This window comes from Telopea speciosissima, chromosome 3 (assembly GCF_018873765.1).
Source record: "Telopea speciosissima isolate NSW1024214 ecotype Mountain lineage chromosome 3, Tspe_v1, whole genome shotgun sequence".
NCBI lineage: Eukaryota > Viridiplantae > Streptophyta > Magnoliopsida > Proteales > Proteaceae > Telopea > Telopea speciosissima.
The window spans coordinates 7,325,685-7,440,065 of NC_057918.1; the positions used below are offsets into that span (position 1 = coordinate 7,325,685).

The 114,381-nt window shown below is 39.3% G+C and overlaps 7 protein-coding genes, 1 long non-coding RNA gene, 1 other non-coding gene and 1 pseudogene across 16 annotated transcripts; 7 read left to right on the plus strand and 3 right to left on the minus strand.

Moving 5' to 3' along the window:
* Positions 1-731: 731 nt before the first annotated feature.
* Positions 732-46,417, plus strand: LOC122653965 (pantothenate kinase 2-like). Of its 3 annotated transcripts, none has more exons than XM_043847932.1 (22): positions 732-1,080; positions 2,095-2,307; positions 2,508-2,566; positions 13,581-13,697; positions 16,540-16,659; positions 16,746-16,840; positions 16,928-17,021; positions 20,288-20,419; positions 24,128-24,240; positions 24,405-24,597; positions 26,499-26,710; positions 27,435-27,479; positions 27,639-27,687; positions 28,060-28,142; positions 41,473-41,589; positions 41,945-42,008; positions 42,662-42,808; positions 42,925-43,083; positions 43,574-43,657; positions 45,393-45,587; positions 45,764-45,835; positions 46,192-46,417. In XM_043847932.1, exons 1-22 carry the CDS (start codon positions 804-806, stop codon positions 46,279-46,281), a joined length of 2,730 nt encoding a protein of 909 aa, XP_043703867.1. In that variant the 5' UTR covers positions 732-803; the 3' UTR covers positions 46,282-46,417. The 3 variants fall into 3 exon arrangements, with proteins under 3 accessions (XP_043703867.1, XP_043703868.1, XP_043703869.1); XM_043847933.1 differs by having other exon boundaries at positions 732-1,077; XM_043847934.1 differs by lacking the exon at positions 45,393-45,587.
* LOC122653967 lies at positions 22,827-23,319 on the plus strand. The gene is made up of 2 exons (XR_006331866.1): positions 22,827-23,097; positions 23,177-23,319. It is a non-coding gene; the product is annotated as an uncharacterized LOC122653967 (long non-coding RNA).
* Positions 46,418-48,284: 1,867 nt separating the features above from the next.
* Positions 48,285-52,816, minus strand: LOC122657135. Of its 2 annotated transcripts, none has more exons than XM_043851917.1 (6): positions 52,712-52,816; positions 51,015-51,155; positions 50,772-50,936; positions 50,286-50,408; positions 49,715-49,858; positions 48,285-48,886 (listed from the first exon to the last, which is right to left on the minus strand). In XM_043851917.1, the coding sequence occupies exons 2-6, from the start codon at positions 51,147-51,149 to the stop codon at positions 48,452-48,454; spliced, it is 1,002 nt and encodes a 333-aa protein (XP_043707852.1). In that variant the 5' UTR covers positions 51,150-51,155; positions 52,712-52,816; the 3' UTR covers positions 48,285-48,451. The 2 variants fall into 2 exon arrangements, with proteins under 2 accessions (XP_043707852.1, XP_043707853.1); XM_043851918.1 differs by having other exon boundaries at positions 51,015-51,207; positions 52,712-52,791.
* A 3,626-nt stretch (positions 52,817-56,442) lies between these two features.
* On the plus strand, positions 56,443-79,963 carry LOC122655848 (monodehydroascorbate reductase 4, peroxisomal-like). Its single transcript, XM_043850212.1, has 7 exons — positions 56,443-56,720; positions 59,382-59,433; positions 60,706-60,786; positions 75,882-76,000; positions 76,285-76,504; positions 77,324-77,442; positions 79,207-79,963. Exons 1-7 carry the CDS (start codon positions 56,601-56,603, stop codon positions 79,936-79,938), a joined length of 1,443 nt encoding a protein of 480 aa, XP_043706147.1. The 5' UTR covers positions 56,443-56,600; the 3' UTR covers positions 79,939-79,963.
* Positions 79,964-81,157: 1,194 nt separating this feature from the next.
* On the plus strand, positions 81,158-81,229 carry TRNAP-UGG. Its single transcript has one exon. It is a non-coding gene; the product is annotated as a tRNA-Pro (tRNA).
* A 103-nt stretch (positions 81,230-81,332) lies between these two features.
* Positions 81,333-82,077, plus strand: LOC122656317 (50S ribosomal protein L12, chloroplastic-like). The gene has a single exon (XM_043850798.1). The coding sequence runs from the start codon at positions 81,411-81,413 to the stop codon at positions 81,975-81,977; it is 567 nt and encodes a 188-aa protein (XP_043706733.1). The 5' UTR covers positions 81,333-81,410; the 3' UTR covers positions 81,978-82,077.
* A 2,388-nt stretch (positions 82,078-84,465) lies between these two features.
* On the plus strand, positions 84,466-97,144 carry LOC122653481. Of its 4 annotated transcripts, none has more exons than XM_043847327.1 (8): positions 84,473-84,848; positions 84,965-85,063; positions 85,234-85,393; positions 85,495-85,674; positions 87,448-87,582; positions 87,980-88,062; positions 96,515-96,608; positions 96,713-97,144. In XM_043847327.1, the coding sequence occupies exons 1-8, from the start codon at positions 84,595-84,597 to the stop codon at positions 96,794-96,796; spliced, it is 1,089 nt and encodes a 362-aa protein (XP_043703262.1). In that variant the 5' UTR covers positions 84,473-84,594; the 3' UTR covers positions 96,797-97,144. The 4 variants fall into 4 exon arrangements, 3 of the variants coding, with proteins under 3 accessions (XP_043703263.1, XP_043703262.1, XP_043703261.1); XM_043847326.1 differs by having other exon boundaries at positions 85,234-85,391; positions 85,490-85,674; XR_006331819.1 differs by lacking the exon at positions 87,980-88,062 and having other exon boundaries at positions 84,467-84,848; positions 85,234-85,391; positions 85,490-85,674.
* A 3,611-nt stretch (positions 97,145-100,755) lies between these two features.
* On the plus strand, positions 100,756-104,700 carry LOC122654335. 2 transcript variants are annotated; one of them, XM_043848389.1, is made up of 3 exons: positions 100,801-100,874; positions 101,111-103,281; positions 103,318-104,700. In XM_043848389.1, exons 2-3 carry the CDS (start codon positions 101,139-101,141, stop codon positions 104,427-104,429), a joined length of 3,255 nt encoding a protein of 1,084 aa, XP_043704324.1. In that variant the 5' UTR covers positions 100,801-100,874; positions 101,111-101,138; the 3' UTR covers positions 104,430-104,700. The 2 variants fall into 2 exon arrangements, with proteins under 2 accessions (XP_043704323.1, XP_043704324.1); XM_043848388.1 differs by having other exon boundaries at positions 100,756-100,874; positions 101,111-104,700.
* A 1,909-nt stretch (positions 104,701-106,609) lies between these two features.
* LOC122654126 lies at positions 106,610-107,080 on the minus strand (annotated as a pseudogene).
* Positions 107,081-110,763: 3,683 nt separating this feature from the next.
* On the minus strand, positions 110,764-112,212 carry LOC122654336 (dof zinc finger protein DOF5.6-like). Its single transcript, XM_043848391.1, has 2 exons — positions 112,108-112,212; positions 110,764-111,955 (listed from the first exon to the last, which is right to left on the minus strand). Exons 1-2 carry the CDS (start codon positions 112,156-112,158, stop codon positions 111,029-111,031), a joined length of 978 nt encoding a protein of 325 aa, XP_043704326.1. The 5' UTR covers positions 112,159-112,212; the 3' UTR covers positions 110,764-111,028.
* Positions 112,213-114,381: the final 2,169 nt, after the last annotated feature.

Sequence of the window (114,381 nt, forward strand, 5' to 3'; positions counted from 1 at the left end):
CACAGCAAAGGTGACCAGCGTGACAGGTGAGGTTTGGAAAATATAACCAAAACCTGGAAATCATCGACAAAGCGGAGTGGACGGAGGATAAGACGCAATCTCAGAGTCATCTCCTATTACTTTGATCTGTTCTTATTCTCATTTTCTTTACCATTTGAAAATCTCAGTCATCAATAACCTTTCGCTTTCTGAGGGGACGATTTGCTCTGCTTCTGAATCGTATGATCCATAAACCCCAAACTGGGAAGGTAGTTCCTACCCAGTTTTACTGTTTTCTCCTTGTCTTCTTTTCGCGAATTTTGATTCGGTTATTCGAATCTTGTAACCAAAAGCTGTGCAATTTACACTCTAAAGTTTAAACCAGTAGAACAGTATCTATACTTTGGGACAGTTGCAGAAGTGGACCAAAAGGTGGGGCATGATCGGAAATAATGAGAATAATATTTTATAGTAATTTTTTAATCTTCATGTAGACCAACAGTAGTTTGTAGAGAAATCCAAAGAACGAGTTTTGGTGTATTCGGATTTAGTCTTCTAGTTTGACTGGTTGGATTGAGTTCATGTTTTTCACGCTTAGCTATATTATTGATTTTGAATTTTGATTTTGTTGTTGTTGTTGTTCTTGTTATGAACTGATTTTTAAAAAATATTTATTCTTTAAAATTTCATTTTAATTGTTTTTTTTTAATTTATAAATTATTTATTTGGTGTTTTGGTTTTTCTAATGGTAGGACACGAGACCCACCAAATACGCTTGGGAAGACAGTTGGGGTTAGGCAGCAGGTGGAAGGAAGTTGTGATTAATGGCTGGTACAAGTGAAGGCCCAGTTCTTGAAACCATCACTATAAAAGAGGGTACTGAGGAAGACTTGGTGGACAAGGAGCAATTAGAGAAATCTGAGGAGACTGAAATTGAAATGGCGCCGCTAGCTGCGAATCCAATTCACAGATCTAGCTCTCGGCCTCAGCTGGATCTCAGTGGTGCCGCAATTCAGGGAAATTTCGAAGAGAAAGATCCAACAATTTTGTTACCTAACCAGTCTGATGACATATCTCATTTGGCTATCGATATTGGAGGTGAAATTTTTTTTTTCTACTTTTATTTTCCCTCTCTTTCTACGGGTGATTTTGTATTGCCTTCATACTGAAAATGTTTAAGAGTATATTTTGTGACAATCGGAATCTTTCTGGGTGTTGCGACGAACCGAATTATGTGATTTTGTTTCTGTACCTTTTCTACCTTTATTTAACTGAATTATGGGTGTCGCTTAATTTTTTCTTTCTCGAATTGTTCTGATATTTGGGGCGCATTTAGTTTTTTTTTGTTTACCCGGTTCATTATTTTACTTTTTCGTTTTCTGAGTTTGTTTGATGGAATTCCTACATCGATTCTGTATTTGGTATGGCACTTCCTCCTTTTTTTTTTTTTGAGTGGGGTGGGGTGTGGGGAGCTGGGGATGGGGGGAGAGTTGTTCGTTTAGCGTTTAGGTGAATGTGGCTTTATGGTTTATCTATTGTCCTCTCCCATGGTAAACCTCTGTTCTATGTTTCGATATGGTGGAATCTGATAGAATGGTTATCTCTCTCTTTCTATCTCTCTATTTTTTGTGCTTCTTGTAGCACACATAGATATGCTTCTTCTGGTTTTATCATTAATTGCAAGACTTCTGCTTTGGAGCTAGAGTTGACATATAACTTCTAAATACTGGATGGTTTGCATCCGTTTTGCCATCCTTCAAGGTGGGGATGTTCTGGTTTTTATTGTGAATGAATTTGAAGCTGCTCAATGGGGTTCTTTGTTATTAAATTTGTGATGGGTTTCCTATTCTACTTTGTGAGTAAAATTTATAATTCTTCTTAGTGTCCTTTCCTCTCCCAGTAAATTTCTGTTTTTTGAGATTGGATATCATGACGATTTTTTTTGTGGTATAATTTACTAGTATTATTATTATTGTTATAATATAGATAGGGAGGCGGCATTAATTATCACCTTGATTTCTCTCTTTAGAATGACCTTATGTGACTTGATAAAGACAATTGTTCTTTATAATGCATTTATGTAGATCTCTTGATGATTCTATGTTTTACTCGCAGGATCTCTAATCAAGTTGGTATATTTCTCAAGACACGAGGACTGTTTAGTTGATGATAAGAGGAAGAGGTCTTTGAAGGAGAGATTAGGGGTTACAAATGGTAATAGGAGGAGCTATCCTATTCTTGGTGGAAGACTGCATTTCGTGAAGTTTGAGACGTTTAAGATTAATGAGTGCTTGGACTTTATTTCTTCGAAGCAGCTGCACACTGGTGGTATTGCACATTTCTTTTCCTTTATTGGAAACCAAAGTAAATGCAAAGTCTTGTTGGGTGATAATTGTTGTGCAACTGGCTAATTGGCTGTTATTACTTAAATCTTTTCCTTTTCATAAATATCTTGAAGAACAGAACTTCTTTTTCCATTGATGATTCTTTCTTTTTATGTTGATTCTGGTAATTTTTCTTCTGAACAGGATTGGATTCACGCAGTTGGCATTCCATGGTCCCAGCCAATAATAATGCAATAATTAAGGTAAATTTTGTGTTGCTGTCTGATTTTGAACTATTTTAGCCATGATTTACCTGTTACATCCATAGTACTATATCTCGCGATATATCGGTATCTCGGGCCTACCGAGATATCCGAAATATCCGAGATATCGCGAAATATTCCCGAAATATTGCATTTTTTCGCAATATTTCGGGGTCCATCTCGGGGTATTTGGCCATATTTAGGCACGAAACTTCATGGACAGCCTTATTTAAGCTTAATAAACACATTTAAACCATAAAATTGTAAAAATGTGAATTCAAATTGGTGTTTTGGGCTTGCACCCTTGATTGACATACGGTCGCCGACCTTAATGTATAAATAGTTAAATACACATAGATTAATGAAATCACAACTTAAGTTACAAATTACAGTGCTAAGTGCTAATAGTAGTTCTTTGTGCCTCCCCTGGATCAATCCCACTCATGCCTCGGAGTCGCGTCCATTGCTCTCTGTTTGAATGACATATGTGGACCACGGTATAGAATCGGAGAAGAAGCGAGTGTAGTCATCCACAAGTGTCACGTAAATGGAATCATCAATGTAGGTAACCTATCCTAGGATATAAACTAGGATTACCAATCGATCCGATCGTGAAGAAGATGATCCTTTGTGATATGATGTTGGCGCCGCAAGAGGCGATGGCATTGGCTGCATGTATGGTTTGGTGAGGTTGGTAGCTAGTCCGTTAGGGTATGCGAAGATGTTATCTACAAAAGATGATCCAGATGTCCCTGGACTGGGTAGTGTAGTCATAGTCCCTACCCCACTAAAGCGCCCATATGATGATGATCCATATCCATATCCACCGTAAGGTTGTGATGCACCATAATCCGATGCCAATGGAGTGGCATGTGCGTCAAAAGATGGGGCACGCCAATGTCGGTCGGTCCTCCTCCCTATCACCTATACTCGAACCACCAAGGAGCTAGATAGGTTATCAATGTCCAGTGTGATCGGGTTGCAGCTGTGTTTGTCGACCCTACGCTTCTGTTGTATGTATGTAGGGGCCTCTCGAGGTGGGGGTGCGGGGCACGTGCTCGTGGTCCGTATCTTGTGTGGCATGATCAAAGCGTGTCTCTCCGGTGAATCGGAGTGGGTCTACAGTGCCGAATCCGGGCCTCCTGGCCTACCACATAACGCTCTCGCATGCCGTCATATTCTTCACCAACATCACCACCACCAACATCACCACCACCACATCACCATCACGCACCACCATCACCATCATCACCATCATCATCATTCGAGGACTTAGACCGTCTTCATCATCAAGAACATTGCCCACGAGTGGGCTGGAATGGTATGGGTGAGGCTTCCCTCGCATGTATCGACCCTCGTCGGCCATATACTCGTCCACATCGGCACCAATCTCGGAAGCTATCGTGGGTCGGGCCTACCTCCCTCCTCATCCAACACTGGCTCACCTCTATCCCTCACCAATCCACAATAGGGTCATCATCGCCTGGAGTCAACTTGAAAGATGTCGGCTAGATCAATGGTGCCCCTCTGTCCCTCATGTCCCATGCGTATGTGTTGCGTTTCGCCTCAAGTTGTAGTGCACATACACCATGTCGGATAAACGTTGAGACCCCAATCTGTTGCGCCTCTTGGAGTGGATGAGTGCAAAGGTACTCAGTTCCTCTCACAACCGGATGCGAACATGTTTGGGCAAGGACTTTAATTGCTATTCTTCTTAAGTTTTCAGCCGATTCCCCATACAACACCCACCATTCAATTTGCATTACAAGTTTACAACAAAAAGACATGTGTCAAATGTTGTTTCAACTTTCAACTTTCAAATTTCAATACATATGTAATTTAAAACTTAAAAGAATTACCAGCATCACCACGTGCTCTGCCTTATCGTGACCTCGGTTCCAAAACTTCCCAATGCATCCCTAAATACCTTGATCTATACCCATGTGGAAAATTAGTAAGTACTTCTTCACTACTTATTTGAAAGCATCAATAAGTTGAGTTTCCAAATGAACTCACTTCATTGTTGCAAATTGCTTGTAGTGCACCATCCGGCTCCAACTTCTTCACTACTTGTTTCACAAAGATCAATAAGTTGAGTTTCCAACCTGAGCCTATTGTTTATATTGATACTTAGGGTCAAGTAGTATCTTTGAAATATGACATATAGAATAGAGGTATTGTCAAATGCATAGGTAATTAGTAAATAATAATACTATGAATTAGTAAACATAAAACAAATTTACTCATGACCTTATACGGTGGATGCATAAGTTGATTCTCCCAGTGAGCATTTATGATATCTAAGAAGTGTTTGCTCTGCGAGGACCCACACTATAGACACTATCTTTCATCAAGTCTATAAAGCATATAGACTGGCATGGTTGGGCCCTTCGAGCGAGTCGCAACATGTAGAACTTGAATTCGGCTCTAAAACTTTCACCACTTTGCTTAGTTTGGTCCGAAGTCCTCGGATGACATCGTTGTTTGTGCTTCCCTCCCATTTGCGGTCTTGGAACCCTTCCATTGAAACCACTCCTCGAAGCAAACATGCTTCTCGCCCGGACCTTCTTTGTCTCAATGCTTTTGAGGGCAATGTAGTTGGTGGCAAATCTTGTGATGCCAGGCCTAACCAAGTCACCCCCACATTTTTCCCTCAATAGATTGAGTGCATAGGAGTGGTTGTATACAAAGTTGGTGACTTGTCTTGCGCTTCAACCACAGTCTTCACCAACTTTAACTTTCCCATATCTTTTAGCATTAAGTCAATGCAATGGGCTGCACAAGGAGTCCAAGAGCCGGTACTTATTATTGTTCATCATCTTCTCACCGCGACAGCTTAAGTTACTTCCATTGTCGTTACAACGGACAACATTCTCAATACCCACATCTTTTTCCACTACTTCCTTTAACAATCAGTAAATATATTTTGCATCCTTTATCTCTTTGGATGCATCCCGCAGTTGAGGAACACTGTCCTCCCATCACAATAAACCATAAATTGATGATGGACTTTCTTAGGCCCAGTCCATCCATCGCCATTATAGTCACCCCATATGTCTCCCACATATTCCTCATCTCACTAATGTACTCATCAATCTCACTCTTTTGTTGAGGTAGATAAACATTCATTACCTCATATGGGGTGGGGCCCTTGAATCCTGGGCCGCCCTGCAATGGTATCTATCATGGTATCATAATGGGGGCCTTGTGCGGTGTTCTGGGGATGGTATGGTATAGCATCCACTTAGCTATTGATTCTTTAACCAATCCCTTCATCCCCTTCCATGCTCCTTTGATTCCGGGTTCGTCGCTTCCTTTCTTCTTATGCAATTTAGGATCGGATGTTGATGGTGGTGCTAGATCTGGTAGAGGTGTTGGGGTTGCCCTCACACTTTGTGATCTTTTAAAAGGATTCAAAGTTTTAGGACCTCAGGAACCGCGGCTCCTCCACTACCCCCTACTCTTTGTCTCTGTGATCATCTTGAAAACTTCCTCTACTCCTTGAAACAGTCCGCCTAAAATCCCTAGCCTCCTCTGCTGTTTGTATGTCATCAGTGCTATGCAATGTCATCATCAGAGGAGGAGGAGGAGTCATCATCATCATTGTATCGTCTTCCTCCTCCCATCGAACTCCTCACCGTATCCTCAAGTTGTTCTCTTATCCTTTGCTTGTCCCCTTCCTCTTCTTTCTTCCCCTCAAACTATCACCAATCTCCTGGCTACTTGAGAGGGACCATATGACAACCTACAACATCTTTAGATCCTCGTCGAGATGTTGTTTAAGTCTACTGGACCCACCTCCCATAAATTGCATGTGACAATAATTACATATAGATTTTCTCTTATCCCCATCAATGGGAGTACCATGTAACCATGCAATGTCACCCTATCTTGGCTGGTTGGTCTCTCTTGTTCCCTCTGTTCTCTTTGTTCCGTCCGCCCCCTTTGTTGACTACTTTCCCCACCTTTTGCTTGCCCCGCACGTTGTCTATCACGATCCGCCATAATGATACTTGTTTCTTCGCAATGTAAGTAACACAAATAATTAAAAAACTTAATGTAGATGCACTTCAATTGACACTTTTAGATTACTAATACACTTGTATAGTTATTTAATATTTTTCCCCTAACCCTTATATTTTTCACAAAATTAAAACCAATTTTTTATATATAATGTTAATATAAGTATTGACCTAACACAACAAAACTATGAATTAGTAAACATAATATACATGTAATGCATCTCAAAACATATAGAAATAACTTTCATATTTTTCATTATTTTTAAACTTAAAACTCATATTTTTCCTTATTTATTTCTGTTTTTTAATTTTTTATATATTTTTCTTAATTTTCGAAAATTAAAAGAATTATTTAAGAGCAGAAAAATAAATCCGACAACCTTGAAGCCGTAGATCGGCCATTGGTGTCTAACATATATTTAATTCATTACCATCTAAGTCATATTACCCCTAATTATTTCCTATTTTAGTTGTAGGAAAATGAATTTTTAAAACCAGAAAAAATAAAAAAATACATATGGGAAAAAATTTCGACACCGTGAATTTGTAGATCGGCCTCGTTGTCTAACATATATTAATATCATCAACATTTGTACAAAGTTTTTTTAAAAAAATAGTTTTAGAGAAATATAATTTACCTTAAATAATGAAAATAGGCTTGGATGATGAGCTTAGATGACCCTTCGACGTCTTCCGCGACAAGGAGCTTAATGAGGCTTGGAAGGAGGAAGAAGAGAGAAAATTTCATTTTCAGCGACTCTCGGTCGAAATATCGACCAAGAGTATGAAATATGAAATTTATAAGGATTTTGAATGTGACACTATTGTCACTTTACAATATCTCGCCACGATATATCGTCGAAATATCTCGATATATCGACGAGTTATTGTACTTTTTTATTTCGACATTGTTTCGTATCTCGGTCATGTCGAGATTCACGAAATATCGCGATATATCGCCGATATTTCGCGAGATTTTATACCATGGTTACATCCATAGTACTATATCTCGCGATATATCGGTATCTCGGGCCTACCGAGATATCCGAAATATCCGAGATATCTGAAATATTCGAAATATTGCATTTTTCTCGCAATATTTGGGGGTCCATCTCGGGGTATTTGGCCATATTTAGGCTCGAAACTTCGTGGACAGCCTTATTTAAGCTTAATAAACACATTTAAACCGTAAAATTGTAAAAATGTGAATTCAAATTGGTGTTTTGGGCTTGCACCTTGATTGACATACGGTCGCCGACCTTAATGTATAAATAGTTAAATACACATAGATTAATGAAATCACAACTTAAGTTACAAATTACAAGTGCTAAGCTGCTAATAGTAGTTCTTTGTGCCTCCTGGATCAATCCCACTCATGCCTCGTGGAGTCGACGTCCATTGCTCTCTGTTTGAATGACATATGTGGACCACGGTATAGAATCGGAGAAGAAACGAGTGTAGTCATCCACAAGTGTCACGTAAATGGAATCATCAACGATCTGTAGGTAACCTATCCTAGGATATAAACTAGGGTTACCAATCGATCCGATCCGTGAAGAAGATGATCCACCGTGATATGATGTTGGCGCCGCGCAAGAGGCGATGGCATTGGTGCATGTATGGCTGGTGAGGTTGGTAGCTAGGTCCGCTAGGGTATGCAAAGATGTTATCTACAAAAGATGATCCAAGATGTCCACAGGGATGGGACGTAGTCATAGTCCCCTACCCCACTAAAGCGCCCATATGATGATGATCCATATCCATATCCACCGTAAGGTTGTGATGCACCATAATCCGATGCCAATGGAGTGGCATGTGCGTCAAAAGATGGGGCACGCCAATGTCCGGTCGGTCCTCCCTCCCTATCACCCATACTCAAACCACCAACAGAGCTAGATAGGTTATCAATGTCCGTGTGATGGTTGCAACTGTGTTTGTCGGCCCCTACGCTTCTGTTGTATGTATGTAGGGGCCTCTCGAGGTGGGGGTGCGGGAGCACGTGCTCCGTGGTCCGTATCTTGTGTGGCATGATGTGTGTCTCTCCAGGTGAATCGGAGTGGGTCTCACAGTGCCGAATCCTGGGCCTCCTGGCCTACCACATAACGCCTGCGCATCCGCCATATTCTTCACCAAAGATCACCACCACCAACATCACCACCACCAAGATCACCATCACCACCACCAAGATCACCATCATCACCATCATCATCATTTGAGGACTTAGACCAGTCTTCATCATCGCAACATTGCACCGTGGGCTGGAATGGTATGGGTGAGGCTTCCTGCATGTATCGACCCTCGTCGGCCCATATACTCGCCCACATCGACCAATCTCGGAAGTTATCATGGGGTCGGGCCTACCTCCCTCCTCATCCAACACCGGCTCACCTCTATCCTCACCCAATCCACAATAGGGTCATCATCGTCGAGTCAACTTGAAAGATGTCGGCTAGATCAATGGTGCCTCTCGTCCCTCATGTCCCATGCGTATGTGTTGCAGTTTCACCTCAAGTTGTAGTGCACATACACCATGTCGGATAAACGTTGAGACCCCAATCTGTTGCGCCTCTTGGAGTGGATGAGTGCAAGGTACTCCGGTTCCTCTCACAACCAGATGGAACATGTTTGGGCGAGGACTTTAATTGCTATTCTTCTTAAGTTTTCAGCCGATTCCCATACAACACCCACCATTCATGCATTACAAGTTTACAACAAAAAGACATGTGTCAAATGTTGTTTCAACTTTCAACTTTCAAATTTCAATACATATGTAATTTAAAACTTAAAAGAATTACCAAGATCACCACGTGCTCGCCTTGTATCGCACCTCGAGCTCCAAAACTTCCCAATGCATCCCTAAATACCTTGATCTATACCCATGTGGAAAATTAGTAAGTACTTCTTCACTACTTATTTGAAAGCATCAATAAGTTGAGTTTCCAAATGAACTCACTTCATTGTTGCAAATTGCTTGTAGTGCACCATCCGGCTCCAACTTCTTCACTACTTGTTTCACAAGATCAATAAGTTGAGTTTCCAACCCAAGCCTATTGTTATATTGATACTTAGGGTTCAAGTAGTATCTTGAAATATGACATATAGAATAGAGGTATTGTCAAATGCATAGGTAATTAGTAAATAATAATACTATGAATTAGTAAACATAAAACAAATTTACTCACCACTTATACGGTGGATGCATAAGTTGATTCTCCCAATGAGCATTTATGATATCTAAGAAGTGTTTGCTCTGCGACCCACGCTATAGACACTATCTTTCATCAAGTCTATTGCGGCATATAGGACTGGCATGGTTGGGCCCTTGAGAGCGAGTCGCAACATGTAGAACTTGAATTATCGGCTCTAAAACTTTCACCACTTTGCTTAGTTTGGTCGAAGTCCTCGGATGACATCGTTGTTTGTGCTTCCCTCCCATTTGCGAGTCTTGGAACCCTTCCATTGAAACCACTCCTCGAAGCAAACATGCTTCTCACCGGCCTTCTTTGTCTCAATGCTTTTGAGGGCAATGTAGTTGGTGGCAAATCTTGTGATGCCAGGCCTAACCAAGTCACCCCCACATTTTTCCCTCGATAGATTGAGTGCATAGGAGTGGTTGTATACAAAGTTGGTGACTTGTCTTGCACTTTCAACCACAGCTTCACCAACTTTAACTTTCCCATATCTTTTAGCATTAAGTCAATGCAATGGGCTGCCAAGGAGTCGAAGAGCCGGTACTTATTATTGTTCATCATCTTCTCACCGCTTGAAGTTACTTCCATTGTCCGTTGCTCAACGGACAACATTCTCAATACCCACATCTTTTCCACTACTTCCTTTAACAATCAGTAAATATATTTTGCATCCTTTATCTCTTTGGATGCATCCACGGATTTGAGGAACACCGTCCTCCCATCACAATAAACCATGAAATTGATGATGGACTTTCTTCGAGGCCCACCATCCATCGCCATTATAGTCACCCCATATGTCTCCCACATATTCCTCATCTCACTAATGTACTCATCAATCTCACTCTTTTGTTGAGGTAGATAAACATTCATTACCTCATATGGGGTGGGGCCCTTGAATCACGGGCCAGCCTCTGCAATGGTATCTATCATGGTATCATAATGGGGCCTTGTGCGATGTTCTTTGGGATGGTATGGTATAGCATCCACTTAGCTATTGATTCTTTAACCAATCCCTTCATCCCCTTCCATGCTCCTTTGATTCGGGTTGACGCTTCCTTTCTTCTTATGCAATTTAGGATCGGATGTTGATGGTGGTACTGCACGGTAGAGGTGTTGGGGTTGCCCTCACACTTTGTGATCTTTTAAAAGGATTCAAAGTTTTAGGACCTCCGAACGCCGGCTCCTCCACTACCCCTACTCTTTGTCTCTGCGATCATCTTGAAAACTTCCTCTACTCCTTGAAACAGTCCGCCTAAAATCCCTAGCCTCCTCTGCTTTGTTTGTATGTCATCGAGTGCTGCAATGTCATCATCGAGAGGAGGAGGAGGAGTCATCATCATCATTGTATCGTCTTCCTCCTCCCATCGAACTCCTCTTGTATCCTCAAGTTGTTCTCTTATCCTTTGCTTGTCGGCCTTCCTCTTCTTTCTTCCCCTCAAACTATCACCAATCTCCCTGGCTACTTGATGGGGACCATATGACAACCTACAACATCTTTAGATCCTCCGTCGAGATGTTGTTTAAGTCTCTTGGACCCACCTCCCATAAATTGCATGTGACAATAATTACATATAGATTTTCTCTTATCCCCATCAATGGGAGTACCATGTAACCATGCAATGTCACCCCTATCTTTGGCTGGTTGGTCTCTCTTGTTCCCTCTGTTCTCTTTGTTCCGTCCGCCCCCTTTGTTGACTACTTTCCCCACCTTTTGCTTGCCCTCGCAGCGTTGTCTATCACGATCCGCCATAATGATACTTGTTTCTTGCAATGTAAGTAACACAAATAATTAAAAAACTTAATGTAGATGCACTTCAATTGACACTTTTAGATTACTAATACACTTGTATAGTTATTTAATATTTTTCCCTAACCCTTATATTTTCTACAAAATTAAAACCAATTTTTTATATATAATGTTAATATAAGTATTGACCTAACACAACAAAACTATGAATTAGTAAACATAATATACATGTAATGCATCTCAAAACATATAGAAATAACTTTCATATTTTTTCATTATTTTTTAAACTTAAAACTCATATTTTTCCTTATTTATTTCTGTTTTTTTAATTTTTTATATATTTTTCTTAATTTTCGAAAATTAAAAGAATTATTTAAGAGCAGAAAATAAATCCGACACTCGTGAAGCCGTAGATCGGCCATTGGTGTCTAACATATATTTAATTCATTACCATCTAAGTCATATTACCCTAATTATTTCCTATTTTAGTTGTAGGAAAATGAATTTTTAAAACCAGAAAAAAATAAAAAAATACATATGGGAAAAAATTTGACACCGTGAGGCTGTAGATCGGCCTCGGTGTCTAACATATATTAATATCATCAACATCCAACAACATTTGTACAAAGTTTTTTTAAAAAAATAGTTTTAGAGAAATATAATTTACCTTAAATAATGAAAATAGGCTTGGATGATGAGCTTAGATGACCCTTCGAGCGTCTTCCCGCGACAAGGAGCTTCAATGAGGCTTGGAAGGGAGGAAGAAGAGAGAAAATTGCATTTTCAGCAGCTCTCGGTCGAAATATCGACCAAGAGCTGCAATATGAAATTTATAAGGATTTTGAATGTGACACTATTGTCACTTTACAATATCTCGCGATATATCGTGATATCTCGCGATATATCGTGAGTTCCACGATATATCGTCGAAATATCTCGATATATCGCGCAGTTATTGTACTTTTTTATTTCGACATTGTTTCGTATCTCGGTCATGTCGAGATTCACGAAATATCGCGATATATCGCCGATATTTCGCGAGATTTTATACCATGGTACTTACATCTATGTAGGATTTCAGTAGATAGCTGAGGGCGAGCCTCGGCGCAACGGTAAGGTTGGTCTATTGCAACCTGGTGGTTGCGGGTTCAAATACGGAAACAACCTATCCCCAAAAATGAGGTTCAGGCTGCGTACATATGCCCATCCCAGACCCTCAGTAGCGGTAGCCTTGTCGCCCGTAATTTAGGCGCTCAAGCTATAAACTGAAATTGATTCACTGGGAACAACTCCTAAGAAAGCTTGTCTCATGGTCCAGACTCCAGAATTGCATGTTATAACCCCATAACACACATACCCCATAAAAAGGAAGTGGGATGGAGTTGGGGAGGAAAGCTATTTGAAACTTCTGGAGAACTTTTCCATTTCTACCTTCCCAAATCATGATTTAGTTATATTATTCTTGGTCAGCAACAAGAATTCAGAAAACAAATTGCAAGAAGAAAATAAGGATAACAACAGGGCTTAAGAAGAGCCAAAACGCTGCAAAACAGTGAAATGCCACCCATTAATCGTAGTAATACCCCTAAAATGTGCAAGAAAACCAATTCTTCTTACATGTCCTTGCCACTTGATCCAACAGAAAGAACCTGGACTCCTGGAGCATGCCTTAAGCAAACTATACTTCCTATACTGAGGAAGAAAAACTACTTCACTGACTCTACAAACAAAGGAATCATTTAGAGGGGCCTTTGCCACTCTTACATTCCCTCTTTTACTACTCATCTGGTTTCTTCCCTGAAGTTGTGATCTGGAAGCTTGGGAACAGTGATAGACTCCTCTGTAGACTGTAGTGTTCTCTTGTCCTCTTGGATCTATCTCCATTATTATCTGTGTCCTTTAAGACGAGAATGCCTTACTTTGTAGTTATATATATCTTGAAGGTGGAAAATTCTTAGTTAAACAAAAAGATGATCTGGTTTCTAATTAGATACTTGAGTTTCTATTTGCTCTTAATTCTTGTATATCTATTTACTAGCTAAGTTTGGGTGAAGGCCACAGGTGGTGGAGCATACAAATTTGCCGACCTCTTCAAAGAGAGGCTTGGAGTCAGTCTTGACAAGGAAGATGAAATGGATTGTCTTGTGGCTGGGGCGAATTTTTTGCTTAAGGTAGTACCCTGATATCAATTCTTATTTTGCTATATTTGCTTTGATTTCTTTCTTTGTTTTCCTCCCTTGGTATGAACTTCCTTTGATTTTGTGAGTAAATATTGTGAAGATAACACTAAAGTAAATAATATTCGCCATTCAAGCTATCACTTCCATATTCTTTTCTGTGAATATTATGAAGAGAGCTAAATAACATGTAACATCTTGAGTTTTGACATTCTCATTCTTTGAACCCATTGATGTTGTTAATCCCGAGGATGTTTGAATATGCATCAAATTGGCTTGAATTTTTTCCTCCTTTGACCAGATTAAATTTAATTCCCATAAATACAAAAAGATGCAAGGTTAATGGATGGTGTTCCATATATGTTCTTGTATTTATCTTCATTTTGTGGCATTGGTATTCCATATGCTGGTGTGACTTCATATGTACCATTCTTGAATCTTGACTTCATGTTACTCCCATGTGAACTGGTAGGGAAACTTTGTCAGAATATGACACATTGAGATTCAATGGAGAGAGAAAAAGATAAATAATGTGATACATAGAGTCTTCCACAAAAGAAGAAAACAAAAAATTCTCTAACATGATGATTTGACTGTGCGTTCAATCTATTAGACTTTGAATTTTTGTACAATGGTCACTCACATGGTAGTCGATCATAAAGCTATAAATACATATCCAGTGATAAGAATTTAAGAATATAGAAACCATTGTTCAGAAAAGTGCCCAGCCTTCTACCTGTTTTGGGGGACCGGATCCTCAGTAGACCAGTTTGACTAGTCAGTGGAATTGCCAGACCATCTGAGAACTTTGTGGTTAAAATAATTAAATAGAATCCTTCAGAAAAGACATCACTGATGATGGTGTTTCAATCTGCCTGTTCTGATTTGCAATTGGGAGTTGTGGGTTGACCGACCAGTCTGATCTGGGTCTAAAAGAAGAAAAAAAGCTATGAGAAATGCTTATTATTTTAACAGACATATGGAAAATGTAAAAAAATGGCTTACCCAGTGCATGAGGCTCCCGCCACTGTGGGGTCTGGGGAGGGACATATGGAAAATGTAGCTATATGAAATATATCTACAACATGAATTTTTTTCTATCAATGAAGTGTTGAAAGTTGACACATCTTAGTTGGTTTCATCAACTAGCATTGGAAAACCAACCTCTTTGAAGTCTAGCATAAGGGAGAGAAAAAGAGCCTTCTTGACATTGGGCCCGCCAGGCTCCATTGGAGTCAGTCTTTTATGATAGACCCTATTGTTCAATGGTTTAAATAGGTTGTCCCATTGTGAGTCCTAGGACGTGTAACTTTTTGGATATTTAGATGTGTTATCAGATCTGAATAAATTCTGTTTGTTTGCCGATGGTTTTCAATTGCCTGTGTTTGGATCATAATTGAGAATCAAGAAAGAATCTAGTTTTTTCTTTAGGAGTTCAGATCATTAACTGGATCCTTACTGGCTGAGTGTCACAGATTGGTATGGACTGGATAATCCTAACGAAGGATTGACTGATTGAGAGGGCGAAAGCCTAATGCAGTGGATCAGCTGATCAACTGTGTATAATGGATCAGATTAGTCCATCTGATTCTGAGCTGGATTTCCCTTGGCCAATCCTTGAAATAATGGAATAACAAGATGTGATTAAATGATCAATTATATCTGGTGGTGAAAGTAAAAGTGAAGAGTTTAGCTTGACAGTCATTTGATGTAGGTCAGGTCCTACGATTGGGCATCAAATTGGGTTCAATTCTGGCCCATATTCTGAGCCATCGAACCAGCATGTACCTGGCCCATAATTTGGGTCACATACAGCTCCTCAATTCTGTCCGAAACAGAGATCGACTAGCTGTAATTGAGGGAGGCCTTAGTCATCAAGATTGCTGATTTAAGGGAGGATTATTTTCTAGATTTTGTGGGCCCATTCTGGCTAGTTGCATGGAGATAGATTTGGAGAGCAATTGACAGCCTAAGTGGGTCCCATGGCCAGCTTGCATGGAGGAGATAATTCAGGATTTCAGCCAGGCTGTTGCGTGGAATATTGGCTGGAGCATTTTCTTCCTTGTGGTAGAAGGATACTAGTAGGTCTCTGTGGGGCCCAGGAGAGCTTGGGTGGAGAATGTTTCTAGGAGATAATGGCCAGCTCGATAAGACCAGTTTAAAGACAAACGCAAGGAGTTGAGTTGAGTTAGATTGGGTTATCTTATTCAGTTTCTTCCTATGTAATAGTTAATAGGTTAGTTCTAGATTTTAGTGAGTTTTATGCTATTGCGTGGAGGGTTGTTAGATATTTGTTTCTAATTAAGATTTATTTAGTTATGTAATTAGAGACAGTTTAGGAAATAGTTTCCCACTAATATTTGGAGTTTTATTTGTTTCTAGAATTTGCATTAGGTTGTAATTGATTCTATAAATAAAGCACTAGGCTGGATACAGCCAACGAATTGAGAAAAAAGAAGAAGAGAGTTTTGGTTTTGAAACCATGTTATGCTTAGTTGAACTAGCATCTACATTATCATTGCTCTAAGGAGAACACTGAAGTATCTAAAGGACTCTGAAAGGATTCTGTGGGGCTGTATGTGTGTGTCACCTCAATATATTTGTGTCTCAGTTGATGCTCCAATTCCTTTCATCATACTTTGTGATTTCTTATTGTTGAGTTATTAGTTGGTCCATTCATCCTAAGAAACATTGTCTACATAAAGGGGTAATATATTTGATTTTCAGTGCAATCTTGACTTTGCTATCTCCTCAAGTAAAGTTTCCACTATTCTCTCCTTTGGATTATTTATATTTTATTAAGAATCTCAACAGGCATTTCAATTGTGTTGTGTAGGCAATCCGGCATGAAGCTTTCACACACATGGAGGGTCAGAAAGAATTTGTGCAGATTGACCACAATGATTTGTTCCCTTATCTCCTTGTTAATATTGGATCTGGTGTTAGCATGATCAAGGTTGTGCTTATCTGTATCCTCACCTTATTTACCATTTAGGATTAAACAAATTAACTAGCACTCACATTTTTGAGGTGATTATATAGGTGGATGGAGAGGGGAAGTTTCAGCGAGTTAGCGGAACAAATGTTGGTGGTGGGACTTACTGGGGCTTGGGAAGGCTTTTGACAAAGTGCAAGAGGTCATGATCTTCCAGCTCATTTGGCATTGTTACACTATTCTACCCCCAAACTTGTTTAATGTTAACAATCTGGTTTTTTAATTCCAGCTTTGATGAGTTGTTGGAGTTAAGTCAGAGAGGAGATAATAGAAAAATGGACATGCTTGTTGGAGACATCTATGGCGGTATGGATTATTCCAAGGTATATATTCCAAATATTATTTGTTAAACTTTGTGTGAATAAGCCAACTCCAGGATGCATTTTTCAGGATAAAACGGTAAGCAAGAAATGTCATGCATGGGAACCGACTGAAGTTCACATCTACAAGAAGTTGTAGTTTTTGAATAAAGATAAATCATGGGTGTTAGTGTTTTAGCCATGCTGAAGCCTTGAAAAATATTTGGAGATTATCTGTTATTCCCTAGAGTGGGCGAGCCTTGGGGCAACGGTTAAGTTGCGGTATTGCAACCTGTTGGTTGCAGGTTCAAAACTTGGAAACAGCCTCTCTTGCGAAGCAGGGGTAAGGCTGCATACATTTGCCCCTTCCAGACGCTGCAGTTGTGGGAGCCTGGTGCATTGGGACGCTCTTTTTTCATTTGTTATTCCATAGAGGTGGAAGCTACAGATTTCGTAAATTAATTTCTGGTTGGTACTAGTATTTGAGACTGTGGTGTGAGAAATCCTAATTTGAAAAAACATGCTTTTGGAAAAGGCCTAAGCAAACTTTAGAAGCTAACCTCCTTTCCTCTGGACACCAATGTCGAAGCTAGACATCTGGGAGTCATGTCTTCATGCTTATTAGTCATTTGTTTCTATACATATGACAGAAGACATGCCAACAAGGTGAATAGGAGTAAAAAGAAAGGGAAGGAAAAACTTGCAGTGGTATTGACAATCATCTATATTAATATTCTCGTATAATGTGTAAGCCGAATCAACCTTTTCTTGGTTAATGTTTTTGTTGAACATAATCCTAAGGTTGCAGGAAGGGCCATCTAGCCTCCATAGTTCATACCATGCAAGTAGGGTTGGATGTGTTTAGAAATAGGTTACTGGTTTTAAGGTATATCGAATAGATATATGGACTTAAACTAGGGTAGGCTAAGACTATTTACCCTAAGGTGCAGTCTGCAATACACTTTCTTCTTTTTGGTGGACCTGTATCTTGAGGATACTCTTTTTTATTGATTTGAACAGGAGAAATATATGGTTTGTGGGTAGTAAACAAGACCTTATTTACTGTTAAATAAAACAAATTGAAGGATATTTCTGGTTTAGGTCTCATGCATATTTAATAATTTCTTTGCATATTCAACTTGATGTCTTTTTATTTTATATATATATATATATATATATATATATATTAACAACAATTTTTAAGCCACAACAAGAAAATGTTGGAGAATGGAGCAGTTAAAGAATTTCAAAACAGAATATGGCTCTTGATCTTGGGTACTGTTTTAAGGATTGACGTTACCCATGTGTATTTACATGTATGGGTGCCTGTTCATTCAATTCTAGCGATAGTGATATAATTACGGTATAACACACTTGGAATTTTGGATCACATGTCACATGTGTGGTCATAGGTCAAAAACAAATATCTCTCAGAGTGTATCTTAGGATAAGTATTGATATTCTAGACCTTGTATTTACACAGTTCATCAGAAATGTAACAAAGAGTATTGATACTATGGTATAATTCACTTGGAATTTTTGGATGTGTATGTGAGCATAGGATTACATCAAGGATCAGCTTTAAGCCCTTATTTGTTTGCGATTATCATGGATGATTTAACCAAAGACATCCAAGATGAGGTTCCTTGGTGTTTGCTTTTTGCTGATGATATTGTTTTGGTGGATGCGACATTAGCAGGGAGTAACGCCAAGTTGGAGTTATGGAGATCAACCTTGGATTCAAAAGGTTTTAAGATAAGTAGAATGAAGACGGAGTGTATGGTGTATAACTGTGATTACACTAGGACGGATAATGAGGTGGTGAACATTGATGAGAGGGAGATTCCACAAAGTGATTATTTTAGGTATCTGGGTTCAATCATAAATAAAGAAGGTGATATAGAGGATGATGTTTCACAAAGAATTAAAATAAGATGGATGAAGTGAAGAGGTGCAGGAAAATTTTATGGCATAGTTATAGGACCGGCTATGATGTATGGTGCAGAATGTTGGGCAATTAAGAAGCATCATATAGATAAACTTAGTGTAGCGGAGATGAGGATGTTGAGATGGATGAGTGGTACAACTACGAAGGATAAAGTGAGGAATAATCATATTAGATCTGATTTGGGAGTAGCTTCGATACATGATAAGCTATGAGAAAGTTGTTTGAGGTGGTATGGGCCGCATGACCATGTTCAATGGAGGTCTTTGGATGTTCCAGTATGGAGGAGTGATTTGATTCAGATTGAAGGAACTAAAAGAGCCAGGGGCAGGCCTAAAATGACCTTAGGAGAAGTGGTGAGGAAAGACATGTATAGCTTAGGCCTTGTATCAAGTATGATCTCGAATAGAGCTGATTGGAGGCAAGGATCCATGTAGCCGACCCCATTTAGTTGGGATAAGGCTGAGTAGTAGTAGTTGTTGTATGCGACCATAGGGTGAGAAACAGATATCTACCAGAGTGTATCTTAGGATACATATTGATACTCTAGACCTTTTATATATACAGAATCCGTCCGAACTGAGGTAAAAGAGTTCTATCATCATATCTTCTGCCCCACCATCCCCAACTGAATAAATACTGTTGTGTCTGTCATAAGGTGGAGTCCAGGATGCCATTTCCTTGGTATGTGCTGATGAAGATTTGAATCGATTTGGTGAAGAAAAAAAAAAGATAAATGAAGGCTGCTGAATGGAGGATGGCCTATTCTTGTACCAAGTAATAGATGTACTTTGGATGAACTGAAGAGTCGTGCTTTATCAGAAAGGCCTGATGAACTCAGCTGAAATTAGAAGAGGTTTGTCATCATATCTTCTGTACCCACCATCCTAATTTAATGGGACTGTTGTGTCTGTCATAAGTTGGAGTCCAGGATGCCAATCGATTTGGTGGAAAAAATATATAAATAAAAAGGCTGCTGAATGGCCTATTTCTGGCACTAAGTAATAGATGTACTTTGGATGAACTGCAGTGAATGCTTTATCAGAAAGATCTGAGGAACTCAACTATCCTGTTGAGTAGACCATCCTTTTGCTGTAGATTTTCTTTTTGACTCCCCCCCCCCCCCTTATACACCTAGACATCAAGTGGTCTCTCTCTCTCTTTTTTTTAAGTTAATGTTTGCTTTTACTGAAATGTGGTATTCGTTGGTTTTTCTTATTCCTTTATAAGTGGTTTAGTGCATTAGATTTCTGGTTTTGGAAATTGCAGTAGGATACAAGTTTTTCTTCTTTCTTTTTTTCATGCTAGAGTTACTAATAACTCCTAATTCATTAAATGGTCACAGATTGGTTTGTCCGCATCAACCATTGCTTCTAGCTTTGGTAAGGCTATTTACGAAAACAAGGAGCTTGAAGACTACAGACCTGAAGATATCTCATTGTCACTCCTGCGAATGATTTCATATAATATCGGGCAGGTGAGCTTTATAGAGTCAATTTTGTAACATAATTTAGATTAAATTTTATGGGCTATCATAAAAGGTTGGATTTGGAATTCTATTAGGGTTCACATCAGCGCTGAACTGATTTATTAGCATATCTTCTAGACTCAACCAAATTTGATACGGATATTGTAACAAAATAAATAAGAGAAACCAGCAACATATAAAGACTAAAATACCCTTGGTTGATGGGATTGATTGGAGAAGTGATGGGAAAGAGGTGTATCGGCTGAGAAGAAAAAAAATACCCTTGGTTTATGGGTATCTCAACATTAGCCTAAAATAGTAATATATAAAGACTAAAATACGCCTATGGAAGACAATAGCTAATAAACAACAATCATAACTAAAGGGCGTACCTAGTGCACGTGGCTCCCGCCACTGCGGGGTCTGGGGAGGGTCATAATGTACGCAGCCTTACCCCTGCTTTCGCAGAGAGGCTGTTTCCAGACTCGAGCCCGTGACCATGGAACAAGAACTTGTCGAGATCTCGATAATCTCTTTCATTTTTTTTTTTTTGAAAAACCGTGACAAGGTGCTAGGCGAATGAGAAGATTGCATTGTCTCGGTCATCTTGGTGGGAAACCTTGGTATACAGACACTTACTTATGACAGAAACCAGGACAAACACTTATTTATATTTTATATTGAAGGAGTTATGTTTCGGTCAAACCTTATTTGGTGTGCGTGAATGCTGTCAAAATCGCTCTGAGTAAAAAAGTAATTTTTTAGACAAAAAAAATGAATATTTTACCGTACTTTTGGTTTTTAGCAATGTTCTACCATATTAAGATTTATGGAATTTTTGGATTTAAGAAAAACCCCAACATTTAAAAGTTGAAAATTGCACCTACCGCCGAAAATCCAGCTTTTGTTATCAAACTCGGGGTTTGACCTTTTATTTTCTTTTGGAATTTGATTTTTAACTATTTTTATTGGATTCAAATAAGGGGGTATTTGTTTATTTATGAATAATATCTTAAGTAAATGAAAATATATTTTCATTTACTTAAAGATATTATTCATAAATAAGTGCTTGTCTTGGTTTCTGGCATAAATAAGTGTATGTCCTAGTTTCCCACTAAGTCCAACTCCTATTTGGACTTTGATTTTGAAAAATCTGATAGTGTCATTGTGTTTAAATAGCCCAAAATAGGTTGTATACCAAGTTTCATGATCAAACTAGGTAAAAAACCCACCGAAACCATCAAATGAGTTCAAGAAAAAAGGGGCACCAACTCGGTTTTTGGCCTGACCAAAACCAGGTCTGAAACCGAGTTCTCGAACCATTCCCATGACCACTTCGTCACAATGGAGCAACCTTTACTGTTGCACCAAGGCCCGCTCTCTAAACAACAATCATAACTAACAAACACTAAACACTAATAACTAGCAACTTTAGCACAGTATTCTTAACACTCCCCCTCAACTTGGAGCATATATATATTTCCTAGGCTCTAGCTTGGAACAACATGAGCAAACATAACCAGCTGAAGCAGACTTGAACAGATATATTAGTCGTAGAAGCTAGTAACCAGCAACCATGTGTAAAATTGTAGCAAATTATAGAACCACAGAAAAACTCCATTCCAGTCACTGCACCAACAAAAACTTATCAGCCACAAGCAGCAACAACAGAGAAAATTGTTCGTAAAGAAGGAATCCAGATAAATCGCTGCAGGCCAGTAACCTGAAATCATCAACTAGATAAGCTCCAGGTAAATAATAGGGGGGAATCTTCAGCAAGAAGAACTCCAAGCAGGCAAATAACAAATCTTTGATACGAAGAAATCCACAATAACAAATCTTCAATAAGAACAGATAAATAATCTCCAATAAGGACACATGTAAATAATCTCCAATAAGGAGGCAGGTAGATAATCCTCAGTACGGAGACGGACAAATAATCTTCAATGAGAAGACAGGCAAATAATATTCGATAAGAAGACAGGAAATAACTATAACGGATAGAGAGTTAAAAAAAATCCCAGCAACATTACCAAATAGAGCAGTAGTTGCAGATCAGAATACGAGAAAATAAATAACTCTAAATTCGACACTCTATCCTCTTCAAATTCTGGTCGAGAATGGCTTTACAATGGTGGAAAATATTCCCAAAGTTTGATGAAGATCCAACGGACAGATAGACAGTAATAGGGTTGAGAACAAAAAAAAAAATAGAAACCAAGTTCCCTTAAAAATAGGAACTATCAAGAACTCACAATCCAGTTACCTGATTCAGATCAAAATCTGATCAATAAGAACCTCCTTGGTGCAGAAGAGAACTCCAAAGTATGATTGGAATCCATGGCCAGAATCTCCTATTTGATGTTTCCTATTAGCAATAGGAAACATCAAAAAATAGGGTTACTGTGGGGTTTGAAAAGCTGCAGGAAAAAAATTCCTGAATGAACTCCAATCAGTTGTCTTATAATTCAGTAAAGAACTAGCATTAATCAAACATAGGTGTGGATTAGAGCATAACTATATGCAGATCAGACCAGTAGAACAACAGAAACAGCAACCGCAAGTTGAGTAGAACATGTAGAACAACATCTGTAGGAGGGGTAGATCTTACATAACGTGAAGAAGACTTCATCTGCAGGGATGAACTCCACACCAGCAATAGCTTTGATATCGCGGGGCAGGTTCTTGTAAAGAAAAACTCCTATCGCATGGAGAAAACTCATCAACATATTGCAGGGAGAACAATCATATCACGAGAAAGATCAGATAAAAAAAACTCATCAACAGGAAAGAGAAGACCAACCACAGGCTTGTAGCTGATGGATAGATCATCCACTGTAGAGAAAAACATGATCCAGAAATCATATCATGATCTGATAAAAAACACTTCAAGAATCAGCCACCGCAAGCCGCAAGGAGCTAAGAACCAAGAAGATTTCAAGAACTTCCAACCGCAAAGAGAAGATCTCTTGTTTTTGGTTTTCATCGAACAAGAGAAACCATCACAAATAGTAGAACAGCAAAGAATGCTGTACACCTCCTCAAGAACCTTGAAGACTCTCAAACCAACAAGGTGGAGAATAGAATGACTTGTTTCTATTTCTCTAATAACATGTAACAAAATAAATAAGAGAAATCAGCAAGGAGAAAAGAAGAAAAGAGAGAGAGAGAGATGGAGATCGATGGGAAAGAGGTCTATTGGCTGTCGCTGAAAAGAAAAGAATAGCTTAAATCCCCAATCGATAAGCCTCAAATATATGTGTGTGTGTATGTAAGTTCTGAAGAGAATACAAAAATACCCTTGGTTTATGTATATTTGAACATAAACGTAAAAAGTAAATTATAAAGACTAAAATACCCCTATGGAAGACAATAAATAAAAACAGCAACCATAACTAATAAACACTAACAACCAGCAACTTTAACACAGTATTCTTAACATATATATTGCTCCAAAGTCCAACCTGATATAGATGAGAGTGTGCAACCCTGATCCAAGATCTGATTCTTTCTGTCAAGTATGCAAATATTCTGTTTAGGTGTTTACACATTTGCAGGTGTCGTGTGTGAGTATTTGTGTGTGTGTGTGCTTGTGCATGTGGTGCATGTGTCTGGCGTGCACATGCGTGTGAGCTAGGTTAGCTGAAGGTGTGAGAAGATGAAGCTGTGCTATGCTTTTGTATTGCAGTATTTCTGATTTGGTTTCTTCCCTATTAGATCTCCTACTTGAATGCACTTCGATTTGGGATCAAGCGTATCTTTTTTGGAGGATTTTTTATACGAGGTCATGCTTACACCATGGATACTATTTCCTTCGCAGTACATTTCTGGTGAGTATCAAGAACTAGACTTTCTCAATCTTTGAAGAGTTTTGAGTTACACAGCCTCCCCCTCCCCATTCTTCTCCTGCTTCTATCCTTTTGTGTTGCCCTGATGTAACCTTCTGATCTTTCTCTCATACTCATTGCTTCAATATTTCAAATTTTCTTTTTAGGTCAAAAGGTGAGGCACAAGCAATGTTTTTGCGGCATGAGGGTTTTCTGGGAGCTTTAGGTGCTTTCATGAGCTCCGAAAAGCATGGTCTTGATGATTTGATGGCCCATCATTTGGTGGAACGGTTCCCAATGGGAGCACCCTACGTAGGAGGAAAGATTCATGGTCCACCACTTGGAGATTTGAACGAGAAGGCAAGTATTCAATGTAACACATATATAGCTTAGACATCAACATTATAGTTGGTATGATATACATGTTTGAGGCTTCAAACATGGACTCAAAGGGGTCCGGATGTGACTACACCTTCAGACTAGAATGTTACTCTGTTGGCAAAAGAGGTGCATTGGAATCTGTATTAAAATATAGTGTCACAAGCATGACATGGGAAAATGAAATCATACCAAATAGGTCTAGGTCATATTTACTGTCAGAAAATAATCTTATAAGCTCTTGTAGCATTTTTGTAAATTTAATTTTTTACATTCTTGGTAATTTTTCGGCTTTCCTTAATCCCATGTGTTAAAAAATATGGGTCACGATTGGGGGTTTGTCCCAACGTGATATAGTTGGTTTATATCTTTAGTATACCTTCCTAGTTAGTCTAGTACTTGATTTCCTAAGTTAGAGTTAGACTAGGATACTAGGACTTCTATTTCCATAATGATTATGCTTGGTAACTGGTTGTTTTAGTATTTATATATACGATGGATGGAGGCTGCCTGGAACGAACAATTGCTTCTCTTAGGCAGTCTCCTCTTTTCTTCTCCCTTGTCTCTTTCTCTCTTTGCTACCGTCTCTTCTCTTTAGCAGCCGGCAGGTACTAGTTACAGATTCTGGGTTTGTTACACCATGTTAATAATATTAGCTTCTCGTTATTTTGTTCAATTTTTGTTACGTTTTTTTTTTTTTAATAGTTATAATCCTCTACTTCTTTCACCCTCCACTGGCCCAAAAAGACTCATTGCCAACGAATAAACAAAATTGCATGGCTAATTTGATTTACTAAAGTTGAGAGTACAAATTAGGTGACATGCCTCCAAAATTCCTTATCAGCGTCTTTAAATGCTTTGGTGCCGCCACATCCAGAATATTGTGTTGATGGAACCTTGAAATAGTTTAAGAAAATTTGTACAGAGCATACAGGTCAATGGTCAAATATTTATATGCCCAACTCAGCTGCACCGAAGCCTTAACTACTGAGGATCCAGAGTAAATCTCTAAATACAATTGATGAGCTTCGAAAGCTGAGGATTTTACCTCCAGTGAGCTTATAATCATTGATGCCGTTGTATCCAAGTTTAACTTCTCTGCTTTCCTAAGTACACCGTATAAAGACACATTCTATGAATTGGCAGAGAAGTTGTTATCATATCAGGGGAAAGAGCTTCATTGGAGATTATGTATTAGTTACTAATTACAAGTCCATAAACCGATGTCTAACCTTCCCACTTGAATTTGAGATCCTGTATAAGCGTATGCATTTAAAAGTTAAGCAGAGTCCATACAGTACGTGAGATATGCAAATATGGATTTTATTTATGGTTCAAGTTGATGCGAGAAAACTAGCCTGAACACAAACTATTTATGTAACTGTCAAAACTGAGAACAAGAAGGAACCAGACATGAGTTGTATGTTGCTGTTCTTTTAAAGAAAAGAAAAACGAACCAGACATGAATGAACTATACAATCTGATTTGGTTCTTACTATTCAATAAGTGCCGTGGAGCTACGATGGTCTCAGTTGGAGGTTTAAGAAGGTACTCTAAACTTAGTTTGCAAAAGTAGTGCAAATTAAAGTTGAGAAAGTTTACTCCAGGACTATTTTCTTATCCATTTTCATCTCATTCCATAGCCCTTTCAGCCCTAAAAAACAAGTTTAGGGCTTACAAATTTGTTGTTCAGAAAATGCTGTAAACTCATCTGCATTATACTCTTTGTTACTATAGAATGTGAAAAAGGAAATTTCTTAAATATATGCTAGAAAATCTTAAACCTGATGGTTTTTGCCCATAATCATTTTCCTGATGTTGGGATCTCTCTTTATCTAATTGTTCTTAGAACCCTCCTAGACATGATGTGGATTCATTTGCAGATTTCATGGATGGAGAAGTTTGTGCAGAAGGGCACTGAGATTATTGCCCCTGTACCAATGGCTCAACCAGGAACCACTGGCCTTGGTGGCTTTGAAGTACCTTCTTCCAAAGGAGATACTCTGCGTTCTGATGCAAGTGCTGCTTTAAACGTTGGTGTGCTTCATTTGGTACCTACATTGGAGGTGTTTCCATTACTAGCAGATCTGAAGACGTATGTAATATTTTATTGTAGTGCGCAGCCTATTTTATATAAATTGTCTTTCGCTATGAAACCAATTCTTCATGTTACTTAGGAATAGATCGATACCTGTTTAAGGTTAAATGTGTGCTAATGTTATAAATATGTGGCAACAAGAGATGTAGAACTTGCCTGGTGGTATCATGGCAAACATGCACTAATAGTTATTATTTTCTTCATGCATATTGGACTTTTGTTTGTTTGTTTTTTAAATCTTTTGGACTCTGTGCCATATTGTTGTGGCTTAAGTTTTTACCGGTTAGGCATATTTCCTGGTCTCTTTTGGCATTCTTCTTATTGATGATACTGTACTGTATGACCATACAAACCTTACCTGTTAACTATGCAAGGACAAGAAAGAGAAGGGGAGATCCTAGGTTGCGAACACCCTTAATCTGGGAGATGAAAATAAAAAGATATAAAAAAAAATATTGTCTAATCCTCTGCAATTCTTTTTCTTCTCCTGCAAGTGTATGATTATTTGCTACATTTTCTGTTGTCTATAAAATGGGAGTGGATTACTTCATTTTGCAGTCTCTAATTTACTTATATTTTTTGTGAATGGTTGATTTTGCCATGATTGTTTGCTGGTCCTTACGGTATTGTTTCTGTTATGTGAGGTTCTAGTTCCATCCATTTGCTTCTGCACGATCACTAAATGGTACTTCTCAGATTATATTTACTTATTTTGGTGCAGGTATGAACCTAACACCATCGACCTATCCGATCATGGTGAGCTTGAGTAAGTATGAACTACATCATTTGTGCTCCTATTGGAGGAAATTCATCCTTTTCCACTGAATGAAGTTCTAAATTTGTTGGAAGTCATAATGACTAAATCTAAAGTGGTGTATAACATTCTTTAGTTAACATTGGAGTATTGAACTGTATCTTGTCTTAGGTATTGGTTCACTGTGTTGTCCGAGCATTTGCCAGACCTTGTAGATAAGGTATATATGCAATTCTTATGGCATTAACTTGGAATATTTCCTTTTAAGCTCTTGATACTGCAAGTCTGTCTCAAATGAGGGAGTGTGTGTTGTGGTGTTTCCTTGTGGCTGGCACTTTGATGCCACCAAGATGTCTGATGCAGATTTTTTTTTTCATTACCAAAATCAGTAAGGGGTCTTAAGCTCCACATATTTAGAGCTTCTTTTGGGTAGATATATAATTGAAGCTTTTCAGTGTAATATTAGCTCTCTTTTTTTCCCTTTTTTTTTGTGGGGGGTTTGGGCCGGTGGGGAGAACTTTATCTACTTTATGGTCTACCCCTTGAATATTTTGGAGCTCTAACATATGATAACTCCGATAATTATGCACAGGCAGTTGCTAGTGAAGGTGGAACAGAAGATGCTAAAAGAAGAGGTGATGCATTTGCTCGTGCATTCTCTGCCCACTTGCGGAGGTAATAGTTCCATTTAAGTACTCTCTTATGCATTGATGCATTTTCTTAATTGGCTTCATAGCAATTCTCTTCAGTTCTCATTCCCCTCTTGGGAGGGGGAAGGACATTCTTAAAATAATTTAGAGAATTTATGGAATAGTTTAGAGCCATGGAGGTTTACACACATTGGTACTGAGGTGTTAGGTAGGTTCTGAGTGGCACTGGCATGTATGTCAGACTGTAATGACTGTCTACCAGCAGCCTTATAGAACTGTAGAATCTTTCACTATGTAAATATTTTTCTTAATTGTATTGATCAGGAGGAGAAGAGAAGTAAATATTTGGGCATAATTAAAGACATGCATGATAGTGTGGTGACTAGTGTAAGAACTGTGGGGAGGTCAAGGTAGAGAATTCCCAATTACAATTGGGTTACATCAAGGATCAGCTTTAAGCCCTTATTTGTTTGCGTTTATCATGGATGATTTGAAAAGAGACATTCAAGATGAAGTTCTTTGGTGTATGCTTTTTGTTGATGATATTGTTTTGGTGGATGAGATAAAAGCAAAGATTAACGCCAAGTTGGAGTTATGTAGATCAACCTTGGAATAAAAAAGGTTTTAAGATAAGTAGAACGAAGACGGAGTTTATGGTGTATAACTTTAGTTACACTAGGATAGATAATGAGGTGGTGAAAATTGATGGCAGGGAGATTCCGCAAAGTGATTATTTTAGGTATCTGGGCTAAATCATAAATAAGGAAGGTGATACAGAGGATGAAGTTTTATAGAGAATTAAAATATGATGGATGAAGTAGAGAGGTGCATCTAGAATGTTGTGTGATCGACGTATTCCTTTAAAACTATAGGAAAATTTTATAGTGACAATCATATGACCAGCTATGATGTATGTGGTACGTCGTACGGAATGTTGGGCAGTTAAGAAGCATCATATAGATAAACTTAGTGTAGCAGAGATAAGGATGTTGAGATGGATGAGTGGCAAAACTAAGAAGGATAAGGTAAGGAATGATCGTATTAGAGCTGATTTGGGAGTAGCTCCGATACATGATAAGCTACGAGAAAGTCGTTTGGGTTGGCATAGCCATGTTCAATGGAGGCCTTTGGATGCTCCAATACGGAGGAGTGATTTGATTCAGATTGAAGGAACTAAAAGAGCTAAAGGCAGACCTAAAAAACCTTAGGAGAAGTGGTGATGAGAGACATGCATCGTTTAGGCCTTGTATCAAGTATGACCTCACATAGGGCTGATTAGAGGTCAAGGATCCATGTAGACATGTAGCCGACCCCATTTATTTGAGATAAGGCTAAGTAGTTTGAGTTTGTATTGATCAAGAGGAATTGTTGTCTCCAAAGTAATGGCTATTTATTGAGTGTTAGAAATTTCTTTCTGCGGGAGAGAGCAGAAAGAAATTTCGGTGCCTGTATACCTGTCTACACATGAGAATAATTCCTTGTCTGCAATTATGATGCAGTAGCAATATCATGGCTGTCCCAGCAATCTGGCATAACCTGATCTAGAAACCCAGACCGAGACGAACTCAGAAAGGGTTTTTGGTCCAAAAGGGGTTAGTAGGAGATAATACTATAATATTTTATTGGGAGAAAGAACGCAACCTGGTTGTGTGCCACATGCGGCCCTTGCACCCAGACACAGGGCTGCGCAAAATGACTGTTGCGCCCCCATCGAAAGGCGGAAATCCCTGGGGACACAGCGGTCATTTCGCGCAGCCCTGTGTCTGGGCATAGAGGCCACGCATCGCACGCGACCGGGTAGCATTCTCTTTCCCTATTTTATTTGTCATTTATTTTAGAAAGTTGGGTAACATAGGTGTGGAGAATTGAGAATAAATTGATCATAGCCCCTCTTTATTTATAATAGATGAGAGAACATTCTAGAATAGGAACAAGGACAATAATACCCCTAGGACAGAAATACCCTTGAACTCATTTTACAACACTCCCCCTCAAGTTGGTGCATAAATGTCAAACATGCCCAACTTGCTAACAATGGATACAAAAAATTTTACAATTAATACTCTTAGTAAGAATATCAGCTAACTGATCTTCAGACTAAACAAATGGAATGCATATTACTCCTTGCTCCACAGCTTCTTAATGAAATGACGATCGATCTCAATATGCTTGGTGCGATCGTGTTGTACTGGGTTGTGAGCAATACTTATTGCAGATTTGCTATCACAGTATAGGAGCATGGGTAGCTCAATAGGAACACATAAATCATGAAGAAGTCCTTGCTGCCACAAGAGCTCACAAATACCATGGTTCATAGCCCGAAATTCCGCCTCAGCACTGGATCGAGCAATTACAGATTGTTTCTTACTCTGCCAAAGTGCAGCTCAAAGTGATCATGGGAAGAAAAGAGAACACATTTCCAGGGAGACTTCAAATATCTCAAGATCCTGTATGCTGCCTCTAGTTGAGTGGAGTGAGGGTCATGCATATACTGGCTCACAACACTAACAACAAATGCTATATCAGGCCGTGTGTGTGACAAGTATATCAAACGGCCAACCAGTCTTTGATGGCTGCCCTTATCCACCGTATCTCCATCTTTACCCTTTAGATGGGTATTTGGTTCCAAGGGGGTATCTGAAGGCTTACATCCCAACATTCCTGTTTCAAACAATAGGTTAAGAGTATACTTCAGTTGTGAAAGGAAGATACCTTGAGCGGAATATGCAACCTCAATCCCGAGAAAATATCTGAGTTTTCCCAGATCCTTGATCTCAAACTTTGTTCTCAAATAGATCTTCAGCTTACTTATCTCATCAACATCACTTTCAGTATCGACAATGTTGTCCATATAAACAATCAACACTGTGATATGCTGATCTCTCTTCTTGATAAACAAAGTATGGTCAGCATCACTTTGTTTGTAACCAATCGACACTATTGCTCTATGGAAACGTCCAAACCAAGCTCTTGGTGACTGTTTTAGACCGTATAGAGCTTTCTTGAGACGACATACTTTGCCTTGGGTTTCTTTAGCAGCATATCGTGAAGGAATGTCCATGTATACCTCCTCTTCAAGCTCTCCATGAAGAAAAGCATTCTTCACATCCAATAGTTGAAGATCCCAACCTTGGTTAGCTGCACACGAGATGATAACTCTGATAGTAATCATCTTTGCGACTGGAGCAAATGTTTCTTGATAGTCGATCCCATGTGTTTGAGTGAATCCTCTAGCAACCAGGCTAGCCTTATACCTTTCCACTGCCCCATTGGCCTTGTGTTTGACAGTAAAGACCCATTTGCAACCAACCGATTTCTTTCCTGGAGGAAGACTCACCACATCTCACGTATCATTTTTACACAATGCCCTCATTTCTTCATTCATTGCATCTTTCCACCTTGAATTGGCTATTGCTTCCTGCCAAGTGTTAGGGATGGAAAAATAAGACAAAGAAGATACAAAGGCATGGAAAGATGGGGAAAAGAGACTTACCAGGAGAAGTAGGTAAAGGACTTGGATAAGAGAGCAACGACTGGTTAGGTGCAGTGGGGGTGGTGGTGGTGGTGGTGGTGTCAACTTGCATCTGTTTGTGCTACGTTCCTTTGCTAAAAACCTTCAGGGTATCTAATCTCTCAGTGTCCCCCTAGACCATAGAGTGCTCCTGTTCCTGCCCTGTTATTCCATCATCAAGTTCAATTGAAGTGTCTTCTACCATGGGAACATCAAGAGAAGTAATCAAAGGCACCTCTTCACTTGTAGATTCCCCTTGAAGAGGAGTAGGATATTGAAAATACGCCTCTGTCTCCTGAAAAACAGCATCCATAGTGACAAGCAATCGTCTTGAGGGAGGATGATAACACTTGTATCCCTTCCGTGTAGCAGAATAACAAAAAAAAAAATGCAGCGCAATCCCTTGGGATCAAATTTGCCATGAACATGGTGGTTCCAAGCAAAAATGACTCACCCAAAGACTTTAGGAGGCACCACAAAAGTTGACAAACCTAATAACACTTCAATAGGGCAGCGAGATGACAACACCCAAGAAGGCAGCCGATTGATAAGGTATGCTGCCAGTAGTATAGCATCACCCCGAAAAACTGGGGGGGGGGGGGGACATGCATGGCCAACATTAGTGATCTGGCTACCTCCAAGAGATGTCAATTCTTCCTTTCGACAACAACATTCTGAGTTGGAGTGTCTACACAGCTCGTCTGGTGGATAATACCATGGTGGGACAAATATTTCTGAAATGAGCCATCATCATATTCCTTCCCATTGTCTGACCGGAGTATCTTCATTTTGGCATCAAATTTGGTTTGAACCATTTTGTGGAATAACTGAAAACAAGAAAATACATCACTCTTCTGGGGCATAAGATAAACCCAGGTGGTACGACTAAAACAATCGAAAGTTACAAACCATCTATAACCAGAATTAGAAACGCAAAGAGACGGGCCCCAAACATCAGAGTGAATTAAACTGAAAGGAACAAACTACGATTATCTGAAATAGGATAAATTGCCCGAGTTTGCTTTGCAAAAGTGCAAGCATCACAAACAAAATGATTGGGATTACAAGTTTTCACTAAATTGGGAAATAAAACAAAAAAAAGGCTTAAGGGAGGATGGCCCAAATGACGATGCTGTTAAGAATAGCTGTATCAGAGGTATATATGTACATAACCCCTCTTTTATGTATTCTTTGTGTCATTTGTATGAGGCCAAGGGCCTGTGTGTAATTATATATTCTTTTCAATATAAGCATGTTAGTCTCTTGTTTTGAGACATAACACACCAAACCAAAACCGTAACTGCTCCCTTGAAGTTTCTTCTCTTCTTCTTCTTCCACTTTAAAAGCTAACATGGTATCAGAGCATTGATCCTGCTGTTTGCAAGTGTTCGAAGGAAGTTTGGAGTGCGAAGAAGTTTGAAAACTTAGATTAGAGAAATTTTGGCTCTGATACCATGTTGGAACCGCTTCCTCTAAAAGGCCGACCTTTTAGGAAAGGGAGGAAACAATATGTATATCAAATAGGAGCTCTAACACGGCGGACTATCCAAAGGGGGACACGGGTGGATAAATAATTTCAACACCTGCCTGCTCCCAGGGGGATTCGATACCGTGACCCCTACCTGCTTTGATATCATGTTAACAAAACAGGTTTGTGGAATAATGCTTGAATGATCAATGAGATCAGTCAAGCTCTCTATTTATAATAATAATAAAAGAGATTACAAGGGGAAATACTATTCACGATACTGTTCACAATACTGTTCACGTAAACAGTGCCACAACCCTAATTACATTTCTACCCTTGCTCATAAATACATAAATAAAAAATAAATAAAACACCCAAAAGACCAGAATACCCCCATGGTATTCTGGTGTACATAATTTAACAGACTGGTTAGGTCATCTTCTCCAGCTTGTTTCTCTCTCGTTTGGAATCCAAATGGAGTGCTTCTTGGTGCTCTAGTTTCGTTTGGGGGTCCTCTTTGATCTCCTTTGCCTCTCTCTAACCTTCTGCAAGCACCCATTCATTCCCATTGCATCTCAGTTTGGCTGTTCTGCCCAGAATTTTCGCCGGCTAGAGTTTTTGTTTGGCACCTGCTCTTCAATAGAGCCTTGTTTGGCCATTTTTTATGGTCCATTTGCATCGTTTTTGGGTAAGGAGCATTACTCATCTTTACTCCGTTGCTATTTGAGTATTTTCTGAAGATCTACAAGTGTTTCAAGCTTTTTTGGCCATTGTTTGCCCTGTTTTTGTGCCTACTGTTTTGAGACAAACCTGTTTGCTTGAAGTGCTGTAGTTTACTCCTTTTAAGTGGCTGATTTTAGATCAAATATGGGTGAGAAAAATGTCGAAACACCCTTGCCCCTTGTGGAAACAGCTCCATCTCTCCCTTCTTCCTTTGAGAGCCCCAATATCCAACTTCCTATTGCCAAGCTTGAGAACCACAACTATTTGGATTGGTCCTGATCCATGAAATTGATTCTTCGGTGTAGGGGGAAGATGGGATACATAAATGGTAGCATCAAGGCCCCCCTTCCTACCGAGCAAGGGTACTCCAAATGGGACACTGAGAATTCTCTTGTGATGGCTTGGCTTCTTTTCTCAATGAAGCCTGAGATTGGAAGAAGGTTTATGGGCAAGGAGACTGCCAAAGACATTTGGGACAGTGTGGCCGTATCTTTGATCGGGTTGGGGACTCTACAAAGGCGTACCAACTTCTCCAACAGATTGTTAGCCTGCGTCAGGGTGATAGAAGCATTTCTGACTACTATAGTCTTCTTGTGGGCTTGTGGGAGGAGTATGATCACTATAGAGATCTTCAGTTGTGTTCTGATGATGAGGTCAAGGTGCACCGGTTGTTTGAGAGGGTCTTATTTCTCCTTGGCGGCCTTAATTCTGACTTTGAGCCTTATAGGGTACAAATCCTTGGCCGACCAAGTCTCCCTCACTGGAGGAGGTGTGTGGATATCTACAGAGTGAGGAGACCCGTAGGGGTACCATGGGCACTACTCCCACTGTTGAGCGCTCTGCTCTTGTTTCTTCCACCCCTCAGGACTCCACTAAGGGAGCTGATAAGGGGGCTGCTAAGGGAGCTGCGAAGGGTCGATTCTTATGTGACCATTATGGTAAATCTGGGCATACGAAGGACTTTTGTTGGGATCTCCATGGGAAACCCCCTTCTGGTTCCTCTGGGGGACTGAAGGGACAACGGAAGAAGGGGCCTAAGGCTCATGTTGGAGTCATTAAATCTGATCCATCCTCTCTTTCCAAAGAAGCCATTGTTGCATTTCGCCGGATTGTGGCCCACCTGGATGGTTCCTCTGCTACTCCTACTTCCACTGCACTACAAGCTTCTTCCTCCTCCGGCACCACACCTTGGGTCATTGACTCAAGTGCCACGGATCATATGACTGGTAGGTCTCAGCTGTATAATTCCTATTCTGTTTGTTCTGGGAAAGATAAGGTAAAAATTGCTTATGGTTCCTTCTCTTCCATTTTTGGTCACGGAGATATCCAGGTTACACCACTTTTACCCTTGAAGTCTGTTTTTCATGTTCCCAACTTTGCCACTAACCTTCTTTCAGTTAGCCAATTGACTAAATCTTTGAACTGCTTTGTTACCTTCTTTCCTACCCATTGTCTTTTTCAAGATTTGGTGACAAGGAGGGTGATTGACAGTGGTCGTGAAACTAACAGCTTGTATGTTTTGGAGACCAGTGCTTCCCCTGTTGTGTAAGCTCAGTCCTATGTTTGTGGGCAAGAAGGTGGATGTACTTAGGAGGATATTTTGCTTTGGCATCGTCGTTTGGGGCATCCTTCTTTTTCTGTTATGAGGAAACTGTTGCCACATTCATTTACTTCTTTTCCTGTCACTAATGTTTTTAATTGTAAACCTTGTCTATTTGCCAAAAGTTGTAAAACAGTTTATGCATCTAATGGTAATAGATCTACTTCACCTTTTCATCTTATCCATACTAATGTTTGGGGGCCTTCCCCTGTTACCTCTTTGCGTGGCTTCCGCTACTTTGTTTCTTTCATTGATGACTATATTCTTGGGTTACTTGGGTTTACCTTTTGAAACACAAGAGTGATGTCTATGTTGCATTTAAAAATTTTTAGGGAAAATTTCACGGACACCCCCTAAAAGTATCCAATATCTCAGAAACTTACCATACTTGGTCAAAATGTCACAGACACCCCCTATTTTTATGAATTTATTTCAAAAGTCCACTCCGTTAGTCTCTGCAGTTAAGTGTCTGTTAACTCTTTTTAAATGGAGAAATTACCCTTACCACAGTGAAATCCCTATAATACCCTTAATGATGAATTAATGATGTTAGAAGTTAGTTTTTAAAAAAAGACAATTTTGCCCTTGTTTTTATTCAATACTTTTTTTTATTCCTTTTTTCTCCCCTTCTTCTCCTTCTCCTTCTGCTGTTTCTTCCGCCGCCGCCACCCCCTCCAGCCCCCCTCCTATGTCCGCACAATTTCCTCCCCATCTCCTTCTTCTCTGCCCGGGTTTCCTCTTCTTCTTCCTAATCTTCTTCTATTTTTTCTGCTCCACATTTCTTTGCACCATAGCCGACAATGGATTCCAGATAGCTAGAAAAAAAATGATGGCAGCCAATGGATTCTGATTCTGTGTTGGGTTTGGAAAAATGGGAATAAAAGAAAAGAAATAGGGATCCGATGGTTAGTTGGAGGGAAAATGGAAAAGGAAATAAAGACATGATGGGATCAGAAATGATAAATTAGTTGAGGATGGGTGTGGTCATGGCTGGAATTCAGATTGGGGTTTTGTTTAGACAAGGATGTGGGTTAGATTAGAAGTGAAAAGAAATGGAGAGGAGAATCGGTGATGGTGGGATGATGGTTTTTAGAATGAAAATGATAAAAAAATAACGAGAAAAGAATAGGGATGAAAGGAGAAATAGGGGTTAGTGGAGATGATGGCGGTTTTAGCAGAGATGGGTTTTGAGAGAGGGTCGGTGATGGGGTTTCGGAAATGGAAGATGTATTTGCCTCGTTTTGTCGCCCTTCTTCAGTTCGCTTTAATCCATGGGTGGAAATGAAAGTCCGGTCATCTTCTCGTTTTGTCGCCCTTCTTCAGTTCGCTTTCTCCTTGCCTTGCCGCTGATAATGGTCACCGTAGCCGGAGCAGGTGATGGTCGCCGGAGCCGGAGCCATAGAGGGAAGAAGATGAAATGACAGTTTTGTCCTTTTATTTAAATAACTAAGGGGTAAAATGGATATTTCACCTTTGGGTACTAACTGTGCTTAACGTTTGGGGTGTCTGTGACATTTTGACCAAGTATGGTAAGTTTCTGAGATATTGGATACTTTTAGGGGGTGTCTGTGAAATTTTCCCAAATTTTTATGAGTTAGTGTATACCCAATTTCAAACTCGGATCCAAATTGTTCGTTCTGACAAAGGTGGGGAGTATATGTATAGTGGGTTGGAAACCTTTTTTTCTGACCATGGCATTATTTATCAGGTGGCCTGTGTTGATACCCCACAACAAAATGGGGTGGCTGAAAGAAAAAATCGCCATCTCCTTGAAGTGGCTAGATCCCTTTGGTTTACCATGCATGTTCCAAAAACTTTTTGGTCTGATGCTCTACTCACTACTGTCTTTCTTATTAATCACACGCCGTCTAGTGTCTTGAACTTTAAGGTTCCTCTTGATGCCTTACCCTCATGGTCTTCTTCCTTTTCTCTTCCTCCAAGGGTGTTTGGTTGTATTTGCTATGTACATATTAGCAAATCTGCCCGCACTAAATTGGATCCTAAGGCTCTAAAGTGCATCTTTCTTGGGTATTCCTCAACCTCTAAAGGGTATAAATGCTATCATCCTCCTACTCGTCGGTGGCTTCTCTCCAAAGATGTCCATTTCTTTGAAACCATACCGTATTTTCAGTCACCTCTTCAGGGGGAGTGTTCATCTCTTAGTGGTGGTGTTGAGGATGAAGAGGTTCCCGAGTTTGTTTCATTTCCTTTCTCCTCTCTTGTCCCTATTTCCCCTTTTCAGATTGACAAGGGAAAGAAAAATTCTATGGATACTGTTGTTGAGGGGGAACCTTCTACGGATACTGTTGTTGAGGGGGAGCCTCCTAGTGCACAGGTGAATAGAGAACAAGGGGAGCTATTGGTGTATACGAAGGACAGGAGAAATCCTTCTTCATGGCTTCCTATAAAGAAGACCTGCCAAAATCCTTCTTCGTCTCCTCATCCTGAGCCTCCATCCATCAAGATAGGTATACCTCCCTCTACTTCTACATCCTCGGACTTAGATCTTCCTATTGCTCACCGCAAGGGAACTCGGGCATGTACTAATCCCATTGCCAAGTTTGTTTCCTATGATTCTATCTCCCTTATAGGTATAGCCTTCACTATAGCTATCTCATCCATATCTATTCCCAAAAATGTAGTAGAGGCTATAGCAGATCCAAATGGAGAGAAGCAATGAACACAGAGATGTTGGCTCTTGAGAAGAATCACACTTGGGACCTTGTTGAACTCCCTAAAGGGAGAATCCCTATTGGATGCAGATGGGTATTCACAGTCAAGTTCAAGTCTGATGGTACTGTGGAGAGGTATAAGGCAAGACTTGTTGCCAAGGGTTAGACACAGGTGTATGGCATTGACTATCAGGAAACCTTTGCTCCGGTGGCCAAGCATAACTCCATTCATGTACTTCTCTCAATGGCTGCAAACCTTGAATAGCCATTGTACTAGCCTGATCTAAAGAATGCATTCTTACATGGTGACCTAGAAGAAGAGGTATATATGCACTCTCCTCCTGGGTTCAAACATCCTGGTGACAATGGGAAAGTGTGTCGTCTTAGGAAGGCTCTCTATGGACTCAAACAGTCTCCTAAGGCTTGGTTTAAGAGGTTCAGACATGCCCTCCTGCAAAATGGATATACTCAAAGTCAAGCTGATCACACATTGTTTATACAAAGGAAGGGCAGCACTATTACGACTCTCATTGTTTATGTTGATGACATTGTGGTCACGGGAAACAGTGAAGCTGAAATCTCAAAGCTTAAGCTTTATTTGGCTCGGTAGTTTGAGATCAAAGATCTCGGTCCATTGAAGTATTTTCTGGGGATTGAAGTTTCAAGATCCAAGCAAGGGATCAATGTTTGCCAAAGGAAGTTTGTTCTTGATCTACTTACAGAGACAGGCTACTTAGGATGCAAACCAATCTCCTCCCCTATTGAGCAGAACCACAAACTAAGGGAAGATTGTGGTGAACCTCTTGTGGATGCTGAAAAGTATCCGAGATTAGTAGGTAAGCTAATCTATCTCTCCCTCACCCGACCTGACATCACCTACGCTATTGGAGTGGTGAGTCAGTTTATTCATGCACCCAGGATGGGACATCTTGATGCAGTTTACAGGATCCTCAGGTATTTGAAGTCATGCCCTGAAAAAGGCCTTCTCTTCTCTAGGAATGGTCACTTGAGAATTGAAGTATATACAGATGCTGATTGGGCCAGGTCTATTTCTGATAGAAGATCCACCTCTGGATACTGTACTTTTGTTGGGGGAAATTTTGTCACCTGGAGAAGTAAAAAGCAACCTGTGGTAGCTAGGTCAAGTGCTGAAGTAGAGTTTAGAGCCATGGCTTATGGTGTGTGTGAAATCTTGTGGTTGAAAAAACTTGTTCCAGAATTGGGATTTGAGACGACTGAACCTATGAGTATATTGCGATAACAAGGCAGCCATAAGTATTACTCACAACCCAGTTCAACATGACAGGACAAAGCATGTTGAGGTCGACAGACACTTCATCAAGGAGAAGATAGACTCTAAGACTATTTGTACTCCTTTTGTGAAGACAAATGAACAAGTGGCAGACATCTTCACCAAAGGACTTAGCTCTCATCACTTTAGTTTTATGTTAGACAAGCTGGGTATGTATGACATATTACACCTAGCTTGAGGGGGAGTGTTAAGAATAGCTGTATCAGGGGTATATAGGTACATAACCCCTCTTTTATGTATTCTTTGTGTCATTTGTATGAGGCCAAGGGCCTGTGTGTAATTATATATTCTTTTCAATATAAGCATGTTAGTCTCTTGTTTTGAGACATAACACACCAAACCAAAACCGTGGCTGCTCTCTTGAGGTTTCTTCTCTTCTTCTTCTTCCATTCTAAAAGCTAACAGATGCCACCGATGTAATTCAGCCAATGCAGAAGCAGACAAGTCTCCTGGTTCACATCCTACATCCCCCCTACCTATCCAAAAAAAAAAAAAAACTAGACTGGGAAATCATTGCTGATGGAGAACTGTCAAGCAAGTAAAGACCACCAGCCACCTTACCACAGCCAATCGTATTTCCCGTCACCAGGTTCTGAAAAAGACAATGATCAGGGAAAAAAGTTACTTTGCAATTGAGATCCCTTGTAAGACTACTGATAGAAAGTAAGTTAGTAAAAAACTTGGGAACATGCAACAGAAGATAGGGATAGTAATGGAGTGCATTTAATGGTACCCTTCCCAGAAACAGAGGAAAGAGAACCATCAGCCACACGTACTTTGGTGTTACCTGATAAAGGAGTGTATTGGGAAAATTGAAGGGGAGAACCAGTCATGTGACATGCCTATCATCATTTTTCTAATTTCCTCCATGATGAAGCTCACACAAGTAACCCATTTAACAGTGTCTCAACTCTCAACCCCCACCTGCCTTTCTTCCCCACCCGAATGCTATCATTGTGCTACTTGGGTAAGTTACTTTGACTCTTTGGTAGGCTCCTGGCATGCTATAGGTTCTCCCGATGCTCAGAACTCAACGACAAGCCTTTTTTTTTTCGCACCCAAAACTAGTCTCCTTTAAAAGTCAACATGGTTGTTTATGATACCCTTTTTGGTTGGGTCTGTTTGTAATACCTTTCCACTCGCCAAACTTGTTACTGGTCATACCTCATTGCTGTTCCGGTTCCCACTGCTCATACCGTCTATCTGACTCTAAAGGAGAAGAAAATTGGAAAAAATTGAATCTGAAGCACTTGGATTGAAATTTTCTGCGAGGATGTGGGCAGGTAGATTGGGACTCGGCATATCTTCAGCACAAAGAAAGAGTTGAGAATAACCTGATCCTTCGTTTGGTAATGTCAGATTCTGGCCTCTTTACACAAGAAATTGGGTATCTATATAATTAAATATGAGGGATTTTGAAAGCCTCATATGTAGCATATTTTCACATATGTATGCATATGATACATTTCTTTGAAGAAGAATTAATCCTATGCTCTGTACCTCCTTTGCTATTTGTAAAGGGAGGACTTCTTGTGTCTTTAAGAAGGCTTAATGCAAGGGTTTTTTTTTTTTTTTCAAAATTCCAATATCCACACCACCGAGTCATACAGGGTTCAACCATGTCTTTTTAAGGGAATCTGTGCAGTTTATGCAAGCATAGAGGGTTTGAACTTGAAGGAGGCAAGTTGTGTTACGTTGGGAACCTTGGAAAGTCCTTCTTTTGCCTTGATCAGGGAAGATAAAATTAATCACGTATAAATTGAGAGTATACATCTGAAAATGGTCCTAAGGTGGTCAGAGTCTCTGGGTCTGCTAAGCATTATTGCAAGAAAAAAATTAAAAAGAAACCAAAATGGTCACTCCCAACCCCCAAAAGCTGCCGCAAAAAAAAATATAAAGAAATAAGGAAAAGCAACAAAATCCGAATCCCTGAATAGCTGAGCAGAACTTGGAATGCTATTGCAATAATGTTAACATTATCATTGAAAAATCTCACTCTTTTGACCACTTCTTTCATTAATTCAATCATTCAGTAATTTTCATGTACAAACTTTTAACTTGACAAATAGGTTGATGGAGGAGCCTGCTGCTTATGGAAAATTGGGACTGGCCAACCTATTGGAACTAAGGGAGGAGTGCTTGAGAGAGTTTCAGTTTGTTGATGCCTACAGAAGCATAAAACAGAGGTAGTTCCATCATATTATTTTATCTTTCATTCTGCAGACTACGGTGATGATTGCTTGGTCAACAACACAAATACAGAGAGTCATTTCTTGCTTCCCTTTGTCACTATCATATGGATATCTCAGTCATATGCTTTTCATGCTTATCTCTATGTAAATGGTGACATGTATTCTTGGACGGTACTTCATGGATAGCTTGCACTAACGTGCATAGATATATGATTCATGGTGTATGCATTCACACTGTGTGTATATGTGTTATATACTGGAGCTTTGGATGCATGTACCAATTTAATCACATTTCCAGTTGTTTTATTTTTCTTAACATTTGTTTCCTTATCTCTTTTGCATGTGACAGGGAAAATGAGGCATCTCTAGCTGTTTTACCTGACCTTCTCGTGGAGCTTGATAGTATGAGTGAGGTAAGTGTAGTTACTTGGCCTCTTTACAGCAATATTTACTTTTTCGCTCAAGGCATTTAGGAACTCTGATTACTGATTTTTGAGAACAGGTCATGTTTTGATGTGAGCTATATCCTCTGCCCTTAAATGGAGGGAAAAACGCAAAAAAGGATGAGAGAATAATAGGAAAAGGATTCTTCTCTGAACAATTTAGTAGGATTAGAGAATTTTTCTCTTTTGGATGAAAATAAATTAGTAGGATTAGAGAAATAAATGTCCGAATATTTCGAACACCAGTTAGCCAAAAATTGTACCTTATGCTTGAACTTTGGTAGGCATTAAACACTTTGTTTTAGAGAAGTCCATTGATGTGCCTGGGGAATGTTCCTATGGCGGTATAATATAAAATTAGTGGCATCTTTATTTTCTTGTAGTTAAATTGATCTCCCTATTGTTCACTTGAGTTTATCAGATTCTTGTTATCTGTTATGTTATTCATTTCTGTGTTTGCAATAAAAATATGCTGTTGCTCACATTATTCTTGACAAGCCAGAGCGGTATGAGATTGGGGTTGAGACTACTGCTAAATTTGGTGGTGGCTTCTGTGTCCACCACCTAGTCTTTCCATCCCATAGGTTTTCCAAATTCTGCTAACTGTACTTTTTAATTTGTAGGAAACAAGATTGCTTGCCCTTATTGAAGGTGTTCTTGCGGCAAATATCTTTGATTGGGGTTCCCGTGCTTGTGTAGATCTCTATCATAAAGGAACTATTATTGAAATATATCGTATGAGTCGCAATAAGATGCAACGACCTTGGCGGGCAAGTGGCAGAAGAACTTGTTGAGAAATCATGAAATTATAGTTTGTATTTCATTTTTTGCCGCGACTCCTAAATAGAGGTTCTGTGCATGATTAGTGGTTCTGTGTCACTCTCAGGTAGATGATTTTGATATCTTCAAGGAAAGAATACTTGGTTCTGGAGACAAAAAGCCGCCTCCACATAGAAGAGCATTGCTTTTTGTAGACAACTCTGGTGCTGATATAGTTCTTGGGATGCTTCCACTAGCACGGGAACTGCTCCGCCGTGGAACTGAGGTAAGTTTTTCTGCAATGCTAGTAAGAAGGGTTTAGAGTCCTGCCTTGGTCAAACTTGTCCAACCCACCATCCAGGCAATGTTGAGATCTCTACTTGGCTGAGTCAGCGTGGTTTGGGTTGGTTAGCATTCAAGCAGGCTTTCCACAATGAAATGAATGGATGCAAGCAAATATTGTCAATTGTCCAATGGCTTGCATGTGATTTGTTGTATAAAGGGACTGTAGATGACTCGATCATTCCAAGCTTATCACTGAAAAATTCAGCCATAATCTTGGTAACCTTGTATCAGTGTATGGTCTTTCCCATTTTTGACATCTCACTAAAGTTACGGTTTATGGCCTCATCAGAATTTGCAAATGGTAGGGTCCTGCATTTTAAATGCCATTGTGTTTTTAAAGAGCATGCTCCAATTTGGTATCAATTATGTTTTGCAGATTCTTCATATATTTCACTTTTATCTGTAAAATTTATTAAAATCCAATTTTGTAGGTTGTTCTGGTTGCAAACTCACTCCCAGCATTAAATGATGTGACTGCAATGGAAATTCCTGATATTGTAGCTGAGGCTGCCAAGGTTTGTATGTGTAAATGCTTATCAAGATTCTTCTTTATCTTTTGTCTCAACAGCCAATAAAAATTATCTATCAAACAAAATCCAATTAGAAAATATCAATGTCTGAAGTGTTAGAGATGCTTCAAGATCATTAAGACAAATGTGAATATTTATTAAAGAATACTAAAAAAAAGGCCGTACCCAGTGCATGAGGCTCCCGCCACTGCGGGGTCTGAGGAGGGTCATAATGTATGCAGCCTTAACCCTACTTTCGCAGAGAAGCTGTTTCCAGAAAATTTATTAAAGAATACTAAGAGCAGAAATAGAATCGAACAACAACAACAACTCAGTCTTATCCCGACTAAATAGGATACATGGATCCTTGCCCTCAAATCAACTCTATTTGAGGTAATACTTGATACAAGGCCCAAGCTATGCACATCTTTCCTCATCACTTCTCCTAGAGTCATTTTTGGTCTGCCCCTGGCTCTTTTAGTTCCTTCAATCTGAATCAAGTCACTCCTTCACACTGGAGGCATCCAAAGGCCTCCATTGTACACAGAAATAGTATCAAATAATACTTAAAATGTGGTTTTTTTTATCTTCTTCTTTTCCCTTTTTCTTTTTGAGAATGGCATACCACATACCTTGTATTTCTTATACATACAACTATATACATAATAACTGGTGGTCCCAAGTAAATATTTGCATACAACTAGCTGGCTAAAGGGACAAGGGGGTTGGGGAAGAGAAACTATGTAAATTTGGAAACTGCTAAAAGAAAACTTTAGGAAAAAGATAGAAAAATGAGAAATTAAAATATAATGTCATCCTAAAAGGGCACTGCATCCATTTTTTTTCCAATATGATTATCATGTTAATTATTCCACAAGAAGCCACATGTTGAGTATTGATGCACTTGAACCATCATAGAATCTCCTTTTGAATGAAGGTGGAGGAAATGGAGCAGCTTGTATTTCATTACATAATAGGCATTAATGCCATCATATTTGAACATTATGTTAATTTACTGCTGTGGATCTGTTACCTTGTGAGGCTTTTGCAGTCTCTTTTTCTGTCACTCCATGGTTATGGGGTTTTAAATTTTGACAAAATTTCTTTCGAGGGTAGCCATAATGAGTCTGTTGCAAACATTCCTGTATTTCAAACCCAGTAGCTAAAACAAGTAAGAAATTCAAAAATAAATTGGAGAGAAAGAAATGGAGTAAAAAGGGGGAAGGAACTGATTTTTTATTTATTTATTTGGTGAATAAAAAATTCATTACCAAAACCCCAAAGGCAGGGGGGGGGGAACACAGGGGAAAGAGAATGGGGAGGGGAGCTATACAAAACACTAGCCACAGGCCTAGGGAGCCTGGCTAGGGGAATGAAAGAGAGAAGAATCTAAGCCCCAGGTAACGAAAGAAAGAACTGATATTATATCACCAGAATTCGGGTCCTGAGCCAGGTTGACACCAGATCCAAAACCAGAAGTTATAATCATATAATGCTTTCATAGGTTAACTCAGAAATATGTCAAAGAGACATTTGACCATCCATGAGAAGGTCCCTTTCAGTATTTGTCTTTAAAAGAGGATAAAAACTTGAAATGGTTTCACTGATGAAAATCTCTTCTAAAAGGTATTCTGAATATATTGATGTCTCTTTTCTGATCCATTCTAATTTTACCATTTCTCATTTATTAATGAAGTTCTTTACCAATCAGAGCAAATGAACTCATTCTTCTAGTCTACAGCATTGTGATGTCCTCCGCAAAGCTGCTGAAGCAGGAGGCCTGCTTGTGGATGCAATGATAAACGTCCAAGATGGTTCAAAAGAGAATTCATCTTCAGTTCCTTTAATGGTTGTTGAGAATGGGTGTGGTAGTCCATGCATTGATTTACGGCAGGTCAGCTCAGAGCTAGCCGCTGCTGCAAAAGATGCCGACCTGGTAGGCCACCCAGCCATTTTTTTGTTTCAATACAGATTGAAGCTCAAACATCAAATTTATCTTACTTCTGAACTGATCTATGATTTTTCTTAGTCCATAGCAGGAAAGATTTTCTAGTCTGGTAATGCAGACTTAGCTTATTAAAATCCTCTACTTGGTATTTTTGTGCCATGCAGATAATCTTGGAAGGGATGGGTCGCGCTCTCCATACAAATTTCAATGCTCTTTTTAAATGTGATGCTCTGAAGGTAATTTTTTACAGGTTGAGGGAAGCTAGAAATTATCACCACTGCCTGTGTTTCTGCATGTAATGCAGGGTGGTTGGAACCTGGAATGCATAATTTGATGGTTCATAATCTTGGAGCTCAGGCAAAAGTTTGAGCCCATTACTTAAGTCTGGACTCTTTGTACTCATCTCGAGTTTTCCAGTCCAATAACCCATGGGGTACTGGAAAGGGGGGGGGGTGTTCAATCTTTAACAACCAATCTAATTAGGACCATTTCCAATCACTAGATCAAGTTGGGGTTCCAGAAATAACAGATAATGTGTCACGTAAACTTCTGTATTTATTATGATTCTGAAGGTTAAAAAATTATTTTGCAGCTTGCAATGGTGAAGAATCAGAGGTTGGCAGAAAAACTGATCAAAGGAAACATATATGATTGTGTCTGCCGATATGAATCAGCCAGTTGAGAGCTTGCATCATCAGAGTTCCAACACATGCCCAAATGTTTGCATTTCTCTACTGAGACAGGAGGACAAGGGAATTATCAATTCAGAAGATCATCTTGCTCATTGATGTTCTAGTTTTTCTCCTCCTGGATGAAAACAAAAATTGGTTTGGAACTTGTGTATCTCAGGAGCTTCAACAAATCTTGTTGCTGGCTTTGAACCAATCTCTGATCATAGATTTAAAAAGGGAGGAGATTCATTCAGTTTTACAGTAGACTGGCTTACTACGATGCATCAATGCTCTTTATGTACTTCTCATTGTTTTCCTATTGCTTCTAGTTCTTTTTGTAATGGTGGTATAAGTCTGTCAAATTATGGACGACGTATGGGAAGGTCTATGTATACACACCTATTTGAAGTTTGTCATGGTCAGGTTAAAGGACCGTAGGATGCTCACAGGTTAGGCATATAGTGTTAATGAATATGTTTGGATTTTCATTTATTTCGTCAAAAAATAAATAAATGCCATATTTATTGTATCTGTTTACATGCATAATATATATCAGAGTGGTGAGTGTTCTCTAAACAAGTGGCATGGAGGAGCACATCTCATGGCCGAATGGTTTCATACATAGGAGGACAGCAAGGTCATTTCAGGTGAAGAGAGAGAAATCTGGTTCATCACTATGTTGATGTGGACAACATAGACAACCTATCGAGTAACTTCAAAACTAAGCAGGGTGACCCAAGAATAGGCTACTGGGCGAAAGAGAGCACAGATCTGCGTCTTGGTAAGTTTAACGCCATTCCAAATGACCCGTGGAGCAAAATGGCAATCTAATTGGCATCATTTGGAGGAGCTTGCTTGGTGTGAAGGGATTTTTTTGGCTTCGGTCATTCTTCTATGAAATATCGATTCTATCAATCATTCTATTTCAAAATCGAATTCCCCCCATGATTCCCCAAACCAGCTCCTGGCCTAACACAGCGGAACTGGGTGGGGAGACTGCATTCACTGCTTTTTTCGGACAGAATAGATAAGGATAAACCTTCCTTCTTTTGATAGCTCTGGAGTGATGAGATTAATTTTTAGAATACAGAATTCAAAAGTTTGGCTTCTGAGTTGAAAAAATGAATGAATAGCAATGGCAGAAACCTAGCACAGTTGCATGGTTGTTGGGCTTCCTTTCTTCAGCTTCTCAGGAAGATCTCGAACTTTGTCTACTTACAAAAAAAGAAGCAAAGTAGACTTTGCCTTTAACAAACTGTTCTTTCTTACCACACGAGTCCTAAGTGATAAAGGAAAGAAGATGAGCTCTTTCTTTGTTGATTACCTCCATCGCATATGTAGAAGACCAAATCCATTCAAGGCTCGTGCTAAAAGGTCTGGAAAACCCTCACTTTATTGATGGACATTTACTGTAACCCACTTATGCCAAACTTTCACACCCCAAAGAAAATAATAAAAGAAGACTGGACACTAGGAAGGTAATTAGTTCTGATACTACACCGGAACCAACTGGAAACTGGAAAGTGAACTATATTGGTTAAACCCGGTTGTACTTTTTTAACATTTTTCTTAGATCTCGTTCAAATAGGAAAAAGTTCAGGAACCCCAGGTCCTCTAGGTGGAGGACTACCAAATTGAATACACACTTGCATGTTATTATTGCTTGTAAAACATTGCTCTTAAAACTATTGCTTGCACATTGTCAATTGTTCTTCTCAATGACAAGATAGTCCAGCAGTACTATTGTGAACTCGACATACTGAATCAACCTTTATACTCAACATAATGAATCAACCTTTATAATAGAACTAAACTTCTAAGTATTACTCAATACACAGACACGTAAAGAGAGAGAGAGAGAGGGGAGGGGACTGTTTTGCATAAAGATACAAGTTTTTAGGATACAAGTACTTCTTTGTCGCAAGTCCCATAATTTGCAAGAATGTACTAACAGAAAGGTGATCATTATTTTGGTGGGTTATCAATTTCCCCTGTATTCTCATTTATGATCTTGACAAATATGCATTTAGTGCAAGGATCATACGTATGCACTAATGCACTTAGTACACGAATTACACACATAGGAAATAAGTTTAAATGGCGTATATCCTATGATTTTTTTTTTATGGTAGTGGATCAATAGTGTACATTGGCCATAGATTGATGATTACCATAGCAACTTTAGTGTCTCCTCTTCTGCCTTCTGTCTTTTCTTCGTTGGGCCCATCTTTCTTTAACATCGCTCAGTTCTTCCACAGGATGCTCACCTCTTGCTCCTATGGATAATTCACTCTCTTTATTGGCATTGTTGTTTGAAACTCCCCTAATTCTACCAGCTTCTGCTTGCAGGTCATTTATCAACATTTCAGTAGTCTTTGCAGTAATTCCCCTTAGATACCAAGAAATAGGTGGTGGTGGAACAAGAGCCGGCTGGATTAGTTGTTCTAAGCTCACCCTTGAACCAACCCTTCCTTTACCTCCAGTACATGAAATATAGTCGACCCACGAATTAGGCTTGAAAGGAAAGCATAATTGTTCATCAACAAACAGGGGATCTACTCTCCAGCAGCCTTCAAATCTTTTCATAAATCCTTCTTTCCCTTGCTTAAACTTGACCTGAAGAAATTAAGATAATGTAAGGATGAAGCATGAAAACTTCCTGTGCAGCACTTCAACAAACGAACAGAATCAAATCATGAAGAAAAATGAGACTTTGATAACTCTACATGTTTTGGCATCTCAATGAATTGTAGGGGACCTTACATCTGTTACTCTAACAGAGTGAGATATTTTGAGTAATGGCATTCATACAAAGCCAATTTATATCTGACAATCTAGGTCTCCCATGCATCAGGTAGAGCACATCCCTCCAAGTAATGTTCCACGTGACTGAGGTAGTGAATGAGGCATGGAAGATAGCTTTGGTGTTTTCGTCCAAGAAATCACCAAGGCTCCATCTAGTTGCAAGTAAAGTGAAATGAAGGGAAGTGAAAATAAGACAAATGTAAAGAATGTTTTATCATCAGTACCAGAAATGATTGCTTAACTTAACAACTTACTAGATGCAATAATGAAATTTACTTCAACTTTCAACCAAAAATTACTTCGATTTAAGAAGGAAAATATGAAAGAGCCAAGGAATTTATTTGAAAAGTTAAATTGACAAAGTGAGATTTGAAGTTAGTAATACAATCACAATTCCAAAAGTTTTGATTTCCTATTTTAATTAATTTTACTTCCCTTCTTTGCACTTTACTTGTAACCAGAGGGTGCCTGAGGGGGAAAAATTGAAGACAAATGATATTAAAACACATTAAAGGACAAGTGTAGACTTTCATTCCACAGCTGCCTCAAATTAAAGATAGAAGGACAAAATTCAAAATGATAAAAAGCCAATTTTTTTTAACAACGCTTGACAAGGAGGAAAACCAAAGTCCAACTTACTGAGTAATCTTTTCTGTTCTGATCCACTATAACATGGACTGACATGGTTCCTGACCACCAAAGAAACCTCCATAAAGCAGCTTGCTCCACCTCGACGACCTGCCTTTGGCCCTCATCAAGCAAGACCTTCCTAGATATTACTTCCTGATGTAAGAGACACCCTTGTTAAAATTGGACTGTACCTTGTTAAACTTGGAATTTTGAAATTTCCTCTTCCTGCATGTACTCATATATCTACAGCTAAAGCTATTTACTGGCCTGTCAAACAAGCTTTGCCTCGACAGCCTGGACAACAGCCTCAGGATAGCCCACTTGTGTTGGGCATTTCCATTGTATTGTTAACCACTAAATCATTTGTCAAGAGGGTGACTTCCGAACCATTTGTTTATGCATTTGGAAAAACTGGATGCCAAGAATAGCACATGTTGAACTTAAAAAGAATTCTTCCCTTTAATCCTTTCAATCTAACATCTCCTTAGTATTTTCCATATTGCTGTTCAATAAAATTTTCATTGTTTATGCACAAAAAGAGGATCAGAACCATAACTGGTAAAAAGAATATACAACTTACCTTGATATTCTTGAAGACCCTGCTATTGTCAGGGTCAATTACAATGTTGAATACTGCATCTGGGGGCAAGCCAACATTGAACTCGACATTAAGATTGCAAAGAGAACCTTTCGGTACATTAACCTGCCAAGAATTTTCATTAGACTTCTATCTTTTCTGACTAAAGCTGACCATATATTTTTGCCTTACTGGTAAGATGACTGGCTAAGAAACTATGCCTGACTGGAAAGCCTAGGGAACTTGTAGGATAGATTGTGCTTATGGTGTGCTTGTGGACCATAATAGCAGTGGTCTCTCTCTTATTCTTGCATTTCACCCAACAGATACCTTGGATTTCCTCTTGCCTGATTACTCTTAAATAAATCCACATTTACAGTGACATGACAAGAAGAATGAATATGGAACTTCTTTTTAGGGAGGGAAAGAAGACAGAAGCAAGTTTACCCAAAAAAAGATTTTACTTTCTTCAAAATCAACCTTTCATACCTTGATGTCCGGAATTTGATCAGTCCAAGTAGGATTTGCTTTCCAAGCCTGCAGCTGGTTGTCCAGGTTGACCTCCAAATCAGTATATGATCCTTCATCCTTTGATATGCCAGAGCCAGCGGACTTTGCTTGCCCTACATCTTTCATGGACTTCTTGAGATGAAACTGCAACAAAGATAAGAGTATCCCAATAATTGATGGCATATCCATCATTGGTTGAAGCTTTCACAAGAATGTACCAACCTTTAAAAAATTCTGAAGTCTCTGGGGAATCTGCTCAAAAAATGTGGGGAATGCTGAATTGAAACCCCTTTCATGCTGATTTCTTTTGTTGTCATGGATATCCAGACTTGTTCTAGCTACTTTTACATCACCCATTAAAACCTGGATGGGAGATTCATAAGTATTAATTTGGTAAGTAACAATATGCCGTTCTCTGTGAAATTCTCCCCCTACCCACCCACCCACCCCCAAAAAAGGAAAAACCCTGGCATAATCTCACTCATTATACAAGGGGTGAACATCCAAATCTCGGCAAATATCTACACGCAACACTATAGGATCAGCAATTATCAACTGCATTGCTTTTTCTCATCTTGTAGAATTACCATCTAGAACGATAACCAATGCACTCCTATGAGAGGATATTATTTCTCGACAAGGAGATTTTGCGAATGTTGAGGAAAAAATTACCAGAATTACAAATCATTTACTTTAAAAAAATAACAATAAAACCTTATGTTTGGAGAAGCTAAGTTGTTGACTACAGTTTCAGCATTTGAATCTCTCAATACTACTCTTATTAATGACTGGATGTTCTTAAAAGTACCATTAGTCCCCTTATTGAACCAATTCCTAACTAGACAACTAGCAACTAATTCCACAGTAGGATCACTCTTTATCAAAACCAGTAGGTTACAGCATATAAATCAGAATTAGGAATAATAGTAACACCTAACAGCAAGGTGTTTCAACAGTTAGGACTCTTGACAACCTGTAACAATAGGATGAAACCTAACCACTAAAGAAACCAACAATACCCAGCTCTGGTCTATCGCATGACAGTGAACTGACAGAATTAACAGAAAACAAAGTAATAACAGAATTAGTAACATGGTTACCCAGATGGGACTAAGACCCCTCCCCCCCCCCCCCCAAAAAAAAATAAAAATCGAGGGTAGGTCTCTTATGGATGAACAACTCTTTAAAACCTCAGGCCAAACTAATGGTGGGATGCTGAGATATGACAAATTTCAGAATTAGAAAAGGGCGTACCCAGTGCAGAGGCCCCAGCCACTGCAGGGTCTGGGTAGGGTCATAATGTAGGCAGCCTTATCCGCTTTGCAGAGAGGCTGTTTCCCAAGTCGAACCTGCGATCACTAGGTCACAATGGAGCAACCTTACCATTGCGCCGAGGTCCCCAATCTTACCATTTCTGATTTCAGAATTAGAAAATATGCATTAAAAATAGCAACTAGCTGTTGTAACCAAACCAACCATTGGATCAGAAAAATGAAAGAGAATCTTGTAAAGGACATATTAAGTACTAGCATAATACAGCCTAGTCTTAGCCAATTTTCCTCACTGATGCTCTTGGTGAGAAAAAAGGACAACACCTGGTGGTTTTGTGTTGACTACCAAGCCTTGAATCATGTAACTATCAAACACAAGTTTCCCATAACCTCCATGAATGAGCAACTTCCAAAGTATTGAACCAGTACCCTATAAATTGGAGCTTTTGAGTGCCTTTACCTACCAAGATTTCTGAAAATTGGAAATTAATAGAGTAAAACAGCTAAAGCACAAGGAAAGGACAGATCCGCAGGACTTGTACAGATTATAAGGATCTGAAAGTATAACATTCACTCGATTGCACAACCTCACATAAAATTGAATCGAATTTGGAGTAAACTAAAAAATTTATAAAATAAATGAAATACCTCCACAAGCTATCCTCTTCTTTCTTCCTCTCCAGTACTGTTTCTCGTTCCACTTTGGCGTTCTTCCGTAGCTTACGACGAATCAATCAATCAAAATCGGTCTTTAGAGTCGACTGCGACTTGCACGTAAGCTCATGTCCGCTCCAGCTTGTAGACAAATCTCGCATGTGAAATGAACAACTAGAACGAGCGATGATTAGAATCACTATTGTCACCCGCAGGTGAGTCACTCACCTTTCGACCTTCTGGTCTTTCAGATCCCCTGCATCTAGGGGTGTCAAAATGTTGAGATCGAGTCCAAACGAAATGGTCCGAACCAAATCGCATCGATGGATTATTGGACATGTTTCGGATTTAGGTATTACAACCCATAATCGAAAGAACCTGACACCAAAATCAAAACCAAACCAATCTAGTTCAATAAGAAACCGATAACAACCCAAAACCCATTCAAAAATCAGAGTTTTTCATAGTTTAATATAAATATGTATATTAAACCAAACCTATACTAGACCGAAATTGAAACCGACCGTGATAACAAATAGATATAATCTGAAACCAAACTGATCTCGAACCAAACTTTCCTCATAAGTTTGGTTTTGGATTACCATTCTCACACCGAAACAGACTCAAATTGAACCGACCAATTGACACCCCTAGCTGCATCTATGTCCATGTTAGAGGGTGTCAATCAGTTCGATTCTAGCTTTTTGGTTTGATTTCAATTCGATTCAATATACAATAAGTATAAATCGAAACTGATCATATCGGCATCGACTATGGTCAATAGCGATACCTGACCGATACCAGGTCAGTTTACAAAAAAATTTGAAGGCAAAATAGTAGAGGGAAAATGGTATCAAAATTTTGGGAGGTCCCAATACATTTAATCCTTATTGATATTGATATCGGTGATCGATATCGGCATCGATACTGTGAACTAAATCTCTGCCTCTAATAAGGGGGGGGGGAATTTCAGACTTTGACCTTAATTGGCTTTTTTATCATATGGCAACATATAATATTAATAGATTAATTATTAATTTAATAAAATACTTTCACATATTAGGAAGAGGTTTAGAATTTATTTTTTTTTAAAAACAATGATTTTTTAAAAAACATTGAAAGAGCCTCATACATGATGAACAATAGTGTCATACAATTTAAAGTGTCAACTAGTGCATTTGATGAGGACTATTGCTAGCATAGACGCATAGTTGGCTTGAGGTTGATGCAAGTGAGCATGGCTTCTTCTTTTTTTATGAAAAGAAAAAATTAAAACATAATAGGTACAGTCTCAATCATACAAATTGAAGATTGTTGATGAACTCTAACATACTGTGCTAAAATTAAAACATAATCGGTCTTGCTTGTTTAATTACAGAAACCGAATTAAGCAAATTAAAAGAAAGTTTAATGTCATAAAGTAAATGAAAAAATTCCCATGGCCACAATGGATCACCATCATCGGTCAGCCAATTCGTCAGTTATTCTGAATCTGTCTAGATTAGCTTGGCCTATGTTTGGAAGCTAAAAATATATATATATATATATATAATAAGACAAAAGAGAAGTGGATCCCACGCTAACAGGGATAATGACATTAATGTTATTTCCAGGTCTACAATCATTGAGGGAGATCCACGCTCCTCCATGAGCATAGGGGTGTCAATTCTAGGTCAATCAAATTTAGTCCAATCAAGCCTAATTGGAAAAACCCGAGATCAGCCCGGACCGTTAAATGTGTCGGGCTCAAGCCCATACCGGATAATATTCGGTCGTTCCCGGTGTGAAAGTCCAGCCTGACCATGATTGACTACTTAAGAGCCCGATTAAGTCCGATTGTATTGAATTGCTATTGTTATATATAAATTTAATGAATCAACCTAAATCTTTGTCATCAAGGAGACCTTTTGAAATAGAAGTATTCAATTAGTATACCATTAAGCTCTATACCTGGACTATTATCATAGTAATATCTACCTTTGAAAGTTGAAACAATTATTTTATAGTTTGTGTAAGAGTTGTCTAGAGATAAATGGCTCAATAGCCCGTTTAAGATCCATCTAAGAAACCTAACCCATCCTTAGGTCTCCTTAGTCCAACTAGGTCTAGCCCTGCCCTAGGTCGGGTTTGGATATCGTAGCCCATATCCTGACCCTAATTGACCTTGGCAACCCCAATTTTAGTCCTTTTTTTTTTTTTTTTTTTATGATAAAAGAAAAGACATTAAACTAGGCAACGGAAACATACACAAAGTTCTTAGCTTGGGCATGCTTAGCTAAGTTAAGGGCTATCGCCATACAAAAAGGACCCCCCTTGGTTTCAAATGAGATATCCTGTCCTACATTGTTTATATACAATAAGTCCTTTAGACGAGGCCAATGCTAAGGAGTAGTGGTTGGAGAAGGAAGAAAATCGATGATCCGTTGATTGGAGCACCACACTTCTTTTATCTTCAATCCCTATTTTAGTCATTTTAGGTCTAGACCAAGTGAGGCTAGTGTGTGTGTGTGTGTTTTTTGCTGTGTGATACTATCATCTATAAAGCAAAAAATAACTCTATGGGGGGGGGGTGTGCTCTATGTTGCACCTATACATAGGGGCGTGAAATGACCGCTTGTGATCCCCACGAAATTCAAAAATGCCACCCCATGATTCTTCTGCAAACACTCCCATTGGCCCCCGATGCCCCGCACACACGCACGCGACATGCAACCCATGCTCCCCCCTCCCCCGCAAGAAACATTTCCCCTTTTTATAATCATATATTACATATTTAAATATACAAAGTCAGACCGGATCGGGCTCAGCTCGAGACCTCAAGCCCAAGGCCAGCCCGACTCTACTCTAGGCCTAAAAATCTCAACCCTAGGCTAGCACATGGGTTGAAAAGCTTAGCCCAGGCCTATCATAGTTTCTAAATTTTTTTTGGGGTAGAGTTTCTAAAAATCAATACCAATACCGCATCGATGAAGAGTTCGATTGTTCTATGCTGTAATGCAAAAACAAGAAGGCGGGCCTCGGTGCAAAGGTAAAGGTTGCTCCATTCTAACCAAGTGGTCACAGGTTTGAGTCTGGATACATTCTCTCTGCGAACGCAGGGGCAAGGCTGCGTACATTTTAACCTTCCCCAAACCCCGCAGTGGCGCGAGCCTTGTGCGCTGGGTACGGCCTTGTTGTAGTCTTAACTGATCTGATCACACCGTTCCCTACTAATCTGACGTTCCAGATTCACCCATCCGTCATATAGTCAGAGAGAGAAAAGATACACTGAAGAGGCTATAGCATCCATAAATGCAGACCATATGTACGGATATAAAAGATTCTAATCCAAGGGTTTATCGATGAGTCTCAAATCCTAAGACAAAAGATTCATATCCTATGGTTCCATAGTGAAGCCTCCGTGCATCCAACTTCTAAAGCCTGCCGTACAAGCGAGCTTCATAACGAGTGACGACAAGACAAGAACGGATGGATTGGGTTGCTTGCAGAGCGATTGAGTTCTTGTTTGATTCTGATTTCTGAGGAGATAAGGTAAACTGGGAAAGGATTGAGTCATCAATCATCATCATCGAAGAAGGAAATTACAATCTATAAAAGATAATTGAAGAAAGAAAGGATCAGTGTTCATTGAATGAGGCGAAAGAAGCATTATTATTGAAAGGAGAATCAAAGTAAATTAAGCCAGAGAATCATATCTTCTCGTCAGTTAGCTCCATGACCACACGTACAACTTCCTGAATTTTATCTCTATCATGTTATGTTCTTATGGATGGATGGAGAATACAAAACAATATCTTCGAGCCTTGGGAGTTGGGAAGTCTCTTATTAGTTGTTAGGTTGCAGAGAGACTCTTAAGACTGAGAAATAGAGATACAGGAGAGATATGGGAAGAGCCTTTGTCTATGTGATTCTTGGTGGAGGTGTTGCTGCTGGTTATGCCGCACTCGAATTTTCAAAGGCAGGAATCTCTCATGGTGAACTCTGCATCATATCTGAAGAACAGGTAAATGCTCCTTCACCGATCCTTTTTTCTCTGTTTTAAGTTCTTGTTCAAGTTCAAAGCTCCATTCTGGGTTTTGCTCTTTCTATTCGAACCATTGGAATACCGATATTCGAATTTCTGTCCATTGTCACTGTATTCAGCTGAATTGAGATTGAAGGAGATTCAATAGGTTAGGGACTTTAGCTTTGTTATTAATTGTCAGAATTTTGTTTGGGAGAGGTAATATTGAGTATCTCTCTTTAGGGTGAAACGATCTGAATTTCGTGGTTTTTTTTTTTTTTTTTTTCCTGAAAATCTTTTGCTGCTTACTGGCGTTGTTCTATTTGTATCGTCATCTATTTTCTAGTTTGTGAGAGTTGTTGATCCTTAAATTCCTCATCTCAGCTGGATACTATCTATTTTACATACAGTTTTAGATCTGTTTAAAGGAGTCAACAAGATTTAACGATTAGTAACTTCATTCTTAGTTTGTGACTTTGTGAAATTGCTGTTCTTACTAAGTTGGCAGTCGGTTCCCATCTTGTTGATAACTTGACCATTGACTTTCAAATCCTCAACCATGTTCTGAACAAGCAGGTTGCATCTCTACCATAAATCAGAGAGATGGTCAACATGGCCAAAACTTGGGTCAGCAACCTAAGAAACATGACCCTAGTGGCTGATGGTATTCTCGTGGGCTTTGCCAGTTGCAACTGTCATTAAGTACACATCCAAGGAATATTGTAGCAGAAAGGCAACCTGATTGGGTGATCGCAATTTTCCAATCCTGACCTGATGAATTCTTTTCCTTCTTTTGTACATTAGATTATGATCTCAGAACATGTTTGAGTTAATATCTGACAGAAAAATTGACAAATATGACGAGCCTTTTTCCTATTTCACAGGCTAAACAAATTCATATTTATGTTTATAATAATGGATTTTAAACATAGAAGGTTATTGAAGCCCGTTTGAGACGAGTGACTCATATCTTGGTGAACCAATTTGGCTTTATGTCAGGTAGATCTGCGACATAAGCTATCTACTTATTGAGGAGGCTCATGGAGAGATATAAAGATGGCAAGAAGGATCTCCATATGGTCTTTTATTGATCTGGAAAAAACCTATGACGGATTCCCTAGAAATTTAATCCGGCATGTTCTAGGGAAGAAGGGTGTCGAGTAAATATGTGGATGTAATTAAAGATATTTATGAGGGTATGGTGACAAGTGTGAGATCTGTGGGACGTCAGGGCAAGGAATTACGATTGGGTTACATCCGGGATCAGCCTTAAGCCCTTATCTATTTGCGCTTATCATGGACGACCTAACTTAGAGCATTCAAGATGAGGTCCTGTGGTGCATGCTCTTCGTCGACGATATCGTTTTGATAGATGAGACAAAAGAAGGGATTAGCACTAAGTTAGAGCTATGGAGATCAACCTTGGAGAAAGAGGCTTTAAGATTAGCAGAACGAAGATGGGGTATATTATGTGTAATTTTAGTCACGCTATGATAGATACTGACATGGTGCGAATCGAGGAAAGAGAGATACCGTAAAATGACTATTTTAGATATCTGGGTCAATCATAAATAAAGACGGTGACAATGTGACATAGAGGATGATTGATGTTCATAGAGAATTAAAGTGGGATGGATGAAGTGGACAGGTGTGTCCGGAGTGTTGTGTGACTGACGTATTCCTTTAAAGCTTAAAAGAAAGTTCTATAGGATTGTTGTATGACTGACTATGATGTATGGGATAGAATGTTGGGCAGTTAAGAAATGTCATATTGAGAAGCAGAGACGAGGATGTTAAAATGGATGTGTAGAAAAACTAAGAGGGATAAAATACGGAATTAACATATTAGAGCGGATTTGGTAGTAGCCCCCGATCAATGAAAAAGCTCTAAGAGAGTTGTTTGAGGTGGTATGGTCATATTCCACGGAGGCCTAGGGACGCCCCAGTACGGAGGAGTGATATGATTCCGATTTAAGGAGCTAAAAGAGCTAAGGCAGGCCTAAAATGACCATAGGAGAAGTTGTGAGGAAGGAAATGCATAGTCTAGGTCTTGTACCAAGTATGACCTCGGATAGAGTCTATTGGAGGGCAAGGATCCATGTAGCAAATCCCATTTAGCTGAGATTCTCCTGATTTGTTGGGCTGTGCCTCTTTCCTCCTACGTTCATCTTTCATTTTTCTATTTATGTTCCATCAATCATTTTTCATTCTTCATTTCTCATCTATTTCCCCATCCCTCTTTTCCATCTCTTCATTCCCCCTTTTTTTTGTTTAGACCTCAGTTTTCTCTACTTTGTTTTGTTTGGATCCATGTAGCCGACCCCATTAAGTTGGGATAAGGCTAAGTTTGTTGTTGTTGTTGTTGTTGTTTATAATAATAGATTTTACGTGTTGTTTGGTTGCTGAAATGGACGAGAATATGAATTCCTGTCTTTCTTCCATCAACTTATTGCATGCAAATTGTGGAAATAAATTTTCAAATTTGTATTCAATTAGCTTGCCCAAAATGGATGGATAATAATTTCAGCAGTGCCACTATCATTAATGATGGTCTTACTTTCATGGTCCCCATTATCTTTTTCAGAATAGTCCTGATAATTTTCAGTACATTACCTATGTAGATCTGTGTTGCATGATGAAGATTTATTACATTTATTGTAGGTTGCACCCTATGAAAGACCTGCACTAAGCAAAGGCTATTTACTTCCTGAAGGTAAGTAAACAAACCCTCACAATTGCTGATGATTTGACTTTTGTACACCTATCATTATCATCTCATTCTTCATTTAGGAATGATAGAACTTAATAGAGAATTAGCTTATATGAACGTAAATTTTAAGTGCAACCTTTAACAAAATAAAAGCTCACCACTTTTACATTTCTTGTTAGAGTCTGTTAGAATCTTACACATTAACTCAATAATCCCTATTTTGACTTATCTGTGTAATGGATCACATTCAATTGTAGATGGTCCTGTCTTGTTTCACAAAGTGGAATGCCCACAGCATCCCCGTACTATATATTTAATTAGAAAGTCCATCAGGATTCAGATGGCATATGACATATATAACCAGCAAACTCCACCTCATCTCTTAAAATATAGATATCGCAATGCTGGACACAGTTGAATTCAGTCTGCAGCTCGGAAAAGTACATCTGTAGCAATTGTCGTAGTTTTTAAGTGAGTTTTATGATATTTGGATTCAGATTCTTATAGAATGAAATATTTTCTGAGGTAGTACCAAAAACTGAAAAGGAAATATTTTCTGATTGAATTCATATCTTCACATTTTGGGAAGGAAATTGATGTGTTGTAAGATCATTCACAGAAAATAGATAGTTCAGTCAGAAAACCTTGAGAATGAGAAAGCACGTTGAACATTAAATAAAGCAGTAAAAGGTAATTCTTGTTCTTAATTATCGGGGTAAAAACACAACAAGAAAGGCAGTTCTTGTTCTGTAGGAACTAGAGCCATTAACTTGGTTGGCAAGATCAACATCTCACAATTAAGAGGTCATGAGTTCAACTCTCCTTGGGGCCTAAGTGCCTAACTGGTCCCCCCCCCCCCCTCCAACGCAAACAAAAAAAGGCATTTCTAGAGAGAACATTAAACATACAGAGGCTATTTTTTAAGCTGGATAAGCAAGAATGTTTGAGGCCCTCTTCCTATAAATGCATGCGTAGACCTCTATGTCAGCTTGGAAATTAGGGAAGCCTCAAGAAAATCAGAAATCAGGAGTTTCAGAGAACTTACTTGTATTTGAGGTGTATTTTTAGGAAATGAGAAAAATATATCGATGCATTTGAAAACTATATTTTCTTTGCATTTTACTTGTAGCATTGTTCAATATGAACCTGTTATTTATCCAAGGGGAGAAAACAAAATCTGTGAATAGCTGAGCATTTGTTGTCGAATCTTCTATTTTGTTGCATGCATGTAAGTGTAGTTTATGTTGTCCAACCTGTGGTTGTGATCCCTTGCAGATCCTGCACGTCCCCCATCTTTTCATACCTGTGTCGGTGCAAATGAGGAAAGGTTGACTCCAAAGTGGTACAAGGAACATGGTAATTGTTTTGAATACATGCATTACCCAATTACCCTTGTTGGTAACAATGTCATTTGTAAGATATTATTTTCAAGTGTGATTTCTTTAGAGTAAGAGATACATAACTAGTCCTTTGGCATACTTTTTCTCTGTTTTTTATATCAATGACATTTACTCTATTCATGATAACAAAATAGTTACCTCGTCAGAAATTACACCAGACCGATGCTTAACTATTGGTTTTGAATTTGGTTTCTAAATAGCCTCGGGGGATAATGACACATGCTTCAGAGGTGTTTGCAAGAAAAGATTGTAATTTCACAATCTCTAAGGTTTCTAAACACCACATTTGGGCAATAGAATATGCCGTGCAAGTGGATGTGCAGTTGGATTTATTTATGCTGCATGAATTAAAATTAGATACGCCAGTGTTTGTTTCTTGTATACTTAATTTGGTTTTTCTTTTGTGCTGAATTTCTTAAGTCTTCGTGACTTTGCACTCCTTGAGTTTTTTAAACATGAAATGTGCACCACAAAGATGCAATACAACTGGATATCTGTACATGGGGCTTCTTTTTCAAATTCTTTAATACGATGTGTGCACTTAGATTTTCATAACCTGTATATGTGAATATTTGCGTTTTTTAAATATTCAATTTTAGTTATTCGCATTATTTTCTATTTCTTAATGTGCTAGATTAAGATGAATACATATGATGGCCTAAGCAAATGAGGGGATAACTCCTTAATGTAGAATTTCTGAAATGCATAGGGAAAAAAATCCATGATGTACAAGAAGCTGCCTAAAGCTGAAAGAGAGAAACTTTGAACAGGCTCATTACTAAATGATAGATTCTATTGCAGACTCTTTTACTGCTTGTTTTAGGCTAGTAGGGAACAGCTGGTCATCCAAGAAAATATGTTTTTCAACTCATTCACTTGGTGTAAAACTCTAATTGCTTTAAAGGAAATAAATGTAGGAAGAAATATAATTATGATTTGTTACAATATCATTAACTGAATACCAATAACCACAGAGAGAAAGAGGGAGAAAAGATTGAGAGAAGAGGGTGAGGCTGCTTAGAATAGCACACAAGCTCTAAGTCCCAGCAGCTCCCCAACCGATTGTATATATATTAGAGAAAAAGAGATTACAACTTAGATAGCTACTAGGAATCCAACTTAGAGAACAAGAAGCAAGAAGCGCCACGATACTTGAATGGGCTAATGTAGTAGTAGACGAAGAGGTAGTGGATGATTCAAGCTACTGGACATGTTTCAGAAATTGATTAACCAGATCATCCCTAGACAAAGAAACTGAGTGATTACCTCCAGATGAAGAGAGAGGCAAGTCAATAGATGACACCCCATCAGAATTTCCATCAGTCACTGAAGTGTTAGCAAATTTCTGTTCCCAATGAGGTTTCCCATGCTTAATCCAACAGTTATGGACAACATGATTGACCTGGACACAGTGCGAAAACTAACGTAAGGCTTGGTCAATTTGCTATCCACTAGGATGTTGTCCATGACTGCCATAATTACCACACCTTCATCCTCCCCTTGAGCCAAGACCTCTTCCATTAAATGCAGTGCCATGACCACAACTGCCACTTCTAGCAACAGAGGCAGAATTTTCCTTAAAGGAGGATGATACATCATATTTGGCAAGAGAAGGTGACACAATATGCTGGATGCGACAAAAGGCCTCATTCATGGAAGGATCCTGATCACTAGCAAGCAATTGACTTTATCAAGCAGCAGATCAGCATTCAAACCATATAGAAATTTGGCCATCTGAAATTCTGCATGTTGAGTCTTTAGTAATTCTAAATCGTTGGTGAGGGGTTGATAATTTGATATACATTAAGTTCCTCCCATATGCCTTTGAGAGCAGTATAATGTTCACTGTTTGATTTTTTACCATACTTATATATACTTGAGACATTTTTTGTCTTGGGAAAAACTTTCTTTCAGGTCATCCCAAATACTTTTAGCAATAGACTGATACATAACATTAGCTGCAATAGAGGAATCCATACTGTTCCATAGCCACACAAGTAGCGTCATTCACACACATTCACTTTTTATATCTTTATAAGTCAACACCAGTTTGTTAATGGGAGTTAGTGCATTGATTATAAAAACTTGAGAAAATACATGTATACCTCACTATTGCAGGCTGACTGTACATCTGGGTTTGGCTAAAGCTTGGTCACCACATCCGGCACTACATCTATCAAATCTTGATTCGTTTCAATTCTGTTCTTTGATTAGTACTTGGGATTGAGATAGTATACTTAAGGGTGTCAATTTGGAACCGAAACCGACCGCATAAAACCATACTGTTACAAAAAAATTGTAACGGTATGGTATGGGAAAACGGTATTGGTCTCGGTACGGTACGGTATCGGTTTTTGCATTGAAACTAGGGGTGTCAACGGGCCGGTTCGGGCTTTTCGGTTTCGGTGTGACTTTTATACAAACCGAAACCAAACCATTAAGAAATGTTCGGTTTCGGTTTTGGTGCGGTTTGGTTTCGGGCCGGTTTCGGTTTATGACAACGGTTTGGTTTCGGGCCGGTTTTGGTTTATGACAACGGTTTGGATTCGGTTTGGTACCGGTTTTATATGACTACTAAGATCCGATAAGTGCTTATTTTTTTTTCTTTCTCTTATAAGAACAACATTTGAACATTAGATAAAAGTTCATATCATATGGAAGTGGAACCCAAGAAGATTTTCAAATGCAATTACAAGATGTGACCCACTTAAAAGTCCATACAACATCTACTTAAAAATTCATGCAACATTTACTTAGAAGTCCATACAACATTGAACATCCACTTAAAAGTTTTAAAAGTTCAACATTTAAAAATTCATGCAACATTTATTTAAAAGTCCATACAACATTGAACATCCACTTAAAAATCTTAAAAGTTCAACATTAAGAATTAATGTTCCCTTAAAATAATTATGTTCTTCATTCCTCAAGAACGATAACACAACATAAGACTTGAGAGTTGAGACCAAAAGTGAAATAACATGTCCTGCACACACAAGAATAAAAAAAAAATATATATTTAACTCCAAAGATCAACAATTGTTATATTTTCTTAAGAATCAAATAATAAATAGTGAAATGTGTGTAAATGCAAACTACCTTTTCAACAGGCTCGAGCAAATCCTTCTCTATCTATTATAACCTGAAGGCTCACCAGTCTCCGGTCTCCCTTTCAATCTACAACCGTCCAAGCACATTTCCTAGCGGGTTGTCCACATCAACGGGATCATCAACATGTTCAGCTACATACATAAGAATATAAGATAGTAATTTAGCAACTAAAGTAAGCAAAAATGAAAAATAACTTAATGGAAATTGAAAAATTACATCTGAAATCTATATCAAACATCCAGTCTCGAAGACATATCAGTGCTTCAGCGTTGGTAGGTAGTAGTTTGCTCCGATATTTGTCAATAACATGACCCCCAGCGCTAAAAGCTGACTCAGATGCAACCGTTGAAACTGGTATAGCTAAGACATCACGAGCCATCCGAGCCACATCTGGATACCTTGACCCATTCGCCTTCCAAAAAGCCAACACATCATTCTCATCATTATGATCACTGAATGGAATCTTGGGTTCATCTAGATACACATCTAGCTGAGATTTAGTTCCATTATCTGCCTCAGCAATCACAGATTGCGTAAATTCCTATAGAAATTGAAAAATATGAGTCATTAATAAGATTAGCAATGAATATGGAAACTTGCAACTTAAAAAATAAATCAAAATTACAAGAAATGTAAAATTTACTTACAGTTCTGGTTCTAGATTTCCCAGGACGAGTGAACAGTACTGGAATCTCATAATCACTTGCATTCATACTCTTGTATTCATTAAAAAGCTGATACAAAGCAGATTTCACATTGTTTCCCATATCAATTCCAGTTGGGTCCAAAGGAGCAAGCTTAGCAAATGCCCAAGTCACAAAACTAAGTTTGTAACGAGGATCGAACACCAAGGCAATGGCCAAAATTGGACTATAGTTCCTCCAATATTTGTCAAATTTCTTTTTCATTTCAATTGCCATTGGCCTCATAAAACTAAGCCCATGTGATACCTCTTCTAACAAACTTTTGTGAATCTTCCAAACATTTTCAAAATACAAATTTGATGTAGGATACTTAGAACCTGAAAGCAAAACAGTGATTTCATAGAAGGGATGCAAAAACCCATCAATTTTTCAATCTTTAACCATTGATCAGAATCTGGACAAGTTTTATAATTGTCCTCCACTAGTCCAAGGTTCTCAAATGCTTTCCGATAAAATAAAGCAGAATTAAGCATGATATAAGTTGAGTTCCACCTTGTGGTGACATCTCCATGCAACCCCTTACTACTTGGTAATGACAATTGCTTACAAATATCCAAGAATTTCATTTTCCTTGCTTGTGATCCTTTCACATAGGCTATACTAGATCGAATCAATGCCACAGACTCGTCTATGTGCTTTAGTCCATCTTGTTCAATGAGATTGAGAATATGAGCACAACACCTATTATGAAAGAATTCTCCTTTACATAAAAGAGCATTCTTCAAATTCAGATTTCTCTTCAACAACTCAACAAAGCTGAAATTAGAAGTAGCATTATCCAAAGTAATTGAAAACAATTTCCGATCAATACCCCACTCAGACAAGATCTTTGAAACCATTTCACAAATATTGATGCCAGTATGTGGAGGTGGCATGATGCAAAACTTCAATAATTTCTTATGCAACACCCAATCCTTATCAATATAATGGCCAGTCAAAGATAAGTATCCATCATTGGTGATGGATGTCCATAGATCACTTGTCAAAGAAATCTTCCCATTAAATGACTTGAGTAGATTGTGGATTCTACTGGACTCCAAATTGTAAAACTTCAAAATCTCCGCCATTTGTGTGTTGCGGGTAATATGGGTGTAGTCAGGAAAAATGTATGTGATTAATTCCCTAAACTCCTCATACTCAACAAAGATTAAAGGTAACTCATGTCTCACAATAAGTCTCGTGACCTTATCACGCACCCAGACTTGGTCAACCTTTTTATCTCTTAACATTAATTTCCCATCATTAACACCCAGAGTCATTTGGGTTGGTCCTTTGTTTTCCCGTTTTGGGCAATGTAAAATATGTCTCCTAAGGGTTCCAGTTCCATTAGTAGTACTATCAGCCTTATAGATTTGCCTACACCTATTGCATTTCGCTCGTTCCTTCCCATCACTAAAACCCTTCCCCTCAAGAATTTCAAACTCCTCCCAAACAATACTCCTTCTTTTCCTCTTGGTAACATCTATTTCAACAGATTGTTGTGCAAGAGTTTCTTGCTGAAATTCCAGGAATGTAAAGTCCATCATCGGACATCACATCAGCATCTGAGCCACAATCGGGCTCATCTTCCATGTTGACTTGTGTGTTGGACATTTCTATAACTATAATTAATAGAAAAACATATAACATATTAATGACTATAATTAATAGAAAAACATATAACAAAAAGAAAGATTTTAACAACAATATTTGTGAATTTGTGACAAGTGCTGTCATATAATGACTCAGAACTTGAACTTAAGGCTTAGCAAATAAAAATCTAAGATTCTAAGTAGGAAAAGAAAGTGTTGAAGTATCAAAATCAGAAGTTCAAGAAAGTTCCTATTGCTCCCCAATTCAACAAATAAAAGTGTGAAATACCAATAAAACTGCAATGTCCTCCAATTTGACTCAAGTCACTTGGAAGGGTATGAGATGGGACGAACTTGAGCTATGATTAGTTGATTACCCATAGGTCATAGGACTTTAAAAAGCCAGGCTATGCAGGGGAATTCAAAAATTTACCACTTTGAGTTTATTATCCAATGATGCACTCCCTTTGATCAACAAATGCTTAGTGATACAATCATTCCAGTTATGGGAGAGTAAGAGAGTATATAACCCACAAGACTAGAAGACACTTCATGAAATGTGGAGGTGTAGAGTATTTAACTGAACAACTTTAACCATCATTTTAAAATTAAATTAAAACATCTCTTTTCTTCAATTACATGATATCAGTAATCAACAGTTGAGGAAATAAACATGTGGCTATTTATAACACCAACTAATTAATATGTGGACTAAGACACGTATGCAATACAGTCAATGGATTTTGCCAGGCTGGGAGTGTTTAGATCATTTACCTAATTTCCATTTTAACTCACAAATTGGTTCCTAGCAAACCAGTCCCAAGTTGAACCTTCAAAGAGGTGAGTATATATTTCTAGAACAAGAGTAGTGCGAAACTCACACTCAAAAACCTAGAAAGACTGGCAAGGTTGGGGGGGGGGGGGGTTGGATGAAAAGGGACAGAGGATAGAATCCAGATAAACAAAAGGAATCCAAAATAATTATTTCCGTAGACCTGCCAAATGCTATCCATCAAACATCATTCAAATCTCATGAAAAAGCAACATAACTACTCAACAGTACCAATAAATCCAATTTCTCGTAAAACAAAGATCACTGAGAATTAAAGAACAATCTTAAGTATAACTGTATAAGTATCACAAAATTTCAGAACCTCAACAGTCAGTTTGAATCTGAAGATCCAAAAAAATTAAAAAAAAAAGAAGTTCAGAAGAAACTAATTCCAAAAACGAAACAAAGCAGTGACACAGAAATTAGAAATGAAGAATCAGGAGTTGAGATTGGAAAAAAGAAGAAGGGATAATCAGAACCTAACTCCGGTGCTGCCGAGTGACCTTGAGCCCTTGAGCCTTGAGGCTTGATTGCTTGAACAGTTTAACTCTTGAAGCTTGAGTGTCGTTGAGGGACTGAGGAGTGAGGACTGAGGACTGAGGAAGTGAGGAGTGCCGCTGCCGCTGCCACTGCTGCCTCTGCCGCTGCCGCTGCCGCTGCTGCCTCTGCCGCTGCCGCTGCCGCTGAGAGTCGAGAATAGAGAACTCGAGACGAGAGAGGAGAGACTGAGAGAGTGAAAGAGATTAGGCCATTAGGGCATTTAGGGGGGAGTAAGTGATTTTCGGGTCTAACGGTTTGGGTTGGGTTCGGGCCTAACAGTTCGGGTTTGCGGTGCACCGTCGGTCTAGCCCGGACCGAACCGAACCCGGTTGATCTCTGGATCCACAAACCGAACCCAAACCACTAAGGGATCGGTCTGGTGTGGTCCGGGCTCTTTCGGGTCGGTTCGGGCCGGTTTCAGCGGGTCGGGCTGGGTATTGACACCCCTAATTGAAACCATTGGTATGTACCGATACCATACCGTTTTAGACATACCGTTTTGGAGGGTAAACTTGTAAAATTAAAAAACTACCTAAAGGGATATGAGATTGAAAACGGAAAAGTAGAAACCCTAATTCCTTATTTCCTTTCGGCCTTTCCCCTTACTGGCTTTCTCGCGGCTGGGTACGATGCACTGGTGCGGTATTGGTGCTCTCTGCCGCTGGGTAGGATGCACTTGTGACTCTCTCTTCTTCTTTGTGAACTTGTGACTCTCTCTGCCGTTGGGTACGATGAATTTGTCACTTTCTATATCTCTGGCCGCTGAGTACAAATCTGCTTCTCCTCACCAAGTCTTCACCTCTGTTTTTAGGTAAAAAATCTGACCTATTATGTTTGCATTGCAATGAACTCTTCATATTCGAATCTCAGCTGAGGTTTAAGTATGTACTTTCCCATCCGTCACCAGGGGTTTCAAAATCTTCTATTTACGAGTAGGAATCTTTGTTGGTTTCTTTGTTCAATTCTACTCTTTTTTCCTCCGGAAAAAAAAAAAGTAGTTATACTTAACATTAGCTGTCATTGATAAGGACCAGTGAGTGAGAGAACTTGAAAACGAAGAGGAGCCAAGAGAGAGGTCATCAGTAATCACTAAAAAGGAGTAAAATACAAAAAGAAATAGAATTCTAAAGATAGAGTTAGAAGACAAGGAAGCAGAAATGGACCATATCACCAACTCATGGATCACGATCATCAAGAGCTTCCATATCAGCAACTACAGTGTACAGGTCTTACACGTTTCTCACATTTTAATCTATATATTTTGTAATGAAAGCCCCCCACAGAGGCATAGAGAGCCAAACACTTCAATGCTTCAATGGTGTATAGAGAGAGAGAGAAAGAGAGAGAGACTGAAGTGGTACGGTATCGGTTTTTGAACCGTATTCATACCATTTTATATATCATATATATACCATACCGAAACTGTACTGAAGCGGTATGGTATCGGTATTAGGAATATGAATTTTATGCGGTACGGTATCGGTATTTGGGACCTATTTTCTGTACTGTACCGAAACCGTACCAGTTGACACCTTTTAAGTATACTGGAAATCACATGAGGCACTTGTCAATGCTTATGAAGTACTCACAATCCTTATACAGTTGATGCATAAGTTGCCTCTCCCAATGATCTTGGACCATCTGGATGTAGCTCCTACCATCATGCGGAATCGCTGCTGTAATGTTGTCCTTCATCATCTCCACTGCAACATACAAGTGTGGTAGGGAAAGCTTGATATGGTCGACTAGGCTGCTTTACTCCCTTGAGAACCCAACGCCCTCCATCTAAACCACTCCTCTGAAGCAAACATAGATTTGAGTCCTACATTTTTTGCCTCAAAACGCTTCAGGACAATGTAGTTGGTGGCGAATCGAGTAATGCCCGGCGTAACCAAATCCCCACCCACTTGGTCCTTAGCATCTATAGGGCATATCCATGGTTGTACATAAATATGGTCACTTGTCTTGCCCTCTCGACCACACTTCGTACCCAAGGCTTGCTTCCCCATGTCATTTAGCATGAGGTCAATGCAGTAAGCTGCACATTGGTACAAAACAGACAATATTTGTTGTTGTTCATCAATCTCTCCTCCTCCTTCTTGAAGTTACTACTGTTGTCCGTCACCACTTGGACAACGTTCTCTATCCACACCTTTTGGACCACCTCCTTTAACAAATTGTAAATATATTTTGCATCATTTTTTTCCTTGGATGCATCCAGCCATCCATAGACTTAAGGAACACAGTCCTACCGTCACAATATACCATGAAGTTGATGATGGATTGTCTAGTATGTCCATTCCAATTTCCAACCATCACATGTGGCACCATAATCTTACCATGTCCCCTTGAGGGTCTCTATGTACTCCTCTAACTTCTTTCTCTATTGGTGCAAATAAACATTCATCAGCTCATAAGCAGTGAGCCCCTTCACTCCCTCCCTAGTCTTCCCTACAGTGTCGAACATGTTATGATAGTAGGGTCCCTCAGTAGCATGTGCTGGGATACTGTGGTAAAGAACCACTTCAACATGGCATCACCCATCTTACCCTTCCAATCAGACCACACATGCTTCAACTTTCTCTGTCTACTGGTCAGAGCCCTGAAAACTGCAGGATCTTGCTCAAGTATGTTGATGACATCATCATCCTCATTTATTGGGGGTAGGAGTGGGGCTCCCCTCACACTCTGTGACCTCCAAAAGGGCAACTCCGTCTGCTTATGTTTCTTCCTACCTTATGCAAAAGAACCACTAGGACTTGCCTCTGGTGCAGCTGTTCTAGAGGAACCAGCTCCTCCCCTGAACTCTTTGGCTCTATCCTGCTTCTGCATATGTGTAATATGGCTTGCTGCCCTAGCCTGCCATATCTGTCTCGCCTCCGCCTCTGCCTCTGTATCATCAATAGGCACGTAGTCCTCATCAGTGTCAAAATTAGAGTTTGAGACCCCTGCTCATGCCTCTGCATATCTCTCCAAAACTGCCTCGTCAAACTCTTCTATTACCCTCTGTTTATCTAACTTACTTTTTATTCCTCCCATTATGAGGGTAGTTATGGTCTTCTACACCTTAAGAGAGACCCAAGGTTTTAGGTCTCGGTTTCGCTAGGCCACGAAACCGAGTTCTGGCAAGATCTTGTCGAGTTGGTGTATTTTTTCCTGTCTTGACTTGGTGGTGGGTTTCGGTGGCCATATGGCCAAGATGGGTCCTGAAACTTGACTCCTACCCTATTTTCGACCTTCTAAACACGATGGAAACACTAGTTTTTACAAATTCAAACCCAAAATGGTATTTTGACTTCGGACCTTAGGTTGGTAGTCTTCGGCGTAGGTGAGCTCTACCCTAGGCTAACACAATATTTAGAATACATATAATTAAAGTAGAGGTGTAAAACAACTTAATTAAGCATTAGGAATTAAAAAACATCAAACCATAAACCATTTAAGCATTAGGCATCATATTCATAATCATACATGGTGATGGTTTGATGGTTTGTTAATAATTGTTAGAAACTTGGAAAGAGACATAAATTAAACAAATACAAGTGTAAGTGTGTAACAAGTCCTACCATTTGAGAGTAGCTAGTACTGAAATGAGTGTCGGTGAACATTGTATCACATATAAAAACTACATAGTGAAAAAACAAGTATTGATCATGTATCTATGAAAAAAAGCACCAAAACCCTCTCTTGATATTGAAGCTTCAATCTTGAATCTCCAAGCTTTAATCTTCATTTGAGGTGAGATTTACCAGCACCAAAACCCTCACCTTCAAGTGTTTTTTCTTCATAGCAGAGTGAGAGAGGTGAGATTTCGAGTTGAGGTCGAAATCTCGCCTAGAGGGTGCCTTTTTATAGCTTGGTTTTCGACCAAGTCAAATCGAGATTGAGATATACCACGAGATCTCGACCAAGATATTGCACAAATCCTGTATCACCTACCGTCTTGTCTCTCCTAGGTCATTTGGCCACATCCCGTATCTACCTGCCAAACGCCACTTTAGTATAGTGGCCCCATCTCCAACGATTTCCTTTCCACAATAATTCATTGTGACTTCTTCTTATCATTTCCAAAGGGTACACCATGCCTCCATGCTATGTCACCCCCATCTCCTCCTTGAGCAGCCATGATGTATTTTTACACATTAATCATCATTTTGAGTTGAAATGACAAAAACAATACTTTCAGAAATTTTCATTATTTTTCAAACAAAAACAGAATATTTTCCTTATTTTTCTTAATTTTCACATTTCTTACGATTCTATGTAGCGAGGCACATATCTGTGACCTCTAATCTATGTTATGTGGTTAGGCTCTCCCCTGATATAACCTTACAGTCCTTATACAACAATCTATCAAACCTTCTAGTTTGGAAGAAATCTAATTGGCTACTAGGATGCCCTCGTTTGAAAGGTAACTAAATGCTCCTCTTTCTTTTCAAAGTAAGTGGTTACAATGGATAAATCATAAGCCACAACAAATTCTAGAACTGAGATCCACGAGGAAAGTGGGATTCTAAGAACACTAATACAATGTGGAACGATATGGCTACTTGATATCGTTCCACATTGTATTAAGAAGGTTGCTCTAGGGTGACTACTTGAAATGAGAAAGGACTAAGGATGTCTTAACAAGGAAAGTGGGATTTTGGCTACTTGGAACAAGAATAAAAAAGAAAATGTCATTCCTCTAGGGAGACTTGGTGGTGGGATGATGAGGTTAAGCAACCATTAAGACTAAGTAAGCTAGTCTTAAGACATGGCAAAGGACAAGGATGTAGAGGATTTAAAAAGGTATTAATTTTTCTGGAAAAAAGCAAGGGTAAAGAAATATGAAGATCTTTATAACAATCTAAATACAAAGGAAGGGGAAAAGGCTATCTATAAGATACTAAAATGAGGGAAAGGAAGAGTAGAGATCTCGGCCATATTAGATGTATTAAAAGCGAAGATGGTAAAGTACTAATAAGGGATGAGACATTAATGCGAGATGGAAAGATTATATCCACAGCCTACTAAAGGAAGACATTTCAACTAATAGTGTCCTGGAAGACTGCATTACCCATCTAGACACCATACGTCATAGATATATTCAGAAAATTAGGGTATTTGAAGTAAAAAAAAGCTGTAAGGATGAAAGTATGCTTGCACCAGGCCCATATGAGGTCCCAATAGAAGTGTGGAAGAGCTTAGGAATCTATGGTTTATCTTGGCTAACCAAGCTATATAATAATATTACAAGCACAAAGAAAATGCTAGATGAATGGAGGAGAAGCATTGTGGTTCCGATTTACAAAAATAAAGGTGATATTCAGAGTTGCAATAACTATGAAGGCATAAAATTAATGAGTCATACTCTAAAATCATAAGAGAGGGTTATTGAAACCCACATGAGACAAGAAACTACTATTACGGAGAACCAATTTAGTTTTATGCAAGGAGATACATGACATAAGCTTTTTTTTTTTTTGGTTGAAAAAAAAAATCATTACCGAAAGAGAAAAGGAAACAGAGAGCCACGAGGGGAGAAAGAAAGAGAGAAAAATAAAAACAGCCAGCCAAAGCAAAGGCTAAGGGGTTGTAGCAACAAAAGAAACGTTAGAGAGACCCCAGGAATCAACAATAAGCCTGTTCCATATGGTCTGAATCAACAACAACATCAGCTATTTACTTGGGAGACTCATAAAAAGATTTAGAGATTGCAAGATGGATCTCCATATGGTCTTTATTGACCTAGAAAAAGCTTATGATAGAGTCCCTAGAGAGTTCATCTGGCAAGTACTAAAGAAGAGAAGTGTTTCAAGTAAATATGTAGATTAACGATATGTATGATGGTGTGGTGACTAGTGTAAGAACTGTGGGGGGTCAAGGTAGTGAATTCCCAATTACAATTGGGTTATATCAAGAATTAACTTTAAGCCCTTATTTATTTGCACTTATTATGGATGATTTAACCAGAACATTCAAGATGAGGTTCCTTGGTGTATGCTTTTTGCCGATGATATTGTTTTGGTTGATGAGACAAAAGCACGGATTAATGCCAAGTTGGAGTTATCAAGATCAACCTTGGAATCAAAAGGTTTTAAGATAAGTAGAACGACGACGAAGTATATGGTGTATAACTTTAGTTACACTAGGACAGATAATGACGTGGTGAAAATTGATGAGAGGGAGATTCCGCAAGGTGATTATTTTAGGTATCTAGGCTCAATCATAAATAGAGAAGGTGATATAGAGGATGATGTTTCACAGAGAATTAAAATAGGATGGATGAAGTGGAGAGGTGTGTCTGGAGTGTTCTTTGATCGATGTATTCCTTAAAAACTTGGAGGGAAATTTTATAGGATATTCATACGATTTGCTATGATGTATGGTGCAGAATGTTGGGCAGTTAAGAAGCATAATATAGATAAACTCGGTGTAGCAGAGATGAGGATGTTGAGATGGATGAGTGGCAAAACTAGGAAGGATAAAGTAATGAATGATCATATTAGAGCTGATTTGGGAGTAGCTCCGATACATGATAAGCTATGAGAAAGTCGTTTGATGTGGCATGGCCATGTTCAACGAAGGTCTTTAGATGCTCCAGTACGGAGGAGTGATTTGATTCAGGTTGAAGGAATTAAAAGAACCAAATGCAAACCTAAAATGATCCTAGGAGAAGTGGTGAGTAAAGACATTCATAGCTTAGGCCTTGTAGCAAGTATGACCTCGAATAGAGCTGATTGGAGGGCAAGGATCCATGTAGCCGACCCCATTTAGTAGGGATAAGGTTGTGTAGTAGTTGTAATTTTTCATAATATTTTTTTTGAAAATTTTATAAAAATATTTTTTGGCAGAAAATAAGAGACAATGTAGATTGACCAACTGTTTCTAACATATATAAGATTGAGCTCCAACCACTATGTATTAACCCTAATTTCTTAAAAAAGTTATTGCAAAAAAAATAAAAATTTAAAAGCATAATATTAAATCCGACTCCGTGAAGTTGTAGATCGGCCTATGATATCTAACATGTAAAAAATAGAACCCAAACCACTATATATTTACCCTAATTTTTTTAAAAATTAACTTAAAGGAAAAAACATATACCTCAAACTGTGAATATTCAAGAAGTCTCACTTAAATGCATCAAATATTTGCTGTAGATGCGTTGTAGTAGCTTCCAACTCATTGTTCCACCAAGATTTGCAAGTGGAATGGCAAAAAATCTTAAAAACAAGGGTTTATGTCGAAATCCCAGGTTTTGGGTCGAAATGGGTCAAAACAGCAACCCATTTCGTTCAATTTTTGGTTTTTATGTAACGATAATGTACCGTTTTGGCGGTACGAAACCAAAACTCGAAAAGGTACCAAAATTTTATTAAGTTTCGGTAAAAACTTTGCATGCCCACAGGGTCACAACTCGCATGTAGTTTCGATTTGGCCCAGGTCGAACTCGAACTATGGTCGAAACTGCTGCCAAAACACCTGACTTCATTGGATAAAGTGGTGAAAATCGGCAATCAATGTAGTTAGTTGTATAGTCTCCCTGTTTTCATTCCCATGACCGATTAGACTTCAGCCTCCACCTAAACTTGTGTGACTTTGAATCCTAATGAAGCATGGGAATGCCCTTGGGTAATGAGAGTCCAAGTGGACAGCTTATGTTGGCTTCATCCAAAATCACTAATTAATTCACTGATGGGAGTTTCATCTCCCATCATCCAAATTAATAGTTCTTTCTTTTGGAGGGAATCTTCAGTGACAATCTATTATGCTCATAGAGGCTAGAGGCTTACCCCCTTGGGCTGGTCTGTGTGCTAATTGATACACTTGCTAGGAATGGAATCTGTCTATATGAATTCTGAATGTGTCTTTGTTAGGATGTGGTTCCCGAGCTGCCTACAAGAAAACAACCATGCGTCTTTGATTGTTTCCAAAAGGACAGCTATACCTAGGCTCCAGGGATCAGTCTCTTTTCAGGATTTTTCTTTTTCTAACTCAAATAATTTAAGTTCCTTGATTTGAGTGGGGAAAGCACAGAGACTTCAAATTTTGCATGAGCATTGGAGTGCTATTGGGTGGTGTTCATTAATGGGAACTCATCACATGGAATTTTCTTTGACTCGATGTTTCTCAAATCAAGCAGGTATTTCATTACTGGTTAAATAAATTTTTTGACCACCCTATTATTATTGCTCCTGGCAATTTATCCAACTACGTCATCTTATAAGCATGAGGAAAGTTTGATCCTGTTAACTGTGATGCATCTGTCTTTACCAATATGGCTACTAATTGTGATCATCATTTACAGGAATCGAATTGGTTCTTGGAACTCGAGTTAAATCTGCTGATGTCAGGAGGAAGACTTTACTAACAGCTGCTGGAGAAACTATAAGTTATAAGATTCTTATCATTGCAACAGGTGCTCGGGTACTGAATCTGATCTTTGAGTTATCTCAGTCCCTCTTATTTGCCTTGACTAGGAATGCTTTATGAATGATCTACAAGGGCATTATCACATACATAAAACATGTGCAAGATTTTCCCTAGAACCTAGAAATATTGATAGAAATCTCGGTTTTGGGAATTAAACCTCAGCCACGGTACTGGTGAGACCAATCATTCGAGAGGGGGGGTTCTATCCTTGGTAATCAGAGAAAAGGGAAGGAAAAATAATGGAGAAATCTTATTTGGCTTTTATCTCTTGGGTGTAGGCTTTGAAGCTTGAAGAATTTGGAATAAATGGATCAGGTGCAGAAAATGTATGTTATCTGCGAGATCTAGCAGATGCAACCAGGATTGTTGATGTGATGCAATCTTGTGTTGGTGGGAATGCTGTTGTCATTGGTGGTGGCTACATTGGTATGGAGTGTGCTGCTTCTCTGGTGATAAATAAGATAAATGTAGCCATGGTCTTCCCAGAGGCACATTGCAGTAAGTATCATTTTTCTTTTTAATGTTGAATTTTTCTCTGTTGTTATTTTGAACCCATGTTATTACAGCACATTCTTTGGTCATAAGCAGTACTCCACAGTCATAGGAAAATTTAATCCAATGATTCTAGTGGCTATTTTTATCGATGCAATTCTCTTGATATATTTTTTTTAATTATGAACTCTATTTAGAATTGTCTTGATTTTCTAAGTTTCGACTTGGACTTAGATAATGTGGAACTTTTCAATTTAGTCAGCCTCCTCCTGTTACAAATGTCTCACTTCTATTGCCAGTCACATTGGAGCTAGATTTCTAGGGTGTGGATTATGTTTCTTTGTACTTCTTTCTATCATGTCGTTTAGAACTTCTATGCTAGTTCTAGATTCATCAACGGAAGAGAAGTTATTTTCATAACAGTTTTCTACTCAAAGTTTGGGTTTGGGGAGGAATTTTATGCAGATCCTCGGTTTCCCTGATTTTCCAGTTGTAGCTGTTATTGCTATCCTTATCAATTGTTTCATCATTCAAGTTTTCTAGCAAATTTTCAGTCATCAAGAAAACTTTTAACATTGAAGTTGATTTCCTCAATGGATTTGTGAAGGTTTAGTAACTTTGTACCCCTTGTTTCCTCAATGGATTTGTGAAGGTTTAGTCTCTTAAAATTTCTTAATACTTTTTTTTTTTTAGGTGAAAAGAAAATTTCTTATTCATATGTTTGTTGTTTGGTTCACTACATAAGATGTTAATTTTAATATACTTGAGATTAAAATTATATTTCATTTAATAGTGATTTATCTGGAATAATCGTGGTTTTTGTAGTGGCCCGTTTGTTTACACCGAAAATCGCAAGTTACTATGAGGACTTCTACAAGTCAAAGGGAGTGAGGTTCCTTAAGGGAACAGTATTGTCATCATTTGAAAATGACTCCAGTGGGAAGGTAACTCTCATGCTGCTACATGTTCTATCTTGATGAGTAGTCTAGAATCTAGATTACTGTTAATGCATAACAAGCTCATAGTTTATTCCAGACTGGTGTTTTTTCTGCTGTGAACTTAATAAATCAATGAATTACCTTGCTAGTTTTATTAGTGATCAACAGGTCTAGTCAACAGTGCAGTTGATTTTCACAAAATTATGTTGAAGCCAATGCTTGTGATGCTGGAGCTTATATGACAACAGTAAATTTTTGTAAATGAATCATTATCCCAGAAAATAAAATAAAAAAGACTTACTGTTGTCACCATTAGCCATTTGGACTACCAGGTCAGCAAGTCCTTCGATCACATGATATCTGTCCACATGTAAGCAGTGTGGCTTAAAGATCATGGAAACTCATTATTTTGCATAATTATCTTGGATCAGCAACCAAGTATCTTGGGACTTGAGTGAATATTTTTAACTTTGGGTATCTGTCTATGTCAGGGATAAAAAATTGTTATTTGGGAATAGAGATCTTTGGGTTTCATTTAAATATTCATCAATAATCCTCTTTATAGGCTGTTGTACTAATTTTCTTCTTTTGTTAAGTGTCTTCTGTCTTTTGGTGTTTCTTCAGTTCCACACACTTACAGTGTTCTGCATTAGCTTGGGCCAGGCAATACTTAGTTTGAGCCATCTAAGTCAGCAACTGGTTAAGTGAATCAAAAGTGCTGCTTTGACTAGATTATTCTGATATCTCCTTCCAGTTGATGATAATGTTTCTCACTGATGTATTGGAAAATCTGAGTATATTATATGATGAACTGCAATGATGAATTCTTTTGCTATGAGAGTTTGAAAGGTTCTCATCTGGCATTGCAATTAAGATGATAACAATATTCAAACATATGCAACTTAGGTGAACTCAGCATTAAATAAGGGAACATCCGGGAATCGTGCTCGCTGACACATCTGTATGCTTACTGTAATCCAAATTATGAGTTTATAAAAGAGAAAGGTAAACAAACAAGTTCATGGTGATTTAAAATATGTAACAACAATATAAACTAAGTAATTAGGGGTAAGAAGCCATAATAAGGATTTTGTGATACCTTGTTAAGGAGGGTCCAAATAACATCTGGGTTTTGGCTAGTCTACCTGGGATTTGTGTCTCATTTGCGCACTTGTAGCATTCAGATCAACGCACAAAAACTCATTAAGTGTAGTAACTATATGGTGCTTTCGATTACTGTATGCATTCGCATGGGGTGGCGACGGGTTAGATTGGGTCCTAATTGGGTAAAAGCCCTGGCAGAAACCTAAGCCAGAGGGAAATGAAGAGGTTAACTGGATTTTCAATAGAAAAATTTGTTAGGTTGGCTTAGTTGTGTTCACAAACTAAATGAGAGTCCTTCTCAAATCTGATTCTTTTATTAATTGTGCTGAGTTAGATTAATTAAATCCAATGAGAAAAAGGGAGTGTCAGTGGTTCAGTTCAACAACTATCATCCCTATGTATTTTTTCTCCCCTTAAAGTTATCTTCTTTTTCTTAAAGGTGCTTTTTTTTTTTTTTGGGGGGGGGGGGGGAGAGAGAGAGATTCAGTTATGTTCCATCTTTACCTGCTGAAGATTTCAAGAATTTAGTGAAATCTGAAGAATGTGGAAATTGTTATTATTTCTTCCATTTCCTTTACTTCTGTGGTCTTTCTTATCATACATCATATTACTGCTCTATGCTTGCTTAATTTATCATTAAATGAGGATTATTCTGCTTAATTACAGGTAACAGCAGTTATCCTTACGGATGGGACTCGACTAATGGCAGACATGGTTGTGGTGGGAATTGGAATCCGTCCAAACACAAGTCTTTTTGAGGGCCAACTAACTTTGGAGAAGGGTGGGATCAAAGTGAATGGACATATGCAAACGAGCAACAGCTCAATCTATGCTGTGGGAGATGTTGCAGCTTTTCCAGTCAAACTCTTTAATGAGATTCGTAGACTTGAGCATGTTGACTTGGCACGGAAGTCAGCAAGGCATGCCGTTGCTGCAATAATGACACCAGACAAGTTGGGTGACTTTGACTACTTGCCATTCTTCTACTCCAGAGTCTTCACATTGTCGTGGCAGTTCTATGGGGACAATGTTGGGGAGGTTGTTTATTACGGAGATTTCTCTGGGAAATCTTTTGGAGCTTATTGGATTAACAAGGGTCAACTTGTAGGATCATTTCTGGAGGGTGGAACCAAAGATGAGTACGAGGCTATAGCTAAGGTCACCAGGCTCAGGCCCATAGTTGAGGACATTGCAGAGCTAGAAAAACAAGGTCTTGGTTTTGCATTGTCAGTTAGTCGGCAACCACCACCTCCACCACCACCACCTGTCAAAATTACCAATTCAAGCATTGTGTTGGAGACGCCGGTGTACACTTGGCATGCTACAGCTGGGGTAGTTGTTGCTGCCTCAATTGCGCTGTTTGCGTATTGGTATGGGAGGAGACGCCGCCGGTGGTGAAGTTGTTTTCTTGTTGAGAAATGTCCTAGATATACAAGTTCGAAGAATGTCCCAGATGCTGTCTGCATGAAATTGGTATGGGAGGAGACGCAGCTATCTTTTTCCATTTAATATTCAACATTCATGTTGTAGCATCCAAGGATATACAAGTTCGAAGAATTTACCTTACCCTGTAATCTTATTCATTCAAAGGATAGGTTAAACCTATATTTATTGTAAAGTTTTATAAATTTTGTCTCGGCTGCTTCAGGTTTTAACATTCAATTGCCATTTTATACCGAATTTGTAACTCATTGGCCAGGCGGAGGAACACTATATGGATACTTATTGCTATACAAGTTACATAAAATGATGCATATAAACCAATTGACCTTGAATGTGCTAGTAGGTAAATCCCACGCAGACTGCTTCCACTGAAATGTAGCTCGTTGGATCGATGGTCTCTCTCTCTCTCTTTTGGAGAATTAGTTCATGGGATTTTCATCCTCATGTGCGGCCGAATGCACCACACTTAAGAATCCAACCGTAAAACATGGTCACTGGCATCTTTTTATTCTTTCAAGTGTTGGGTGGACGGTTGGACTCTTAAGTATGGTGCACTGTGCACTTGAGGATAAATTTCCTAGTTGATGGGCGATGATGATTTAGGATCATGAGCTAATTCTAGGTTTACCAATATTGGAAGCTCCTTTGGAGGGTACAGGGTACATAGTTTTTTTTGGTAGAAATACATAGTTATGGTGATTAATGTATGACCAAAACCATCTCTTGAGACATCCGATAAAATTGGAATGATATTTAAAAAAAAAAAAGGGAAAAAGAATGCTAACTGGTTGCGTGGTTCCTACACTTAGACACAAGACTACATAAAATTACTCCTCAACTCCTGGTGAACTAAAAATCTCATTTAGTCAATTGCTCTAGCACTCACTCTTATTGGGTCCAACACTGGTGCAAGCGCTAACACGACCAGATAGTGATCTCTTACCCTAAAGAAAATTATCATGCCCTTGCGCAAGAATGACGCACACAAATCAAAAAATGGTCCAAATTTGTATCCATAAAAACAAAATGTATGACCAAAGCCCTATTCCATTACCTTCTCACCACCAACCACCTAATTATACTACCAAGAGTTGGACCCCACACCAGGAGAATGCATCATGGAAAATGTTATTTATTAATAATTATAATTAATTATTGATAATTAAATATAAATGGGCATTTGGTCTAGTGGTATGATTCTCGCTTTGGGTGCGAGAGGTCCCGAGTTCGATTCTCAGAATGCCCCTTTATCTTTTTTTTTTGACCCTAAACTTTTTAAACCTTTTTATAAATGGCAATTATGTAAATTCGACTCCGTCGCCTATATAATCCTATCCTGTCCCTTATCTCATTCTTTGTGTTCTTGTCCATTGTTCTCCGTTTCTCCATCTTCTTGGTCGAGGAAGTAGTGGAGGTAGAGAAGAAATATGGCGTCGACACTCACCACACTCAGCATCCGGTCCCCAACTTCAACCCCATCCTCTTCTTATCCTTCCTATTCTCCCACTTCTTTCCCGAAGCAAACCCTAGATTTCCCATTTCGAAGCCACAAATTGTCCCGCAAAGCCACCTTTCTTCCCCCTATTTGCGCCGTGGCCGTACCTGAGAAAGTTGAGAAACTCGGAAACGAGCTCAAAAACCTAACCCTAGAAGAGGCTCGCGGCCTCGTCGATTGGTTACAAGAAGAGCTCGGTGTCTCCGCTGCTGCCTTCGCACCGGCGGCTGTTGCCGTAGCTCCTGGTGCCGCTGCCGATGCGGCACCGGCCGTCGTCGAGGAGAAGACGGAGTTCGATGTGGTTATTGAGGAAGTGCCGAGTAACGCGAGGATTGCAGCGATTAAGGCCGTGAGAGCACTAACGAACCTGGCGTTGAAGGAAGCGAAGGAGTTGATAGAAGGATTACCGAAGAAATTTAAGGAGGCAGTGGGAAAGGAAGAGGCAGAGGAAGCCAAGAAGCAGCTCGAAGCAGCTGGGGCAAAGGTATCCATTGTTTAGACTTAAGATTGATGATAGATCAGAAGGTGAGCTGAATTCAACCAATGCTTTTGTCCTGTTTATTTCTGTGATAAGTTTTAGTGGTTATTAAACGGTAAAAGTGTTGCAAATTTCAGTTTGAGTTATTGTTATTTTGTACAATTAAAGCGGTGATTTGTGTGGATAATTTTAAGGAAGTTCTTTCCCATTCTCAAGAGTCGAGGTACCCTTGATTTGTCTGGATTTTAGTTGCGCAAACAGGGTTTAGTCCAAAAAGAAAAAGAAAAAAAAACACAGAATTTGCCCCTTCATTTCGTTACAAACTGCAATGGAATTTATTCAATTTCTCTCATTCTTGAAGCAACCTGTAAAGCTCAATGTGAGCTTCAAGAAATCGAGAGCAAATCTCAGTTGCACTTCTTAAGTTGCATCATCGGTTCTCTAGATCAGGATCTCCAAGACTGCAATCTGCATTCAGGTGAATTTTATTTTTTTTTGGTTCGTGGTACACTCGCAATTTGCAGGTATTTGAGGGGAATTGAACGGATTGGAGGAAGAGGGAGAGGCAGAGGGAGAGGGAGAGGGAGTGGGAGAGCTACAAACTTGGCCTAACTTGGCCGGACTCGGTATATGTAGAATCGGGCCCAGTTGATTCCGAGTCGAATCAACTGAGTCATTGTAATCTGATTTTCTAAACCTAGGCAGCGTTTGGTATGCATTCTAGGTCTACCTCGCATTTTCTGACCAAGAAACTTAATTGCATTGCGATGGGTTGGTGGTCCTTTGTTTGGGTTTTTTGAGTGGGGCTGGTATTATGCTCCTTTGGTGAGAGTTTGGTTTTTGTAGCTTAAAATGAATTCCTTTGGGAGAGTAGCCTGTACTAGTATTTTCGTTAGTCTATCTCTCTCTTTCCCCAATGAAATGAAATATTTGTCCCTTCATTGTTAAAGGAGGGAGAGAGACTCAAAAGCGTTAGCGTACGTTACACTATCGGATAAAAAATTACTTCCCTTTTTCAAATTTATAATAGGGTCTGGTTTTTTCATACACAGATGTCCTTCAGCCTGTAGGGGAATAAATGGTATTACATTGTCACCACTTCATGCCTATTCAACTCCCTAAAGGGCCGATTGTAGTATATGTAGTTATGTACACCACAATCATGGAAAAAGAATCCTGTCTGGGAGTGTGGCTTACGTTAGCACTCCTATCAGTCTATATCTCTCCTCTCCATATGAAAAGACATCTCTGTCCCTTTGTTTTGAGGAAGAGAGAGATAGGCACATCAGCAAGTGCTTTGAAATTCCAATGTAATCACACTAGATTTATTTATTTATTTATTTATTTTTATCTTCTATCTTTTATGCAAAATAACATTATGATTTTGATAGTATTCCGTTGATGGAATTTTAAAGCACTTGTTAATGTGTGAATTACATTGAAATGCAAGGAAAAACGCCAATACCATTGCCAATCATAATCCCAATCAATGAATTTTAATGAATTTTATTTTATCATTAGTTGCTTGGCATTACAAGAACCCAAAAAAGACAATTAATTAGAAATTGGTCTCATTGAAAAGAAAATGATGAGATGCTGTGGTGGAATTAAATGAGGAGCTTGTCCACCATACGTTATTGGAACATTCAAGCCAAAGCAATTTAAAATACAACTTTATTTCGTTCTAAGTTTTGGTTCTTCAATTTTACCAGGTGATAACCTCGTGAGAGAGAGAGAGAGAGAGAGATGCACCAGACGCGGGAGTGGGGGTGATATACAGAGGGCGGTAGAGCTCGGGCAAGTGAGAGGGGTCAGGGCGCAGCCAGCCATGGGCAGGGGCAACAGGGGCAATCGGGGGATCAGCTCACGGCCTGGGGTAAGAGGGTAGCAGCCGGCAGCTGGTTCAATAGAGCCCAACAAAAGATTCCATTCCCATTTGCACTTCAATCTCATGTTACAAAAACCGCTTTTAGTTACATTCTCGTTCAAATTTAGATTTCTACATATTAATCCACGGTGGTTCAAGTTCTAACTCAAGCAAACACTACGACCAATGACGAGAACAAAGAGAAAACCTTCGGCGCTTGCATTAAGAAATCGAGGCAGGTGATTTCCTTTATACCCTTTAAAAGAAAAGGAATAAATCACTTGGTAATTTTATACGTGAAATTACTTTATTTACCCTTCTATAAAGTTAAAGTAAGTTATGCTAAGGGATATAAAGTCGGTTTACAAATTCTGTGAAGGTTACAAACAGACGCTCCCGGTTTTGTTTTTATAAAAATTTTCTCTCTTAGAAAATATTTGTATTCCTCTTACAACCAAACGGAGCATAAGGAAATAATCTCCCTGTCCATATGAACTATTTGGCAGGAACCAAGAAACCCCGATTTGAATCATCCGGAATCGGGATCGGCCGTGGCCAATTCCGCCGAGCCCTAAAATTCCCGATTGGCGTCCTATTTTGGGCTGCTGCTTCGGAAGCAGAAGCTGTGAAGTTTGAGCTTCGAATCGAAGAGCACCATCTGCTCGATATTTGAAAGCTTCGCACTGAATGCCAGACATGATAAATACTGGAGATGATTTGAGAAAGGATGATACAGTGAATGGATGTTGAACGGTTGAAGTGTAACTGTCCATGGCCTTATTTCTGTCTCTGGTCTCGCGGAAATGGTGTATTTCAGCCTCTCTTATGATACAAGCTCGAACATTTAGATCAAAGGCGGCACTGGATGCCCTGTTAAGAGCTGCTGAAGATAAAGTCCCCAACCTTGTGCTATACAACTATCCATCTTTCTCGGGAGCATATGGAGCTCTTTTCGCTCGTCTCTACCATTCCCATTTCAATCTACCTTGTCTCATATTGCCCTTCTCCTCCGTCGAGCCTCTCAGGTTTGATAGAATCTTACTTCATCTTCCATCTTTGTTTGTTAATTTAAGTGGTCTATTTATTTTCCTCGGTTGTGGAGTTCGTCTCTTAGGTTTCTTTTTTTGTTTCTTCATCTTAGGGTTGAAGATTTGCATTTCGAAGGCTTCCAGACGTGTTATCTTGTCGACTTTGTTGGACCGAAAGGATTCGCAATGGAGCTTTCACGATTCATGGGCCGGTAAGCTTATATCTTTTCTTGTCTTCCAATTGTCTGAAATAACCTAATTTGTTTTTATAAATTAATTACGTTTGTAAATTCATATAGGTAGAGTTATTTTGATGTTCTTTATCTCAAATGTAAGTCTACTAGGTAGTTTAGCTTATTTGAGTAAAGTTTGGTTCAATCAGGGTGACAGCCTTTGATCACCGAAAGTCTACACTGGCGAAGATCTCCCCAGCAGAAGATTGTCCTACAAATTTAACATTTTATATTGATGTCGAGAAAAGTAGCTCAAGCGCTGCCTATGACTACTTTGCTAATAAATGCAAAGAACAGGAATCTGCAGGTGTAAGTAGTAGTAGTTATTATGGTTTAGACCGTAGTTGCTACTTGTTTCTTTTAATGGCTTATTAATTTATGCACAAGGCTTCTGGCTTTATTTGGAACAGGGAGCGGTTCCAGGCTTATTAAACCGTGAAGACAGAGATTGTCTAGCAATGGTCCTCAGATACATTGAAGATGGAGATCTTCGCCGGTGGAGCCTACCTGACATCAAAGCATTTAATATTGGACTAGGTGAACTGCGTTCGAAGCTGAATTGCATCACTAATCCTTATGTGTTTGATCAGGTTCATTATATTGACTATACATTATCCCGTGATTGTTCAAGGATTTTGTAACATTCATTGCTAATGCTGGCTTTTCCCCCTGCTCTTTGACTTGCCTTGGAATGAACCAAGGCAGGTGAAGGTTCTTCTTTTATTGGAGGAAGTGGGTCTTTTGGATCTGGAATTAATGAAATCTTGTTGAAATTCTTCCATGTGCAATTTCTTGAGATAGTTGGAAACAACACAAAATAACCATATCTGAGACTGGAGTGGTTGACTTCATGTCTGTCTACAAATATGAGCTGTTTAATGGGTTAGTTGTCGACTGTTCCCTGGTTCAAAGACATTGATACTGTGTTTCAATGGAAAGAAATTCCAAGAAGGGGGACGGAAGGAAATAATTTTTCGGGATCCACTTATACTTTAGTGTCATACTTGTGTTTGGATTGTGAGAAGGTTCTTGCCTTTATTTACAGAAATCTTTTTGTGCTGTTGATTTCTCTTTCATTTGATCATTGGTTTGTTTCTTGCACAATGGCAGGATATTGATAGGCAAACCTGTACAATCAAATACATACATAGATAAATGGTTCCTTTTTTTTTTTTTAAATCATTAGGTATGCTATCAAACTCAGTCTTGGTGGGAGGATATTGAAAAGGATTGATACTGGTTATTTTTGTAAGAACATTTTAATTGCTCAGTTGAGAACTGGACAGAAAGTTCGAACCAGCATGGTTCTCATTGAACCATTCAAGCCGAACTATGAACCGCCAGTCTAGTCGAACTGAAAGTTGGGCTATTGGGTAATTATTAAAATAAAAAGAAAGACACAAAAACAGAATAAAAGAAGTATTGAGAGTTTTAGCCCTACCTGGTCATCTACACTCCAAAGGTAGCTTTGGGCTTCTTCCAAGAGAGAAGTGGAAGAGCGAGACCCAAAATCCGGTCATCTTGACAAATTCTGATGAGAAACGATGGTCAAGAAACACCATCTGGCTACCATTGAACATCTTCAAGGATTGATCTTCCTTTTATTCTAATTTCTAGTATGTATTCTGTTCTTACATTTTATCTATTTTACTTTTGAGGTTTTCCATTCCCCCCCCCCTGGGTTACAAACAACACGACAGGCCCATGACTCGACTCAAATGAAAATTTTATAGGACAATAATACGACCAATAATGATGTATGGAGCTAAATGTTTACAATGAAGAAACAACAAATAAACAAACTTAGTGTAGCTTAAATGAGGATGCAGAGATGGATGAGTTTTTTTAATACTAGAAAAGAAAAAATGAGGAATGAACAAGTTGGAGCTAATTTAGGAGTAGCTCCGATACATGATAGGTTGTGAGAAAGTCGTTTGAAGTGGCATCGACATGTGCAATGGAGGCCTTGGATGTTCTAGTATGGAAGGGTGATTTGATTGAGATTGGAGGAGCTAAAAGAGCCAGGGATAGGGTGGTACGCCTAAAATAACTCTAGGAGAAATGGTGAGACATGCATAGCTTAGGTCTAGTGACAAATGGCTTTGAATATAGTTGATTGGAGAAAAAGAATCCATGTAGCCAACCCCATTTAGTTGGGATACGCTGAGTTGAGTTCATAATTGTCAAGGCGTCGTCTAGGCAGATTTTGTGGGGTTTAGGCGACTGTCACCTTAGTGGTATCGAACCAAGTTTGGCCCATTGTTAGTTTGTGTTCCTTTGTCAGCATCATCTTGGTAGTTCAATTTCTGAAGTCATAATTTATTGTCATTCTTTAATTGGCTTCAAGCTGTTCCTGTATGCAGTTACTGGAGATCAGTTCTATGGATTTAATTGCAAAGGGAATTTCTTATATTTCTGCACGCCAGAATGCTGCAAATAAGTTGCTGGATAAAGCTTTCAAGGTTCGATTGGGGAAAGGATTCTATGGGGAGTGTCTGGTATTATTTTAGTCTCTCACATTTAACTGGCAGATTTCATTACTTATTAACATCTGGTGTCTAGTGTTTCAATCAATGTATTTAAGGTGGTGGGAACCAGGCATTTTTATACATGTACTGATTGGATCATGAACTTCTACTCAGGTCTTAACCTATTGACTGATAATAGTCAACTAATTGTTCACTGTTTTGGAAATGTTTTTAAATGGAAGTGGAAATACCCTACTGTATTTATTGCTGTAGCTCTTTGTTTGTTGCTTTTGCTTCCTTTAGGGCTCCTACTTAAAGAATACAAACTACATTAGATATCATTAATACTGCTTGTTCCCTATTTTTTATTTTTATTATTATCTTGGAAAGTTCTAAGCAAGCTTGATTGGGTTTTTGTTGTTATTAGGGAATTAGAGCTGATGGAAATTCTGACTTAAGTGATGAGATTGGCAAGGAACTTAGTGTAAGGAGTGCTGCAGCTGGTTTAAGGTGATTTGTCTGAGCAATGTGTTTTTGGACTGACAGTACTAACTTTCTTTCATGTTATGAAGTTTTTCTTCTTCATGTTTTTTTTTTAGGTGGGCATCCAAACTGCCGAAATATTGGGTTGGAGTTTGGATTGGTCTTCGACCAAAATCATAAGTTCATAACTCGCATATGCAGTATGGACCATCAAGTTTGACCAGATGCTGTCTGCATGAAACTGGTATTTGATGATGGGGATTGTAGAGCAGTATGAGAAGTGGAGTTATTCTTCCCCCCCTCTTTTGTTTGGGGGGGGGGGGTGGTTAGAAAATGAGAAAACATTCTTTTCCATTCAATATCTGTTCAGGCTTGTCACTTTTTTCCCTATTCACTAAACCTAGGAAGGAAAAGAGAGAAAAGGAAAAGGAGATGACTTTTGGTTAGGAATGATAATGGGTAGAATCAATAATGATGAAACTAATCCACCACCTTTAGAATTGTTGGAAACTCCCAGCTGAACTGGTTCTTGCTGCAACCCCACATTACTATTACTCACTCAGCCTTACCACTACTATATGAGGTCGGCTATATGGATCCTATTTCTCCAATCAGCTCTATTCAAAGCCATACAAGATTCCAGTCCTAAGCTATACATGTCTTTCCTCTCCACTTCTCCTATGGTTATTTTAGGCTTACTTCTATCTCTTTTAGCTCCTTCAATTTGAAAGAAATCACTTCTCCATACTAGAGTATTCAAAGGCCTCTGTTGCACATGTCCATGCCATCTCAAACGAGTTTCTCGCAACTTATCATGAATAAGGGCGACGCCCTGGATTGCTCTAATTTGTTCATTCTTTATTTTGCAACCCCATATTAGGAAAGCATCAAAGGAGAAGCAAACTGATTTAATATGCGCATATTCCTAAATCTTAACGAAAACTTATGTGGGGCTCTTCTTCTCCAACTCAATGGGGAACCATATCAACCTTTTCTTTGGGCAGCTTTTTTATTTTGTGTTTGTGTATGGATGGCCCAATATTTGGACACACTGGATATATTCAGTCAATATACCATGTCCTTGGAAATCCAGTGCAAGCCAAGAGAGTAATCCTAAGGATCTGCTTCAAAATGAGTTTGAGTTTGGTACTAAGCCATCTCATTTCTCCAAACCCACGTCTTTCAAATCCTTTCCTTTTCGTTCCACGAAAAAAAGGTATCATTGGAAGAAATTCCATAAAAAAGACTTCCCAAAAAACTCTTCTTCGTCCAAGAACAAATGTTTTACCAAAAAACGCTTTGTTTCTAAACGTACCCCTTACACTGGTAAAAAGGATAAATCTCAATGTACCTGCTACCTCTGTAATGCAAAGGGCCACTTTGCTAATGAATGCCCTAACAAATCCCAGAATGCCCGTAAAATGATTCGTTACCTAGACGAATGCAACTACGAGATTCTTTTCTGGTCCGACGTATCTGACCCCACAGAACTTCTCTATGAAGTCTTCTCTGAATCGGATTTCTCTGGTTCTGATAACGACTCGTCTGATTTCATCTTCATGGAAGACGAATCCACTACCGATTCGACTCCTGTTGCAATCCAACCGATTCCCTCTTCTGAAAACGACTCGGTTTCTCTCAAACACCTTATTCGTGAAGATGTCTCTTTTGACCCTAATCTCTTCACTAAGCTAAAATCCATTAAACATGACGAGGTTTACAAGCTTTCCAAGCTTAACCTCTGGTCTCGACGTTTCTTTGACCAAGCATGTGGCAATTCCACTGCTCAGTCTACAGATGACGCGTCTCTTGAGATCTCCCTGTTCAATCCGGCTCAAATCCAACGATTAGTAGCCAAACATCCTCGTTTGAGATCCATTCACATTGGTCTCATTCAGATTGAACTCACGGCTCTCTTTCGTCAAGGCATTGACACCCCTGTTGTCACTGCTGTCATAAATATCTTTCATCGGTATGTCACAGCCGACACCGATATTTTCTTTCAATCTAATCAAAATCCCAAAAACTACACCTATGTTACGGGCCATTTTGATTTTTCTGGTTTCAAACCTTATATGCTCGATGTCCTTATGGATACCGGTGCTACCGGATGCATTTGTAAAACAACTGCACTTCCTGGCCATCTTTGGGAAAAATTAGAACAACCCACGTATATTAGTGGTGTTTCGGGTCCCACAACGACCCTTGAGTATCGAGCTCACAATATCCCAATCTTCTTCCAAAACAAGCGATTTATAATTCCAAAAATTACTTGTTTTCCCACTATGCATGGTGATTTCATCCTTGGTACGAACTTTATGCATAAGTATCTACCGTTCATCCTGCATTCTGATTCTGTTCAAATACACCATCCCTCTGGTGATGTTTCTCTTCCCTTACTCCTCTCTCACAAATCTGTTTGTGATGATTTCAGTTTTACTCCTCAAAGGATTTCTTCTTCTGTTCTCCAACAGGTTCCCTCTGTTGATTGGTCACAGTCTGTCACCTCTGCCATTTCCCATTGGCTCCTTGACAAACTCTCTTCTCATTTTACTGACCAACCCCTCCTTCATTGGGAAAAAAGCCCTCGTTGGTGTTCTATCCAACTAACTAATCCTAACACGATTATTAGGGTAAAACCCATCCTTTACATCAAAGCCGATATCGAAGAATTCGATAAACAGATCTCCGAATTATTGGCACTCCGACTTATTGAACCTTCAACAAGTCCTCACTCTTGCCCTGCTTTTATGGTACGCAATCATGCGGAAATAAAACGTGGCAAAGCCCGTATGGTTATAAACTACAAACGTTTAAACCAGCACATTGTCTTCGACGGATATTTCATTCCGCGAAAAGACGTTCTTATCCACCGTGCCAAACAGGCTAAGATTTACAGTAAGTTCGACTTAAAATCTGGCTTCTGGCAAATTAAGCTTACTGAGGAATCCAAACCTCTCACAGCTTTCTCCACTCCTTTTAATCGCCATTACCAATGGACGGTTATGCCCTTCGGATTATGTACTGCCCCTCAGGTTTTCCAACGTTGGATTGACTCCATCTTTGGTTCCCTCTCTTTTTGTGTGGCATATATAGACGACATTCTCGTCTTCTCCGATTCCCCTACTGAACATACGAAACACCTTCGTATCATCAGTGATTTATTCCTCAAACATGGAATAATTCTTTCTCCCACGAAAATCGAACTCGAAAAAACTCGGATCGAATTTCTTGGTCTCATCCTTAGTGATCAAGGCCTCAAACTCCAAGATCACATCCTGATTAAAATTAAGGATTTTCCTTCTGTCCTCCGTGACAAACAGCATCTCCAACAGTTCTTAGGCATTTTGAACTATGGACGCACTTACATAAAAGACCTCTCAACTAAAGAAAAAAGTCTTTTATTAAAATTGAAAAAAGATGTTGACTTTTCGTGGACCCCATCTGACACACAGATAGTCCTTGACATACAGGCCGAGATTACCCAATCGTGTCCGTCTGTTTACTTCCCTCTTGCTGGTGATCTCTTAATATTAGAAACTGATGCTAGCAATGAACATTGGGGATGTGTCCTAAAAGCACGACCCCTCAAAAACCCTTCGGATGAACAAATTTGCGGATATAACTCTGGCAAGTTTACCCCGGCTCAACAGAATTATAATAACTATGAAAAAGAAATTCTTGCCATTGTAAATGCCATTCAACGGTTTAGAATTTATCTTTTACCTGAAAAGTTTCTCATTAGAACTAATAATCAAGCAGTTCGTGATTTTCTTAAAACAAAAATCAAAGAAACTAATTCTCGCCGTATTAATTGGGCCAATCTTATTAACCAATATCAGTATGAAATTGTACATGTTAAAGGTACTGACAATTTTCTGGCTGATTATCTTAGCAGGCCGCCGACGTCATGAATCCTCGGCATCCCCCGGATAAGGGTAAAGGTAAAGCTCACGCGACACCACATCGCAAGAGCAAAAAGAAAGCCTCTTCTCTTGGCTTACTCCCTACCCCCCGTGGTGGTATTCTCATTAGAGAACCCCAGTAATGTGCGATACCTACCCAATGGACTCCCCGGTTACATTCGAATTCCTGCCACAACAGCGGAATTCTCTCCTTCCCCTTCTCAGCCATTTAGTCCCTATTTCTTCCCCGGAAATAGTCAAGAACAGGACAGTCAGGATCCTTTTTATTTGTGGAATATACCCCCAGCCAGCTACTCCCAGATTGTACAAAAACAATCAGCGGCTAATATTCCGCCTTCACAATTTGGTCAGTCGGTCTCCAACACCACTGATTTCTTTCATCACGATGGCATACCTACCAAGTGGTACCATCAGTTGAACACTTTGTGGAAGACGCAGGTTGCCGGCCAGAAAAAGCCGTTTCGTACTGCTCTTACCGCCTTCTCCAAGGCTCTTGGATCTTTCTATGCCAAGCAGCTTAGCCTTCAGTCTATTGTACTCGACTCAATTAGACACACTGATTGGGACGATGTTACTTCCCCTGAGAAAGTACACAGCTTTCTTCAGATTGCAGATTGTATTGAAGATCATTTAAAAGATGCTCTCTTCTATAAAGCATACAAAATCTGCTTATATTTAAAAGCTAAAGAAATCCTTCCCCGGGAAATATTTCCAATGATTCTACGTCATTTGGATCATGACCAATACCAGCGCTATCAAGATTTTATGCTGGAATTTCCCAAAAATATAATACGGACTGAACAACATAATCAGTACCGCCTTATCTTCTACCCTGGCTCCGAACCATGGAGTATTGCTGCTGTTGAATGGGGACTAGTAGGCCAACTGGTCTTCTCTAGTGATAATACTGCTGTCCTCGACCAATTGCCCATGATGATCAGAACTATGATCGCCCATGCTGTCGCCAATTGGAGATTCTCTGGTGGACTTGAATTCACCATTTGCAGCACCCTCGGTTGGCGTGAACGCGAACGCTTCTTCCAGCCTTATCAGCTCTGGCATCTCCGCCCCGCCTCCTGCTACTCTTTAGCAGAACCTTCTCTTGTTACAGACGAGGCCGAAGCTCTGCATATTGCTAATTTGCAGATACATGCGGAAAACCTGTACAAACAGTCCTTGATCGCCTTACACAAAGAAGCTCTCGGACTCACTCATCCCAACGGTTGTCCACGATACCGTTATCTTGTCTCAGACGGAAGACGACTCTTCGTCACCCAGTTCATGATGGATTACGAGATCCCTGATGAAGTTGCTGCCGATACATTCCAACTGATCGACCAACTCCAGACACTCTCTCCCGTCCTCGACATCCCTGGCACTCTCCTCGCCGATGTTGCCGAAGCCGTTGAAACCATGGCTGCAGCCGACGCCGCCGAACTCGCTGCTCAGGAAGCCGCCAATGAGGCTCTCCTCAACGAGCCCAATCCTCTCTTTGCCGGTCATGACGACGATGACATCAATCTTGGATCAGACTAACGTCATCACGACATCAGCATGGTCCCATGGATAGTGCAGCCGCCCTACGTCACCCGACGTCAGCAAACGTCATGCGCCGCCCTACGCCACCCATGACGTCATCTGGACCCATGAACAGTGCTGAATAGTACCAGCCGCCCTACGTCAGCACATGTCAGCAGTTACTATTCCGGAATTGAAATAAATTTTTGGAATCCGTAACCGACCTCTCCTCTCTATATAAGGCAACTCTTTTCTTCAGAGAAAGCAGACCTAGCTCCGCCAGCTCTCGAGTTCCACCTCTCGCCCTTCTCTCTAATCTTCTCCAATCTTCTCCTTCTCTTTCTCTGTATGTAAATTGGAACACTGATGGTACCACTTGGTAGGTATGCCATCGTGATGAAAGAAATCAGTGGTGTTGGAGACCGACTGACCAAATTGTAAAGGCGGAATATTAGCCGCTGATTGTTTTTGTACAATCTGGCAGTAGCTGGCTGGGGGTATATTCCACAAATAAAAAGGATCCTGACTGTCCTGTTCTTGACTATTTCCTGGGAAGAAATAGGGACTAAATGGCTGAGAAGGGGAAGGAGAGAATTCCGCTGTTGTGGCAGGAATTCGAATGTAACCAGGGGGAGTCCATTGGGTAGGTACTGCCGCTGTTACTTGGGGTTCTCTTTTAATACCACCACGGGGGGTAGGGAGTAAGCCAAGAGAAGAGGCTTTCTTTTTGCTCTTGCGATGTGGTGTCGCGTGAGCTTTACCTTTACCCTTATCCGGGGGATGCCGAGGATTCATGACGTCGGCGGCCTGCTAAGATAATCAGCCAGAAAATTGTCAGTACCTTTAACATGTACAATTTCATACTGATATTGGTTAATAAGATTGGCCCAATTAATACGGCGAGAATTAGTTTCTTTGATTTTGGTTTTAAGAAAATCACGAACTGCTTGATTATCAGTTCTAATGAGAAACTTTTCAGGTAAAAGATAAATTCTAAACCGTTGAATGGCATTTATAATGGCAAGAATTTCTTTTTCATAGATATTATAATTCTGTTGATCCGGGGTAAACTTGCCAGAGTTATATCCGCAAATTTGTTCATCCGAAGGGTTTTTGAGGGGTCGTGCTTTTAGGACACATCCCCAATGTTCATTGCTAGCATCAGTTTCTAATATTAAGAGATCACCAGCAAGAGGGAAGTAAACAGACGGACACGATTGGGTAATCTCGGCCTGTATGTCAAGGACTATCTGTGTGTCAGATGGGGTCCACGAAAAGTCAACATCTTTTTTCAATTTTAATAAAAGACTTTTTTCTTTAGTTGAGAGGTCTTTTATGTAAGTGCGTCCATAGTTCAAAATGCCTAAGAACTGTTGGAGATGCTGTTTGTCACGGAGGACAGAAGGAAAATCCTTAATTTTAATCAGGATGTGATCTTGGAGTTGGAGGCCTTGATCACTAAGGATGAGACCAAGAAATTCGATCCGAGTATTTTCGAGTTCGATTTTCGTGGGAGAAAGAATTATTCCATGTTTGAGGAATAAATCACTGATGATACGAATGTGTTTCGTATGTTCAGTAGGGGAATCGGAGAAGACGAGAATGTCGTCTATATATGCCACACAACGGTTCGTCGAACTTTTCGAACCAAAACCATTCGAACACGAGATCCAACCTCGTTTACTCGATTGGCATGATATCCAACTTCCCCAGGAATGGATGCTCTCCGATATTCTTGATACCCCTCAAAATATCACTGCTCCTTCTCCTCCTACCTTTGAACTACAGGCTTCTGGAAATAATCTATATTTCCGCCGACGTTCTACTGGTTCTCCTTCCTTAGCTAGAACTGCTAGTACTCCTTCTCTTAGATCCGCCATACCCGGCTCATCTAATACCTCGATTGGCTCTTCTTCTCGCCATTCAGTTTCTTCTTATGTTCCACGCAATATGCCTGGATTCCACTCGCAGAACTGGATACCTCCTTCTGCTCGAGCATTTAAAGCTCCCCTTCGTAAAGATTTTTCTGCCACCGATTCTACTGCTGTCCTAAATATCTTTCATCGGTATGTCACAGCCGACACCGATATTTTCTTTCAATCTAATCAAAATCCCAAAAACTACACCTATGTTACGGGCCATTTTGATTTTTCTGGTTTCAAACCTTATATGCTCGATGTGGAGCGTCAGTCTACAAACCTTGGTCCCTTTGGCATTAGTACTAACATGGATGATTTCAACTGTTCCTTTATTACAGTTTTCTTACTCATGCCAAAAATCATTTTAGGCTGCATTTGACTTAACTTATTATAGCTACCTATCAGCGTATGGCTTAAAGCAGCTTGCATTGGTTTTCTGATCATTGGATACCATTATCAGTTATCGTTATAGCTCATAAATACTTTATAAGCTCCGATCTTGGCTATATAGCAGTAGCAGTGTTTCCAATTGCTCTTCCAGTAAGCTAGAATTTGAGTTTATCTTTCAATAAACTTATTAAACATTCCCATTGGCGTGCTTCCAGCAGGAATGCAAATATATATATACATGCACACACTCCAGCAGCTTGAGGGGTAGTGTTAAAGTGCGTATCGTGGTTCTATTTCATAGTTATTCCATGGGACAGTGTACCATGAGACAATATTTAATAGCTGAGTTGTATACTAAGTTATTGTTTCTTTAGTTTGTTAGTTATTAGCTATTTCCTATTGTAATTAAACTTAGTAGTTATTCACTACTATTGCTCTTAACTCATTGTAATTGATCTTAGACTTTTAGTAGAATTTGTACTAAGAGTTGATTCTTATTAATATAAAGGAGAGAGCTAGTGGATGATAGAAGCATTCACTCTCTATCGTGTTATAGCTTAACCACCTCAGTCTCAGTTCCAGCTCTCTTCTCTTCCTCCTCTTCTTCTCTTCATTACTGATTCGTTAAGCTTTGGTATTGTTACACTTTGGAAATGAAAAATTAAGTGTACACTTGCTAGTCTAAGTACATGGCATCATTGTTGAAATACTTGGTTGTGATGGCAGGCCCATAGGTGCTGTTGTTTACATGCAACGGAACAATCTTAAAATGTCCTTGAGGAGTATGGATACTACTACTGATACCTCTGAAGTTGCAAAGGTATGTATCCTTCTGCAGCTTGTGTATGTTTTTCTACTTTACGTTATTTTTATTTTGATCTGGAATTTCTTACTGTTGTTTACTTTGCATCTGTAAATATGAAGGCATATGGTGGAGGAGGCTCTAGGAGTTCTAGCTCCTTTATAATAAGGATGGATGAATACAACCAATGGATTTCAGTGAAATAATCAAAAATATATCAGCTGTGAGGCCATCCTTGAGAGGAGTTGCATGCATCAGATAACATCTGTTAATTTAATAAATACAAGAGGGAGAGGTGAAGTTTTCAAACACTCTCTGCATGTAGAAAGCTAGTGGTCTTGCTCCAACCTTAACTTGTACTAAAACTATCTATGCTATGCTAATATATGAAGGAAATCAAGCATCTAGGGACTGACAGCTTCTTCAGTTGAGATTGTTGTGTTATCCCTGATGCTATCTTCTCTCCAAACATGTGCCATGGAATGCATACATACCTCAAAACATTGCCACTTTGTTAGCCCCAATGCAGCAAATATTTTCAAACATTAGTGCAATAGTACTTCATATGTCAAGAACTTGTCCATGTGTTACTCGTCTTTGAGCATGAAAATTATGATGAGAAGCAAACCTGAAATTTTTATTTATTTATTTTTTTTGGATAAAGAAAAGCAAACCTGAATTTGTGTATGTTCTCTTCAGATTTGTTCCAGACATGTAACAAACACAATAATGACCTTTATTTATATATCCTTTGCTTCAATATTTTTGTAAACAAATAATTTCTTAGAAATAATAATATTTTGAGGAACTAATTTGGTTTCTTAGATTATGACAATTGTTTGCAACCTAATCCCTTGATGATAATTAAAATTTGTTGGCTTCGTTATTATTAGTTTTAGGATAATGGCATCTGAGGTACCTAATGTTCTGTGAAATTGCAGCAAAGGTGCCCAACTTTTCACATATTCTGTTTGGGGTACCTAAACTAAGATAACATTACCAAAATTAATAGTTTTTGTAATTTCCAATTTTATCCTTAATATAACCTTACTATTCTTCTTCTCGTAAACCAAGAAACGGCACTCGTCATCTTCCTCCTCTGTTCTGTAACTCCTCACTCATCAATCCCGTGTCCTACCCTATCTCCCACCTCAACAATTCTTCCCCACCCCAACACTCCCCTGGCGCACCCCCATCTCTCACTTCTGCTACCGTTGTTCCATACCCTCTACCTCTACAAGTTCATGTTCCTCATAGATCGCATATTTCACCTCTTTAGCCTGTTCTTTTTTAATCTTTTCAAGTTTTGCCCCAATATCCTTTGTGCATGCACTCTTTAGTGAAGGATAGGCATCAGTTCCATGAGCCATCAGAAGTTCCTTGCCATCCTTCGTTATGGTCTTGCTAATGGGCAGTAGGAATATTACAAACCTTGTACCTCCGACCTAAAACTTCTTTCCTTCATCACTAAAGGGGAGTATCAAAGGGATGTCAATTCGGCCCGCCCAACCCGAGCAATAGGGTCTCAGCTTTTTTTTTCAGGTGGGATTGGATTTAAATTTTTCCTGGCCCTGGTAGGGTCGGGCTATTCCTGGGTTGAGGCCTTGGGCTGAGCTTGGCCCTGCCCAGCCGAGCCCTGCGTCTTTCTGTTCCTCACTCCAATTTATTGAGACAAAGGGAGATTTTTCTCTAAAGGAGGTCGCTCTTTTTTCTTCTTCTCCATTACTTCTTCCTTCTCCGAGTAGGGCTTGCAACCACTTTCTCCTTGTTTTCTTTTCTCTCACTTGCAACCCATCTTTTTGAACCCTAGTCACCGACTTCCTCTCCTTCATTTTGGTAGGGTTTTGGCTTCTTCGATTTTTAAAGGGGGTCGTTCCTTTTTCTTCTTCTCCATTACTTTTTCCTTCTCCAATTAGGGCTCGCAACCACCTTGTCCTTGTTTTCCTTGCTCTCACTTGCAACCCATCTTCTTGAACCCTAGCCATCGACTTCCTCTCCTCCTTCATTTTGGGAGGGTTTTGGCTTCTTCGGCTTTTAGGGGTTTTGGTTGTTTCTAGTTTTTGAGGAGGGGGAAGAAATCCCAAGGTGACGGTGGGAAGAGCACCTGGGGATCCCTTTTTCTTCTTCACTTCGAGCCCAAGGTGAGATTTTTCTTTAAAGGGGGTCTCTATGGGTTCAAGGTAGTTTGGTCTTTATTTATTTTCAGGGGTATTCTTATCCTTTTACCTATTCTAGAACATTCTATTATGTAGTATAAACAAAGTAGGGCTGTGATCTCAAAGTCACAAGCCATTATCCCAAGAATTTCATCACTATGTTTTTGGTTTTTGAGGAGGGGGAAGAAATCCCAAGGCGATAGTGGGAAGAGCACCTGGAGAAGTTTTTGTTTGCGATCTAGCTCCGAGGGTCGTATCCCATTTTTCTTCTTCACTTCGAGCCTAGGCAGAATCTGAATGGTAGTGTGAGAGGAATTTGATGTCACTCGGAAACCTCTAGATTTGATCTTATAAAGATTTTTTCCCATCCCCCAGCTACGTATGTTCTTCAAATCTTTATTTAATTAAATAAATTCTCATATCTCTATTTTCCATTTTGATTATGAAATAGTTGAATGTTTTTTAAGTCTTGTTTCCATTTTTGTTTGGCTTCATTTGTATCCATTCTTTTTGAACGCTTGATTTGCATATGCATTGGTACGATGGATCTCTGTAATGATTTACCATGCTCTAATTTGAGGAGTTCTGATGGAATGGAGAGGCCCTATCTCTAGAACTGGGTGTTAAATGACAAGTTTATGAAGAAATTGTAAGTTGCGGGAGTTCAAATGGAGGTCGAATCTCTCTTATTGCCATTGCTACAATGTGGGTGTCTGATCTGAAACTAGCAGATTAGGGTCCAATTCAGGGTCAATCAGAGCCAACCTAGTCCGACCCCATCCAGTCAAGGTCAATCAGGGTTGGGCCGGACTAGGGTAAACCTTGGTAGGATTGGGCCTAGGTCAAGAGTTTGTTAGGCTTAACAGTACCGGGCAGGTCTTGGGCCAACTTTAAGACCACTAGGGTTGGGCTGGGGTTTTAACATGCTCTGCCCAGCCCGATCTGTTGACACCCCTAATCATAGCAAATTTTTAATAGACGAGAAGGGACCTTTAGTTTTACTCATCCCCAATGCCCAATCTCTAGGTCCCTTTAATTTGCCACTTAACAAATAATACAATGGACAATTTCCTAGATCTAAGAGATAAGAGAAAAAAATAATTATAAAATAGGTTTACAAGATAAGTAAGTATACAATAAGGGAAAAGTTTTCATACACAGTCGTGTAGACCGTGTATGTGAGAGGGTGGGAGTTTCAAGGCATTAATCAATGGATGCAGATTTATGAGTTTTTCAACTTTTTATGGGACTCTCACATACACGGTTTACACAGCGTATGAAAACTTTTCCCAATAAATAAAGTCAAATCTACTTGTATTTTTTTCCCGCATATTTAAAGACATTATACAATTAAGCTGTGGTGTAACTTCCTTAATTGTAATGACAAAGGCAAGATTCAAAACATGAAATCAGATCCCCTGCTGATAATCGGTCCCAAAAAAACTTAGAATCATCTCTCAGATTTGAAAACTTAACGAATCTAAAGTTTTAGATCAAGAATCGATGGGATTGGGATTGGGATTGATCACAGCAGATTCCAATTGTGATCAATCCCAATCCTAATTGGCCGATTTGACCGATCCGATTCTGATTTTTGAAACGGTGCAAAGAAGTTAATGTATCCATCTAAAGGTTGAGATCGATTGGTTCGGTTCAATGGAATATGGGCAAGAAGAATACAGGAAATGTTCCCATGAAAATATCGTACTACAACCGTTGGATTAGAATCTGAAAGATATTGTTGATCATCTAAAATAACATCTTATCCAACTGGTGACATGTCCATTAGCAACTCCATCGTGTCATCCTAAATCAAAGCCCAAATAAATACTTTCTGTTGCATACGTGGAAACCACCATTACAGACAGACAACGAAATATGCTCAGCTTTTAATGATTTCCGATATTTCAGTATTTGTTGGGTCGCTAAAAATCAGTTTTTCGCGATATGAGGAGAAGAGAATTTATAAACCCTTTTGTTTCCGTATTTGTATTCTGTGTATGTTTGTGTTCTCGCTTTCTCTCTCTCCCCTGATCTCCCCTTCCTTCACTTTCACATGAATCGATTTCTTTGCAGATCCCACAAAGTTTCTATCACTGGAGCAAAAACACATCGATTTCGTCTTCAGGTACTCATGTTCTTACGTTTTTTTTTATTTTTCTCCTTTCCCATCTCGTATTTTATTCTATTATGTTTTTGTTGCTTCTCTTCTCTCTCTTACTTTTTTTCGATTATTTCTTTGTTTGGTTTTTTTGAGTGGATTTTTTATTATGATTTCTTTCGAACCTATCCATGAAAATCAAAGCCCTGAGATGACTAAACAATAATTTTTTCTCTCTCAATCTTACCCAGTGGTGAAATCAGAGTGCTTCTCTGAAACATTTCCCTTGGAATGGAAAACCCAGAAACCCTAGCGGACGGCGGGGTTGCGTCGGAATCAGCTAAAGCTCAAACCATGGTAGAAGAGACCATCAAAGTTGAATCTGGGGTGGACGGCGGGGTTGCGTCGGAATCAGCTAAAGCTCAAACCTTGGAAGAAGAGACCATCAAAGTTGAATCTAGGGTTACCAATGAGACCTTGACCGGACATTTGCCATCGGATGTTCGAGGTGACGGAATTCAAGAAAATGGTATTAGGGTTTCCATAAACAATATGGAAGGTATTGGCGGTGACGCAACGACTCGGATGGAAGGGGTGACATCTGTGCTTGACAAGGAGACAGATGGAACCGGGATTGGTTATGCGGTCCTGGATGATGGAAGCCGGGTGGCAGCAGTGGAGTTGCAAGAGAATGGTAAAGAGTTTGGTTTTCCTGACGAGAATGACAAGAAGATTGTGGAGGGAAATGTTAGTGTTACTGTTGTAGAGTCTGGTTCGGCAATGAATGAAAACAAGGAGAGTAGTGTTCCCCAGATATTGCCGGAAATCGTGTTAAATGGGGATGTCTCTATTGAGTTGAACGGTGGTGACTCTACTACGAAGATTGAAGTATCAGGGGACGGTGTACCGCTTGTCGTAGAGATTCATGGTTCCTGTGAGGCGTATGAGAAGAGCTGCGGGGTTAATAACACCGTGCTTAAGCCCGAAGGAGGTTTATTAGCTGAAAATGGGGAAAATCCAGATGATAAATTCTCAGGAAAGTATGTGCCCATGGTGGAGACCGAGAAGATTAACGGTGTGGAAGACAAGGAAGAGAAAGAAGTAGATGGTGGAGAAGAGCAGGAGGAAGTATATGATCAAGAACATGAGTTCTCAGTTGGTGATTTTGTGTGGGGCAAAATTAAAAGTCACCCATGGTGGCCTGGGCAGATCTATGATCCTTCTGATGCATCTAAGTATGCTGCAAAGTGCCGTCGAAGGGACCGTCTCTTGGTAGCATACTTTGGCGATGGCACTTTCGCTTGGTGTCATCCGTCTCAGTTAAAGCCTTTTAAGGAGAACTTTGAACTTATGTGGAACCAAAGCAATTCTAAGAGCTTCGTTAATGCTGTTCAGGTGGCTGTGGATGAGATTGGCAGGCGTGTAGAGTTGGAGATGACTTGTGCTTGTGTACCAGAAGAAATCCGAAACAGATTTGCTAGACCATTGGCTGTGAATGCTGGAATCAAGGAAGGAGTATCTGTGCCAGATGGTGGGATTGGTGAACTCACAATCACTCGGTATGAACCTGCTAAATTTCTTGCCCAACTAAGCGATGTTGCAGAGGTTGTTTCAGTGAACAGTATACTGGAGCATAAAGTGTTATGCAGTTGTTTATCAGCCTTCTATCGTGCCAAAGGTTACCGGCAATTGCCCATGTACTATGAAGCCGATGGAATCGCCTCTACTGAAGACTCTGCTGTAAATGAAGAAATGTGTAAGAGCATTTTAGATGGTCAGGAGGGGGAATTGAACCTACATCCAGCTGAAGTGGAGTGGCTTTCTTCACCGGTAGACCCTGAGATTGGCAAATATTGCAAAATTTCATCCCAGAGGTGGCCAGGGAGTTCGGATGACAAGTTATATCAGAGAAAGAAGCAGAAAAGCATGGCTGAACTTTTGGCAGGGGATGTCGATGTTGATCATCGGAGGAGTGAGAGTGATACTGCCGGTGAAGTTATCTCAGGTAAACCAGCATCTACTTCAAAGAAAAGGAAGAAGAAGGACTATGAAGATGGCATTAATGTAGCAAAAGATTCAGGTGGCAATAATAAGGGTCTGCAAACTAAGAAGCTGAAGAAAAGGAAGCTTTCAGTATCTATTCCAACTGCAGAGGAGAAATTCTCCGACATTGACAACGATGAGGGAGCAGATGAAGCATCTTTGATGAGCTCCTCCCCAAGGGTGAGGAAGAAGAGCAAATACTTGTCACCTCCCTACACAGACCTAAGCAGGGGGAAGAGCTTGAATTCGCCAAACGTTTCTCAAACAGTGTCTCCGAAGGCTTACAAAGTTTCCTCTATAGTGGAATGCATCCGTAGAGATGCAGATCAGCTTACTGGGACCCCTCCAGTCATAAGGTGTAGCGGTCAGACTTTTCAGAAGAAACCCTCTAAGCATAGCGGTCAGACTCTTCAGAAGAAACCCTCTGAGGAGAGTGGTGCTCAGCGCAAGACATATGGTAACTTAAGCCCTCGAACACTGAATAGTGGCAATTACAAGAATAGTTTCATGGAAGGCAATGCTTTTATGGATGAAATGTTCTCTGACTTTCTTACTATAGCTTTGGATCCTTTTTATCTAACGGGGATGCAACGCTTTGATACATTCAAGAGTTTCTTTTCCAGATTTAGGAGCTCTGTGTATCATAATAAATCCAAATTTAAGACGGACAATGAACAGTTAGCTGTTCGAGGCAGTAGAAAAAGGAAGTCCTTAGAGAGTAATCCGGGTTCATCTGGGCAAGATTCCCATGCAACTGATCGTCCATCTTCTGAACCTAAGTCTAAAAGAAAGAGTGGAGAAATGGAGAAAGCATTTCCACAGAATCCCCGAAATGAATTGCCACAAGTTGATGGCACATCAGGTTTGCAGACGGACCATAGCAGAGAGGAAACCAAAGATGAATCTTCTGCCGCATCAGCTCTTCTCTTGATATTTGCACCAGGAATCTCTTTGCCTTTGAAAGATGATCTGATCACAATATTTGGAAGGTTTGGTGCTTTGAATGAAAAGGAAACTGATGTATTGAAAGATTCAAATTGTGCTCGGGTTGCCTTTGTGAGGAGCTCCGATGCAGTAGAAGCCTTCAACAGTTCCCAAAAGGTCAGCCCCTTTGGACAAGCAGTTGTTAATTACCGTCTTCGTTATTCATCTGCCATTTCTGGGGCATCAGAACGCGATGAAAGCTCACATCTGCAGCCAACCCCTCTGCCCGTTGAAGGAAATGAGCCTTCAGCAAACCCAGCTGCTTCCAGGCTGTCTGCCATTTCTGGGGCATCAGGACTTGATGAAAGCTCACATCTGCAACCAACCCCTCTGCCCACAGAAGGAAATGAGCCCTCAGCAAACCCATCTGCTTCGAGGCTGACTGCTGGTGACACTGCACCTCTAGATTTTATAAAACAAAACCTTGAGATTATGACATCTGTGCTGGAGAATTCAGGAGAAAAAATATTACCGGGGGTGAAAGAAAACTTGGAGGGTGATATTAAAGGCCTCCTGAAGAAATTAAGCACAATGGATGACTCTTCCTCGTCTTAGCTCCAAGTCTATCATTTGGAGTCATTCTCTTCTACCCTCTTTTTCCTTTATTTGTTCTCATTAGGCTGCTGCTGCTGCTGCGCATACTTAGAATAGAGTTTGTTGGAGTCTATATTTCTTCCTTTGTAGGGTGACTTATCGTGAATGTGTTCAGTCTAGGAATACTGGATTTGGTTCTTTAAAGTTATTTAACTTGCTAGTCTCTGATCTATTCCTTGTAATTTAGTGGTTATGGTTTCCCTAGTGGAAATACCAAGAATCATCCTCACAAGTTCAACATTTTTCAAAAGCTAAAGCAACAGCAAGTGAGCTTAGAATCTTATAACCTTGAAAACAGCATTAGACCGGGGAGCTTTCGTATCATTTTTTTGAGAAAACCAAGCATACTACAATATGAAAATACAACTAGAAGTAAAATTGCATTATATTTAACACTTCAAGATGAAGAATTGTTCTTCAAGTGTAGCATCTATAGTTAAAGATGACAAACCAAGTTTGGAATAATGTCTGAGAACAGTTTTAGAGGAACAAGAAATGCATAGTGTCCCATATGCGTCTGCAGTAAGCAATCTAATGTATGCAAAGTGTGCACAAAACCAGAAATCACCTTCGCATTGGAAGTTTTGGAAAGCTTTCAAAAGAATCATGGTATATGACATTGGAAAACAGTGGAAAAGTGCTGAGATATCTTCCCCAAGGCACCAAGGATTATATGTTAGACATATCGACATGTTAATGGCATGGAGTTGATTGGCTATTCGGACTCAACTACGCTGGATGTGGAGATACATGAAGATCAACTTTAGGATATTTACCATGATTCAAAAGCTTCCTTTTCCTTTGCTGCTATTAGTGGAGCCTGGGCATGGACTGTTAGGATTTGAAAACTATCAAGGTTCAGCAACCTAGTTTGGCAAAACTAAACCTGAAATTGAAGCCCAAGGAAGTTGACTCCATCCATCCAGCTCTCAGGTAACAGCGGATCGAGAAGTGCATCACTTGACATTGCATGTTAGAACTCATTAATGGCCACCATGTTTGGGAGCCTGGGCATGTGGACCTAAGCTATCAAGGTTCAGCAACCTAGTTTGGTAAAACTCAACCTGTAATTGAAGCCTAAGGAAGTTGGCTCCGTCCATCCAGCTCTCAGGTAACAGCGGATTGAGAAGTGCATAACTTGACATTGGCATAGGCTGGCATAGGCTGGTGCAAGCGAGGATTCATGATATGAAAATAACAGGGAAATAGTGATTGTCTAAACCACCAAGTTGCAACATTGGGTGCAAATGAGAGCTCTAGTTGCCATTTTCTCCCCATCCATCGAAGGTAGAACCTTCTTACCTACATCATCATTATCAACAACAACAACAACAACCAAAGTGAATTAGATGAATGTCCACTTTTTCAAATAGCAGGTAACCAAAAAACAAGCATAATATCTCCTAGATGCAAAAGCACTTTTCTAGTTTTTGTTTTATTTGTTGTTGTTGAATATCCTTTCTATTTTATTCCTGGATATGAAGGGAACATATCCTCATATTACTGTATAATGTGCCCCTCTCCAGTCTCCACTCCCTCTCAGGTAGCAGCTCCTAAGGGAACTGACATCTACTAATAATTTCTAAAGCATTATTCTAACTGATTAAGAGTATTGATATGGACATTTCCATAAAGTTTGGAGGCTTTGGAGCAACATTCTATCATTCAATGTAGATTGCAGTACTAAAAGCACAGTATCCGTATGCCCAACTCCACTAATCTCTGATTATAATTGTTATTCATCTTGATAAGACATTGAATATTTTGTGCATGTTTGAAATGCAGTTCTGAAGCTCCTTACCCCATAGCTGCGACACCAGATGCGGCTTTTAACTGCTCCATAGTGCCTTCTCTATAGTATCTCTGGTCTCATTAGTAATCCCAAGTTTCAACAAAAATGGAACCTTTTTTACCAGGTATTTAGCCTCTTTAAATGCTCTTACCTCTTTGATCACCTTGATATTCGCCACTACATCAAATTACTCTAACTTTACATCTGTCTTCTCTGCCTTCTTCTCCTGAGGCTCAGATCCAGCAGCAGTTTACACTGTGGACCCAAGACAAAGCCTTCTGATGAAATTGGCTGTATTGGGGATGCCTAAGCTTGTCTGTGAGTATTGGAAATGCAGTTGTGAAGCTCCTTACCCCATAGCTGCGACACCAGATGCGGCTTTTAACTGCTCCATAGTGCCTTCTCTATAGTATCCCTGGTCTCATTAGTAATCCCTAGTTTCAACAAAAATGGAACCTTTTTTACCAGGTATTTAGCCTCTTTAAATGCTCTTACCTCTTTGATCACCTTGATCTTCGCCGCTACATCAAATTACGCTAACTTTACATCTGTCTTCTCTGCCTTCTTCTCCTGAGGCTCAGATCCAGCAGCAGTTTACACTGTGGACCCAAGACAAAGCCTTCTGATGAAATTGGCTGTATTGGGGATGCCTAAGCTTGTCTGTGAGCACAGGACCAATCTGTTTGAGTTCTTCAGGAGGTAGAGCAGAAATATATTCAGCAAGTTTTGATGATCTTATCAAAAGGTGGCAGCCTAAGACCATATGGATCATAAAAAGCAGGTGCTTGTACCTCTTGGCCTTGGGATCTCTAGGAACAAATCAGGCTGGAATGTTCTACATTGTAGTGCTACAATTAAGAAAGAGTGGAGGGCCACATGAAAGAAAGAAATCTTATCCCTATTGATGCTTCAACGCATGCTTCCATTGACCCTCGCACTGACATTGGGGCCACGTTCCCAGACAGACATCTCTCCCTAAGAAGGGAAAGGTTTCTTTGAGCCAGTCGGGTGAGGGGAGTATTCCAATGGGGAGTGTGAAACATGGTTTGTCAATAGGGGTGGAGAGGAAGGAGAGTGTCAAGAGGAGAGAGATTGCATACTAATGATCAGTGTGTCAATAGGCATGCATGGACATACATGCGATGCATGCCACTACATGGGAGAATATGATCGAACTAGATTGACACCTGGTTAATCCAAAACCATGCCCTCTCTATCCAACAATCATAATAGCCACATCATCTATCCCTGTGGAACAATGTTGTGAGAATGCCACATAGGAAGCCCTTCCTGCTTGACTGCACAAGCCCTTTTCATTGTTATTTGTTTAAAATATAAGAATGGTGAATATATTTGTACGCAAGAGATTCTCCCATTCCGTCAAATGGGGGGCAAGGGTGTTTATATCATTTCGAATGGACATTCATGCTAGGTTGTGCATAAAAACTGTAACTTTTTCCTGTAAAAAAAAATCATTCAAATTTATTTTGTTAAGGAGCAGGAAACAGAGAAGATGGGGGAGGGGTGATTTGAATATTTCAATAAAAATTTGTCCTTTGAAAATCAAATTCCGTCCCCTTCACCTTTGGTTGAATAATTTCTGTTGCATTTTTTTTTTTTAACGAGGAAAAATTGAAAGAAAAACTGTGGGCATTTATTTTGTACTAAAAAATGACTGAAAGACAATGGAGATGCAAACATGAACTCTCTAGATGTTCAAAAATCCCAATTTGTTAGTGAACTTTCCATAGGGTCATTCTCTTATGCTGGCACCCATCTCCTCCAATGAAGACTGAAAGAAGAGAAAGATTGGTTCCATCGACTGATGAAATAGGCTATTGAAGTCCGGAACTCTAGATTTTAAGATATTAGTACACTTATCTTGCACTCCGATCGTGAGAGACCATTGGTAATATCACGGAGAAACCAGGATGGAAACAGAGTGGGGAACTAAAAATAGATACACATCATATTATCATTTCCAATAATGCAAGAGTTTTGAAATGCTTATTCCCAATTAACGCTCATGATTACTTATCTTTAGAACTGTGTTATTCAGAGTTTTGAAATGCTTATTCCCAATAAACGAAGAGAAAATAGAGAAAATTGCTCTTATTTATTTATTTTTGAAGTGGAAGTGGGAGTCTTGAATATTCCTCAGAAATAACGGATTTTCATCCTCTCTAGTGCGGTGCACTGCTAAGTGCCGAGTGTACCGCATTTAAAAATCCAACACAGTGGCAACTTTTTTTCCTCTAACATGTTGGGTGGCCGGGGATGGATCTTTATCCTCTCAATTCCGGTGCCCCTGACTTGAGAAGATAAAAATTTGTGGTAACCACTAGAAAAGTGCTTTTGCATCTGGGAGAAATTATGCTTCTAACTTCGATGGATGGGGAGAAAATGACAACTAGAGCTCTCGTTTGCACCCAACGTTGCGACTTGGGAGGAACTGGCCTCATATACCAGATTGTAACAGTTTCCAGCAGAAGAACTTTCATAGAGTGAAGATTCTCTGCAATTTCTTCAATCTATCTTGTTTTCTTCAATTGAAGACCTAACATTTTTGGACCTGCAGAGATTGGCCATCCTTGTTTGTTCTGTTTCTCTTACACTATTTGTCTTTCTGTGGCTGGTTTTTGTCTGTTTGGGTTCTCTTTTCAGAATCGACACGAACAGACAGAGTTGGAGAAACGGTAGAATTGAATACTTCAGTGTGTGCTAGCGCCAGAGGCCACACTCCCCCTCAAACAAATCTAACCAATCTTCAAACAGAAAAAACCTGTAATTTTTCCCATTTTTTAAACCCTAAACCCTAAACGATAGGGAAGATGAGTTTGCAGGTTTTTCTCCTTTTTCAGATAAGGGTATTTTTGTCATTGTACCTTATCAAGGGACAAATGGTCTAATCATGTTCAAAAAATGTCAGATGTGGACCAGAGTGTTACATGGTTTGGAAAGTAAGGGGCATTTTGTACGTTTGGGTAATTTGAGAGGGGGCATTTGAAGAAAAACCTAAAAGAAAATAGCATATATTCATACAATCAAAATTACCATAGCACCCTTTCATGTAGCAAAATTTAAAAAATAGGACCTTATTTTCTTAAAGCCAATGGTAATCATTGTGCTTGGATAGCATCAAGAATAGTGAAGGAAAACATGGAAAAATAATAGTAAAAAAAAAAACTTTATCCTAAAATAAGAAAAACTTTCCAATCTCTCATGCAACACCATAATGCGGGTTATGTGGCAGTAGGCCCAGAACAAGCCGAACTTTTTATTCTCGAGAGGCCCATGATATTATTACAGTTTGGGCTCACACCTAATGTGTTGGGCTTCCTTATATCTAAGTCAAATGTGAGCCCATTATGATTAAAGCAACCCTCGGCATCTCCACAACTAATGATTTGATAAGGGTTCGGTCCGTCCTTGTATAGATAGGTCACTCTAATAACTAGTGGGTCCTTCTAGACGTCACTACGCCTAGTAAAGTATAATTCTTCACTATTTGCAATTGGCAATACATAGGTTGGTCTATGATTTATGTGATAGAGGACCCACATACATACATACATCTTAATAGCCAAATTTTAGTCTAAAGTAAGGAAAGTTCTTCAAACTCTAGTTCAAAATTTTAATAAAATTATCAAAATACCATCAAATGAAGATGAATATAAAATACAAAATGAAATCTTTTATAATTTTAGCTTCATCAATATAAAATATAAAATGGAATCTTTTGTAATTTTAGCTACTTTCTCTATTCATTTTAAACTAAAAGTGTACATATGATATGCTTGCTTGGTCCTCTATCACATGGATTAACCTATATATTGCCATGTGGTAAATAGTGAAGTCTTATAGTTCACCAGGCATAGTGACAGAAAGAAAACCCATAACAAATATAGTAAGATCCAAATAGGAAGGTAAAGCCATCAAACCTGATCGATTCATTAAATACTATTAGAGACATTGGTTCAACACTAACCCAAGAAGCAAAAATTTCACTGTGACTCTGGTCCGATAGCCTAATCTCTCCATTTTCAGTAGAGAAGTGGCAAGGTGGTGTTGAGCTTTTGAACGATTGTGATGGGCTAAAGGCGTCTAAACATTTCTGAGGATTGACGTCCTAAACTCCTAACCTGAGTGGTTTCTGCTTTTACCTTTTCCAGAAACTTAAACAATATTTTCCAGCTCAATTTCCCACCTGAAACCAAACAGTAGAAGGAAGTGAAAGATAACAGATACAGAACAGAAGAAAAAAGGCAAAATAAGGAGTGGGCATAGCTTCCAAGTATTCGGGTCAAGAGTCAAGTCTGTCAAAATCAGAACCCCCTGAGTCATCAGGGTAGGGACGTACACAACATCCAAGAGAATTTCCTTTCCTTTCCTTTCCTTTCCTTTCCTTTCCCCACTTTCTTAATCTATTTCATCGATATATTCAACTTCTTCTCACATAGATAATATATAAAACAACAAAAGTTAAGGTACTAACACACATCATTCTTCTAAAAAGCGATAATATATCTTTCTCGAGTATTACAACAAAATCCTACAACTTTGAATGTCTTTCTCCCAAGATACAACTCATCGCAAATGATGGAAGAAAAGAAGTGGGAAAGAAAAAACAAATAAAAAAAAAAAAAAAGGCTCAATATATTAAAAAAACAATCACTAAAGACAGATGAAGTGAATTATTTCCTTCTGCAGCCGTCTTCCATGCAGTCATGCTTCAAGGAAATAGATAATAAGAAGTAATTGGATTAATTTAAACTAATGGGTTTGAAGTAGAAGATCCATAACCATTCATTACACCATTCCATGATCCAAGACTATTCAAATACCCAAAGGAATCTCTTCCAACTTCAGAGCAACCTTGATCCTGCCATTCAAGAGACAAGAACTGTTTATTTGGTTTTGTCTCTACAGCATTTAATGGATCCTCATTACTTCCTTGATCAAATGGAAGCATTAGCCTCTGACAAGTATCTACTACAGTAGCATTATTGTTCCCATCTAAGCAAATCCCATTCCCATATGGTGAACAGAGACTATGGAGATTAGAAGGTGTAAACCCATTATGACCCACATCACCAAAACCACTCATAAGACCCAATTCATGATTGCTTCCCATGAAGTCATGGTTTCTAGGGTTTCCAAGTATGGCATCAAACTTATTCTCCATGAAATCAACAGTTGGCCTTGAAGGGTTTTCTAGTAGAGCATTGTACTTGCTCTCCATTAGAAGAGGGTTCCCAAGATTCCCAGAAGAATGCCCTAAAAGGGATGTGAGGTGTGAAAGATGCAACTCAGGAAATGATAAGTGCAGATCAGTGCCGTCGTGTGAGTATGATGAGGTGGTGGGGTGTTGGTTAAGTGTTTGATTGTTATCACTGGATTTCTTGTTAACAGACACCTTCTTGTTCTTTCTGCAGCCACCACCAACCGGGATGTTGCGTAGGGAACCTCCCTTGGTCCAATACCTTCTACATGTCTTGCAGAAGTATCTTGGCTGGGAGAGACTGTAGTTGTTGTAGTAACAGAATTTAGTATGTGTGGAATCGCAGCGAGGACACTTGAGAGCTTGATCATGTGGAGGCCTTAGTCTCCTCTCGATTAAGGGCCTTGAGCATGTGATTATATCACCAGAAGGCGATGAAGATGAATCCATCTGTGCTTCCTCGTGTGTCATACCCTGATTTTGATTTCAAGAAAACAAAAGAATTCAAGAAGAATGCCTTGTTATTGAAACAAAAAAATTTGATCAAGAACATAATAATCTAATCTAAATTATTTCATTTTTTGTTTCTTTTTTTGATAAGTAGTGAAAATAAATGCATGCCTTACCTGTAACCACTCAGAGGTATCCATGCAAACTTGGAGAGAGGTAATGCCCATTCAACAAAGAAGGTAAATCAGCTGGAGTACTGATATGATCATTCAATGGTATCAGAATACAAAGGAAGTAGTGAAGAAGAAGAGAGAGAGAGAGAGAGAGAGAGAGGTGGGAATGAAGGAAGATGGATAACAGTGTGGGAATTGAGAGAGGAATTGATGGGTTTGGGTTGGTTGGTGTGGTAGTGGAGGAGCTGTGAATAAGAAGGGAGAAAAAGGTGGTGGGGAGGAGGAGTTCTCTCAAGTCTCTTAAGTCTTAACACAGTGGTCTTGGTTTCGTCGGTGGCTCTTCTTCTCAAATGGGTCCCCACTTTTGTCTGTTATGACAGTAAGTCTGACTCTGACCCCTCTCTATTAACTTGACTAAAAAGTAGGCGATTCTGGCGTGCAAACGCTCTGATGTGTTGCGGGACAGTATCGTTCTCCTAAATCGGGACGACTTGAGCCGTTGGTTAAAGAATAGAAGTACTGGTCGACGTGGATTTAATATTTTATTATTTTATTGAAGGGGACACGTCAGAAATCACGGCGTAGTCATATGTCACATAGAACGATTGACGTGACTGAACCGGGAATATTTGGGTCCTCGAAAAAGAGCAAACCGAAAGAGCACTCCATTTTGGACCCCACACCCTCACTAACGAGCCCAAGCTAAGAAGAGGTCCTCAGGCCTCAGGGCTCACTGGCTCCGAGAGACAGAGATGGACCTACCTGGAGACTCTCTCTGCTTCTATGTATCCTCTATCTGCAAGCAAAGCATAGATTCTCCTCCGCGTGTCGGTCGACGGTTGATTCGCCGGCAAATGCATCTCTTCACCCGTGGGCCGTGGCTTCAGTCTTCTATCGCTCATTTGCTCCCATGGAGACAAACTTTGATACATCCCTCTCCATACTCTAAATTTGTCAACTTCCACAGAGTCTCATACACACGGGTTTCTAAAGTCTTAAATTCTTTGTTTTTTTTTTTAGGTACCAAAAAATTATAAAACCCCTTCATGGAACGTGAGCGGAGAATCTTTACGTACGTGAGCGTATGTGAATGACTCACAACTATTCAGATGGAATCCAGTCTATGAGAATATTCCATCTGAACAGTTGTGAGTCATTCACGTACGTGAAGATTCACTAGACTCTCGTGGAGTGGAGTTCCATGATCAAGAATGTGGTGTTTAGTCTCATATTGATCGAGCACTATATGACTGTTAAATTTATGAATCTTCGTCTTGAAGTTCGGGGTTTTGGATTGAACAACGTTTAATTAACGGTATTAAAATAAAATATTTGTTCAATGATCATGTGAGATTTATTAGGTTTGGTGGCTTTTATCTAAACCACTTAATATTTCGGTTTAATGGTCTAAATGGGCTAGTGGAGGAATTGGAGTCTTCATTAAAATTGGATTTTTCAAAAGAATGAAAATGATTGGAAACATTAAGCAAGGTGGAGAGACATCTTAAAGGAAGAGAGAGAATTAGTGAGTTTTCTCTAAGGATAGAGAAAACAATAAGGTAAAGAAGGAGCCCTATAAAATGATAAAAATGTTTACCAAAGAGAGTAGCGTTGATCCAAATAAGGAGGCAAGATGTCAAGATCCAAGTGAGAGTCCAAGAGGTATAACAAGGAACCAAGGTGAAAATATGTAGAGTGAATGGGAGATGAGAGAATGGTTTACATGAGTGCTTGGGTATAGGTATCAAAGCGCAAGGATTGTACTATTTTCTCTTCTTTTAATTCATAGTGGAAGTTGGATCTCACTATGTGGATATAGACGGTTTGCCGAACCACATAAATCTCTTGCCTCTTATTTTTGTGTTTGTGTTTCTCTATTTATTTTGTTGACCTTGCACATATCGTTTTCGTATTCTCATATCACAGAGAGAAAGTTAGAAGTATTATTTTTCCAACCTCAACCGGGCTCAAGGCCTAAAGTTCGAATAAATTGATGCAATGAGTGCAACTCTATGGTTAAAACATCAGCCATGTGAGAGTCCATGTCCCAAAGTTTAAAAGAATCGATAAAAAATAGTACAACTGTATAGTTTAGTTCCACATTAGTCGGCTAGTGTCCTTATGTTCTTAGAAAAGACTCCACCTTAAAGCTTTATATGCATTGATCAGATCCATCAATGGGCTCAAAGAACCCCATTGCTCTGTAGTCTATACTAAGTATATATAAGAGAAACAAGTCCTATGGTTCAGTTAAATATATAAAAAGAAAAGTTATGA

Coding starts and splice junctions, on each gene's coding strand:
- LOC122654335 (XM_043848388.1), top strand. CDS start 101,139: ATGGAAAACCCAGAAACCCTAGCGGACGGCGGGGTTGCGTCGGAATCA.
- LOC122653481 (XM_043847326.1), top strand. CDS start 84,595: ATGGCCTTATTTCTGTCTCTGGTCTCGCGGAAATGGTGTATTTCAGCC. Junction 85,064..85,233: donor CTTTCACGATTCATGGGCCG/GTAAGCTTATAT, acceptor TGGTTCAATCAG/GGTGACAGCCTTTGATCACC. Junction 85,392..85,489: donor CAAAGAACAGGAATCTGCAG/GTGTAAGTAGTA, acceptor GGCTTTATTTGG/AACAGGGAGCGGTTCCAGGC.
- LOC122653965 (XM_043847932.1), top strand. CDS start 804: ATGGCTGGTACAAGTGAAGGCCCAGTTCTTGAAACCATCACTATAAAA. Junction 2,567..13,580: donor ATAATAATGCAATAATTAAG/GTAAATTTTGTG, acceptor GTTTGGGTGAAG/GCCACAGGTGGTGGAGCATA. Junction 24,598..26,498: donor TTGGAGATTTGAACGAGAAG/GCAAGTATTCAA, acceptor ATTCATTTGCAG/ATTTCATGGATGGAGAAGTT.
- LOC122657135 (XM_043851917.1), bottom strand. CDS start 51,149: ATGGGTGATGTAAAAGTAGCTAGAACAAGTCTGGATATCCATGACAAC. Junction 50,937..51,014: donor GACTTCAGAATTTTTTAAAG/GTTGGTACATTC, acceptor TCTTTGTTGCAG/TTTCATCTCAAGAAGTCCAT. Junction 50,409..50,771: donor ATCAAATTCCGGACATCAAG/GTATGAAAGGTT, acceptor AATTCTTGGCAG/GTTAATGTACCGAAAGGTTC.
- LOC122656317 (XM_043850798.1), top strand. CDS start 81,411: ATGGCGTCGACACTCACCACACTCAGCATCCGGTCCCCAACTTCAACC.
- LOC122654336 (XM_043848391.1), bottom strand. CDS start 112,158: ATGGGCATTACCTCTCTCCAAGTTTGCATGGATACCTCTGAGTGGTTA. Junction 111,956..112,107: donor ATACCTCTGAGTGGTTACAG/GTAAGGCATGCA, acceptor AATCAAAATCAG/GGTATGACACACGAGGAAGC.
- LOC122655848 (XM_043850212.1), top strand. CDS start 56,601: ATGGGAAGAGCCTTTGTCTATGTGATTCTTGGTGGAGGTGTTGCTGCT. Junction 59,434..60,705: donor AGGCTATTTACTTCCTGAAG/GTAAGTAAACAA, acceptor GATCCCTTGCAG/ATCCTGCACGTCCCCCATCT. Junction 76,001..76,284: donor TCATTGCAACAGGTGCTCGG/GTACTGAATCTG, acceptor TCTTGGGTGTAG/GCTTTGAAGCTTGAAGAATT.